The sequence below is a fragment of the Halictus rubicundus genome, chromosome 5 (genome assembly GCF_050948215.1).
Source record: "Halictus rubicundus isolate RS-2024b chromosome 5, iyHalRubi1_principal, whole genome shotgun sequence".
Lineage (NCBI taxonomy): Eukaryota > Metazoa > Arthropoda > Insecta > Hymenoptera > Halictidae > Halictus > Halictus rubicundus.
The window spans coordinates 4,978,092-5,085,876 of NC_135153.1; the positions used below are offsets into that span (position 1 = coordinate 4,978,092).

General features: G+C 36.8%; 8 protein-coding genes and 2 long non-coding RNA genes across 21 annotated transcripts; 4 read left to right on the forward strand and 6 right to left on the reverse strand.

Moving 5' to 3' along the window:
• Positions 1-452: 452 nt before the first annotated feature.
• Ltl (leucine-rich repeat-containing larval translucida) lies at positions 453-51,521 on the forward strand. 4 transcript variants are annotated; one of them, XM_076787626.1, is made up of 9 exons: positions 453-892; positions 987-1,642; positions 21,319-21,487; positions 28,159-28,292; positions 29,924-30,185; positions 34,136-34,414; positions 37,400-37,645; positions 38,382-38,583; positions 47,625-51,521. In XM_076787626.1, exons 2-9 carry the CDS (start codon positions 1,263-1,265, stop codon positions 47,831-47,833), a joined length of 1,881 nt encoding a protein of 626 aa, XP_076643741.1. In that variant the 5' UTR covers positions 453-892; positions 987-1,262; the 3' UTR covers positions 47,834-51,521. The 4 variants fall into 4 exon arrangements, with proteins under 4 accessions (XP_076643741.1, XP_076643743.1, XP_076643742.1 ...); XM_076787628.1 differs by having other exon boundaries at positions 453-652; positions 966-1,642; XM_076787627.1 differs by having other exon boundaries at positions 453-652.
• LOC143354003 (uncharacterized) lies at positions 3,085-106,900 on the forward strand. Its single transcript, XR_013082244.1, has 2 exons — positions 3,085-3,097; positions 105,840-106,900. It is a non-coding gene; the product is annotated as an uncharacterized LOC143354003 (long non-coding RNA).
• On the reverse strand, positions 48,228-53,181 carry LOC143353998 (uncharacterized). The gene is made up of 4 exons (XM_076787653.1): positions 52,951-53,181; positions 52,376-52,597; positions 51,997-52,203; positions 48,228-51,898 (listed from the first exon to the last, which is right to left on the reverse strand). Exons 1-4 carry the CDS (start codon positions 53,093-53,095, stop codon positions 51,747-51,749), a joined length of 726 nt encoding a protein of 241 aa, XP_076643768.1. The 5' UTR covers positions 53,096-53,181; the 3' UTR covers positions 48,228-51,746.
• LOC143353992 (uncharacterized) lies at positions 58,263-60,557 on the reverse strand. The gene is made up of 4 exons (XM_076787643.1): positions 59,673-60,557; positions 59,067-59,566; positions 58,793-58,984; positions 58,263-58,727 (listed from the first exon to the last, which is right to left on the reverse strand). The coding sequence occupies exons 1-4, from the start codon at positions 59,924-59,926 to the stop codon at positions 58,480-58,482; spliced, it is 1,194 nt and encodes a 397-aa protein (XP_076643758.1). The 5' UTR covers positions 59,927-60,557; the 3' UTR covers positions 58,263-58,479.
• LOC143353974 (uncharacterized) lies at positions 60,692-72,141 on the reverse strand. 5 transcript variants are annotated; one of them, XM_076787608.1, is made up of 12 exons: positions 71,960-72,141; positions 71,163-71,237; positions 70,561-70,763; positions 70,388-70,455; positions 68,233-68,310; positions 66,044-66,510; positions 65,103-65,259; positions 64,659-64,826; positions 62,711-63,205; positions 62,291-62,426; positions 61,987-62,209; positions 60,692-61,913 (listed from the first exon to the last, which is right to left on the reverse strand). In XM_076787608.1, exons 2-12 carry the CDS (start codon positions 71,186-71,188, stop codon positions 61,355-61,357), a joined length of 2,580 nt encoding a protein of 859 aa, XP_076643723.1. In that variant the 5' UTR covers positions 71,189-71,237; positions 71,960-72,141; the 3' UTR covers positions 60,692-61,354. The 5 variants fall into 5 exon arrangements, with proteins under 5 accessions (XP_076643723.1, XP_076643721.1, XP_076643720.1 ...); XM_076787606.1 differs by having other exon boundaries at positions 70,382-70,455; XM_076787605.1 differs by having other exon boundaries at positions 65,103-65,262; positions 70,382-70,455.
• LOC143353959 (protein zer-1 homolog) lies at positions 72,778-77,779 on the reverse strand. 2 transcript variants are annotated; one of them, XM_076787574.1, is made up of 9 exons: positions 76,721-77,779; positions 76,189-76,456; positions 75,784-76,108; positions 75,095-75,300; positions 74,837-75,008; positions 74,406-74,729; positions 74,182-74,340; positions 73,712-73,964; positions 72,778-73,590 (listed from the first exon to the last, which is right to left on the reverse strand). In XM_076787574.1, exons 1-9 carry the CDS (start codon positions 77,268-77,270, stop codon positions 73,448-73,450), a joined length of 2,400 nt encoding a protein of 799 aa, XP_076643689.1. In that variant the 5' UTR covers positions 77,271-77,779; the 3' UTR covers positions 72,778-73,447. The 2 variants fall into 2 exon arrangements, with proteins under 2 accessions (XP_076643689.1, XP_076643690.1); XM_076787575.1 differs by having other exon boundaries at positions 74,182-74,331; positions 76,721-77,778.
• On the reverse strand, positions 79,094-84,964 carry Rnrl (Ribonucleoside diphosphate reductase large subunit). Of its 2 annotated transcripts, XM_076787577.1 has the most exons (11): positions 84,757-84,963; positions 84,557-84,645; positions 84,068-84,245; positions 83,621-83,984; positions 83,227-83,531; positions 82,988-83,150; positions 82,513-82,895; positions 82,255-82,442; positions 80,307-80,615; positions 80,041-80,229; positions 79,094-79,923 (listed from the first exon to the last, which is right to left on the reverse strand). In XM_076787577.1, the coding sequence occupies exons 1-11, from the start codon at positions 84,791-84,793 to the stop codon at positions 79,600-79,602; spliced, it is 2,529 nt and encodes an 842-aa protein (XP_076643692.1). In that variant the 5' UTR covers positions 84,794-84,963; the 3' UTR covers positions 79,094-79,599. The 2 variants fall into 2 exon arrangements, with proteins under 2 accessions (XP_076643692.1, XP_076643693.1); XM_076787578.1 differs by lacking the exon at positions 84,068-84,245 and having other exon boundaries at positions 84,757-84,964.
• LOC143353961 (uncharacterized) lies at positions 81,396-82,270 on the forward strand. The gene is made up of 2 exons (XR_013082237.1): positions 81,396-81,539; positions 81,585-82,270. It is a non-coding gene; the product is annotated as an uncharacterized LOC143353961 (long non-coding RNA).
• On the forward strand, positions 88,447-94,265 carry Gat-1b (GABA neurotransmitter transporter-1B). 2 transcript variants are annotated; one of them, XM_076787580.1, is made up of 14 exons: positions 88,447-88,645; positions 90,264-90,561; positions 90,628-90,847; positions 90,910-91,011; positions 91,180-91,348; positions 92,198-92,330; positions 92,400-92,534; positions 92,612-92,715; positions 92,801-92,925; positions 93,174-93,286; positions 93,350-93,481; positions 93,564-93,767; positions 93,841-94,008; positions 94,086-94,265. In XM_076787580.1, the coding sequence occupies exons 2-14, from the start codon at positions 90,328-90,330 to the stop codon at positions 94,185-94,187; spliced, it is 1,941 nt and encodes a 646-aa protein (XP_076643695.1). In that variant the 5' UTR covers positions 88,447-88,645; positions 90,264-90,327; the 3' UTR covers positions 94,188-94,265. The 2 variants fall into 2 exon arrangements, with proteins under 2 accessions (XP_076643695.1, XP_076643694.1); XM_076787579.1 differs by having other exon boundaries at positions 88,448-88,660.
• Positions 94,411-95,644, reverse strand: LOC143353963 (male-enhanced antigen 1). Of its 2 annotated transcripts, XM_076787582.1 has the most exons (4): positions 95,410-95,644; positions 95,096-95,318; positions 94,951-95,019; positions 94,411-94,869 (listed from the first exon to the last, which is right to left on the reverse strand). In XM_076787582.1, the coding sequence occupies exons 2-4, from the start codon at positions 95,270-95,272 to the stop codon at positions 94,654-94,656; spliced, it is 462 nt and encodes a 153-aa protein (XP_076643697.1). In that variant the 5' UTR covers positions 95,273-95,318; positions 95,410-95,644; the 3' UTR covers positions 94,411-94,653. The 2 variants fall into 2 exon arrangements, with proteins under 2 accessions (XP_076643697.1, XP_076643696.1); XM_076787581.1 differs by having other exon boundaries at positions 95,096-95,643.
• Positions 106,901-107,785: the final 885 nt, after the last annotated feature.

Consider the following 107,785-nt stretch of genomic DNA (forward strand, 5'->3'; position numbering starts at 1 on the left):
CGTACGATTTCGCCGTATTACGGTTCGGAGTTTTCGCGTATTGATTTCGATACTTATATCACTATTAAATGAATTATTATGGGTATAATTAGTCTCGGTAAACATTCCGAAAGAAGAATATATGAATGTTATATCTATTTTCCGACATGACTTTTTTTCCACCGCCTAAAATGGCCATTCGCGACACTTGTGCGGCTTGGCGTGGTCCGCGTGCTGGTTCCACGGACCGAAGCTTCCGGCTGGCTGTCTAACGAGAGATAAACGGATCACCGATAAAAAGAGGCATCCATGTAGGATGGATAACGCGCGAGGGAACGGGCAAAAGAAGAGAGGCACCAGTTACGCACATAATGTACGAGTCCTGAGGAGGAGCTGGAGGAGTCCCTTCCGGAGGCGCGGCGCCGCGCCGCGCCACGGCACGACGTTGTGACTATAAGTAAGTCTCGCGCGGCGCGCCGCGGTTTAATGCCGCTGCCGCGTTCGTGGCGCCAAGAGGAGGGCCCATTGGCGACGATAAGCCTCCTTCGTGTCCGGCACGAACGGCAGAAAAAGAAGCCGAGGAAAGAAAGACAGAGTGTGAGAGAGAGAGATAGGAACACGGAGATAGACGCACAGCAGCCAGCTTTCACCCGCGTTTCACCAGTGGGCATACGTATGTACACATATATACCCCGTTCGGGGTGTGGATCGCGACAGTGTAGATAATACGTAGCTGTCAGTCGTGTCCGTCCAGTGTCAGTCTAGAGTTAGTTAGTGAACGGTGAACGTGTGGACGAGTGCGACTAGAGCCGGGGGAATCGGGATCGGAGTTTCAACCCTCTGTCGTAGCCCCTCTATCCGTCACCCTCGCCTCGCCTTTGCTATTTATCTTTGTTTTGTTCTACGTTGCACAGTGAGACACTTTCTCGGGTTTTTTCTTTTCTTTTTTTTTTTGTTTTGTTTCATTATATCGATTTTACATACAGTATTATTACATCGGTTGCCAGTGTCGAGAACGAAAGGGGTAAAAGACGATACGTCCTGACGACGGTGTGTTCGACTGGACCGCGCGAGCGACGGACCGACCGGTAGCCGAGGTGGCAAGTGTCAGTGATCGAGAGACCGTAATCAGCGAAGAGGTGGTTCGTTTCCCTCGATCGTAGGGGGTGCGCATGGTCCGTGCGGCCTGCACCGAGATCAGGCCAGTTGACCAGCGCGGACCTTTCTACTGGCGGTTTGGATGGTGATCGTCGCGGTACTGTTTCCACGCTCCTAGAACGACCATGTCCGGGCTGTTTTACACGCTTCTTGGGCTGGCGGCCAGCACGAGCCTCCATTGCGCTGTACGACGCGAGATAAGCCCGTGCACCTGCCGACAGGAAGGGTTCTCCAGCCCCGCTATCAACCCGGCAGCGGCCGCAGCAGCCGCTGTCAACACCGCTAACAATGCCGGCCACCACGGCCACGGGGAAAGGATCGAGGTGGTGTGCGAGCGCATGGACTCGTTCGAACAGCTAGCCGGCGCACTTAGGGGCAAATTCACCGCGGAGCAACAGATCACGCTGAGGGTGTCGCACTCGAACCTGCGGGACATATCCCGGCACGACTTCAAGGAGCTGCGGATGTCCATCACCAAGCTCGAGCTGAACCACGATCATCTCGGGTGAGTGCACCTCTTTTATAGTCTTCTATAGACGTCTAAGTCTTCTATAGAGCTCTAAGTCTTCTATAGACATCGTATACACTACCGCGCAAACGTATCCGGACACTCCGCTATGGATACGTCGATGAATCTCGTATTTCATTTTAGTGTAGCATTGGTGAGTTCCACATGCGGAATTTTTAATTCAAAACGTCAGATATTTCATAAGAAACTGATGAAAATCGATTTTAGTCACTATTTTAGGCACTAAAATCACTTTTATGCAATGCTACATATTTCGCAAGTGTCCGGATACTTTGAGCGGTAGTGTACATTAATTTCTTCTTTTTTATTCGGTGGATAGCATAAATCAAATTTCTTCTCGTTGCATCGTTTCACGCCGTTTTCGTTTTTCTGTTTCGGTTGGTGAAACTACAATGTTGTTGCTCCGCAAGAATTTATTTAGAAAAATGTGTGCATCTTCTGGACGAAATTGATGGGACAAAATGATAGGACTCGTGTTTAGGAAATCGAACGTGCAAAAAGAATTTACCGGTTTTGTTTAACAGTCGATATTTTGTAGGGCCTCCTCTGTTTTTTTTCACGAAAATTACACATTCTGGGAAAGATTTGTATCACTATTATTATTGTTTATTTATTGCTTTAAAACGTATACAATGCAAACTATACAATATACGTTTTAATTTCCTATCTTAATTGGTGCCATTCATGTGCATTGTTTTAATTAGTCAAGAGTTAAAAATTTTCGGCTCTTGGCATACACTGCTCTCGCGAGGTGTTTTCAATAACGTTAAAACCCGGAGTTAAAGTCCAGAATTTTGAAATTGTCGGTTGTAAAAAAATATGTTGACTGCGTGAACGGAGGAGTTGTCACGTTGAAATATGAAATTAGTAGCAACAATTCTTGTGGCATGTTTATTCATTTGCTCATTAATATGGCCTAAATATTTCTGACTATTCATTTAATATTTTTAATATACAATTATTGAGATTGTAAAGATACATCCATGAGAAATTATTCAATAAATTTATTACTTTGAGTGTATATTATTAAGAAAATTACTAAAAATTTGGAGAGACGCATTCTTGTTATTTTGATAAAGTAATATAAAATAGTCACTTTAGTGCTTCGTAAAACTGGTGTTACTATCTGTCCCATTTGAAGACGACTTACTAATTGAGTTTCTTTCCATAAATCATGTTAATTGTATTTAAATCCGTCTGGCTCGTCCATATTAAAATTTGTTGCATCGGTAAAATATTATTTCTCGCCACTTTCTCTTAAGCTGAATATGTTTCTCTGCGAATAGCAATCGAACACTTCTGTGCTGTACCGTTAAGTGCATACACTTCCGTAAAACTCGTACATTTTTTTTAACATCAACATCTTCTCGAATTGCCAAAGTTGCTTAGCGGACATTTTCGAATCTAGGCTTCAAATTGCACGTTGTTGACGTAATGTTAACGCAGCAGAACAATCATAACTCTTTCTCCTCTTTTTGTCAAAATTATTTTAATTTTTAACAAGGCGCAAGAATTAAATAAAAATTTCTTTCTTCTTTTAATCATTTTATTAAGCTGAAGGTAACACGTTGATGTTCTTAAAGTTTTTAAATATGTCCACTGCTCCTCATGTGGTTTAAAGCAATAAATAAATAATAATAATGCTTACTGCTCTAAATGGTGCGTACCCATTTTTGTTATAAATGCATAAACTTTACCGATTATTTTTCTACTTCGATTTAAGACCAGCAATTTGAACGGTAGAAAAGTTTTCCTGAGACGATTCTAGAGCGGTTTTCATTTCAGTCGCACTTAATGTTTTCCCACGACCCATTTTATGCACTGAACAAACTGAACTGTTTATATTAAATACTATTTAGCGGAGATTTCTCACAACATGTGATATAAACATTTAGAAAAATATTAGGTTGTAACGAAAGTTCGTAGCGTTTTTAAATTAAAATTCAAAGATAACATGAAGATGTTTATTCATAGATTTCAAATTTTCCATTCTGTTCTACTACTATTTGACATTTTGGAGGTAACTATATCATATTACTGAATCAATTTATGAATAAATATCTTAATTTCATCTCTGAATTTTAACCCTTAGCACTCGAATGGTGCTTCTAAGGCACCACTAAAAATTGCTGTATCATTATTCAAAATATTTTTTACATTATTAAATTTGTTTGTATTTAATAAATCACTAAGCTCTCTCTCTCTCTTATTAGTGGTAAGCGATTGTGCGAGGTAAAGGAGATGTGTTGTAATAGGAATTGTAACCCTGAGGGGAACAATAAATGAATACTACTAATAAATCACTAAACATTTCGGTATTGTACGAGTTGTTTCATTTTGGAGTTAAAATAGCTTCGAGTACGAAGGGTTAATTTAAAACCACTACGAACATTCGTTCCAATACTATGCGTGTCCTATCATTTTATCCTGATTGAGGATTGCAACGTTTACGTCTTCCTTCATAACATTTCTTAGAAACGGATACTGCGCATAATCTTCCGTATAGATATTTACGTGTACAATATAATTGATTTGCTAAGTGTGCATTTCCTGTCGATATAACATGAAAACATAAAGCCACATAGAGTGTCCAATCTTTTTGTCTCTGGCTGTAGCACCGATGATGTAGCTACCGTGCTCGGTACACTGTTTTCTCGATATATGTCCACGCCACGAGTCTACTCAGGGACATATATCAGCTAAAAGATCAAAATATGTTTACACTCCAGATCGACCGTGACCACACGAGCTTTGGGGTCCCTCACGGGGTATACCACGCGTGGGACTTTTATCAACTAGATATTTGGGACATATATCGAGAAAAGACTGTACTTCGATCTCTTTGACCCTTTGCGGTGCGACGAACTGCTCTTTCACTTTTATTTTAAAACTTGCTCCGATATCGTATAATTCAATTAGGGTAAGGGACCCAATTACTGTGCCTATATTAACTATACTCTAGAGTATTAACCGATTTTAATGAAAACACTTCCTAATGTAATAATATATTCAATATAATATAATCAATATCTTAATATAATTAGGTTGTCTCAAAAGTTTTTCTCGCAATGTTCATGTTTACTATTATAAAATAACACTAGCATAAGCAAAACACGAACACGAGTTCGTTTAAACTTTATCTTATTTACCCATGCCATTTGTCTTTTTACGATTTGCATTGAATGTATTAAGTAAAAACAAAATGAACTCTTCGGACAACCTAATGGAACAGCTGAGACTGCGGATCTTCGTGCAACATAAAAATTGTTTATTGCAAAACGTGAAAAACAAGTTTATTTCTCTCTTCACTGGTTTTATTAAGTCGTAACAAATGCATTTGTACTCTTAAATATTTTCAATCTTTCCAATGCTTGAAATCACGCTCACCCATTCTTAATCCTCCGTATGCTATGCCGGAGTCATTCGTGACCCGTAGCGGTGGGGGTAAGCTGTATATGCACAATTTTATTCCGATATAAAACGACGCTTTATATTTCGAAATAAGAAAATCTCTATCCCCTCTTCTTCGTCTTCATCCGAAATACGACGATAGCCGGTCCCGAACCATCGCCTTATATCGAAAGAAAACTGTAGTGAAATATCGGCGTGAGTCGGAAATGACTCCGGTTAGGCCTGGAACTCGCAGGAGTAATATGAAATGCATAAAATACACCAGTGTAGGTGTTACGCACCACGAAATTGTCACATTATTGACTGCACTGTAATTCAGTATAATAAGTAGACTGCGGATCTTATGCATTTATGGAAAAAAATGGTTGGGAGTAATTTGAAACTCTAAAAAGATTAAAAGAATTTGAGAATATGGACTCACTGTTTACAACTTAATAAGACTACAAAACAGAGATATAAACTTCTATTTTGCAACCAATTTTTATTTCGCATAAAAATCGTGTGAAAGTCAATGTCGAGTCTGACTTGACATATGATCAGAAAGAGTTAAGAGGTATTCTAACTTTCAAAAAATAAATTTTTTTATTTCGTTTTAATGTTTCTGGACATGTGTGAGAATTACTATGCGCAGCAAGGGACCCAATTACTGTGCCTATATTCATTGTACTTATTTTTAACGAATAATGAATATTTGGAAAGAGATTTTAATGAAAACAATTTAATATCTCTTTTTTAGTATTCATTATGCTTTCAAAATAAGTATAATTATAATAGGCACAGTAATTGAGTCACTTACCTGTCGGGTTTTTTTTATAAGAAATCTTAAATATTTGTTGAAAGAATTAGATAAGTTTTAGGTTCAGTCTCGTCCAACGTTTAAATTTATCGTAGATACTGAATTAGAATAAAAAAATTGAAAACTATTATGTTTTTGTATTTTTTTAGTTGTATTTTAGTTCTATTAATTATATTTATTACATTTAAATTTATCATATTTCAAATCCAAATGGCGGATTCCTGGACCACTTTCGCAATGTCATCACGATTTTCACGATGATCTGACCAAAAATTATTTCAGATAAAAGTTAATCAGTATTCAGCTTTCTACAAATTTCAATGTAAAACATTTAAAAAAAAAATGCTTTTCTCAAAAATTTCAGTCACCTAAATATTTCCATGTCATTATAAATTTTTGACTTCGAAATGTCATACCTGATTTTTGTTAAACACTGAGGGTTAACTTGCAAGTTACTCAAAGTCTTATGTTTGATTTATAGTCATCTGTTATCATTCTGCCAGTGACTCTATTCACTGGATAAATTAAAATCGCAGTAGGAATGAAAGTCATAGCGTTTAGAAAAGCGCAATGTTTTCTGGGACAAGTTGTTGATAGATAGCAACCAGAAGGAGCGCGTACAAGTGTTGAACAAAGAAGTGTCTGACAAAGCCGAAAAGCCTAATGTCGGTCTCTGGAAACCGACTCCGTCAAAACGGAAAGTTTGATGCCGGTCCTCAGAGACTGACGTAGCGCTTAACGAGTTAACAGAGTCAGGGCTTTCAGAGATTATGCGATTTTACGCTTCATCTAACAATAAACGTAACCTTCGTTGTTCCTCATTGTTTTATAACTCCGAAAGAATTTATCTACTGCAACATTACTTGCACTTTACTTTAACATTACTTTACACTTGAAAATATTATTGTATTATTCTCATTCCATTAAAATGATTAAAAACCAGGAATCTATGCAGCTCCTGTATCTTGCAATTAGTTCGGACAATTTTTCTTTTTTTGCATCACAATCTGGAGTCTGTTCATGATTCTGGTGACTGTGCGGCTGTACAAACAGCTCAACTGTTACAGAAAAGATTAACTTTTTCTTATCTCCAAAGGGGATTTCGCCTAGAAGATATGGTGTCAAATATTAAATTATGTGGAACATTTCTCTTGTCTATTTGACTAGTAATAGGTGAAAGGTTGGACGTTTCGTCGCATCTGTTATCCGACACGTTTTATCTGGACAGCTTTCACTATCTTCGTGAAGAAAAACACGCGTCACTTACGTGTCAATGGTCAGGTCTCAAAAGGGGGCGCGATTCAGTTTGAACAATCGAATCAAAGTTTTGTCTAAAAGGTTTGTCGAAAAGTGCGAAATTGAGTATTCATTCTTCAGAAACGAAGTATTATCTAACAGTAAACAACGTTTCTGTGTCCAAAAAAAAATTTCGAAAAACAATTTCGTTTACACTTTCCACCGAACAGTGAAAATGTCAGGCAATCTTAACAATGCGATTAAATTTCGTAACTTATTGAAATTATTAAGAGAGGAAGTAAATGTCTATGCAATCAAAAAATGCAAAAATGCAAGCAAAAAATGCTCTATGCATTTATAGCTCATAAAAATTTTCGAAAAATCCGAAAACATAAAATTCGATAGAATTTAGCACGGTTTTTATATATTTTGGACCTACAAAGGCTATTCCCACTAAAAATAAAATTTAGTGTGATTTCACTTCCTTAAAATTTGTTTACAAAACCTGAAAATTGCATAAACATCCGCAGTCTAACGATTACATAATATGTGTAAAAAGGCATATCAAAAACAGTGATAAAGTTGCTCGAGAATACATATTCATTAGGGTCTCCAGATTCGGAATTTGCATTACAACGTCTTTTTTCTTTGAAAAGGTGAACCAGCTTTGGTACTTCCCCCACTCTTAGACTTCATCGTTGTGTAATAGTGTGTAGAACTACGGCTGCACGTAGTAGTGGGAAGAGGTTTGACTAATGGTGGGGACCTTGCGATTCTCTGAGGGGAACAAGTTAGAACTCCCTGCGCAAAAGGGTTAACCCTTTGCCTTAAGGGCCCGGTCTTCGTAGATTCGCGATAAGGTAGAGTGACTATATTACCGTCAAAAAATGGTTTTACGTGCCTCAAGTTTTCGTCCTTATATAAGAATATTTTGTCGCTGGTAAAGGGCGGTAAAGGGCGGCAATATTTGGTAATATAAGCGTTAGAAGTAGGCCAAAAATTGACGTTGTGCATACCGTGGAATCTAAGCATTTTTATGCCATTGGACGAGTTTTCTCGTCGACGAAAATATCTCCAGCTACAAATTCGGCTATATTTTGTCTTGATTCTCTGCGGAATAAAGCGAAAAACTTGAATGGAAATTATTAATTAAAAAGTCACGTGACTCTCCCGGACCCTTAACCCTTTGCCTTAAAACGTCGTCTCGGAGACCTCGTAGGTTTCGTACATTGAACTCGCTTATTCTTAATACTTCATCATAATAGAGTGCGGATCTTTATACAAAGTAAAAATTGTCCAAGTCAGTTGTAAAAAATAGAAGTTAAATGAAAGTGTATTTCCTCTATGAATAATTTAAACAAGTCGAGAATAACGTAGCAACATTCAATTCTTCTAATGTCTTTATAGTTTTGCATTCGACCATGCCATTTGTATCATGAATGCATAAAATCCACAATCTAATCATAAACTAACACATACAGGGTGTCCCATTTATCTGGGAATCCAGAATATCTCGGAAACCGTTGATGATACTAAAAAAATGTTTCTGAGAAAAGTTAAACGGTATCAGGGGGCACGCTTTCCGATGTAGATATCTTTTTTCTATGTAGACGCGTAGAGATCATACGAAGAGAGATCATACGTCTACTTTGTTTTTCATTAAATGGAATTATATCTTCTAAACTAATGATTTTTTGCGGTAAGTGATTTAGTACTTTTATGTAGGGAATAACGAGTAGCATCGGGTAGTACGTTAAAAAATATACGACTCCATTAACGAAAAACAAAGTTGACCTTCATATGACCTCTACGCGGCCACATAGAAAACAATGTCTACATGGGAAAGTGTGTCGTTTAACTTTTGTCTAGAACATTTCATAGTGTGATCTACAGTTTCTCATATATTCTGAATTTCCAGATAAATGAGACACCCTGTATACTAACAACCTAACCATTGTACGTTGATATTGAACCAATACAGATTATTTTAGTTTGTACCGGTGCATATTTAGAGCGTTACACGAAATGATACGTTTTAATCTGGACAGTTGAAATGAATTGTAGGGCAAGGGCTGTCAACCCTCTGGTTGCACAGATTGGTTCTGTGGGACCCATAACGAAAGTTGTTTATGCGACTTCCTGAAACTACTCAATAGTTTAAATAAAATTTGCTTTCTTTGTTTGTGGTAGTGTATGCAATAAGCGACGACGCGATTGCAACCAGGAAGAACAATACAGTAGACTTCCGTATAACATGATCAATTGTTTATAAAATATTGTTCACATATATCTTTTGTGGTAGTAAGTGTAAAGTGTTTTTAAACAATTCTTTTCACGTTTACTGTATAGCCACATAAAATCTGTATCACAGTCTTTTGAAACAGGATTTGTGTTCGCGTTGTACGGAAGTCCATTGTATTTGTTAATGAAAATACAGGTGAAAGATTTTTTTCTAGACATTGCGACAGAGTTGGGCAGTAATCGATTATTTTGTGATTAATTTTGTAATTGATTACGAAAAATTATCGTGGTAATCTTAATCATTACTCAAATAATCGTTACTAGGATAAATCAGTAATCATGATTATGTTTGGTAATCTGCAATGATTAATCATACACTGCGGATTTTTATGCAAAATAAAAATTGCTTGGACTAATTGCAAGAAGCAGAAGACAGATTCTGTTCTGTTTAATAAATTGAAAATAATATATCGATGTCCTTGGACTCTCTTAATTGTTTACTGTATTAAACTCGTTTCTGATTACTGGATTACTTAGTAATCCGAATCATTAATTCAAGAACATGGTTTCACGTTAATTACAATCGTCAATCATTAATTAGATTACTTTTTGCCCATCGCGAGGAGTCCTTTTCGCCCGTGGGGATAAATAACCGAAAGACACTTCGATCTAGACAATAGACACTTCGATCTAGATTCTACGACAATGCAGTTCTAAGACAATGCACGCTCGCCTCCAATTTTCAGCTCCGGGCACCGTTCCGATTAGTTTCTGTTTTCTCGCGATGAAAAGGTACAATACACACACACTCTGTCTCTCTCTCTCTCTCAATACAGTGTTTACTCGATATATGTCCAACACACAGGTCTAGCCAGGGACAAATATCGACCAGGAGATACTATTCTTTGATCCACGCGACCTTACACTCCTCGACAACCGAGGTCTCTCGAGCTTCTTTGCCCCTCGCGGGCTATACCCCGCAGTAGTTGGGATAATTCTGCGACGTTTATCATCCAGGCCTTGGCGACACATATAGAGAAATCACTGTATCTGGGACCGGGCTTGTTGTGACGTCCGTGTTTCCCCTTTTGGGTTTGTTAAACACGCCACCGACGAGCCAGTTCCGTGCTGTGCTCGACCGGCAAATCGAAAAGGTCGCGACGGGAACGTGCTCGATCGATCTTTTCGCTTCCTCTTGTTAGATAGGTGTGGGCGTTTTTTGTTATATCCGAGCAGACCCGACAGAGAAAGAGAGGTTTACAGTCGTCGCCTCCGGGACACAAAGTGGCCAGCCGATGTCGCAGAAAACGAATACCGTGTACACTTTCGCTCGCGATCGACCTCGCGGCTTCGAGGAATCTTTCTCGATCGTTTCGTGGAAGACGCGCGGGTCCGAGGAAATTGTTCGCGCGCGATGAAGAAAATCGTGAGACGACGGGACGATAAGCGATATCGGCCACGCTCGACGCGAACCACGCGCGCACCATTCGACCGGCGAAACATGTATCGCGTTTCTACAATGTTCCCCGAGCTCCTTCGCCGCTCCACATTTTCGTTTTACAGCTTATCTCCACGGTGGAAGCTCTCCCAGACACGTGAACAACTCCTTCGATCGCGGCGGATCGTCGCACTCGCTGGATTATCTCGAGCGAAATGGAAACGGGCGAACGTCTCGGCGCACAGTGGGCCAGAATCGCAAAAATTACAGATTGTTAATCACAAGCGGAACGGTTTTTCAGGGGTTTCGGAAGCCGTAGAATCGAATTCTGATATTACTTACAGTGACTCCCACTAATATTCGGACGCTCTGAATACTAAACCTACCAACGCTTCTTGTATACCTATTCCTACCGTGCGCGGTCAAAATGACCGGTCCTTAAAAAAAGTTATTGTTAATATAATTAAACGCAGGTAATAGTCGATTTGTTGCTGAATGAATTCGTAGATGAACAACTTTCATAAAATGACGATACAAATTTATTTTTATATAATTTCAATTATAGAAAAAATATTACGATGCTCTCTCCTCGATTTAAAAAATTGTACTGTGTCGTCCACCTTTGCGGTTTGGATGTGTTTGCCATGAAACGTGCGTAACTTGATAGCGTATCATTCAATGAGGCGGCTCATTTATTTTGAGTTGACTATGCCACATTGAGAACAGCCTTTCTTTTATATTGATTGTTTAGGTTTAGAAGAGCAATTAAAATAGAAGAACTATTTAAATACCACATTATCTCGTGCGGTCAAATTGACCGGCCTTGGTAGGTAGGACAGGCTACGTATATTTCTTGGGAAAAAAAATAAAACGAGAAATTAGTACTGAAAAATACATTGTATACGCAGAAGTATGAAAAGGTCAATTTCACCGGACGTGGTAAGTTTAGTGTTAAAAATCGCCTAACTTTGTCAATATTGGACTATACTACTTGAATTTTTTTGAGAAGTCAGAACAATTGGATCGCAACATAACGTGTAAAAAATGTTTGATTAAAATTGCAATTGGTCGAAATTGCAGAGAAAGTACTAAAAGGTGTATTTTGCAACTTTTTTATGTGGGCTTATATGAAAAATTTAAAGAGTACGTTTTGTACATCTGTAGGAATTATTCATATTGTGAATATTTCATCTAAATCGGTCAACGTTGCAAGGAGCTACAAACATTTAACGATGAAAGCTTAAGGGTGAAAGTCGCAGAATTTTGGCCTTGTCAGAGAATTTCACCCTTATGTGATCATTTTGAAACATCTGTAGCTCATTGCAACGTTGACCGATTTTGATGAAATTCTCAGAATATGTATAATTCATACAGATCTACAAATCGTACTTTCTAAATTTTCAATGTAAGTCCACATTAATGTTGCAAAAAAACAACTTCAATTGCAATTTTTGTAAAAATTTGTGTTCAATTTATGTAGCAACCAATTGTGCTAACTTCTTTAAAAAATGGTCCTATGGTCCAATATTAACCAAGATATACGATTTTTAAAAGCGTCCGAATATTAGTGGGAGTCACTGTATTTGCGAGAATGAGACACTGCGTTTATAAAACTACGCTTGTAGGGAGTGTTTCGAAACAATAGAAACTTTGATAGCTGATTTGGAATGCGATTTTAAGCAATTAACGACTGATTCCCTCGAATGTAAATAGTTAACTCAAGTATGGATTTTTATAGAACAGGTATTCATCTGTTTCTACTTTTGTATTATTATCTCCTACGAGAATCGTAATTCACTGTTACACTGTCACATAAAATAATACTCGATACACTTTATATTAAACTAGGATAGGAATGTTATTAATAGACTGCGGATATTTATGCAATTTTCAATTTTTATGAACAAGTTTTAAGAAAATGGAAATAAATGAATTCCTATTTTTAATGGGAACAGCTTTTGTAGATCCCAAACAATCTTACTAAATTCTATTAAATTTTATATTGTACCATTTTTGGAAAATTTCCGTAAGCCATAAATGCAAAAAGATCCGCAGTCTAGTTATTACTTTTGTGGTGTGTGTAGGTATATCCAAAATTTATTCATTATTATGTTTAGGAAACACTACTGTTGCCATGAAGCCAAAAAGCTGCAGCAACTTGCAGCTGCGACCGTCAGACAATTTTTTGTTTTAACAAGTAATTTCGTAATAAGTATTGGGTTGTCTGGAAAGTTCGTGCCGATTTTTAAAGAAAACTCAAACGCAGCACATTTAAATTTTGATATACAGAGTGTCCCAAAAATGTCATACTTCCTTGAAAAGGGCGATTAGTCCGTATTTTTCATTTATAACTCCTCAATAATGCCGTGGAGAACATTTTTGCAAAGGAAAAAGATACTTAAAAAAATCTCAAGAATCAGCCCTTATATGGAACTACAACATTTTTGGGACACCCTGTACATTCATTAAATTATTATAAGTGCCATTCTGTATCACAATCTTCCTCCATCTTTCACGCAACTTGTGTTTTTCGGCGAAATTTTTTGAAATATGATTTTTCATGTCGACCAAACAGTTAAAGTTTTTGCCATTAAGGGAATTTTGTAATGACCTAAATAGAAGAAAATCTGAGGGTGCAATGTCTGGTGATTAGGGTGGGTAGGGTAACACATCCAAATTAAGCTCCAACAGCTTCTGTTCTGGGGAAAAAAGCATCACATGAGAAAAATGTTTACTTTTAAATTTTTAACTTTATATTATTGGTAATATAAAGGAAACATACCACAAAATGACATTTTTATTACAACTTATTGAAATTTCCAGTTTTCATAGTAAAGAGGAATTTATTATTGTACATGACGAGTATACACATCAACCGCATCACAATAGAGTTTTGGATTGACGTGTATACACGTCGAACGCAGTTAACTGGTTAAGAAAGCAATGATTCAATTAAATTATATTTCATTTTTATCCACTATTGAAATGGTAAATAGGAACGAGATAGTAAAATTTCATCTGAATCCACAAATTATTACTAATTGCACATTAAATAATTAGTAGCATAAATTTGAGTTCTGAAAGAAATATACAGGGTGAGGCATTTAAAACTGGCGATCTGAATAACTCAATAACTTGTTGGTGACAGAAAAAAAATGTGGCCTAATCTCGTGTTAACAGTTTTTCTGTAAGGAGACGAGTAGAGGACATGTGAAGGTCAACTCCGTTTTCTTTTTAATGGGATGATATATTTTTCTGTGTATTATACGATAGGACATTTTAAGATGCATACAGTGACCTCCGACTCAAGGTCATTCAATATCATTGAAGGTCAACCGCGATGGAAAATATTTTAATTTGAGTTGGCCTTCGTATGTTCTCCACGCGTCCACCTACAAACAAACAAAAAATGATTAACATGAGATTATGCCACCCTCGAAACCGAGCAAGTTTTGTCTGACACCATTTTTCGTATCACCAGTAGCAACCGAGTTATTCGGGCGGCCTCTTTTAAATGCTTCACCCAGTACATATGTATATTTTATGTCGATTTAATGCGAAGAATTCTTTTCAACTTTGTCGCAAATCGATCATTTGTTTAATGAGGTTCCTGAAATTATTAAAAAAAAATTATATGTGTTTCTCCTGTTAACAAATATTTCTGCTTTACCCTATATTCTATATTAAGTATTAGAATATCCTGATATATAAAAGCATTTTCTTGCGACACCTAATGTAGTTCGATAAATAACAACGCGTTCTGTTATATTAAAGTATTTAAAAATTTATTATAGTATTTTCAAAGTCTGCAGTTCAACGGATTCTTTCGTCATGGGAAATCTACAGGGCTCGAAAATTGTCGAAGTCATAAAATTGTTGGCATTTAAGGGCCCGGTCTTCGTAGATTCGCGATAAGGTAGAGTGACTACATTACCGTCAAAAAATGGTTTTACGTGCCTCAAGTTTTCGTCCTTATACAAGAATATTTTGTCGCTGGTAAAGGGCTCATTCGAAAGGGGAAGGTTCAATTTAGTGCGTTGGTCAGGAGCTGCCGAGATTATGCAGATATTTGGTGATATAAGCGTTAGAAGTAGGCCAAAAATTGACGATGTGCATACCGTGGAATCTAAGCATTTTTATGCCATTGAATGAATTTTCTGGATGAAATCGAGAGCAGCGCGCACTAGACAATGTCTCCAGCTACAAATTGAACTATATTTTGTCTTGATTCTCTGCGGAATAAAGCCAAAAACTTGGAGTGCGTTTCTGGCGTCGGAATTCATGATAACACAGAGCAAAAAATATGACAAATTTAGTCACAGCTTAAGATTTATCGGTTCAAGACCTAGACGGATCATAAGTCTGTGTCTGAAGGCTATGAATGCAAAATATTAATGAAAAAGTCACGTGACTATCCCGGGCCCTTAAATACAAAAATGCTTTGTTCGATTAATTTTCGACTGGGGGTTTCCTGTTTCAGGCGCACGAAATTATTCGAACTCTAATCGAAATTACAGATTCAGGAATATTACTGTAGAGGAAGTATTGCTGCTCGAATTACAATGTTGGTCACGCGTCTCGCGCGTCTGACCATGAAATTCTTTAATCACTTAGAAACCGAGTGCAGCCGTCGAGCAGGCGAATAATGAAAGACTGCGTCGATGCAACAAAAACGGATAAAAACCAGCATTTCCGTAAAGCAATTATGCCAGGTAGTTTCGAGAAAATGGCCTGACAACGAGCGAGAACATCTAGACACGAGCACGCGCTTGAACGCATCGTATTATGCATTGATACCAGCGACAATATCTTCGCGAAAGGTCATCGTCTGATGTTGCGAGCATTGAGCAAAGATGGTTCTATATAACAGCCGCGGCCGCTCCGATTAGTATAATTATTTCGCGAATCAACGACCGTCGGCTGCCGGAAACCGTTTTCGAACGTTCGCGCGTCGTCGTCGCCGTCGTCACGTTTCGCAAATTTACGGGAATTCGGAGAATTCTCGACGCCGCGCGAAATACACACGTTAATCTGTCCGAAGCAATCGCCTGACTTCGCGTTTATCGTCGCACGTCGTTTATTATAGTCGTATAGTCTTTCACCGTCGACGATAACGTATTGAATAATACGCTGATAACGGGACGAGGAATTTTTCGGCCACATTTCTCAAAGAAATTTCCTCGCAAAACTATGTCGAGGGAAAGTGTGTCAGTTTGAAGTGTACAGCGGATGAAAAAAGTATCCGAACACTTTTCCGATTTAGTAAAAAACGTTCGTACAAATAGAATTCTATAGTTTGAAGCTTCTCCTTTCGATGAACGTTAATCACTTTCTTCTACGATATTCTTCTACGAAGACTCTTTTTCCTAAGAAGCTTTCTCTAGGAAATATGTTTGTAAAATTAAATTTTAGGGTGTTCGGTTTAAATTAAAATAATTTCATACTCCATTATAATAGGGGAAATTCCATGGAAACCTCTATAAAAACACTGGAAAACTTTTCGTGGTTGAACCCAGCACAGATTTGTTAAAAATTGTCGTCCATCTTTTTCACTGTTTTATGGGGTAGGGGACTCAATTAGTGTGCCTATATTAATTTATAAAATATATGTAGACTGATTCATTATGCTTTAAAAATCAGTATAATTAATATAGGCACAGTAATCGGTACCCTCCAGAGTAATTGGGTCCTACGTGTCCATGTGTAGGTTTGCTGGTTACATTATGCAAAACAGTTTCAGTTAAAAACGAATGATGGTTTTCAAAAGTAGATGTCCCAAACTTTAATCTCAGACCAGGTTTAGTGTTGTACTAGTTTTTTTTTAACGAAATTATGACAGCTTAAATATTACCGATTTTTCGAAAAAATTTAGTGTTACCCCCTTGCGCTGAAATGACATGCCGCGCACGTCGAGAGGTTCTTGTCCCAGAGTTGGAAATGACCTGCCACACACGTCCAAAATTTATTTTCTCAGAGTTTGACATATTTTTATTCCTTCTGTCTTTTCTTTGAAAAAAGAAATATTGTTCACCGTACACGTTTGCTCGCGCGTATCCGCGTGAAACAATTGCCGGCGCAAGAGGTTAACATACTTTTTGGACCCACCGTATAGCTTGTCGAGAATAACTCGAACGGCGGAACGTCGGTCCGACGGTCAGACGGCCGATTGTTTCGCGGAAATCTCGAATTTTTCCGTTTCCAGATAAAACGATCGTCGTTGCGCCGTGGGAATGGCACAAAGGACGAATACTGGTCTTCCTTGATTATCCTGATAGGCCGCGCACCTCGCGGCTGATGAGAGAAAACGAAAGTCCTTGAGGGACCGCGGACGTCGATCGGGAATGCGCGTTTGCGCGAAAGACAGAAAAAGAGAGGAGAATGAGCGCGAGAATGAAATCTTAATCGCGACTGACCTCTTCCAGCGAGTTATCAAGCGGGCCCTGCGCGCGCTTATCGTTTCGGAATAATTAAATAACGAAATGCTGTGAGCCAACATTATGTGAATAATTGAGCGATAATGACCGTGGCCAGCCACCGCTTGCACGTTCCATTGTTCCTTCGGTATCTCGATCAATCGCGCGGCGATCTTACATTTCCATCTTGTCACCGTTAATGCTCGCAAACGAAAGCAAACAATCACGCGAATGATTAACGTTCCAACTGGGGATGACGAGTTAATTGGAGTTCGCTATCATTCTTCAGACATTTTTTATTTCTTCCTTAATTCAACGAAAAACTCCGTCACTTAATTGTGTTATAGTATTCATATTGGTATAAACTATGTTGTACTTACGTTGATTATTAGACTGCGAATGTCTACGCAAAATAAAAATAATCTACATCATTTGCAAGAAGCAGGAGCCAAATAGATCGGCATCTTTTTGTTTAATCTTTTTGTTTAACAATTGGAAAATAATGTATTTATATTCTCAAATTCTCTTAACCCCTTAACGCACAGTTTTTTTTTAAACCGGCCAAAAAAAATCGATTTTTGATATACTGCGCTTTTGTTACATGGAAAAAGGCTATATTTTATTCTTGAATAAATAAGTGTTATAGCTTACAATCCCATGTAAATGATAAATATCAATAAAACGATTTTTTTTCCTTGCTTTCACATTGTTATTTTCAATTCTCGATTACATTTGAGTATGAAAAATTATAGCAACATAAAATACAACGCCGCTCGAATTATCTCGAGTGTGCACAGTTTGGCCTGTTTAGCGCGCTCGAATTAACTCGAGCGTACAAGTTAAGGGGTTAATCATTCATCCGTTTTGAATTACACCCGTCCAATTTTATCATGTTGATTATGATCAAATTTGTATTACCTAAATTTTAGTTATCTTTCGTTACATTCTCGTATGTGTTCATAACTGCAAATTAATTGCAGTGAGAAGGTCAAATACAACACCCAGTGTTGGATAATTAACTTAAACTTAAAATTCCCCTGAAATTAAAGTTAAAATTAAATCATTATAAGAATTCTTTTAGACCTTTAGAGGCCCTCAGCCAGTGATGGGCACGGTAGGGGCCCCTGAAACGCTTGTTTCTCCCACCAAGCTCTATTTCGTGTAGCGCGCACCTTCATGCGCCTTTAATGTATGGTACATTATGCACCATTAAAAAAGATTACTTGCTAATATTCTACATCCCAAATATCATTTCGATATCTTTAATAATTTAGAAATTACACCAAAATGACACTAAATTTTGCGTTTTAGATCACTGTGCTTCGTCCCGTTCGCTGGTGTCACGCGCAGAGTCGTCAGATCAAGACTTTTGCACCCCCATTCTAATTTCCTCTTCTACCGCGCTATTTCCCACGCTTCGTAGGATACTTTTTTTATGTGCGCACTAGTTTCGGAGATATTTGAAAAGTAGTAGAGCGTGTCATACCTATAACTATACAAAATTTTCAAAATGTTCTCCGTTGTTTTATAAACAATAATACAGACGATTCTCAAATTCTGAACGAACATTTTTGAAGGTACCTTTTGGAATAGCTCTACATTTCTGTACAATTCTGCGACCCAAATCGTTGACGCTTTCTGTGGTTGTGTTTTATAAACAACAGACTTTAAGTGTCCCCCAAAAAATAATCGACTGGAGTTAGATCTGGTGATTTCGTTGGCCACTCAATAACACCTCTTCTACCGATCCATCTTAGTGAAAGACAGACAACATAAACAAGAGATCAATAGAGGACAATTTTGTTTTCAATCGGTACGTGCTAGTACACCTGGAAAGGATCAACGATTTGCATCAAAGAATTTTACACAATAATATGCCTCGCTCTGCTTCTCTTCTCTAAGATCCCATAATAAAAAATATAGGTTTCCATTTGAAAAAACAAAGTTGACCTTCAAATGACCTTGAAAACGCCACCCAAATAAAAAACTAATACTGCCCCCCTCTTTCCCCCTCGAAATCCTTGGACATGTGTTTTACACTTGTTTAATATCTTTCATACTTTTCAAGATATTCGGCTGGAAAGTTTTCAAATGAACACCCAGTATATCGAGAAGTTCACTGTAGTTGACGAATCGTAGCGGTTCAACCGTTTCTGTTCGTAAACGAGCTATCGGAAAGGAGTTCGAGTTTTCTTCGTTGATGCATGACTAGGACAACGAGCGATAATTTCGTTTTACTGATTATTGGGACTGATTACGTATCGCTCGCTGGCCATGTGTTTACAACGGTCATATGTTGCCCGCGGGCGAAGATAGTGCCATTATCGGTGGATTCCATTCGAAGTATTTCGATCGCGGAACAATTCGGCCTTCCCAGTTTCGGAAATTATCCCGCGTGATCGGCGCAATCATACCAGGATCCCTTTCGCTTGTCGGTGATCGGCGGGCGAATGATAAAAAGCCACAACCGAATGATTTATGTTTCTTAAACACGGAATTTGTCTCGGAGAAAGCGACGTGATAAAATATTACGACGAGTAGTTCGTTAACCAATTACATGTTCCTTGAATGTAATATCAAACACTTCGCCGAACAATATTTATTTCAGCGAGTTCAATTGCTGTTGTGAGTTTATTGCAAGTCACAGAAAATTATGATTCCAGATTCAGTATAAATAGATTGCGGGTCTTTTTAACAAAATAAACATTTTCTTAAGATAATGAAACTTAGACGATAATACATTTTCTCTCTTAATCGTCTTAAAAAGTCGAAAATAATATTATAATATCCTTAAATTATTGTAATATCTCATTTTTGTATTTGACCTATTCATTTTTGTAATAAACACATAAAATCCGCTGCCTAATTATAAAGATACAGGTACTGTAAGAGTTTGTTCATAGAATTAAGCAAGATAAAGCACTTTTTTCTTGGAAAATTGGACATTCTTATAGAGTTTCTGTGAATTACACGAAATAGTTTTTCTGTAGCAAAACAAGTACATTCTAATAGCTTCAAATAAATTATGTAAATGGCTAATTGAGTTTTGAGCATACAGATTGTCCCAAAAATGTTGTACTTTCTTGAAAGGGGTGATCCCTGAGCTCATTTGAAGTAACTCTTTCCTTTGCGAAAATGTTTTCCGCGGTTTTGTTAACGACTTATTAATGAAAAACGCGGACCAATCAGAGCACGGTTACATCAGACAGTTTTCGACTCGGCGACAGGTCCCGCTAAACGTCGCGTTGGAAAAAGTTATTTCAAATGATCTTAGAAATCTCCTTTTTTAAGAACGCTAAATACCCGATTCTCGAAAGATTGCATATATTCAAATTGTGATAATTTCGTAAGAAACAATCGTACGACAATAAATTTAGACTCATGTTAAAGCTAGAAGCCTTCAGTCTCGTAATCCATCGTTCATTTTATCCTAAGATTTTTTCCATGATGAAGCAGGCGAGAAACTGAAAGACGCATTTTGCTCACATATACTGTACCTTCAAACGTCTGTGAAAACTTTGAATAATTTTATTCGTCACTGAAACCACAATAGACTTAATGATCGAAGCTTCCTCTTTACAACGACGCCTTAAAAATTGATCTACAAATTTTTTAGTCATTTTATTGTGCATTGAACGAGAGGTATGCCGCCGACTTTGCAGTAGTAAGTCATTTTTGTTCCATAAAACAGTGAAAAAATCGTTAAATTTTTAAGGAATCGTTGCGAAGTGAAAACTTCAATCTTCAATCCTGTGGCAGTTTCATTCACGAGAAATATTTTTTTAAGTTCTTGGAGAAAAATGAATCACTTTCCCATCATATGAAAATATCTTAGAGGAAAATTAACGCTGCTTTGCGAAAGTAAAAGCTTCGAATTTTAACACGTGTGCTGACGGGTTGTTGTGCGAATTGTTTCTATGAAATTATCAAAATTTTTCGAGAATTCGAAATGTTTAAATACTTTTTGGATCCGCCGTCTATAACTGTAAGAAATAGTAAAGTTCACAGAACGTTGTGGGGTTGTTTGCTCTCCTTACACGTTTAATCTGAGAATACCATGAGCGATTAAATGCGTATCGATTAACTATCAATAAAACGGAACATTTTCGTGTTTTAGGTTCGTGGATGGTGACGTTTTCGCGGGTTTGGGGAGAACGCAGTACCTCAGTCTCGCGGATAACGAAGTGCCGTCTATACCAAGGCACATTCTGTCGCATCTCGCGTTACTGAGGACCCTAGATCTCAGCAGAAATCGGATAATCCGCATAGACTCGGATGACTTCAAGGTACGTGTACTTATCACGATTCAAAACAATTTCAAGCGTTTATTCTTCATGTAAGTATTATGGTAGAACATTCAGGTTCAGGTTTCACATTTATTATTTTACAATTATTGAAACTGTTGCATATGAAATGACCGATTTAAGAATTTAAATTTTATGAAGTGTTTTAATCAAGAAACACTATTATAATCTACTGATTTATTGTGCAGGGTGTCCCAAAAATGTTGTTTTCTTGAAAAGGGTGACTAAGGTCATTTGAAATAACTTTTTCCTTTACGAAAATTTTCTACGCGGTTTCGTTCAGGAGTTATTAACGAAAAAACACGAACCAATTAGAGCGCGGCTTCGGCAGACGGAGTCCAGCTCAGCCAATGTCAACGCCATAACGACCTAACACAAAGATATTTCCATCGGAAATAATTAAGCAGATTTTGTTTATCGCACACATATTATCAATATCGCGAGAAATCTAAATAAATTCGATTTTGTAATTTTTACAAATCAACATATACCAGTAACTTTCGACTGAGCAACAACATATCAATATGTGAACAACCAAAAATCTGTTTCGGTTAAGTTTTGTTTTGTTTTGTTTCGTTTATTAGTGGATAGTTCATAATTTGTATAGTTCATTTAGAAATCACAAGATTATATAAAATATTGTATGTTATATGACGTTACATAAATCGTATAAGGGCGAAGAGAGGGGAGTCCTCGCCAAAACCGATAAGACGATATAATAAATAATAACAATACATAAAATAGCATACCATTCACGTTCAGTGCTGGGTTCGTTCTCTGCCAAAAATATTTGAATTCAAACTTTCTTCTCGAGCAGTGCAAACCGTCCCCGAAAATTGTTTAGTTAATTAATTATTAAACGAACGCTCAACGATGGAGACGTTACAAGATATTTTAAAAGGAAATAATGCAATAAAGGGGGCAATAAGAATGACTGGCAACGGTTAATAACATCAATGTGGAGCACCTTGTAAACAGGAAGAATACGAGCTCACCATTAATGACTATCAATTACGAACGTTGATGTAACCTTTCCTGACCGTAGTGCCACTTGCGCCTTATGAAGTATGCACCATGTCAGGGAGTTCTAACTTGTTCCCCTTCGAGAACCGCAACCTCCCCACCATTTAGTCAAATCTCTTCTCACTACTACGCACGACCTTAGAGTTAGTGGGGCGACAATAGTGGCACGGGAACAGGGATGAAATTCTACGCACTACTACATAACAATGAAGTCTAAGAGTGGGGGAAGTACCAAAGCTGGTTCACCTTTTCAAAGAAAAAAGACGTCGCAATGCAAATTCCGAATCTGGAGACTCTAATGAATATGTATTCGCAAGCAACTTTATCACTGTTTTTGATATGCCTTTTTACACATATTGTGTAACCATTACACTGCGGATGTTTATGCATTTTCAGTTTTTGCAAACAAATTTTAAGGAAGCGAAATCACATGAAATTTAGTTTTAGTGGGAATAGCCTTTTTAGATCCAAAATATATAAAAATTGCACTAAATTCTATCGAATTTTATGTTTTTATTAGTCAAATCTAATTGAAAATCCATTAATTATAACTTAATTAATTCATAAATCTATTAGTGAAGTCTCTGAAGTCTAAAATCTGAAGTCTAAGAGTGGGGGATGTACCTAAGCGGGGAAGGGGCCGCTCGCGAGCCACACGTTAGACCTCCCTGCACTATGCACTTATTGAACTGATCGAATCTAGTCACATTTCAGCCGACGTTTGGCGTATATATATATTATTGTCTTTTCGTCGGTCTTTAGCGAAGATTCACTTTACATACATGAATTTCGAAATACCAGCCTAGAATAGTTTACAGAAACCAAACAAGATGTTCATATTTCTGGAAAATAAAAATTGTTCCTGTCAATTGCAATTCACAAGCAATTCATTGCAATTCATTCATTTTGCAATTTCATTCAAGTACTTTCTTTAATAGGCCGAACAAATTGCAAGTAATGTCTCAATATCCTCAAATTCCTATAGTCTTTGTCTGTGGCTGATTTATGCGGTGGGGGCTATATAGGGGCTATAGCCTAGGACGGCAAATTTTTGGAAAAATACCAAAGGTACAACAATAAAAACAAATAAATGAAAATGTTAACCAATTTAAAAATAGAAATAAAGACAGTAAAACGTCAAGTTTTTTTACTGAAATTGCCTTCAAAATAGACAAAAGTCATCGAACAAAACGGCGCATATTTGATCTAAATCCGAAAATTCTAACTTTGTTAATTTCATCGTCGAAATAAAGGGAAAAAAAACTCAGAACTTTTTACTTCACCCAATATATGAATCTACAAAACACGTTTTTTTAATTTTCGTTAGGACTCGAATAAAACTAGTGTAAAAAGAAACTTTCACTATTTTTTTCGTAATTCCGATTAAACGGAACTTACGGAGTAATTTTTGCAAAATTTTCATTATACTTCATCTGGTGAACTAATTTTTTTAGCTTGCCAGAAAACTGAAGTTGTTTGGTTCGTTTATAAAAAAATTACTCTTGCTTAAAGTGTGTACCATCAATTGTTTGACTAACTCTATATAACTGATGTCATTTTTATTGTTTTTACATTTAAAAACATCATCTGTGTACTTCAAATGTCCATAAATATGTGTGCAACATCCTAATACAAAAAGTTTAATACTTCTGCTGAAAAAATTCCTAAAAATTGAAAAAAGATGGCATTCAAAAGCAAAATAATCCGTTAACCCTTACAAGGCGAATGCTTCTGACGATTTCATGGCAACCATGACTAAATGATTCAGCCGAAATCCAATCAAATCTCTGCGCAACCATTTTCTTTTACTTTTACTTACTGCGATACTTGTGGATGTCTTGGTGTAAGAGGTCGATCATCACAGAAATGTATTTTCCACGATGTACATTTATTACATATGCACAGAATATGCATTATATTTGAGCACAGGTCGTTAAAATAAAATATGCAAAACATATGCAATATGCAAAATATGCAAAATAAAAAATATACTTCTAGAATCTCCTAATGATAAAACATATTTCTATCCAGGTCTCATAACATTACCTATTTCCTGTAAAAATATGCATTCGCATAAACATCCGCAGTCAGCTGATTATCACTGTGAGTCACTGCTTCAGTAATGTTTACAACAACAACAAGCTCATTGATACCGCATCTTACGGTCGAAGTGAAAACGTAGACATAATTTTAAATTAGAAAGAAAAACAAAGTTTATCAACTAGAACCGAGTAACCCGAACGAAATCATCAAAAATGTCAACACATTAAAAAAAAAAGTGTTAGATCGGATTGACAGGTCATTCAGAGATCGTGTAAACTTCCGTATTCAAGCTGAAAGACGACATTTTGTGCATCGATCGCAATGAGACAAATATTGTACCACTAGTGCTACTTCGTAGTGTTAGAAATATAAACTAATGGTTTTCGATAGGAGAAGGTTAATCAATTTTTGCAGGAAATAATGAACTACATCGAACAATGCATTTAAAAATACATGGTTCTGTTAAACAAATTGAAAGTGACCGTCATATATGCCCTCTACTCCTTCACCTATAAAAGAAGTACCATTAAGGGCTCGGGAAAGTCACGTGACTTTTTAATTAATAATTTCCATTCACAGTCTTGGCCTTGATCCGACGGGTCTTAAGTCTGCGACTAAACTTGTCACATTTTTTGCTCTGTATTATCGATATTATGAATTCTGACTCCAGAAACGTGCTTCAAGTTTTTGGCTTTATTTCGCAGAGAATCAAGACAAAATATAGCTCAATTTGTAGCTGGAGATATTTTCTAGTGCACGGTGATCTCGATTTCATCCAGAAAACTCATCCAATGACATAAAAATGCTTGAATTCCACGGCATGCACATCGTCAATTTTTGGCCTACTTCTAACGCTTATATCACCAAATATCTGCATAATCTCGGCAGCTCCTGACCAGCGCGCACTAGATTGAATCCTCCTCTTTCGAATGAGCCCCTTATCAGCGACAAGATATTCTTATATAAGGACGAAAATTTGAGGCACGTAAAACCATTTTTTGACGGTAATGTAGTCACTCTACCTTATCGCGAATCTACGAAGACCGGGGCACTAATATCGATTTATGCCCCCCTCAAAACCACGTAACTTTCGATCGAAATATTTTACGATATCGTTGATCATTTCGGAGATATTCGAGTGGTTTACTTGAAACGGGACACTATGTAGATACGAACGAAGAAGACAGCAACCAGCTAGCCTGGTGGGGTTTCCCTGGCGCTTATGCTCGCACGTGACCGGCCACGTGCAGCGAATAGTCCGCCAATCGTTCTTCAGATGATACGTGCTACTTGTGAGATTTTTTACCCGCGGCTGCCTCGGGTTGTTTATCGCACGATTTAGCTGTTGCAGAAAAAAGGAGTCGCAGAAACGCAAAAACATTTTTCTGCCCGCGCCTTCGTAGCCGACGCGACACGAAAACCGTGTCCCGGCGACTGTGCTCCCCCGATAAAAGGAAACAAAACACAAACGATTCGACAACAATAAAACTGTTGCGACCTCTTTGGAAAATGTGTACCTAAATCGCGTCGCAAAGATTAAACGACGACGAGTATGCTCGTCAAACACAGAGTATGTGTGGCTGTTATAATGTGGAATTAAGTAACATGGAATATATCTTGATGTTTACAATACATCTTGATGATTGAAGTTTACGAACACCTATATTTTAGTTTTCACTAACCTTACAATTTAAACAGCAGATTGTAACTACTTTTCACGCGTGACGAGTATACTCGTCATCGCATAAAATGTTGCCATTTCTTCGTGACGAGTGTACTCGTCGAAAACAGCGAACTGGTTAAACCTCGAATAATAAATTCGCAAAGTACGAGTCGGCAGAGAAAAATCCGCGCTGATGTAAGAGCGATGACAATATGGCGAATTCTCGCGGAAAGAAGAGGCTACCGAAACAGCCGTCCGTAAACGGCCGGTGAAGCTGTTGTTGATTCGAATCGATCGATTTCTGCGCGACTAGACGCCTCCGGTTCGGTCGTGGCTCGAATCTCATCCACGCACTTGCAACGTTCGTGCTGCGTAACAATGCTGCTTCAATATTCACACTCGGTTAACGTGCCGCCACGATTCTCGTTTAAATGTTGCGCGGCCTCGGTATTAATCGCGGTCTGCCGACGCTGCTAAATACGATCCTCGTAAACTGCCGTCGGAACGTTCGAAATATCGTTTTGCCCGAACCATTTGAAAACTTGGCATACGCGACTGCTACACTTCGGCACATCACATATTTTTTCTCGTTTGATACCATAAACTGAAGAAAATTAATATTTTAATATGTCAACAGTTTTGGACGTGTCCATATGTATAATGTACTGAGTATCATCCACAACATCATCAGAATTCTAGGAACGAAAACGTAAATATTGTGGTTCGCAAACGTGACAAAATGATAGCACACCTAACGAAAAACTTGAAATATAAAACAATTAATTAATAAGAACCAAACCTCAATATTTTGTAGAACCTCCTTTACATCTAATGACTTCAATCATTCTGTTTGGTAAAGATTTATACATTTTTTTCATACTTTTTTGGCTAATGTTCTCCCACGCATTGTTTTAAATCGTTAATATTTTGAAATTGTCTGCCATTTTGGTATACGACTCTGGCAAGATGTTCCCAATAATTTTCGACAATGCCGGCCAATCTAAAACGCGAATATTCTTCGAAGAAAACTATTTCTTTACTACTTTTGCCGTGTGGACTGCGACATTATCTTGTTGTAATACGTATTTATTGTATATCCAGTAATTCTTACAGCATATGTGTTTAATTGTTCATTTATCATTTCAATACACAGTTCGCTGTTCATTCGTTCTTTTATAAATTTGATTTCCGTTTTACCCCGGTGTCCAATACCGGCCCAAATCATTATGCTACGGCCTAGAAAATGGTGGAATTTACTCGTACAATAACGATATGTTTAGTAATTTATTAAATACAAACAAATTTAACAATGTAAAAAATATTTTAACTACTGATATAGCAATTTTTAGTGACGCCTTACAGTCGCCATTCGAGTGCTAAAGGTCTTACTGTCTTAACCCTCCGTATACTATGCCGGAGTCATTCGTGACCCGTCGCGGTGGGGAAAAGTACGAGCGACATTCAATATGTACAATTTTATTACGATATAAGACGACGCTTTTTATTTCGAAACAAGAAAATCGCTATCTCCTCTCCTTCTTCTTCATCCAAAATACGACTACAGCCGATCCCAAGCCATCGTCTTATATCCAAAGAAAACTGTAGTGAAATATCGGCGTGGGTCAGAAATGGCTCCGGCACAGGCCTGGAACTCGCAGAAGTCCGAGGGTTAATATGAAATGCATAAATGCACTAGTCTAGTTGTTACGCACCACGAAATTGTCAAATTGTTGACGAATGCACCGTAAAACAGTGTAACAAGTAGACTGCGGATTTTATGCATTTATGAAAAAAAAAAATGGAGTCCGAGTCTTTATTTTCAATCACATCGAGAAAATTCGATATTTGAGAACACTTCACAGGGGTGGGGGAGGGGCACTCGGAGACGGATATTTGAAGAAGTATAATTTCTTTCGATTTTCAGTATAACCCGACGCTGCAGCACCTCTCGATGGCCGGGAACGCGATTTCGGAAATGGTGCCGGGATCGTTGCCGCCATTGGTGAAACACCTACACGTCGGCCGTAATCATCTGCAGAGCTTGAATAGGACGTTACGGTATGTCAGTTTCTTGGCTACTGAAAATTTCGCGTTCGTTCGCGAACCGTCCAGAACGAATCGGACATCCTGTTTATCGTTCTGCCCGGTGCCTCTTATTTAATTGGCTCCATTCAGCGTTGATGCAACCGGTCCGTTCTTCAGATGACCGAACGATCGAGGCGAACGCACACGCAGATCATATCCGGAGGATAGAACAATTAAACGATCTGGTCACGTGTCCGCCGCTGAAAAACTGTGTTTACGTTCGAATCGTTCGAAAGCGATGTTTACGCTCGAGTGAGGTCATCTCGCAAATCAAAGAAATTGCTATGGCTAGACTGCGGGACTTTGCACGGAATAAACATTTTCCGAGTCGACTCACGGAAATAGAAATTAATAATTCAAGAATAATGTAACGATATTCAGAAATTCGCTCAATATCTTCGCAGTTTTGCATTTCACCGTAAATGCATAAAATCCGCAAAAATCAGTTATGTGGGTTGATCATTCCATGATTTTCCCATCGTTTGTCTTGATATATCAGCTCATCACATAAAGTAATGCAAAAAGATAACGCAAGTAATGGAAAAGAGATATTCGCAATTATTATACACTGTGGAGCATAGGACTACTAAAATTTTCAGGAGTTTCGAACATTTATACACTAGTTGACACAATGTAACTTTTTTAAAGTTAGATCAAATGACTTGAATGTTATTGAGAAGTTAGAAGGATTAGTTTATTAGACGATGCGAAAATAATTTAAAAAAATTTTGAATGTCTGAATCGCGAAAGAAATAGTAAAAATTGATTTTTCCAACTTTCTTATCTGAGCCTGTATTGAAAATTTAAAACATGTATTTTATTGACTCGAATAAATTATATCCATGCTGAAAATTTCACAAATTTTGGATAATTCGTTTACGAGTTATAAAGGATTAAAAGTGCAATTATAAGTCGAAAATCGTTAAAAAACGGCAATTTTTCTCACTTTTAATCGTTTATAGCGAATTCGTAAACGAATTAACCAATGTCGGTGAAATTTTCAGCATGGATTAATTATGTTGTTTCAAATAGTGTGGACTCAGTTTTGCTCTCCAGTGTATAATGATTTCCAAATGTTAATAGTACTGCGCGAAAAGAGTTAAAAAGGGGTGTCCCAGAAAGAGTGTCGGCAAAAGAAAGGGGTGATTCTAAGCACTTTTTTCCTTTGCCGATTCGCGGTGAAACACTTTGTTTCCGAGTTATTAGCGAAAAACACGGACCAATCAGAGCGCGGCTACTGTTTGCGACCGAGCCGGAATCCGCCCGCTGTAGCCGCGCTCTAATTGGTCCGTATTATTTCGTTAATAACTCCTTAACAAAGCCTCGGAGAACATTTTCCAAAAGGACAAAGTTACTTCAAATGACCTCAGGAATCGCCCCTTTCAAAGAGGTACATTTTTCGGATACCCCAGTATACACAGACAACTTTCATATTTTTTATGCTTCCTGATACGATGCATCTGGTTTTCTTGAATTATTCTGTAGAAAGTGCAAAAATTTGAAAAATATAAATGCACCGCAGTGTTATGTATTCAGTTCGCGTGTGTGCGAAATTCCTCGAGAAGTAAGGGCGCACGATCCACGTGGCTCAATTTTTGTTCCAGAGATTTGAATCAGCTGGAGTGGCTGCTAATTAACGCCAACGAACTGACATCCTTGGACGGTGAACTGCCGTCCTCCGGTCACAACTTGAAGATGCTCTATGCGGTAGACAACAAACTGACTCATTTGCCGGCGGAATTCCGCTATCTGCATCGCTTGGAAACTCTGTTCCTTCAGCATAATAAAATTCGCAGCTTGGACGGCACGCTGCAGAAGGCTCGCCGATTGAAATTCCTCGAACTTTCGTACAACGATTTGCAGGAGGTAATTCGCTTTTCTAATCGATCCCTTCATTCGTGCATGCTGCTGACAACATTTCAAGCCTGAAGCCATGTCCACACTGAAGCAACGACGAGCAACTTTTGATGTTGCATTTTTCTTGAAAAAGTCGACGCCTTTACCGAACAGAAGAAAAAGAAGGCGACAACAAGTCGCTCGATGTTGCTTCGGTGCGATTATGGGGAACGTGCGTCATCATAGACGGCGCTGCGAATCGTGTTCATAGCGACACCTACAGATACTTTTAGAACAATTGGCAGTACAAGTAGCATATGTGGTTCTTGGGCAGTTGTAAAACAATTGTTAAAAATATGGAAAAAAGTTATGAAATTTGGTTTTCAGTCTGTGGAGTTTGAATGTTACAGGGTATCCGTTAAAAAGAATGGTAAGAAGTTATTTATTGCTGGCCACGTTTTAAATGTCGTTGAATATAAGTGTGTCGACAATAAGAGTTCAATAATTGCCGATGTTGTGGCTCAAACGAAATTTTTTTGTTGGTTTCGGTTTCTTTGACGCCCAACGCACACTTGAAGCAGGGAATGATAACGAATAGTTGACAGTTAATGTTAACGTTAACAGTACATGACATACATATGTATTGTCACTGCCAATAGTTCACATTGTATCCAATAGTGGCTCTGCAGTCATCACGCACACTCTCTATAATTGCGGATCTAGTTGAGATATTTGAAAAGTTAGCGCGCCACTTCAAAGACTTGGTACTTTACTCGAAAAGACGGCTGTCGAAGGTTACCTATTCGTCTCGGAAACTTATTCCGAGTTTACTCCTTAACTATTTTTTTTTTATCGTGGAATTCACTTATTGCCAGAAAAGTGGGAGGAAGATTTTGGAGAACATTTTGAATAACATGCAATTTAAGATCCTAAAATATTCATGTTTTTCTTGCAAAAAGTTCCTCAAAACAAACTGGGACACCTAGTACATATACCCAGCAAATTCCATCCTCTTCCTTATGGTTTAAAAACAATCTTGATAACGGTAAAAACATAAGAGTTTTTTAGTTTTTAATGGATCTTTATTCATAAAATTTTATTTGTATTAGCACGCTGACCTGATCGAAGGTATCTTATGATCAGCATAACATCAAAAATAATATACATATACATATCTGTCACGACATAAAAGTCATAGTTTAATTTTTTCACACTACCTGATTCAAGGAATGAGAGATCTAGATTCTAGACAATATTTTCTTGCATACGTAGTTATAACTGTTATTTCCTGCAAACTACTGTTCTTGATCGTGCATAAATTTGTTATTAAAAGATCTGAAAGAATAAATTGCAGAAAGATGTTTCATGCCTCGAAGATTATCTACAATTTGACGTCCGTACCGTCAATCGCCTAGAAATACGCGTAAAGTGCGAGTGCACGATCACGGTGCATGATAACACGTGGAGGCGTTCGTTCAGCGTTCCGTGCATTAAGTCAATTACTGCATCCTAACGTAATTATTATGTCGTGCGCTTCCGTCCTGCGGATTAAATTTTTATTGAAACGGACGGGTATGTACGCCAGTCTTCACCGGTAATACAATTCAACTGACTTCTTCCAAACGATCGATTACAAAGGTTTCGCTTTTAACTCTTGAGAGAAGAATTTTTTCGAAGGAAATCAATTCTGTTAATGTACATCAAAAATATTTCCTGTAGCGAAAACTACAGCGTAATAGACCCAATTACTCTGAGGGTGCCAAATTACTGTATCTATATTAATTATACTTACTTTTATACAGGGTGTTTCACCTATCTCGAGTATCTAAAATATCTCGCTTGTTTTTTATGATAGAAAAAAACTAGTAACACGCTTCTAGTAACTTCTAGTAACACACTTTGATCGTGTTCTGTTCAGTGATTTAATACTCCCTGTTTTACAAAATAATTGAACTATGCGATCAAAACTTTGTCGAGAAGGTATCTTCTTTTAGCCTCACCATAAACTAAAATGATTTCTATCTTTTCTGCATCACTGTACACCGTCGTTTCAGAGAAGTAACGTTGTTTTTCACAATCGAATAAATCCCGATGAATTTCTGAAACGTGCTGATTAGAGTCACTGAAACGAGAAGAATCTATATCAGTGTTTACAATTTATTGTGAGCGTGTTTACAGTCATTAATCAAGATTCAAGAACATTTCTTGAAACCCTAGAGGGATCATGTCATCGTTATTTCACTATTTACATCAAGTGTCCTACTTTTATGAATTTCTCGTACTCAAGGTCACGTGAAGGTCATAATATTATAGGTCGTTGGATTCGTCTTGACCTCGGCTATCATATAGCGATAATAAAAATATATCGTTCCATTTAAAAAAACTTCGATGACCTTGAAATCTCAAAAAATATAACCTTGAACAAATTTGTTTGCCTATCATAATATTTGCCCTCCTGAACCAAGTAATGCTTTCCTCTGACATTTTCTTCTATTATAAAAAGCAAGCGAGATATTTTAGATGCTCGAGTTAGGTGAAACACCCTGTATATCTCTTTTTTAATATTTTCATTATGCTTTAAAAATAAGAATAATATTAATTTAGGCACAGTAATTGGTACCCTTACAGTAATTGGATCCCTTACCTATTCTTCGACAGTGACGAGAATTTTAATTTGCCGAAGAATATAAAAATTTTACAAAACATAGGAACGCTCTATTTCGAAGAAAATTACATATTTTATTATTCTACGTGTCATCGATAGATTAACACGCATTTTCTGCTAATAACTACTTCCAAGAACTTCTATTACTGCCAAAAAAAGTAATTGCACGGTAACCAAACGCTAAGTACTGTACAAAGTTTCGCACACTATTGGTACCTTTGCTTCACCGTAATTAGATATTCAACCTCTTAGAAATTGTAGACCAATGTGTCTATAAAATAAGAGAAAATAATGTTACATGACAGCCTAGATTAGATAAGTCCAAGTAGCATTATTTTTAATCTCCGTACACTCCTCGATGATAGTTGCACAGAAGATTCTACCGTGATTCTCTCATTTTACGCTTTACCTTCTAACTGGGTATGACGAGTTAATTCGTCGTTTGAGTTTGCCATCGCATTTCAGAAATTTCTCATTTTCTTCTTGATTCAATGAATGACTCTTTCGCTTTAACATGTCATACCCAGTGTCGCCAGATGAGGGGAGGGAGCACGAATGAAGGGGAAAAAGTTACCCTCTCTCTGCCAATACTGGAGTATGCACGACATAGGCGAAACGGGTCACGTGACCGGTGTACGGCGGAAGCGTGCGGATAGCGCGGTAGGAGGGGCAATTAAGGTGGGGGAACAAGTCTCGATCTGGCGACACTGGTGCGAACCATAGTCGCTAGATCAAGACTTGTTCCTCCACCCTAATTTCCCCTTTTATCGCGGTATTCCCCCTTGCTTCCGCCACGGGCCGGTCACGTGACGCGTTCCGTTTCCCGGTACTGGCGGAGAGATGGTAACTTTTTCCCCTCAACTCGTGCTCCCTCCCCTCATCTGACGACTATGTCATAATACCCATATTATTCTAAGCTATATCGTATTTACGTTGATCACGGTAAAATTTGCATCATCTCAATCGTACTTGCTTTTAATTATATCTGCGTTAAGCTTATGTCCACACTCAAGCAACATCGTTATTTTTACTCGTATATTTTACTCGGTAAAAATGGAAGAAGGCAACAAGTTGCGACACAAAGTTGCTCGATCTCGCTTCAGTGTGAACGTAGCTTAACATGACGAGTCGAGTCGTAAGCCAATCGAAGAAATCGAAACCAAAAAATCGAAGAAATTTTATTCGTGGAGCGTATGAGGGTTAACGCGAGATGTTGTACGGTAAAAGCAACTTTTCCAACGAATCCGGAAAGTTCTGGCTTATCGGCGAGAATTGTTTTGCAATCCCGTTATCAAAAGATGATGTTTTCCGTCAGTTGACAGAGGAGGATTTCGTGGAAGCGGAGATGCTGGAAGACCTCGAGCTCGGACACAACTCTTTGAAATCGTTAGGCGGCACGGTTGACGGCAACGGCGATGGAAACGGGGGCAACAGTGTCCTTTACCCTCTCAGGTCTTTGAAGAGCTTAAACTTGACGCACAACGAGCTCCGCGAGTTCTCGTTCGCTTCGCTCCGTGGTTTGCGCGAGCTACGATTGCTTGATCTCTCGAACAACAGAATCGCGCGGCTTCACAGACGACGGACACCCTCCGAGGTACTTACCTTACTATAATCCTATAAAGCCAAAATGGATTATGAATTTAGACAGTGGATTTTATGCATTTACCACAACAATGAGTACATGTGATTTAAAATTGTAAAAACATTAGAAGAATTTACCTTTATGCTATTCTCAATCTATTAACCATATTAAGAAGCAAAATAAATTTTTGATTCACTTCAGAAAATGTTTATTCTGCATAAATATCCGCTGTCTAATTATGATCCATCGGCCCAGCCCATAGTGGGCCAGGATCGCAAAAAGCTCGACAATTATTCGTGTCTCTGTTAATTATATTGGATCGTTGAAAAAGTCTTGAGACGATTTTCGGTTTATCTTTATTTATTAGAAAAAAATGTTACAATCAGTCGATTAAGTATTTACCATCATTTTCTATGACTCTTCGCCAACATTCCTGGTAGCATTCGAACTGACGATGACCATCGTATCTCGATAAAAGAGCATAATAGTGAAAAACAGATGACGGCGCTGTATGTCTCCCTGAAAACCATGCAACATTTGTTTGAAAAATTTGTTCGTACAACAAGTAACTTTCGTATTGTTTGAAGTCGTCACGAGACTCACCCGGTACATTCAGGAAGGGAGTGTGTACTTCGAGGGCAAAAATTCAAACACCGAATTTTATTGATGTGATTCTACGAACTTCTTGAACCGAGGAATATTGGCACGTGACTTAGGGGAGTGGGGATAAGCATAACCGTAGCTGGCCACGTAGCTGTGACAATGCGTGCGACAAATACATGCTGCCTTGCCCGCATAAAGGTCGATGCACATCTCACCGGCCGGCCGACCGGCCGTTTTTTCCCCGTTTATAAGCATTTTGGGGTCCGGGACAGCTATTAGAGAGGGTTCGAGAGGCTCGGAACAAAGGCACAGCGTGTCCTCTGCTACCAGAACCCCAGGGGTTCGCTGCCCAATGCTAGAGCCGGCCGGCTAGCCGGCTAGCATTCTCGACGAGAATGTTCGCAGGCTAGCCGGCCGGCTCGTAGCGTGGCAGTACGAAGACAGAATGAACATGCTGTATTTATTTAAAAAACTATCAACCAGAACTTTTCTGAGTTCCTCGTGGTAATAGATCTTGTTAAGGAATTTGAACGTTGTAACAAACGAAATTACAATTTATTACCACGCTAACGAAAAAGAAAGAATATCATCTGACAATCTGTGCGGTGAAACAATTCGTCATTATTTATTTCAAAAGCTGTTAACTAGAACATTTCAGAGTCCCTCGTGGTAATAGATGGGGAATACTTTGTTAAGGAATTTGAGCGTTATTAGGAAAAAGCTACCAGAATAATTAATAATACGGTACTCCCTTTCGGAGCTATAGGTTCGAGCTACCATTTGTTGGGTTTGAGGGGAACATCTGTCGTATTTTAAATAGGCAGGTAATTTTTCTTGTGAATCAAAAACACATGTTGAATGTGAAAAATTATTAGATCTCGAGATATTTTCAAAAAATGTCATACATTTTCTTGTATTTAGTGAAATACAGCTACACTTTTTCAAAATCTTAGTTTTCGTACTCGAGTTACGATACGTGACTTGCTACTGAATTATGAAATGCTCACTCGTACAAATCGGTTTCTGTTATGATAACAATGTCGAAAGGGTGTTTACTTTTACAACATAGTTATGAAGTGTTTGAGTATCTTCTTCAATAAAGACATTTTTTGAAAATATCTCGAGATCTAATAATTTTTTTGCCATGGTACCCTAATCATTTTTTACGTAGAATGAAAGGAAGAATCTATTCTATTTAAAGAAATGATGCAATTGTTAATTGCACATGCACTGCAGCATCTAAAAAAAATTTAAAGGCCTACAGATGTAGTGCTCTTCGAACCATTTATCTTTCTCCTTTATCATTTTTTCGTAAATGCAATAATAACGGAGTTATGACTTGAAACAATTGTGTGGACCACCCTGTATAAGGATGTGCGATGCTGTTTCACTAATTGTAAGTGCCAGGAACGTTTCCTATTTCCATGGTGTTGTAAAGGAGAGGTACGGATAGATTACCTAAGGAGCTGTGGAGCCCCTAAAAACATTTTTTTTTTGTGCCACGCACAGCAGGGAACTGTCAACGCGCTCTCGAAAGGCCATCTGGAAAGGGTCGAGAGGCCAGAGAAGAAATTCGGTTCCAAAGCCTGACACGGTTGCCGCCAGTAAACGCTAGGGCCAAAACCAGGGTTATAATTTTGAGCCGGCCGGCCGGGCCGGTGAGATGTGCATCGACCTTAAGCGTGGCTTCTTGCCGGCCGTTCTGTGCAGTGTCGCCAGATCAAGACTTGTTCCCCCACTCTAATTTCCCCTTCTACCGCGCTATTCTATTTGTCATGTGACCGCATCTCTATTGTGCATACTCCGGAACTGACAGAGGCAGGGTAAATTTTTCCCCTCCATTCGTTCTCCCTCTCCTCACCTGGTGACACTGGGCATAGCAGAGGATAATGTGACCTCAGCGGGAAAAATATTGGCATAGGCTGAACCATCGAAAGGAGGCGTGGTTCGTTGACCGCTAAGTCGCTTATGCCAAATTCTCTGACCGCACGGGCGATAGTTGAACGGGGCTGGTCTAATACAGTGAATTCTCGGTATATGTCAACAACACGAGTCTTGCCAAGGTCGTGTATCATCCAGAAGACATACCCGATCCATGTTATGTTTACACTCCGCGTCGTCCGTGGACCCCCGAGATTCGTGGCAGCTCACGGGGTATACCCCGCGGTAGTGGGGATAATTCCACGACATTTATCATCCAGGACTCGGCGACATATATAGAGAAATCACTGTAAATTGGAATTGCATAAGCTCAAATTCATATCAGAGATCATACAACACTTCATTACTCGACATTAATTTGACCTACTTTGGCGATTCTCGGATCTAATCTTCAGAAACATTTAAACTACGCGTAGCTAACATGTTCTCCATCCATCTCGTTTGCATTGACAGAATTTAGTAGAAGAAGAAGGGGAGGAAATGGCAGGGAGCAACATACAGGACATGCGTCTTCAACACAACGAGTTACGGAGCTTGGATGGCTCGTTGTTTTTGGGAATGAAGGAACTCCAAAGGCTGAACCTCAGCCACAACATTTTGGGACCGACAATCGGACCACGCGATCTACGGGGTCTCGACGGACTTAAAGTTCTTGATCTCTCTCATAACGAACTCACCACTCTTGAGGATACGTCAGAGGTACGCGTGAAAGCTATTCATTACCTGTGCACGACCAAGAATTATACGGGCTGTCCCAAAAATGTTATACTTCCTTGAAAGGGGTCATTCCTAAGGCCATTAGAAGTAACTTTTGCCTTTGCGAAAATGTTTTCCGCAGCTTTGTTAAGGAATTATTAATCAAAAACACAGACCAATCATAGTGCGGCTACAGCGGATGCATTCCGGCTCGACCAATCCCACGCTCAGCAGGACCCATCACCGAGCCGCAATTCGCTCACTATAGCTGCGCTCTGATTGGTCCGTGTTTTTCGTTAATAACTCCTGAACGAAGCCGCGGAGAACATTTTCGCAAAGGAAAAAGTTATTTCAAATGACCTCGGGAATCACCCTTTTCAGGGAAGTACAATTTTTTTGGAACACCCCGTATTTAGATAGTAGAAAGAGGAAACAAAGAATGGAAACGAGAATGATGAGTGAGCGAATGGAAATAGTATTAATAAAAATAAAATAGTATTGATTAGGTTTCCGTAAACCAAGTCCAATTTCTTAGCCGTGAGGCTGAAATAAAGTATATATTATTATTATATATTGACAATTTCTCGAGAATCAGAAACGTAGTGTTCAAATATTTTTTGGATCCACTGTGACATATCGAGTTCCTCCTACGAGGAAAGCTTAATATTTTCGACAATCCTCGTCCGCAAAGGGTTGATCGACGAAACACTACTGTGATACGAGTACCGTACGATTGTAGACATGGCTACCGTCCCTGGAGGAGCTAAACGCATCGCACAATCGGCTGGTGACTCTGTCCGAGAGGGACTTCCGTGGTTTTCCAGTTCTCTGTTGGGCGGATGTGAGCACGAATCGAATACGCAGCCTGTCGCCAGAACTGGTAATGAACACACGTTGCACCGTTCACGGAGTTCAGGACGTACTGCGTATATATCTTCAAGGTAAGTTCGACCCGACGTAAATGACGAAACTTCGGATGGCCTTCATTCAATTACCGCAATGTTTGCGATCGATAGGAATTTCACACCAGATTTCAGAAATCCGCGATATGTCTTATCTACCCTGACGCACAAAATGTGGTTCACAAATGAAAAATTAACAGCGACAAACACAGGTGTACTCGCCTCAAGGATGATAAGTCTCCACGTTATTTTATCGTTTACTTTTTTGCGATCAGTATTTGCAGAAGAACGTTCTAAATTATTCACAGAAGACTCAAAATCAATTAAAAAGTTTAAAATGAAATTATTTCTAAAAAAATTGGAAGAAAAGGTAAGCAAAGAGAGATTAACAAGTCTCCACTTTGCTTTAATCGTTTAGTTTTCTACGACCCGTATTTGCAGAAGAATGTTCTAAATTATTCAAAGAGGATTCAAAATTAATTAAAAAGTTTAAAATGAAATTATTTCTAACAAATTGGAAAAAAGAGTAAGCAAAGAGAGATTAACAAGTTTTCACTTTGTTTTGTCGTATATTTTCCTACCGTCCCTAATTGTAGAAGAATGTTCTAAATTATTCACAAAGGATTCAAAATCAATTAAAAAGTTCAAAATAAAATTATTTCTAATTTGGAAAAAAGTATCGGCAAAGAGAGGTTAAGAAGTCTTCGTATTATTGCTATGATCTGCGTTAGCAGAGAACTATTCCAAATGATTCATAGAGGATTAGAACATTTTTTGGACAGTTTATCGATAGCTTGAATCATTGAAGTTGATTGTCATTAATGAACGTGACAGAGGAAAATGGATAAAAACATCATGACAGTCACAGCGACACGGTGTGTAATTTTTCTTGTTAATCACAATTATATACGCATTTGCAATGAGTCATAAATAAATTCTAAGAACCCGAGCTTGTTCATACTGACAACCGAACTTATTTCCATAAGTGCACTCGCTTCGGAAAATAAATTGACGACCGTAATTATTTTCTCGTCAGATATTTTCGGTCTTGAGTTTTCGCTAACAAATAGAAACAATAGTTTGATTTTCTAATGACCTCGATGTTAATGCGACCTTTCTCAACAAAACAACAATATAAAAAAAGATAAGTTTTTGTGATTGTCAAGATTTTTTATTTCTTTTCGTTGGAACCATAACTATATTCATACTGATTAATCTGCGAATCCTTATGAAACATCAAAATTGTCTACATCTATTGCAAGAGATAGGAGTCAGGTAGATATTTCATTCTTACTCGGCGTTCTCAAGTCATTTCAATCTTTTCACCGACTTGAAATGCAACTACTGATTTCTGCCATATATGCATTAAATCCGCAGTCTACTGATTAATAATCAACTTCATTGCTTGTCTCGGATCAGTAGAAAGTCCGAAATCATAGTAACCGTCGACCTATGTTTTTCAAAACATACTCTATATAAAAGTATAACTCGCGCAATTTCAATTATTATTACTTGAAAAAAATCACACACGTACTATAAATGCCAATAAATATGTGTGCAAAATCCTAATACAAAAGATCTAATAGTTTTTCGGAAAAAAATTCCGAAATAATCATGTCAAAACAGTCCCGAAAATCAGAACACCCCCTTGAGGTGTCAATTTGAAACGTACACTGCCGGACAAAATTGTGAGCACACTGCCTCTTTACCGTTATTTTGTTCAATAAACAACTACCAACGATGGAAAGTCTCAAATATTTATTACGTAATATATTTTTTTTAATCACAGTCTTAGATTGCAGTAAAATGATTCTTATAATGTAAAAACTAAATGTTACATTTATGGAAATAAGTCGAACCCATTCAATTTGACGGGACTAAATTGTGAGCATGCTTACAAATCTTTTATACGTTTCGTCTAAAGTTTATAATTGAATAATTGTTTTTTAAAATTGCTTTTAATCTATTTTACACAAAAAATACTAATTTTCGTGTACAACGAAGCCAAGGTTTAGCCCCAATTTGGCATGGAATTTTGCTTGCAAACTTTGCACTCAAATTTCGATCCATCTGTTTCTGCATTTGGCTAGGAATTTGTCGAGAAGTTTTGGTGTCAAATTCATACAATATAGGGACCAAATTCTGCTCTGAGCGGGGTTTAGTACCAAATGGACGAGCCTGTTGCTCGCAAACTGTGATACAAACATTGCGCAAAATTTGTTTGAAATTTGGCTAACTGGTTCATTTGCAAACTGAATCTTTTTTCTCCCTTTTTTTAGAAATATGTCGGAAACGAAGCATGTTCGGCGGTAACATGTATAGAAAAAAATTGTTCAAAATGATGACCTTAATACCATATTTCAAGGTCATTAAAATCATTGGATTAGGTCGTGTTGTGGGTTAGAAAACGGATACTGTGCAGTAGCAACAGTTTTTTGCAAATATCTCGGAAACGAAGCATGTTCGGCGATAACGTGTATAGGAAAAAGTTGTTCAGAATTATGCCCCCAACAACATATTTCAAGGTCATTGAAATCGGCAAAGAAGTTGCTATTGTAAATAATTACTGATTTATTTTGTTTACACAATCATTATATTAATTCCTTTTCTGCAATATCAGTTTTTTTCCTTTTTGTTTGCGTTGTTACTTCATTCACAGTGCAAACAACTGTCAAATTCACAGGGATTCCCCAAATGTTAGTTACGCGACTCTGACGTCGCTAAAAGTGCTGCCAACTTCACAGACTTAGATTCAAGTTCGTGAGCATGCTCACAATTTAGTTCCGTCAAGTTTAATGTGTGCGACATATTTTCATAAATTTCATTACAATTTTATAGTTTGATTACAATCGAAGACTGTGAGCAACAAAAATATATCACGTAATAAATATTTGGGAATTTAGATGGTTCGTAGTTATTTATTGAACAAAGTAACGGTGCAGAGGCGGTGAGCTCACAATTTTGTCCCGTATGTAATTTTCGCCTGGAAACCTCATTCGACGCAGTGCGTGTCGCGTCGTGACAATACGCGTGGTCTGATCGGCGAAGATCGAAGGGCAGCGAGAAAACGGATCGTGTTGCGCGTGATGCGCAAATGCTCGCAATCGTGGCCAGCCCGTAGCAAACGAGCAAATCGATGCGGAGCGATATGTGCACGTGGGCCGTGATTTCACCCTCCACCCTCGCAAGAATAACGGAGACCGTCGTCCGACGTAGACGCGTTGAATGGGCGCCAGCTTGTAATTAATAAACGCGTCGTTAAGTGTCGCGAGGACGGTCGCCGCGCGTAAGCTGAAACGGGACGGCGAATGAACGGGTCAGGAGAGTGGCCGGTGCCAGCGGACAATAAATTACTGGCTGATAATCACTGTGGCTCCGTTCAGCTCCGGAGTCGCGTTTTATTTTGTTACAAGAGTTACGTTTCGCGCGATAACCCCCGTGCTGGCGCCATCTCGCATTATTTATTGTATGTATACGGCCAGCGACGATCGGTTCGCCGCTGTTGTTATTGTTGAATGCACTGGTTTTTCGTGTGGCTGGCGGCCGCTATCGTGTCGAATCCCCCGTTATCGCCGCGGCTTCGTTATTCTGCTCGCGAAACAGCTTGTTCCTCGTTCCCGGCCATCAACCGGCGGCCCTATACCGAACCTTGATTCGCGACCAACGTCCCTGGCCGGCGTTGTTATTGCATCTGCAACGAGACGATTGTGTGTTTACAACGGTGGTCCAAAATCGTCAAATCGCGGGGAACATTCACTGCATTATTATCTACGCGTTACCCAATATTGGAGAAACGGTCTTGTAGATTTTTCAGGTCGCAGCATTCCATTCTAACACTCCGTGGACAACCTGAGCCGTTTATGCACGAAGCGAAAGAGTCGCCAAAATATGAACCCATTTGCATCATAAGGAAATATGAAAAGAAGGCCTTTATCACGAAACTTTTTTTTTTTTATTATATTTAAGTACGAAAATGATTACAAGTAAAAGAACTTCATATTTCAGCATTATAAGAAAAAATAAATTGAGCATATATATATATATATATACGCTCCGGTGATAGTAACCAGGAAAATTGAGCGTACATATACGCTAATGATGCAAATGGGTTAAGGTTTTTGTCGGCCGCTTTGAGTCCGACCCTCGAATTTAGCGCTAATTTTTATGCCCAATGACAGTTTATGTCAAGACATGAATCGCTGCAGATTTTTAAATTCAGCTGACAATCAGATTCTGAAATATCGCAGATCAAAGTTCATTAACGTGTCATATCGCACTCTAGAACGTACGGTCTTTTAGAGCATTTTGGTGACTTCAATATTCAATTTTAATAACGAATTTTTAAATAAGAATTTTCAAAATTCATAGGGTCCGATGTTTGTATTTTTATGAAACTCTGACTATAAATGTTCGTAACGTACACAAACATCATGGAATTTTTATCTAAAACATTTTCATGTGTTACATATTGTTCATGTCTTTCGAATTTTTACACTTCTTGATAAAGGCAAAATCGGAGGAAAAGCAATTATAGAATATTATTGTAAGGTGTGAAAATGGTACTCAAACAGTTGCAGCCATGTTATGATAACTGTATGCTACCTTGGATACGGTCAATATCATGGGATACAGATACCAAAACCAGATATATATAATACATCTATAACGGTATGTAAAAACTAAAAAAGCTTGCTAAAATGACCGTGCGTTTTAGGTTGGGACGATAACGAACTGTGAGCTCTGATATCTCAAAAGCTCATTGTTAACTCAGCTTGAAAATTTTCAGAGATTCATGTCTTGATATAAGCAATCATTTGGCTCAAAAAATTCCAAAATCAAAGGATACTAAAAGAGCGAGTTTAGGTCACTCATTTACTCTTGAATTCCTCCAAAGAGTAGAAGGTAGGATTGCTTGAAACTTTTGACCTTCCAACGATTGTACAAGGTGTCCCAAAAATGTTGTATTTCCTTGTAAAGGGTAATTCCCGAGGTCATTTGAAGAAACTTTTTCCTTTAAGAAAATGTTCTCCGCGACTTTGTTATTAACAAAAAACATAGACCAATCAAGGTGCGGCAACAGCGGACGGATTTCGGCTAGGCCAATGCGAATGCCACACTCAGCGGGACCTGCCGCTGTGTCGGAAATTATTAATTTAAAAGTCACGTGACTATCCCGGGCCCTTAATGAAGCCGCGGAGAATATTTTCGCAAAGGAAAAAGTTATTTCAAATGACCTCAGGAAAATGGGGACTTTAATACGTATTCTAACATTTTTTTAGATTTCTTGAAAGCGTAGAACAATGAAAAAATTAATCGTGAACATAAATGTGGTTGCCTACGGAGAGTTAATAATACCTACACTCCGCGACAGTACTATAACACACTATATGCATAAAACCATACATAGGTATATGTGTTACGAAAAAGAATTTGTCCCTCCCATTTATACAGTGTTATTGTTTACTCCATGAGAAGTATTTTTCTGTATACTATAATTCATAACTATAAAGATTATAACAATAAGATTAATAAACTTAAGAACACACACTTTTAGTCGCTACAAAACTACAAGACATATAATGTTATTATAAACATATAATATAATAGTTTTTGTAAAAATGGAATACGAAGATTTTATTTTTCTTGTTCATTGACGGCATGTACAGCCACCTCTATTTTTTATCAACAAAGGTTGTGTTTTAGTTTTGCAGTGGTTAGTAGAAAATGTTATCAGTTATTCTCATTAGGTTTCAAAACTCTTAGGAATATTAATAATTACAATGTGGTGTTGCGGAAAGTGTTCCCGAGTAAACTACACATGGGGTATGGGACTCAATTACTGTGGAGGGTGCCAATTACTGTGCCTATATTAATTATACTTATTTTTAAAGTATAATGAATATTAAAAAAGAGATATTAAATTTTTTCATTAAAATCAGTTAATATATGTGTTATATATTTCTTTTTTAATATTCTTTATGCGTTAAAAATAAGTATAATTAACATAGGCACAGTAATTGGTACCCCCACAGAAATCGGGTACCTTACCCTAGTGCACGAAAAAAAAAGAAAATCCTCTTTGGAATGAGAAGATGCATAGCTTTGTTATTTATGCATTATCCATGATGAGAAAACGGTTTTATAGGTTTTTTAAGTCGCAAAATTCGATTCTAATAACTAGACTGCGGACTTGATGCATTTATGACAAAAAGGGTCGTTCGTTATAGGATACCTCACTGTATCTGTTTGTTTACGGGTAACATTCTTATAGATAAAATAAAAATCGCGGAGGCAACGAACGAAAACATGCGAAGGAAAGATAGTCACTGAGATGGCCCTGCGGCCGAGATGGTTTTGTCTCGTACACGTTATGAACAAATTCCAAGATTCAGATTTCTGTAGTAGTATACGAAACATTGCTTGCAATTTTCTTATTCTAATTGAGAAATTACGTAATTTCTAAATGAATTTAATTCGATCCCCTGTACTCCATTACATTTAGTTGCTACAATTTTAACCCTTAGTTGGTGCGATGGCAGTTTAATAAAAATATAATCCAGACCCGATAACAATTTAATTATTGCACTAGATTTGAAATAGAATTAATATTTGAAGGTAGCACATGAAGCTACACATCTTATGCCAAAAACGTACAGAAAGTGCTCTAATTGTTTAGAAAGTCCACAATCCAAACGCGATAGCAATTTAATTATTGTTCAAAATTTGAAATAGAATTAATAATTGAAAGTAGCACATAAAGCTACACACCTTGTACCAAAAACGTACAGAGAATGTTCCAATTGTTTAACAATCAGAAAGTCAACAATCAAAACTCTTGCGGGTCGTCGGAGACACAACGATACCAACTAAGGGTTAACATCCCTTGTGAAAGAAATTTCGAGCTTCAAAAACAGCAAAATGTTCGAAAAATTTAGACAGGTCCAATCGTAATTGGGCTATGATATACTGATTGATCATCTCACCCGGACAATCTGGATTAGATAACTCTGCTCATAGAGTTCAGTTTCTACTGACGTTTTTAAGAAGAGGTAGCCGTCGCTCCCCGATTTACCTTATACAATAAAAGTGGTTTATGCAAATCATCGAAATATTTCTGTTGTTAGAGACATTCATCTGTCCAGAGGTTTCATCAGCACAATGACTACGTTTACAAATGTTCGTAAAGTAGTTCTGTCTTTAGGTATTCAATTGATTAACTTAAAAATGTATTATTATTTCTATAATGCACCTGTACATACATAAATTTACATTTAAAGTAGATATGTTCTTCATTTTTAATAACAGAAAATATAAAATATATAAGTGATAAATAATTATTATGCTTACTTTTTCTTTATAAATTTCATGAAACGTCCAGCATACGAAACCGTGATAAGTGGCAGGAATTACTTATAGTTGTTTGTACACAGAATGAGTCATTCGATTGACATGAGGTGAATGATAGCTTCTATCTCTTTAACAGAAAAAAAGTGGGAGACAAAATCCTACTCCATTCTTTTTATCTTCTAATTGCGATGGATCATATTTCAATTCATATAAATTCAATTTCATGAAAATATAGAAATCTGTGTTCTCATTTTTGTCATGGTCTCTTAAAAGAGAACGTCCATTCTATCGCGGGAGGTGGTCAAAAGTCTAACACTCTTTAAACATTTTTTAATATTTTAAAGAGTATCGTTGTATTTGGAAAACTCTTTCACGGTTAAAGCAAACAAATTCTTAAAGTTAAAAATTTGGTATTTTTCTCAAAACTAAATTTCTTAAAAATCGAGAATTGTCGCGTATGCTCCCTCTTTCAATTGCCTTGGTCGATATTTTAATTTAATAGAATTTACTTTTTTAATTTTAATAGATTTTCTTAATTAATAGAATAAGGAACTCTGAACCCACGCGTACATCTTTCTATAACTGGCGCCAGTGATGGGCTCGGTAGGGGCCCCTCAAACGCCTGCTTCTCCCACCAAGCTCTCTGTCATGCAGCACACACCTTCGTCGCGTTCGCTGGTGTCTCGCACAGAGTCGCCAGATCGAGACTTGTTCCCCCACTCTAATTTCCCCTTCTACCGCGCTATTTCCCACGCTTCGTAGGATACTTTTTTCATGGGAGTTACATTGTCTGGTAACCTTGGTAAGGGACGCAACTGCTTGTTTCGTTTTCCACGTATCGAGAGCAATTGGTAGGGGTACTTTATTTCGTGGAAAAATATTCCCTTACAGCCCCGTGTACCGAACTATTGGGACAGAATACCGTATTTTCATCTCGTAGAAACTATTAAAGGAAGAATAACTCATGCAGACAATTTTTATTTTCCATAAAAATCCTCACGATTTCACAACATCGGCGTAGTCTCTCAAACCTGTGACGTCATCGTTCCGTTTCACTCGATCTCGAAATGACCGCTGTCGCTCTTTACCATCATACCATAGACGGCGCTGCGAATCGTGTTAGTAGCGACGCGCGCAGTTATTTTTTGGAACAATTGGCAATAAAAATAGAATATGTGGTTCTTGGGTAATTGTAAAAAAATTGTTAAAAATATGGAAAAAATTATAACTAGCGACGCTGCAGTGATCACGCACACCCCCTATACAGTGAATTCTCGTTACGAGTCAGTGCCAACCTTACGATTTGGAGTCAATGAAACTACCCACACCACCGCGGTGAGGGGCCGAAGTTCGAGAGCCGTCTCTCGAGCAACGTGCAACATTGTATCGGAGAAAGACATTTTGTCAGTCTTCTTGTCGCTATCGGTTAGTAGTCATAGGCTTATGACTTACAGACGGATGTCACGCTTAGGTTTCCAGCGTGCCCTGTTTATTTCAAATGCGACGCTGGGCGAGAACCTCAGATTTCGTCTAAGAGTCAGTCGCCAGAACCGCGCAACTGACTCGTAACGAGAATTCACTGTAGCGAGAATGCGTGCGATGGTAGAGGAGTCAGGATAGAGTGAAAGCGTAAACATATTGGCTAGCCATCATCTGACAGACGAACAATAATAAAATTCTGTTTTTTTTAGTTTTCCATCCTAACGCAATTACCCGATGTTTTGTCTTTGCAGACAACCCGGTGCTCTGCGACCCAGGACTGGCTGACTTGACCGTGGCCCTAGAGGTGAATCACGCGAAGGTCTACGGGGTTGCAAACGAATGTCCGACGACGCCGCCAGAACAGACGTCGCCGCTTCCGCCGTTGCCGGCGACGTTGCTGTTGGCTGCGGCGGCGGCCGCTTCCGGCGGAAACGTTTCCTTCGCCGCAACCCTCGAGTAGGCGTCCGGGAGTCGCAAAACAATCGCAACCGATCGACCTGCAGCGATGTTCGAGGAGACGAGACCCGCGAGGGAGTTTTATTCGGCCGTGCTACGGAAATAGAACAAGCCACGAACTCGAGGCGTGACCGAGCGCGGGCACCGGAAGTGCGCGACTCGGCTGGCCGTGGTACCACCGTGCAACCAACCAACCACCTCGCTCCTCACTCTACGAGCTAGACACGGACGTTTTAGTTTGTTCGCTTGCGAATTCCCTGCGGGGCGTTCCGGAAATGTTCTACGAAACGAAACGTGAAGAAGCAAGAAGAGAAAAAGAAAGACAGGGAACGCTGGGTTGGTCACGATCGAACACCGACGAGACTTGTTCACGCGAGCGATTAAACAGCTGACTACCGTTCACACAACTTAGAAGTCAGCCTCTCCGATCCGCTAGTAGATATTAAGTGACGAGAGATATATATATTTATTTTAACGAGCTTCGATCACACGTTGTGACGGTGCGGTTCCTTTTGTCACCGGGAGGGGACAATCTCCGGCGTGGGCAGAGAGATCAGGCGGAATCGGTATCGAGAGACGAAACGGTGGTCGAAACCGATGCAGGTCCGCGCGGAATGGACGAGATCGAGAGGCGGATAATTGACAATGGACCGTCGACACGCGGTACTCGTGATCCCGTTGTAGAAGTCTAGGAACAGTCTGCGAAAGTTACGATTTTGTAATAGGTGACGTTGTTACGACGCTGTAAATAATTATTAATCCTGACGCAGTCCGACAAGTTGGACGAGACCTTTAACAGGGAAAGCTAAGATGAAGGCCAGAGAAAGACCGTTAAGGTACTTTTCAAAAGTGTTGTTAAACTTTTCATAGAATACCTTGATAAACACTTTATAGCGCATATCTTAAAGTTTCTTTAAAGTTTCATTAAAAGATATTAATATTTATAAATACAATGGTCGATAAAGTGAAGGTCCTCCAAAAATGTAGACTAGTATTTGCAACGCATCATTGGAAGTTCAGAAATAATAAAACAATAGTCCCGTAGCTACAGTTGAACGGTAGGGATCATTCAACAATTTTATTTTTTACAAAATGTAGAATTTACATCTTCAAGAAAAGAATCTTAAAAATCGCACAAAATTTTCCACCCGTTTTATGCAGATTTTTGGATGACCTTCGCTTTACCGACTATCACGTTTGTAAATATTAACTGTTTAAAGAAACTTACTTTAAGATATGTACTATAAACTGATTAGACAGATATTTTATATATAATATAACGTTTAACAAGAACATCTTTAAAATGATGGTCTTTTTTAACCCATCATCCTGTCTTTCCCCTTTGACTCAAGCTTAGAGTCATTATATCTTAAAAACTACTGTTTAATCGAAGTTTGTCGTATTCTAATATTTTTAGTAGTACTTTTAGAGAGAACAAATTAAATCATGAATCTAATATTTTGCATCTACACTTCTACATACATTACGAAGTCGCAAAATCGGAGAACAGGTACACCTTTACATTGGGCTGAACTGAACATTGCAAGAAGAAAAGATTGAATTGATTGTATATACATTTCGAGTTAAAATCTCTGAAGGCATCTTCTCGAACATGTCGGACCACACGTCTCAAACGCCATAGGCCCCCCTATTTCCGGTAGACGTGCGTTCACTTTAAATTCGAACTCGCGTACACCATTCATTTTCGCCTACTTTTTATTCTTAACAACATCGTTGCGTTACAGAACGGCATACGATTTGGTGGAGATCGTCATTAACCAATCATCATAGATCATCGTTAATCATGCTTCGAAGTATTATCCATAACGCTTGCGCGATGTATCGCGTTACCATAATCTTCATGCATCGATCGCATTTAGATTATTCGTCAGAATATTATATCGGATGATACGACTGAGATCTAGCGTGCGATTATAATATATAATAAGATAATATAAAAAAAAACTTCTTCATCAATGAACGCATAAATTATATTGGAACTGGATGGTTTGACAGTAGGACCGAATTTTCGAGAGTGCTATTTGATAAAAATTCTTTGAGTCGTTAATTTTTAATAAAGAGCATCAATGAGAAAGATGACGAAAGATCACAATAAACAAAAGGTGATAACGAAAAAACGTTGCGCAATTGTGAAAATGAAGTTGGACCAAAATTCTAATTGTTGCTAAAATCCTGTGTCAAAATGGAGGACAGGCTAATTAATGGAAAGTCATTTCGTTAGATTAATAATCGTATCAAAGCCGACCGTTACCAACAATGCGAGCACGGCTAACGCGTTCTTTACATCATAGTAATCCATCGATTCCCATCGGCGCTTCGATCATTAATTAAATTCCTGAATGATCGAGTAAATGAACGATCGGTCAGGTCAATAGTGTAAGTGAAATCTGTTAACTTATGGTGTGTACGCGATATGGGCTGATTGGCAGTGGGCGATCAATTGACCCTCTCGTTAACTCGTACCAATAGGGATGAATTGTTATCAACGTGCTTCTATGCATACATAATCAATTGGCCCTTTCCATGTACCAGTAAGGCGCGCCAATGTTTCGTGCGTAAACTATATTAGTGGTTAAATGAACGTAACACGAGCCATGAATAAAGAGAATTCAATTTCCGATCGATGGTAAACTATTAACAGACTGCGAATGGTGTAGCACTTCATTGACGAAACTTCTATTAATATCGAACGAATAAAATTCTTCTTTAACGCTAGAACTACCTGGTAATTATAAATATATTTTTATGAGAAATTTTAGAATGAACTTTTCTATTGTTCGATTCAATCTTGTTATTATTATAAAGCAATACGCATCTGTTGCGTTCAATGTTGATATTTGATATATCGAAATAACTAGTAGAATAGACGCAAAATAAACATTCGCAATCTGATAATGATGTTATTATCGGGCTGACGCATGAAACGAAACAATGAAGACGTACATTTTTGCCGAAGTTCTCTGAACAAAGTACAATATCGAACAAGATCGACGAAATTATAATTAAAATATATTGAGAGTTCTACACTTTCTTCATGCATCTTCCTTTTTTTTTTGTATGTCATTTTTCGATTATTTATAATTTTTTTTTTTTTATAAAAATGTGAGAAAATAATTGTTGATGCCGACTGCTGGCTTCATATTAGCTAGGACGCGAAATCAAAATAATTTATCAGCTAAGTATTTTAATTAAGCGCATTCTAAGCACTGCGAGAAGTAAGAAACAAATTGTTGAGTATTAAACGATATTTAAAATTTAGTAAAACATTTCAGTTCCAAGCAGATTTGATGATTCTTGTACTCTGAGCAAGGTTTCATTCTCGCATGTCTATGAAACAGGTATAATTACAAATATATCTCTATAGGTGCCATATATAAATAGAAATCGAATGGAAACCTGTTTGTAATTTTAGTACCTAAGTAATTTATCCACACTGTGATTAGCAGTTTACTGTTTCTGACATGAACTGTAGGCAGGTAGTATGTCAAAACGAGCGACACAATCAATTCTATGTAATAATACCAGAAAATGATTATACTAATGATAAATATTATATTTTAATAAGATACTAATGTTAAGCCTGCGACGTCTAGCACTACAAACTCTATACATGTAACAGACGTTTTAAATATCTTAGTTTTTATTAATAAAGGCTTTAATCTTATAATGAAGAGTTTTAACCATTGTGAAATTATATATCATTTAATCCCATAAATATATTTTGATAGTTTTCTGTGATCAAGTTAACAAATTCATTTTCAAAGATGGAGGAACGAATAAATGTCGAAACCTCGGTTAATATTAACACAAACAAATTTAATATACTAAGACTAACAATAAGTTGTACGATACAAACTAACGCTAAATTTAGACAGGTAGTTATGTTTCACATAACATTATTTTGCATTTAAATAATTCTTAATAAAAATGTGTCTTAATTTACAAAGAAATGCTGTAATATCTACAATTTCTGACTCTTCCGAAGAATTAATAATCCCTTTGAAATCACTGAAATGTTCTTTCTTCAGTGTTGGTCGAATTTCTTCCACTGAAAAAGTACACAATTATATTTTATTTTATTTCTTCTCACGAGTATTACAATCCTAAGCAGAATATTTGCTAACTTTAGTAATGAAAAATAAATACCTTTCCATTGATCGTTCGAATTTATTAGACGTACAAAATACTTGTCATTCAAATCTGCATTGTGTATAAAAAATGAAATTTGCACACGCTCATGTTCTTGGGAATCAAGTAAAGATATACGGATGTGTAGATGCTCTTTGTAAACATGACACGCGCGTTTAATAGCACTCCATAGCAAGATCTTATTTTCCTTCCTTTTCTCACATTCTAGAAAATGTTTCAAGCATCGTTTAAAATTGTATATGAAATAAAGCTTTTCCCATGAAATTTTTATTAATGCAGCATGTTCTCCATTTTATTTCCAAATTTAAATGCAAATACTTATATCAGCCAAGCGAAATGAAATTCTACCCTAAATATAGAAATACTTTTAAAATACCTTGGTTTAAATCAATCATTTCAAGAGACAAGTTATCCCTTTTTGATTTAGCATTGTCCACTTCTTCTTTTAATATTGTACACTGTTTAGATGTATTTGAAATTTTCTTGTCCACTATTTTCTGCTGTAATCTTGTTGCATCTGTCTCGGATTTCAATCTTGCAATCTTTTGTTGTAATTCTGATATTTGACTTACTCTCGCTGCCCTATTCTCTGTAATCTCTAAAACAGAAAGCAAATTTAAGTTACAAAAATGTTTTATGATTTGTAAATAATATTATATATAAACGTCACGTATATTTACACAAAAATTGATTACGAGACCAAGACCAAGTAACTATAAATTTGCACGAGCATTAACAAACATATTAAGTACACTTGTTCTAAGAAACGTAAGAACACAACGATTCAATTTGAACATACGACTTGATGTTTACTCTTGAATAACCCTGAACAGGTTCGTTTTCGTGTGGGAGACTCCAATGAATTATCAGTTATTGTGTGAACACGTGTTTCATTAACGTAATACGCGGAATACTGTAAAATTTGAATAATGATTTGCTTGACAAGCGTACCAGTTCCATACAAAATTTCGTCGTTTACTTTAGCGCCAATTTTTGCACGATAATTATAACAATGAGACGCCCAACTTTCTAACACAGTAAAGTCCCTGTTCTGAAGAATATGCGAAATCTCACACTTTAAATCATCCATCGTCATTTTGTTATTTTATGCACAGAAACTCGAAAATGCTTTTCCCAAAAAAGCATACACACAGCTGCTTTAGCAACAGTGTTTACTAGAATATCCATTCAAGTTTGAACGCACAGTGTTGCCAACGAATCAACGTTACTAACCCTTCAATTTGAAAGTTGGAGACACTAAATATATATATTAAAATCCTAATAACCATGATTAAATCATTATCAATCTTTGTTTTTCATATGCTTACAGCTCCGATTGATATGATTTTTTAACTTTAAAATTCCGCATCGTTCAAAAGAAATTCATATGAACTGCCCTGAAGTACATTACACATGGTACACTTGATAATAACATTAATGACATTCCAAATAGTAATAATAAACAAACAGTCATAAGAATATTCGATTTTCTTGGGAATAAAAAATCAAGTTTCTTTTAAGTATTAAAAGAAATTTCTACAATTCTTCTCGGAAAGATATGTGAACGAACTTTCTAGATATCATAAAAGTTGCGGGAGTTTCAAAGGTTTGAAACCGAGCGCATGCGTCGATCGAAAAATTTTACAAATACCGGCCTTGTTTATTATATTAAAAAATTGATAATAACCAGACATAATAGTTGTTACAAGACAACATTTTTAAAAATAATTAGCATTTTTTTTGGTTACCGATAATCATTATTCACCAAGAAAAAGTATTTTTGTTACCGCGTAAACAATATAGTTGGCAAAAATCATTGTTTCATTTTCAAAATGAAAGAGCAATTAATGAAATAAATATATAGATACTACTTCTACGTATAATCATAAAATATATAGTAACGTTTATCTTTTTTAAGAGAATCTATATATTAAATGGAAGAACTCTAATCAGTGTATGACAAAGTTTCAAATTGCAAAATAAATTGATGACCTACTGGAAAAAAGTATGTGGCACCTGCCACGCAAATCAGCACGGGAAGAGCATTTTTAGCTTAGATTAATATCGAATGATAAGAGATGCAAATTATCCTCATGAATATATTCATTATTTGAACAATTTTTTAAATAAATAATTTTTTATATGATGCTTACAAATTTATTTATATATTCATTATTTAAATACGTATTTATTATTTAAACAACTATTTAAATAAATTTTTATGCTGCAAATTTATACAATGTAAATTCTTGTAATGTGTACAAATTTCTCTATATACTTATTATTTAAATAGTTATTTATTATTTAAATAATTTTTAAATGAATAAATTTTTATAATGTATACAAATTTGTTTATCTATTCTTTATTTAAATTATTTAAATAATAATTTATTGTTAAAATATTGATTCAGATAAATAAATTTTTGTAACGACTAAAAGAACATATAATGACACTGTACTACACCAAATTTCTTCAACAATTACTGTTGGGTAATTATTATAAATTTTGTCATTCTAAAACCAAATGTGAAAGTAAAATATTGCTCTATCACGCAACGTTTTCGGAAAACATGTCTGAAAAAATGCCTGATTTTGATAAAAAATTAGGTGTTCCGCGAAAACTAAACATGCATATATAATAATAATAATAATAAACATGCAAGAAAGTTCAGGTTTGAGTCAAAAGATAGACTCAGGGACTCTTTTCTATCCATATATTCAAATTTACCCAGATAGCACGCGACGTCTTCAAGACGTCTTTTTTACGTCCATTTTAGGTCTGAAAGTCTTACGTCCTAAAAAGACGTCTTTCTCGAGACGTCGTTTTTACGTCCGAAATAAGACGTCTTTAATTCGTAGGAATTCGACGTCCGAATGTCCAACTACAGATGTCTTAAAGACGTCTTTAAGACATCTCTGTGCTATCTGGGTATATATATTTATACTATATATAGCTATATTTTGAGAGATTTGAAAAGTGAATACCTCTTTAAAAGATAGTGACTTATATTATTGAAATTATAATAATAAAAGTATGACAATTGACAAACTTTGATAGATTTTATTAACTTATTATTTATTCGAGCCAAGAGAGCTTTCATGTAACACGATCATACGATGGTACAGGTCGTTTACCTTGCTTAATTATCTTCCAAATAAGATCTTGTTAATGAGTTACATATTTGCATTAGATAGTCGCATAATTTGTAATTTGCGGTGACGAACATATGTGTAGTGATGCAAATGTTATTCAAACAATCCTCGCCGATTTCGTACAAACATGTTCGTTCTTTATTGATACAGTTGTCACCCGCAACAGCTCTGGTCCATATAAAAAGCCCGGCGAATCCGAGTTACAGCACACAATCTCTAAGATACATCAATAGTCCTCAATAGAAGCAGAGCACGGGACGAAAATGATTTTCCGAGTTTTACCCATCCTCGTCATCTTTGGCGTAGCAGCTGTTTTGGTACGTTCTATCTTACATTTTATAAATATTTGTTAATTCGTTTTCGCATATAAATGTCTGTAATTGTATTCTTCAAGTCATCAGTTACTTATCTTTTTAAAAAATGTACATATTCTACTGAAAAATACGAACTTATAAGCAATTTTAATCATAATATTCAGTATCTACATGTTTTATAATAAATCTTTCTATTGACATCTTCATAATGCATATAAATCAATATTCTTTAAATATTATACTTAAATATTTCTTAAGTGTAATACATTTTGTGTTGTAAGAACGAAACATTAATTTTGATTAATTTATTGTCTACAGGCTGTACCAGTTGCCCAAAACGGAACTAAGTCTGCTGCCTCGGTAAGTATAAACTGATCATTCTTAGCCATGTATTCTGCATACTACACTCTGTAATGTCTAATTAAAATCATTAATATAATAGGATTCTTTCGACTAACAAAGGTTTTCATTTAAATGCAAACATTGTTAAAGAATCGCTTACATCATATTATTTACACAGAATACTGCCCAAAACTCTGGCAACAACAACGAGAACAGCAACTCCAGCCAAGATGTTCTTGCAAACCTGCAGAAAATCATCGAATCCGCCGAACATGCTGTCGAACAGCAAATTAAGGAAGTCGCTGACGAGGCTGGACAGATTATGAACAATGTAACACAACAAGCCTCACAGATTCGAAATACGACTCAGGGTCTCATGGGTCAGGCCGGAAATTTGCTGGGAAAGACTCTTCAGGACATCCACAATGAAACCGCAAAGGTCGTAGATGAAGCGAAGAACATCGCCCAGGCCGAGATCGGTCAGGCTAAGGACGACTTAGTCAAATTGGCAGAACAAATTAAAGGAGGCCTTGCTACTGCAACGAATCAAACATCCGGCACTATCAAGGACATCAACCAAAAAATAGCAAATCTCATCAAGAACGGTACCGAAGCTTTGGAAAAAGCCAACGCTGATTTAGCGAAATCTATAGGTCAGGTGCAAAATGACACGGCTAACATCTTTAAGAACGTAGCGCAAAACGCAAACACAGCCTTTCAGAATGGTTTGAAGGATGCTACCAATTTAGCACATGAAGCACAGAAGGACGTTGCCGGTGTCTTGGAACAGGCGACAGAAAACCTGGGTAAAGCTAAGAATGAAACCGAGCAAATCATGAGCTCCATTGCTGACGACATTAAGGATACAATCAATGGAGTCAAACAGAATGTTACTAACATTATCAACAAAACGAAGGACCTCGTAAAACAAACGATAAATAACATTGCAGAGGAAGCTGGTAAGATCGCTGACGACGTAAAGAACGACGTTCAGGAAATCAAAAGCGAAGTTGGTAAAGTTGTTGCTGATGCTAAGAACGAGCTTTCTAAGATCGCTAACACGGTCGCGGAGGGTATCAAGAACGTCACAGGGACTGTTCAAAATTCAGTCGGCAAGATTGTTAGTGGAGTTGCCAACGTAGTCAATGAAACCCAGGAAGCTATCTCAAAGAACATAGATAACGCCTTACAAGCTGCTCGGAAGATCGTTGACTCTATCAAGGGAAGCCTTAAAAACTTGAATGAAAAAGGCGAGCAAGTCCTCCAAAATGTAACGCAGGCGGTTGAAGGTCAAATCAAGAATGTTGAAGACAATATTTCCAAAATAACGGGCGACATAAACAACGACATTAAAGGGCAACTGCAACACATCAAAGACTTTGTTGGTAATGTCACCGCCGATGCCGATAAGGCCAAGGAAGCTATGAAAAACAATATCGAGGAAATTGCCAACAACGTTAACAAGACTCTGGGTAATTTAGTAAACGATGTAAAGAACGTCATTGGTGGTGTGAGGAACAATACTAAGAACATCATTGACAACTTGAAGAACATCACAGAGGCTGGAGTTAGCAGTGTTCTGAACGGTATCCCGAAAGCGATAGAGACCCTTCAAAATGTGAACCATCAAATTTTGAGCGAAGTGCACAACGTCACAAAAAACGCTTTGAACGACGCTTCGAAAATAGCCTCTAGTTTATCCCACAACATCGCAGACTTTGCTGGTCACGTTGCACAGGATGCTGGCGACTTTGTGAAGGGTGCCGAGTCTATCGCCCACAACATCACCGACGGTATTTCAAATGGTATTCATAATATCTTCCAGGGAGCAGTCGGGCTAGCTCAAGGTGTCGCGGGCCATGTTGTCAAAGGATTGCAGGACGCGGCTCATACTGTTGGGGACGGTGTAAAGGACGCTATAAACGCAAGTTCTCATCTCGCTGGCAACCTGGCTCATGGTGTTGGAGATGGATTGAAGGATGCTGCCACAATAGGTAACCACATCGTTGGAAGTTTGACCCATAATGTCGCAAATGGCCTGAACGATGCTATAAACGCTAGTAACCAATTCGTTGGTAACTTGGCCCATGGTGTTGGAGACGGCATAAACGACGCTGTAAATGCCAGTGGCCATCTCATTGGTAACGTGGTCAATGGTATTGAAAGCGGCGTAAACGGTGCTGTGAACGCTGGTGGCCAGGTCATTGGTAATGCGGCCCACGATTTAGCCAATGGTATACACGATGCTACGGACGCTGGTAGTCATCTCGCCAACAATGTGGTCAACACTGTCGGAGACGGTGTAGCGGATGCTGCCAAAACAGGTGCTGATATCGTTGGAGACATTGCTAGCGGTATTGCTGATTTATTTGGTTAAATATCGAGTCCAAACCATGCTTTCCATATCATCTGTGATGGAAACAACAACGCCAAAAACGAAAAACCATTGAACAATTAAACAAAATAGTTTTTAATCAAGAAAAATCAATACCAATTTTCAGCATTAAATTCTTAATGAAACAAATAAACAACTGACCTGCTGAAAACTGATACAAGCTTGGTTTAAACAAAAAATTATATATCTTTCTATGTTGTAAGTAAATTGTTACTTGTTGCATTAATAAAGATGAGTAAATAAAAACTGTGTTCGAATTAACCCTATCAATTGATATCACTGAAATGTTAAATTAGACCGTGGCTCTGATGGATGTATGTCATTCCAACATGCTACTTCTGTCATTTCCAAATTTCCATCTTCTGTCAATGTCAGAACTTGCTTTCCTGAGCTGTCTTTAAGCTTTATGGACAAATCTGGATCAGAATTTGGTATAGCTACCATTGTGGACTGCATGGGTGTTTCATTAATTTCAATTGGTTGCAAAACGCGTACATATATTGGCTGTCCGGGTGTACCATTATCTATCGTCAATGTTCATAATGAAAAATAGTTTGTATTTTAATAATATTTTAAAGGAAATTCTTACCAGAAGCTAAAATGTTTTGAATGGGTAAATGTTCTGAATTTGATAATCTTATAACAGGTATGTTTTCATTATGATTTGAAATTTGTGGCTCTGAGTATGCGCCGATTGTCATAATTGGCAGACTTGGTTGCATAGATTTGTCTATGATTGGAATATCCATGATAGTCTCGCTAACATTTTTCATAGATAATTCTGTAAAATATTTGTTACCCTTCTTTAATAAGTTACAGGAAACTGAATTATTGCAAGTATAAAAATAAATATTTAGAGAAACCTGAATGTCCATTTTGATTCCTATTTTGGTCAGTTATGTGTTTCTTTAAATCACAATTATGGGATTCTTGCTGATGTCCAAAAAATTGTACACCACACTTATCACAGAATACTTTCTGTATAGTATGTTCTCTAACATGATGTACCATAAATGAATTATGAAGAGTGGTATATTGGCACTTATCGCATTGCAACCAAATATTACTTTTCTTATTTTTCATGTTTTCATTAACATAGGAAGGTAAGGCAATATCCGTTTGTCGGAACTGATGACTGGTTACAGGTTGACCTTTACATTTTGTGATTTGGGGTGGCTGAGAACGTTTCTGTTTTTCATTAATGTCAAGAAGCTCTCCTTCCTCTAAGGAATACTTCCGCTCCAAAAATCTTAGTACATTATCGCGTAAAGTAATCATCTCAACTTCAAGTCTATCAAGTGTATTAATACGATTGGCACAACTTCTACAGATAACGTCATCTTCTGATATTACTACCATATATCTGTGGCATGTAAAAAAGATATTAAACATATAAATAAAAGATTAAATGAAGAACGTATATTAAGAAATTTAATCATTCAAATACATATAGAAATATAACATAATACCTTTCACCAACCAATTCTCCAAGTTTCTCTATTACTCTAGATCTCGATGTTTGTGTTCTACAAGTGGCCAATGCATAATGACGTCCTTGAATTATTGCATCGCAAACAAAGCATTGTAAATCATCTAATGTTTTTGATTCATTACAACTATCTGGAATACTAGAAATTGTTACGTTTGTACAATTGTTAGTAATATCTTCCGAACATGTGTCAGGATATTGACCAATTGATAACATTGTAGGTGTATTTGTCATTTGGTAAACGAAAACAATTAGTTTGAAACAAAATCTAAGGTTAAGGTAAAAAACCTAACGATGTAATGTATGTAAGATGTGGTAAGCTGTAATGACTGTCAGCAGTCAATACAATATATGTAACCAGTTTTTAGTTTGTACGAGAGAGGAAATCTGATTGAACTTTAAATATCACCTATACTTTTCGCTCATGTCCTTATTACATTATATAAAGATATAATTAATAACGTTTTTATGTTGTATCAGACTTAAAATATTATACAAAAATTGACGAGTTTGAATATATGAATACTTGCAGAGAGGAAATCTCTGATACTTGATAATTATATGCCACCTTGCGAAAATTATTAAAAGTAAAATATAAAGGTAAATTCAAAGAAGTATTCATATCAATCTCTGATTTTCTTATAGTTTCACAAGGAATTCTTACGAAGGTGAAGTTGTCTATGGTGAAATGCAAATGTTCTTAATCATATATATAACAATAATTTTTTATCATAAGCGCTAAAAATTCATCAGTTTCGAAGGCTAATGAATTGATTTGTCAAGTTTGGTATGCGAGTAATATTCGATTATGTACTACAATTTTTAAAAACTGGCGAATCTTAGTTTTCTCTGTACGACATGAAATATTAATTCTGAATAAAACTAAATAAACATCTGTACTTTATATAGATCTTATACGTTTGTAAACGTTATTGTACTTGTTTCGTTTTAATAAATTGAAGAATGAACAGATACGGAAGATAAAACCGAATACCGAGATTTATATAATAGTATTTATTATAATTATTTATACGTGATAAGTTTAGCGAATTTATTATACGTCCATTTACATTAAGAATTAAAAATCGACACTTATAATTCTTCAAAGAGTTTCACCAAATATATTTTGATGCACAAATAATCGCTACTTTTACACAACTATACTTAAGATGCTTATATGAATAATTTCCTTTACAGTTATTGTTAACATTAGTGTCACTAAATATACTTAAATGGTGACTTCTTGAATTACAAAGGAATTGAACATTGTGAAGTTTACAGCATTTACCGTACATTTCAAACATATCCAATATTTCATATACGCAAAACCTAAAACATAACATCCCCATATATATTTTTGTCTTACAACTCTGTAAAACATATTATAATAATTAGACAAATTATCATCGAACTCGAAATTCTTTCCAATTTCTAATTCACTTATATGTACAAGAAATTCCTGAAAAACGAAGTCCATTTACTGGTTTAGATTTTCTTTTGTCAAGATTATTTTAAGTCGTTATACTTTGTAAAAATAATGCTGCAGTATGAAATAATGATACAGCTAAACGTTTATAAAGTTTTGCACACCTTGTTTGTGGGAAAATAATAAAATACATATATATATGGATATGATTGAGACGTACTAATAATTCTTGGACTTTACATATCTATTTTTTCAAGTTTTACTACTTTCACTTCCTGTTTTTTAATGTTTTCCTTCTCGTCTATTTCATTTTTCTCGTTGTCTCTTTCTTTATCTTTCCCAGGATGTTGCAGTTTCTTATCAGAATTACGAAACCGATCGTAACGAGAATCTTCATCATCGCTGGATTTACCTCCCGCTTCTGTTTCCCTTAAAATGTCGCCTAAATCTTTATCGACATCATCCCACAATTTATCAGCACTATCGCCTTGATAATCATCATCGTCTTCTTCTTCAGCCTGTCCATTCTTGCTCTCCTTAATGTTCTTCTCGGGCTCGGAAACGTTTCCTTTCTGTTCAACCGGTTTACCAGATTCCGTGGCGTTCGTGCCATCAGGTGTAGTAACCACTAATGAATTATTTGCAGACGGCGGCTCAGAGCTATTTGGTGATTTAATGTTTTCTGTGGTATTTACAGTATTTGGTGCGGAAGTTGTATTAGCAGACGATGACGATTGTAAATGTATTCTTTCCGCTTGTCTTCTTAATGCTTTATCATCATTGTCACGTACATACCTACATAAAATAATCAACATCAATAATTGCGTAAGCTGGAACAATTTATGAGAATTCATCACTGAATTCATACCGTTTAAGATGACTTCTTGTCGAGCAATGAAGGGCTATCGCTCTTTCGTTGTTTTCACTTCGTGGTAAATAGGTTTTGCATAATTCACAGAACTGAACCTCAACGCGTTTTATGTATTCGGCTCCAACTTTAATCATCTGTTTGCTCTTGGGTTTCTTCTCTGCTTCATTCGCACCCTCACTTTCTGGCTTTTCTTTCTTCTTTTCCGGAGATTCTTCATCCTCTATTGAAAGTAATATTCTTATAACACACCTCATGTACACATTGAACTTTCAGTGATAAAGCAATCTTATGATGAACATACCGTCAACATCACCTACAGAATCCAAAGTCATGAAATTATCAAGATTGACTTCTTTGTCATCTTCCTCGGGTCCACTGGAATCAGCTTCTGCTTCACCGTTTCCAGCATTCATTCTCTCTTTCAATGCACTTTTCCTCTGAAAATGTAATAAATATAAAGTTGTTAATGTACCAAGGTAATGTAAACGATGCAGGTTGCTTTAGGTTGCTTTCTGTGAATGTAAAAGTAAAGCTATGTCCACATTGAAGTAACATCGAGCAACTTCTTATCGCTTTTTGTTGCCTTTTTCTTCTTCTTTTTCTTTTATTCTATAAAAAAGGAAAAAGGCATACAAGAGGCGACAAAAAGTGGCTCGATATTGCTTCAATGTGGACATAGCTTAATATAAAAAGAGAATAAGATATATTATAAAAACGATACCTTAATATGATCCAGAGAACACATGTGAGTTTCAAAGAGCATCGGGGATCGGAATTGAATACGACATACTCTGCAGAATGGGGTGAGGAATCGTTTCATTTGACGATGAGACTCTGACAATTGATGTACCGCTTTCAACGACCTATAATTCAGTTTACAAATGGGACAGAACATGGTACGCGATGGTAAAGTGCCACGTGCTGCATCGCGAGCCTCGACACGTCGTTGTTCTTGTCGTTGTAAGACCCGCATTCGCGTCAGAGTTGCCTTGTGTCGCGATGCAATTCGTCTCATGGCTGCGCTATGACGACCCGAGTACAAATGTAGCGAATATTCCTTAAATGTAACGCTACGGTGAGCGCAATGTGGACAAGTTAATTTAATGAACTTCCTTCCATCTCTCCTACTAGGTAGTTCATCAGAACCGGTAGTTCGGCCATGATCGGTTTTATCATTATCGTCTCTTTCCTCATCGTCACCATCGTCTTCATCATCCTGACGACACACATAATAAAAACAAACACTTGCCATGTAAAGGAAATATACTAATTGTATTTTAAAAAGAGATTATTTCAATTAAGAAATTGTAAAATTCAATATTTGATAAGTTCTCATTAAAAAGGAGAGGTGCTCGATCTACGGAGTCACCGATTTAGTTAAAACTTTGCACATTTATAGAGTCCGTTCTTCTGTTTACAAATGTGGTCAAACATTACATAGGGTCTGACGCCCAATATCATCCGAAATATTAACAATTAAAGTTTAATTACCACTCAAAATATTGTTGTATCACGCTATAATGTAACGTAACGTGCTGAAATTGTACCACGTAGGTCACGAGTTCAAATTTCATTTTCATTTTTTTTTCAAATTAATCGCATTTCACACATGAAAATACATGCCAAACTTTTTATAAATTTGATTGTAAATAAATTTTGAAAAAATTTTGTTCATACCCTCCACATTTTTCAAGGTATTTGAACGGTTTGAGATAAATCGGATATACATTGTACGTATGCATATTCTCTGTAGTAAATGTTTTTTGGTATTCTATTTTATTTATATTACTTTATTAACTTTATTAACCTTATTTTATTAATTAATATCCTGAGTCTCCGACTCAGAACATCATTCAATAAGTGTAACTCAAATCTGACGCAAAAGAAACTCGCAGGACTTTTTACAGCATCCTAATTAAATAAAACTTATAGTGTAAGTATATGACTTTTGTTGCAAAAGTATACATATAAAATGTGCAATAAATAAAATATATAAAATGTATTTGTGTTATATCGTCAACGAATTTTCCGGATTTCTAGTCATCTGGATCGGGCCGGTCCCGTTTGAGTCTGATAAATAGGGGTTTACTGTATACAAATTATTCTATTGTATTGTGTTGCATGTTTTGTTTATTACGTTGCCGTTACTGTTTTTCATAAACACCATAATTTAGCGTAAAAAATCTTATATTTCTTCTTTGTTTTCGTAATAAATTGTATTTTTTACACAGGAAATATATGTGACATTCATAACGAAAGAAAGTACTTTTGTAAAAATTTTATAAATTTATAAAACATTTGTCGTACACAAAATGTGATTAATTTGAAAAAAAAAATTGCTATTTGTACTCGCGGCCTACGCTATACTATTCCAACACGCTTGACAACACTTGACAGAACTGTATGTATTTTGAGCTGGTAATCGTCAACTTTTAAGCGTCAATATCTTGCAAACTGTTAAGTATATGTCCCTATAATGTCACATTTTTGTAAACAGCAGATCAAACTCTATAAGTGTGCAAAGTTCCCGCTAAATCGGAGTTCCGAAGGTCGTGCACTCTCCTTGTAAGTCTCCTTGTTGTTTAACATTTGAATAATATTTAAGAAAGCTATGTTTAGTAATTAATAATGTCTTATATATCAGATACTCTGTATAGCGTTCAACATACCTCATGCTTATGATCATCCTCATCTTCTTTCACTTCATCATCTTTTTCCTCTTCATCTTCGGTATTTTGTCTTTCCCGTTCCTGTTTCTCTTTCTTTCGTTTGTCGTCTTTTTTCTTTTTCTCCTCCTCCTCCTCTTCCTCCTCCTCCTCATCGTCACGTTCATGTGGCTGAATTAACGTTGTTAAACATTATAGTAAGTATCGCCGTTGATAGCTTGTTTCATGTTACACAGAATGGAGGAGTGTACAGGATATATAAAAATGATACGTTGTGGCATCAAGAGGTGAATCTACACCTTTAATCTACGCTTCAAAATGCACTTGTCGCACAATTATTTTCATTGGAAGTATGCCTACCGATCTAGGGATGTAGATTCATTCCGTGAAGCAATGATCATTTTTTACATCCTGTAAAAATAGCTAACAAGAGTCTTGTGGAGTTACCTTTTCGTCATCATCCCAATTACTTTTATTATCATCATCCTCTTCATCGTCATCGGAAAATTCAGCGTTAATAGCTTTGGTCATCTCTCTATCCTTGTCCTTCATGCTGGTTCCTGATCCTGACTCCTTTTTACTTCCGGATAGCCTAGTAGTACCGCTACTAATGACACAGCAATTTTGTTTTGACTTACATTATTTCCCTTCATTTTGTTCTGGTTCCTTTGTCTTTCATTATATCATCGACCAAAACTTTTTTTGTCTTAGTCGACATACGGTAAATATCGCGATATATTACTTTTTACTTTGTTTCTTTTATCCCCCATTTAGATATGAATGAAATGCATTTCGTATTGCAATAAAGGTCTTTAACTATTCAGCCTTTTTGCATCGCATTTATATTGTGCTCTTACTTTTATATGTCTTTCGCATTTTCGCGCATCTTAAAATACATCTAAGAAACAACGTTCTTATACGCTCGTTTTTTTTTTTAGTCACCGCTATGTGTAAGAATGACAAACGTAATGATCTCGTAAAGTACAAGTATTATAGTAGTTCTCATATCAAAATTAATTACATTGTGTTTCAATCGATACACACACACATTGGTATCTATGCGTATCAGAATATCAATTCCCTCTTTATTAGAACCCTGCGAAAAGTTTGCCTCTCGACAGTAGAATATTTGGTATTTCGTGCGATCATTTGTGTCATGTTTTATAATTATTATTTATTATTATTATGATAATTTATAATTACTTTTATGTATGTATATATATATATTTTTTCTGTTACCAGTTTTTTTTTTTACTTTTTATGTCTATCATCGTCTTTCGACACTCATGTCATATAGTCGGATTATAGTCAGTTCATTTACTGACAAATTAAGCAAGCAGGCTACTAGGACGGTATTGCAGTTGGTAAGTGATTTATTAATTAATTACCTCCTGCGCATTTTGGTAGTTGTCATGCGCACACGCTGGATGTAGTCTCGCGATCGCGATCCTAGCAGCTTGCGTCGATTGTCGAGCGAGTGCAGAGTACGCTTGCGAGCCATGACGACGTCCGATCGAGAGCTCATGCGATGGAATCCACCCCCTCTTCCGCTGCCGCGTGTTGAAATGCGACCTCTGTAGTTTGAGCTTTGATGCGATATTCGCCCTCGGCTCGAGTTATATCTCTGTGTCGGAGGTGCCATTTCGCTAATCCGAGGGGGTGGTGGAGGTGCATAGCTCCGTGATGCTGAATGACGGTCCTCTGAGCGGTGGTATGACGAGGCTCGCTCGCTCTGTCTCTTGTCCTCATACACGGCCGAGGATGACGATCCCTTATTGTCGTCATAAGGTGTTGACGCAGACGAACCACCATACGACGAAGAATACCTCTGTGAGCCGCTACCGCTACCTCCACCCTGCCAAATCAAATTCAATTGTGCTCCTTCCCAATGCATCCTTTCTCTCTTTCCTGCCCTTCTCTCTTTCTTTTTTTTTTTTTTGACTCTAGATACATTTCTCCCTATTGTTCCCTCCTATCATATATCCTTCATACGCTTTATACTCTTTTCTCTAATTCCGTCTTATCCATTCTCTCGCACTCCCTCATACACCTCTCATTACAGTGCCAATCGTCTAGTACAAAATCATCCAACTTTGCACCGTTACGGTCACTACACCCATTCCCGTTGGATCACCGAAATACATGATTTTTTTTTAGTTTTTTATTTTCCCTACAATTGAAAAGCACCTACCGTTATGTTGTATCTCTCATTATTTCAAATATAAATACCGCTTTTACGCTCGATCTTATTTATGTAAAAAGGATCTTTACTTTTCGAAAAATATTAACAGTGTCCTTGCCACTTTCGTTGGCTGACATGATCTCTGAATAGTAGCTATGACCAGCGCTTTTTTTTTCACTTCCTTGAAGGTATCGAATAAATTGAATTCTGCATAATTCTGGGTTAATTGCTGATAGACCTTTCCAATTTGAATGATATAAGGATAGATGCGTTTTTACATACTCATGTATGTAAAGTGCTTATTCGTATAATTGCTCTATATATCTCACACATGGACCAGAAAACCAAATAAAGCTAATAAAATTGTAGTTATAATAACGTATCCTTGTACAGTTTTTTCTTTAAGGATAAGGTACACGATGGAAAAATACTTTGTGTATCTCCGCTGCTGTGCAAAGCTTTCCAGCATGTATTTAGTTTCAAAGTCTACCTGTGCATACAAGGCAGAATAAAAAAGTCTGATCTCTCTCAGTCATTGTTAACTGAATTATAACACAGGATGCAGGTTCTTTAGATTGGAAAGGTCTACGATTATTCTGATATTACTGACAATTTATTTCTTTCTCTCAATGAACATTCGGAACTGATGTAATTTGGAAAACTGCGTGACGCAGCGATTTGTTAGAAATTTGTGCGGTGTGGTAACGCAGCGATGCTTGTCAACAGCTCTATGACTGATCTGCATTGTGCAGGAAATTGGTTCGGTCGCACATACTGCCTTACAGAAAGAACAATATAGATGTAACGTCAGTACTTTAAAAGTCATGCTTTTATATGTATACGTATATGTTTTTATCTATCCATCTGTTCATTCTGATATTTTGCAGGTTGTTCTCGATATTTAATGCAACTGCGTGCAGGCAACAACATAAGTACCATCTAGGTGTATTTCATCTTTTAATTATGTGATGTTTTCGCAGTGTTCCACCAGTAGTGTCCCAACGCAAAAAGAATGGGTGTTCAAGTAGCCGTTGGCTCGTCGCTTGAAAGGAAAGTATGACGACTTATGAATGCCTTGCCTACTACTTTAAAAAAATTTTTTTTTAAAATATGTATATAGACGAGTGTCCTGAAAATTCTTTTCATGTGAAACATAATGATTCAAACTACGTGCTTAAGTCTCCTCGATAAAAGTCTTTCAGGACCATCGTTTGTTCATACTAAGTGGTTATGAAAAAATTGAAAAATTCTCTGTGAAACAGGACTTTCAAGATGAAAAATAGTTCTTGACCACAGCACTGCAGGAGATTCGAACAATGTAGACTAATATGTATTTGAAGTACAAATTTGTCTCATAACAATAACGTTTCTGCATTCATTTTACAGTGTACATACCTGATAAGAATCACTTCTCATCCTTTTACGGGTTGAATCACTGGACGATCTGTGCTCATCTCTTCCAGAATAAGAATCCTGCAAACAGAAACGTTTATGTCTTATGGTAAATACTCTAACTTAGTCTACCTGAAATATGCTTACACTCCACCATAATACTATAAGACACTATACAAAACCATATAAATCTGTGTTATGAATAAGTATTTGTTCTTCCAATTTATACATTGTTATTGTTAACTTCATAAAAAGTAAAGAATAAAAATTACAACAATAAAACACCTATTTTTAAAGGTATTAAAGCTATAATTATTAAGCTTTTAAAGCTATAATTATTAAGCTTTTAAAGCTATAAGACATACAATGTTTTTTTGTAAAAACTGAATTATTGTACAGCCACCTGTATTTTTTATAACCTCTAATAGTCTTTTTGATATAGATTTATGCTATTTTTTCATTGTTTTCTCATTTAAACACCCACTTTTCTTCAACATGTATTTTCAATTTTTCTACATTAAGACCTTTTCCCTCTAGAGCAGGGATTCCCAAAGTGATGTCAGATCATCCACGATCTTCAATTTATAGAGATAAATTATATTTTTACAGAAAAATAAATAAATTTTAGTTTTAATTTTCTTGGTTGTAATGATTTCAAAAATTACGAGGAAGAATTTACTTTCTTTTCTGGTCCATTTTCTTGCGATCTATAAAATGTTTCTGAAGATATGCAATTTGAACTGGTTGAATTCGTCAACTGCACAAGTCACACACTTCAGAGTGATGAATTTGTTATTTTTTTCTTTTCTTATTTGAAGTCATTTAGTTATTTTTTAAATGTGTTAATACACAGTTTGTAATAAACAGTAATTATTGTCATAAATAACGAACGATTATGTTATAAAATCTTTCCCTTATGTCTAACTTTTCATCGAGTTGAACGTATTTTTCTATAACACTTCTTTTTTTTGGCCTGCCAAATATTTTGAAATTTACGATTTGGTCCGCATAGATAAAACTTTGCAAACCCCTGCCTAGAGTATAATTTTTTAACTAGGCACCCTCAATAGTTTTCTATAACATCTAAGTTAGCAAATGTAACAGGCCATGTAAAATACCTAAAACACCTATAGGTAAAATACCTATTTCTTGCTTTCGAAAGGAGCTTCACTATCTTTACATCATATAAAGCTGACTTGTTATGTTTGGAAAATAAACTTTGATTTTCACTGTATTATGTGCATATTTTACTAGTTACTAGTTGACGATGTCTATATCTATTCTACTATTCATTTTTATACGAATAGACTTTATAATTGTTTTTATATGGTACCCTGGTTACCGTCAATATCATAATAGTTTTGCCTCCTATTTACACATTTCAATTGATTTCCTCTTTCTTTAAATAATGAAAGTAATAATTTGAGTCATTATGCTTCATCTACATTAAAACGTTTTTTGTAAAAAAAATGGCTGTTTTCCATTTTTCATGTGGATGAGTCCATTGTTCTGCAAAGCCATTCGTGTATCTTTGTGAAAGCTGGTTATAGGTAGTTTTTTATGGTTTTTCAAATGACATGAACTTTTTATTGTTCACTAAACTGTTCTGAGATCTGTTTTTTGAACCGATTTCTATTGTTACTTGCCATGTTATCGGTAAAAAATTCAATGCATGCATTAAAATGACTCATCTTTCTTCCAAAATTAGTTCCTTAGCTTATCATCTGCTTTTTAAAAATGAAATACATACAATCTGGTCAATAATTAAACAGGACACAACCATTTCTGCCTAATGTCTCGGAAATTTTTCTCTAAGAATGAAGACTTCCGCTTTAAAATATATAAAGCGTTCATTTCGATTCAATTTAACTTTTTTCCTTGCAGAATTTTGTACAAACATAAATATAACAAGTTTACTATTATTTATAATATGGCATGTTTACTATCAACTTTTTCAATCAAAATTCTTTTGAATTCTTTTGTACTTTTAAATTCTTTTAATTTTTTTACTGTTTTAAATTACACCTATTCATTTTTGTCATAATTGCATAAAGATCCACTGTCTACTTATAGTATTGTTACTGAGTGTACCGCTTTGAGCATTTCATGTAATAACAGTAATAGGAAGTTGGTAATAAAAATTTATACATACACATACCCTGGGTCTTTTATAACTGTTTGAATGTTCGCCTCGTCCACCTCTACTCGAATATCTTTCTGATCCACCTATTGGGAGTACAAGTATGGATAATATTAAATAAATCTGTTTGCTCGAGGCTAGTGTTTTATATAAATGTATGTTTAACTATAATATGATAAGTTAAAACTAACCAGTGTTATATTTCGAACGAGAATCGTAACTGGTAGTCGAATATTTAAATCTTCCCCCTCTAGAAGAGGAATAAACTCCTCTACTAGATATGTATCCTCCCGTTGAACCACTGTTCCATTCATTTCCACTGCCACCGCCTCTTCCTCTATAAGAACTGCCTCCCCGTGAACCAAACCCCCGTCCACGAGAACTCATACTAGAACTAGAAAGACGGAATAGATATTTAACACATATTGTCTCGTAATACTCATTATCGACAGTATTCATTCAGTAAAATCAAGAAATATATCATTCTGTTTTCAAATTCAAAGCATAATCATTTTTCTCTATGCTATTTAAAAGATATATAATAAAATTAATTTGACGACGACAGTATAATAAAAGAATATATTTCATCACTTTTTTTATGTATGCAATTTGAAAAAAATAATCTTACTCGTCCTATTTATTTTATTCAATAAACAACTGATTTGATTACATTTTCATTAAATAGTTGCATTTATTACGAAATAAATATAGAACATATAAATTTAAACATAAATCTGAAATATGATGGATTCTAATTTAGCTATATATGTATATGTTTTGCACTGTTACCAACCTGGATTTAATGTAGCTGTAACTCATAATTACGACTTATAGATGACTTATAGATGTCAGATATGGTGCGAAAAGTCTATATAGAGAAAACAGGAATGTTCATGTATTGTAAAAAATTATTTATACGTGTTTATCAAAACATTAAACATGATCTACTGAACAATTTTACTATCTATATTTTCTATGATTGTAGCCAATAAAATTTCAATGATCCAACAATCTATAAAATGTGTAGAATATAATAGCATTGTTGTTCAATAATCATGTAATATAATTGGTTAAATATACAAAATCTTTGCTAGGAGCATTTCTTTATCATAACTTGCACTCCGAACTGTGGTCAGCACTGGTTTCTCACAAGTGATCATCCCTTTCGTGGATTATTTACAATATAAAATATCGAAAGAACCAAAGAAGTGTCTCTTTCGTATTGGGAAATATATGCAAACAATACCGATTAATGTTATTGTTATATTGTAAAAAAATACATTTTTATCGGAAAAGAATAATATATACGCGTTAAAATTTTCTCATTGATGCTTACATTTCTACAACTACACAGATACCATTCCGGCATACACTCGTGATTCATAAATGCATTAATTTACAACCAAATATGTTGCGTGTGTTTCTACATTAAAATATAGAATATATTAAGCAAAATAATCTGTGTTTCTATTGGTACAATCAATAGCTCTTCATGTACTATTTCTTAAAATGAATGATTCCATTCCGAAAAAATTTCGGAGTAACCACTTATCTAGGAAAACGTGTACTCGCGAATTACACCAAGCTTACCTGATCGAAATGTGTAAATTTTCTTTCACGGGACGTGACTCGAAGAAATTTCTATAGTAAAATTGATGTACTTTGAATAAAACTTCTTACACATGCCGTGGACGCGCGATACTGGTAAAATGTCGTCTTTCCCTTGGGCTGTGGCGTCACTCTTCTTCCGAGTTCTTCGATCGCCGGGAATGATGGAATAGAACCGGAAGTTGTGCTACCACCGTATTTTGCACACAATATATATATGTTCTAACAACGTATTCGTTTATCAATCTTATGTAATAAAAAAAACAAGAATTAATAATTACTAATAAATTATTTTTCTCTGGTGTATATTTAATATTTTCAAAGATTTTACTCTTTCTTACCATGCAGATCTATCGAACTTGAACCACGTTATACGTATGTACATCCTGAATCGATCGTCATTTAAAACATTTCAACGAATATAGCATAAATACATATATAAGTCTTATCTCATTTTTACTAAAATGAAATTAAAATATAGTACTTAAGTTAATTATTTGTAGAAAATGAAATAATTTATTCTCCTCTTTGATTGCATACGATTGTCTAAGTTGCAGGAATGCATATATTGAGTTATGAGAGGATGATAAAAGAAAGTTGCAATTCAGTCTTATATAATTTTATGTCATACATTAAATATATCAGGGGTTTTTGAAAATTCATTACACACATAGATTAATATTACATAAAGATTATAGTAACAATCAATTAGATAATGATTTATATAATTTTCTGGTTGAAGTTATTCAAATATATAACTGAAGTCTATAGAAATTTATTATAAGTCAGTATGTAATATTTGTTTCATTATTTTATTGTAGTCGAGAATAATGTGATTATTTGAAAAAATTTTAATTGTAACGGTATAGATGTACAAATACATAATTAATTTCGCATCGTTAGTTATTCTTAGTTCTACTTGGACATGCAGTAAACCTAATGTATTAGTCTACAGAAAAGTCTACACAGAACATAACGAAGCCTAACATAAGCTTAAAACGTCAAATATCGGTACATCATTGGCATTCAAAACAGAGAGATTATAACTTTTGTGGTATTAGTCTAACTCCTTTGTGTTTATAATACAAGTACACTATTTACAGAAACCAAGAACATATTTGAATGTGAATAGTATTTATAAAGATTAGTAATAAATATCAAAAATATTTTTATCGGCCTAATAATTAAGAATACGTTAATATATTTTTCACGCTTTTTTCAGAAGTATTCTATAACACGTAATAAATAAAATATATAACGAAACGTTCGTATAATGAAAGTGCGAGTAAGGTTGTGTGAGCATTCATTCAATTTTAAATTTACATCTCAAGGAATGACCATACAAATAATTTTGTGCTGCAACATAATAATCTTACTCTCACTTTTGTGCATAAGAGTAAAAATAACAAATATTTTACTTCTAACAATGTTACATTCAAGATATAATCATAAAAATTATAGCGATAAAAGTTATTTTTGTGTATAACACATCACATTTTCATATACGTAGGCAGCAAGTTCTCTAATACGCTTGTATGGTCTTGAATCTGACATCAAAGCCGTTAATTTCTCAGGACCTCCTTCTTTTACAAGTAGTTTGCAATACTTATGAGCTGTCAAAGAGAAATGATAATTTCATGAAATTAGACTTATTAGATCGTTCAAAGTGTACACATTTCTATATAAATGGAGATTTCGTATACTTACGAGTAGATTACAATTTTATATACTTACGATAAACATTTGTAAGATTAGCAAGAGCCCAAACCGACCAATGCTGGCATTGTGGTGTATGATATACATCTAACAAACGTAGTAAAGGTTCAAACGAGCGATAATTGATATTACGTCCAGTACGTATATCCCACTGTTCAATAGCTTGGACCATAAGTTCGAGCACTTCATCCCGACTTGGACTTGTCACTGTCCACGCCTCTATACCATCGGATGCTATGTGAGCTAGTATACCCGCAGCATTATATGGTATCTGAGACCAGAAGACATATATTAAGTATTAGCGAAATATAATTGATAATCTAATCCAACCTAATTATTCGAGGTGTGCGAGAACCCGAGAATGTTGAGTTCCTGTTGTTTGGGATCGATCAGAAAGGTATTGGATCTGTTCTGAACCCGAATAAAATTCTCGATCCGTCCCTACTCGACATTTTCGGGTTCTCGCACACCTCTACTGATTACTATACCTCAATGACTTCACAGTCCGTATGTAATAAGCTTGCAAAAAGACTAATATATTGTTGCCGTGTTAAATGTACTCGCAGATGTGGCACTTCAGCTATATTACCAAAAAGTCCCATCATATTCTTCAATAATTCTTCTCTGTGACGGTATTTCTGAGCAAACTTTATTTGTAAAAATTTAGTATTTTTTAAAATTATAATTTCATATAAACTGTGACAGTGCATACCTTGATACATTCATGGAACAGACTCATGCCATCTTCGTTAAGGAATCGTTCACAGTTTATGGGAGTCTCGTCAGTCATGTTCCACATAGTTGACCATGCTACTTCCAAAACATCGTCAAATATATTAAATGTAACTCTATACCTAATCAACTCAAGCATTGTCTTGATACAACCGAGATTTCCTAACAAACGCTTTTCTCTGCCTGTTACTTGACATGCTAAACTATTCAAAAGAAATATTGCAATACGTTGTACATAACCCTCTTGCTGTGCATGCTTCGCTGAATGTAGAAGTAGTTTTACCAATGTTTCATAATTTGACATCTTTCAAACGATAAACAACATGGAACAAAGTAAACACATTTTTACTTACAGAAAACGCTTTATAGTGAAAACTAAATATTATTATAATTCAAATAATTTGTACGTACAACATCCTGTGGTATACGGAATTGACTCAATGTTAGACAACCATTACGCATCATAATTTCCTCATCTTTGTAGCTACTCATTCCAGTAAGAAGGATACGAACAATTCTTTCTTTCACTCTTGGTTCTATTTCATCTTTTTCTTTCATTTTTACAACATAAAACAATGTTGCACTGTAGGAAAGATGTATTTTGTATTTAGTTCTTTGAAACTCATACTTTTTGGTATGAAAAGTACCCTGTAATTTATAATTAAATACCTTCCAGATATTTGTATATACTTTTCTCGTGGATGTTTCTCCATTGCATCTAATATTACACAAAGACCTTGATCCATTCTGTGAAAGTTTTCATATCTATACACATGATAAAGGTCGTTCAGTACTCTTAATAATAAATCAACTTTATTATTCATGCAAACATTAGCAGCTACCAGTATTTGGTCTTCATTTGCATCTCCTGCAATCTGATAAGAGAAAACATGATTTATTCAACACAATGAAAAAGAGCAACTATAAATAATATGTAGAGTAAAACTCTGTTTATCCGGATCCTGTTAATCTGGATTTCCAGTTTCTCTGTATTGCCAAACACAGTCCCTGTCCTTTTTTATTTGCTAACTAATTAATATCCTAAGTCTACAACTCTGAACCAATTGAACTCATGATGGTAAAGCGTCTACGAGACTGTGCAGCATGTAAACATCACTCAAATCTGACACAAAAGAAGCTCATAGACTTTTTTACAACATCCTAATTAAATGAAACTTATAGTGTATGTATATGTCTTTTGCTTCGTATTACCAATATTGTTTTAAAAGTATACATATAAAATGTTCAATAAATAAGTTAACGAATTTTCCGGATTTCCAGTCATCTGAATGGGGCCTGGTCCCATTTGAGCTAGATAAACAGGGTTCCACAATATAGCGTCTTTTGTTATGATTTACCAATTTTGCTGGAATGTTACGTAGTCTACATGCTCCGTTACTTGTTCCATAAAGCCCTAAAAACTGTAAGGGTCTGTTCACTCTAGAAGCAAGACCTGGTATATCGCAAAGCTTATTGTTACTCGTATTATCTGATTCACAGAGAGACGTCTGTTTTACATTTTGTACTCCATAATCTACTTTTTGTACTCCTGCTAAGTTTGTACAACTAATATCCAAAGAAGTTAATTGTGGTAAATTATTCACTATGTCATGTAGGTCATTAGGGTTTGTAAACACAGGTATGTAATCGTGTGTATTGTCAAACTGAGAAATATCCAGGTGTCTAGTCATAAATAAAACAATGTTATTATTAGATATTCAATATCAAAACATTATGCGTTACTGGGAAACAGTTATAAATACCTCAAATTCTTTAAATGACAAAGATTCTGAATGAAATCTTTTGCAAGACTATCGATCCTGACATTGTACAGAACTAAAGATATTAGATTTGGGAAGAAGCTCAAGAATTTGAAACAGCTTATCATATTATTAGATAGATCCAGATGCACCAAGTTTGGCAATCGAGCCAATAATAAATTGTAGCTGATATTTTTATTACAATTGTCAAACTCTAGAGCCAAGCTCCGTAGGTTTGGTAAATTAAATATGTATCCTCGCTGCTTGTATTCTGACAATCAAAGAATATGTATAAATTAACTTCATGTGATTTTCTTGTTTCGTATTGTTTGTAAGCAGTTATTAATTTAATATAAATATTTTACTTCTAATGATCTTATGTTCAAAAGTATACTCATAAAAATTATATTTTTATATTTAAATTATAGTTATTAATTTACAAGTAGCTAATACTATAGTACTCTATTCAAATATAAAATATTTTATATACTAGAATTTGCATTGTTACTAACAAAAATATTGATTATGATCTTACCATGAGATAATGAAGAGTTTTGTATTGACATAATGAAGAATTCGGATAATTCACGTAATGTTAAACTTTGCAAATTTTCTGCATTAGCATTTATACATTCTATAATATATGCTGTTACGAGAGGGCAATCAATTAGTTCTAATTCGATAAGCTTATGAGAAGCTAAAATCTGTATAGAGCGGTCAGTCATATTAGACCTTACGATTTTGACACGCTTCAATTTAGTTCTCGATGTATCCCGAAATATGTGAAAAAATTCATCGTGCCAGGTTATCGTGTTGCTCCGTAGAACATATTCAATGAGTCTGTCGCATATTTCACTTGGCAAGATCAATCCTTTCGACAGACTTCGTACATAATGTTCTTCTTTCTCCCCTTCCTCTTTTCCTGAAATAATATCCAAATTCTTGCTAGCATGGTCTTCTTTCTTCCTTTCCTCTTTTACTGAAATGATATCCAGATTTTTGCAAATCACTTTGAAACAAAGTTCCGTTAACGTTTCCGAACCAACAAATTGATCTAAACGAGAGAAATCATCTATATCCGCCATTCTGTACGGAAATTTGCACGAATTGCGTGAAAAGGTTCATGAGAAAATGTTCAGCAATAATTATGCAATTTCAACTGTCAAAACGCATCAGCTGAGGCCTTAGTGCCCAAAATCGCTGCACCACTGTCTTTTTTGTTTACATCTTCTTCCTTTCTTTATCGCCAAAAAACAACGTCGATTTACATTAGATCGGCACAGTGACGAATTACTCACTGAACGAGGCCAAAATAAACGTAGTCGGGCCTCGAGAAGGTCACGAAATTCATCCACCACCGAATTGGTGCGCAACTATGTATGTGCTCGTAGTACTTGGAATTTTGACATTTCACTTGATCATCGTAGTGATGCTGATCCTGGATGTGCTCGACTATGTATATGTATACATACACTTACATATGTATGCAGATGTAATATGTAGAATGCAATGTCTATAAGCGTTGTTTATAATTCGCAAATCTATTTTACGAGGAATTGTAAACTATCAATCAAACAGTACTGTTTTTAATCGGTAAACCAGCTGGCATCATCTCTAAAGATAGACTAAATTTATAATTTCGAAATCGTCGATTTAGGGACCTAGTGCTTTTTATTGTTAGCATGAAATGTTTGGGATAGCCATAGACAGAAAGCAGAAGAGAGGTACAACGTTACCAGACACTGTATATCCCTTTAAATGCTTCCCCCTCTACCGCTAAACGAGGCTCGATTTTTCTTTAGCGACTCTCCCTCTTGCCCCTGTGCCGTCCCGGGATTCATCTTGTCACGTCACCGCAATAGATACCTGCTAGCCAACCACTATTACATATTCTCCTTCTGTAAAAAGTCGCTATATAGAGGGGAATCTGATTGTGGGCAAAGACTTTCTCTGACAACGCTGGAGAGGACTCTTTTATATACAAGGGTGTCCCAAAAATGTTGTATTTCCTTTGAAGGAGTGATTTCTAACGCATTAGAAGTAACTTTTTCCTTTGCCAAAATATTCTCCGCGGCTTTATTAAGGAGTTATCAACGAAAAACACGGACCAATCAGAGTGCGGCTACAGCTGACGGATTCTGGCCCGACCAATGCCAACGCCTCAGGCGTTGCCAGGCTCAGCGCGAGTCGCTGTAGCCGCGTTATGATTGGTCCGTGTTTTTCGTTGATAACTCCTTAACAAAACCGCGGAGAACATTTTCGCAAAGGAAAATTCATCAAAAATCACCCCTTCCAAGGAAATAAAACATTTTTGGGATATCCTGTATAGCTCCACCTACTCTTTCACTGCATAAATTAGTCGATAATTCAGTCACAGAGGAAATCTCTGGTTCAGTAAAACAGTCGATTGAAAATAGTAACCCCCACCACTGCAGAGTTCAGTAAACAGTTGACTGAAAATAGTAACCCCCACCACTGAAAAATTCAGTCGATAGTTCAGTAAAACTAGTCGACTGAAAATAGTAACAGCTACTATCGACTTAATCGATCCATTACTAGCGTTTCGGCGCAAATTGACAAAGGAAAATGATGCTTAGAATCACTTCAGTAATTACCCGTTTCAGTTTTCTCCAAAACTTTTCAGACACCCGGTATACAATCGAGACATTTAGAAATATAAAATTATAGATACTTTTTTTTTAACTAATGTCACTGATTATGTGACTATGCAAAGACCTCCTGAAGAGAACTACATGCCATGGGAAAAGTAAAAAATGATAACGAGTAACGCTTAAACAAATAAGTACTTGCACAAATCTTTTAATATTGATACAAATACAAATATAAAAATTCTCTTAAGACATGTCTAATTATATATGCAACCTAGTGAAAGCAACAAACAAACAAGTCTTTTTTCATTGTGTTTATTTTATTAAAGTTAATATTAATTAAAAAGGATAATTGAAGATTTCGATCAATAGTATATTTGTACACGTTGAACGCGGTATCAAAAGATCTACTATGGTTTGTAAGATAGGTAGTGAAGCGCACAAAGTATATGAAGTACTTAAAGTACCAAAGATATGTATATGAAGACGTAAGGACCTGAGTTAGGTGCACACAAAGGAATGTTTAACATGAGAACACACTTGTATCTTGTTTTTTACAAACGTGGAGACTCACTGCTATGACATTAATCAGTATCGGTTTTTAATGTTATAATTTCGACGAAGATCTGTTCGATTTTTTCCTACCCAACGTGTTAAAAGATTTCAAAAATCACACTAGTATGAATGACTTAAATATTATATAATACAAACGAATTCGTACAATATTTTATACGTACTTTATTCCTAATCGCAAATAAGTAAAGTTTAATTTAAGTACTGTGAACAGCAGTTAAAATTAATACAATTATGATCCACATGCTAGACAGGCATCACCATTTTCGCGGGAACACACAAGCATGGCTTCAATTTCCTCATTAGTTTTAATAGTCCTCCAACTATTCTCTTGTATAGATGTATATTCATTTATTTCTTCGCCTGCATTCTCTGTTTTAAGAGACTGGTTGTGAGATTGGTTGTGAGATTGGTTGTGAGACTCGTTGTGAGACTGATTAAGAGATTGATTAGGAGATGAGGTGGTCGTACTTCGTAATTTTGATTTGTCAACTGTAAACTGAAGTGCATTCGCTGCCGGCTTTGTTCTTAAATAGTACATGCCAGTCTTTAAACCCTGCAAGTAAAAGAACATAGCCATTCAGATTTTATGGAGTTTGTTCGATCTTGGAAAAGATGCAGACTTATTTGAATCCGACAATCGTAGACTTTTGCATATTTCTATCAACGTTACCATTTGCCATCCATAAAAATGCATTGATGTCAGTTTTTCTGTCGTTGCTTTCGCCATATGAACATTTAACGATTGTGATTGGTCTATAAAAGCGCCGCGATCTGCCGCCATCTTCAAGATTATTTTTTGTGGTATTTCCCAAACTGTTTTATAAAGCATTTTTAGATCCTCCGGTATACGCGGTATATTCTGTTTAACATAAAATATTTTAATATATGTGATTTTTAAAAACAGATAGATTAATGGAATGATCTAGAAGTATTAACCTGAACGGAACCATTATTTGCTATAACTTCATTTTTCATATCTTCGTCCCAGAGACCTCTTTCAGTTAAATCTCGTAGCAAATGAGGATTTACGACTTGAAATTCTCCAGAGAGTACTCGTCTTGTATATATGTTACTAGTGTAAGGTTCGACTGACTCATTATTTCCTAAAATTTGCGCAGTTGAAGCTGTCGGCATAGGCGCAATCAATAGAGAATTTCTAACTCCATGGTTCTTTATTTTTTCTTTCAGTGCATTCCAATCCCACAAGTCAGTTGGAGTAACGTTCCACATATCATATTGCAGGATCTGAAAATTTGTTAATACTTCATCGATATTCTTCCATATTCATTGTGTCGTACTTTACAACATATTGGGTAATCGCAAAAGTCTTGATACGTTTCTAACAGATAGTGTTATTCTTGTAACAGTGAAATTGTATTGAACAAATGGTATATTATGTATAATACCATTGCAAAGAGTACAGCTTCAGTTGTTTTTCGACAGAAAATTTAAGTTATTTTCATAGCGTTTTCGTCATAGAAATAATCATTAAACATGAATGGAAATCAAACGTATTTTCGTCATGTGATGTTGCATGAGTTTCGAAAAGGTTCTATTGTTCCGGCTGCCGTCAAAACATGCGACAAGTATACGGAGATCTTGCACAATCTGAAATTACCATGAAATGATGATGGTTCGTGAAATTTATACTTAATCAATGTAACTATCGAACCAATCAAGGTTTGGCCATTCAAGTGAAATTGATGATGATTTAATCCGTAAGTTATTGCTAATAAATTTACGACTTTCAACAGAAGAAATTGTATTCCGTCTACTCCCCAGATATTGCACCGTCAGATTTCTACCTTCGTCGATCTTTGCAAAACAGCTTAAATGGATAAAACTTTACATCTTTAGTTGCTTTGAAAAATCACGTTGATTGTTTCTTCAACGCACAGACGGCCAGTGTTTATGAAATAGTCATACGAATGCAATTACAATGTTGGAAAAGAGTTACAGAAAATGATGGTAACTATTTAACCCATTCACTGCCAACTACGAGATATCTCGTAGTAAGCGTAATCATGCTCTAAGAGCAAATATTGGGCAAAATCGGAATAAACCTTTCTGAAGGGGGGAAAACGGAATTAAATTATTGAAAATACATGAAACTTCAAATTATATAATTTAGAAGTTTAAATAAAATTCCGTTTTCCCTCCCACAACAAGGTTTACTCCGATTTTGCCCGATATTTGCTTTTAGAGCAATATTAGGTCCGCTCTTAGCGCGACCGACCTGCCCTCTATAACGAAGCCAAGGTTTGGCCACCATTTGACATGGAATTTTGTCTGCAAACTTTGCACTCAAATTCCGATTCATTGGTTTCCGCGTTTGGCTAGGAATTTTCGACAGGTTTTGGTGCCAAATTCATACAAAATATGGACAAAATTCTGCTCCAAGCAGGGTTTGGTACCAAATGGACAAGTCTTTTGCATTTGGCATTTGGCTAACGGGGAAATATCTCGTAGTTTGCGCTACAAATTTAGATTGATTGCAATTGGTTACAAAATAAGTTTATAGCCGTTTGAGTTAAGAATTTTTCTTCTTCTTTCCTTCTTTAACGTCGCATCGACATCTTGGTCATTAACGACGACTGTGTGTTTAGTAGAAAGGATGAACGAAAATTTTAACAAAAGCTTGGCGTCCAGGGCAAGACGTTCTAAATTTGCCTGACAATGAATGGGTTAATCGACTGATGAATCGTAACATGTTTTGTAATAAAGAGCAAACTAAAGTAGAACCGAAAATTGTATCAAGATTTTTGCAATGTCTCAATATAACATAACTGTTATATAGTAGTCATAATAATAAGATGACTCTTATTATTAGTTATTGTTAGTATACTTCAATTTAGTATGCGAATAAATGTGATGAAATACTTACTCCTTTACTAACTGGACTACCTTCGTATGTTTCGTATACACCCTTTTCCATGGCGTTCTCACAACTTGCTTCTAAGGCACCATAATATAGTGTTTCAAATATCTGAATATTAAGTTTTTGCGCTTCTTTGCTTTCAAATGGATAGCGCATCAAAAGGAATGCATCAGCAAGTCCTTGTACGCCAATACCTAAAATGCGACATTAGGATATTATTAAGTAGCTCTATTTGTTTTGTACCGAACAGAAAAAAATATTTACCGATAGGTCTGTGCCTTAGATTGGATTTTTTTGCTTCCGGAATTGGATAATAATTGACGTCGATTACGTTATCCAGGTTTTTAGCAACTACTTTAGTCACTTTCTTGAGCTTCTCGAAATCGAAAGTTTTGTTGCTTACAAACATATTGACTGCAATTGAAGCCAAATTGCATACAGCAACTTCATCTGGACTGGAGTATTGTACAATTTCTGTGCACAAGTTACTACATTTGATTGTTCCTATATTTTGGTGATTTGATTTACGATTACAATGATCTTTATATAGCATGTAAGGAGTTCCTGTTTCTACTTGTGCTACAAGAATAGCAGTCCACAACTCTCTGGCTTGAATTTGCTGTTTATATCTTTTCTCATTTTCGTATCTAAGAAAAATATCCTAATTAGATTATTTTGAATATTTGATTAGAATATTTAATTTCTTTTTGTACACACTATTTAATTATTATTACTGTACCGCATATAGAGAGCTTCAAATTCATCGCCCCACACATCAGCCAAACCAGGAGATTCATGGGGGCACATTAAACTCCAAACTCCATTTTCAAGTACCCTTTTCATGAACAGATCAGGAATCCATAAAGCATAGAACAGTTCCCGTGCTCTGTTTTCTTCTTTACCTATTAAGTACAAATAATTATATATAATTACTCTAAAAACATGAAGACTGAACTCAGTCATGAATTAATAATTTACCTGTGTTCTTTTTGAGATTCAGAAAGTCAAAAATATCTGCATGCCATGGTTCTAAATAGATAGCAAATGCTCCAGGTCTTTTATTCCCACCTTGATCAACATATCGTGCTGTATTATTGTATACCCTGATCATTGGAACTAGTCCATTGGATACACCCAGTGTTCCAGCAATAGATGTTCCTCTTGCCCGAATGCAATGAACATTGAGACCAATACCACCAGCTGATTTACTAATAAGTGCACATCTTTTTAATGTATCATAAATTCCTTCTATGCTATCTTCAGTCATTGTCAGAAGGAAGCAACTGGAATCAGCAAAATAAAGTATGAGTTATAGAATTTCAAACCAGATTGTATCAAAATATATTATATTATATTATATATTATAAAATACCTAGACATTTGTTGTCTCATAGTACATGCAAAGAAGAGTGTTGGTGATGCATGTGTGAAGTAACGTTCTGATAAATAATTGTAAGTTTCTATAGCTTTGTCGACATCCTCGCCATGGATAGCAACTGCCACTCTCATTAGCATGTGTTGTGGTCGTTCAACAACTTTTCCACGTATCTTCAGTAAATAACTTCTTTCTAGAGTTTTAAAGCCAAAGTAATTGTAATGAAAATCCCTATCATAGATTATTGCTGAGTTCAATTTGTTTGCATTATTCTTTATGATGTTGTAATATTTCTCATGAATGATAGGTTTATGTTCATTTGTATATTCGTCCCTAACATGATGCAGATCATGTATTATATCTACAAAGAAAGTGAAATAATTAAAATGACAATCAGATACACTTGTTTATATTTGAAATATAAACTAAACATGTCTATAATACCGCTAAAACTCTTTTTTGTTTCTTTATGTAAATTGGAGATAGCAATTCTTGCTGCCAATATAGCATAATCTGGATGTTTGGTAGTCATAGTAGCTGCAGTCTCTGCTGCGAGATTATCTAACTCAACTGTAGTAACACCAGAATACAATCCACTGATAACACGAAAAGTAATTGCAGCCTGCAAAGAATTGTATAAAAAAATGAAAATAAAAATATGAATACATTCGAATTTATGGCGTACAATTTCGATACAAGAGTACATAGCTGATAATGTAAATTTTAATTGCCCCTTTAACTGGTAAATCAAATCATGGAATACTGTAAAAATATGTATTGTTTTTTTACACACTCACAGCAATATGACTTTTGACTGATAATAGTTCGAAATAACATAAGAGTTAAAAAAAAAGTCCTTTCAAGTAAATACTATTTTGTTGGCTCAACGGTTAAAGGGATACAAATTACCAAATAGTTGGTTGTTAAACTTACAGGGTCCACATAATCCACATCCAAATTGTAACATAATTTTTGTATTCTAGATGTTATTTTGTCAAAATGAACATCTTCACTGCGCCCATCTAATAAAAATCATTAGTTCAATGTCACAGGAAATTTTATTAGGCAATAAACTCCAATATCATGAAATATCAATGCAAGTACAACAACAACTTGTATTTTATGTTACTTACCGCGCTTTACTACAAACATCTTCCCTTTTCCAACCATTCTTTTAGTTAAAATAAGAAAACTTTCAAACGAGAATTCCCTCCAAATTTCCACCGACCGTACACAAAAACAGTGTCTATCAGTTTAACGGCTTCTGGTTCGCGTTCACACTGTTCATGCCGGTATGAATCATAGCGTTCATATCTGAGAGGATTTCCATACTCAATACTAAACAACTTCACAGTGGTCTGAAGCGGAAATACATAATAACTGATAATAATGTAGTACAGTAATTCACGGTTAAATGTCCCTAACCGTAGATTACTGGACATATAAGCAGGCTCAGATCGATGTACTCTACATTTCCGCTCTACGCTGATATCATATCTACAGAGTTATTCACTGGGTAGCGTACTCAATTATAGTCATCTTATTGCGCCATTCCCGCGCTACGCTTCCCGCGCTTTTCGCCATATTGGATCCACGTTGTGTTTCGCGCTTTTCACCATATTGGATCTACGTTGGGTTTCGCGCGCTTTTCACCATATTGGATCCGAACTGCGTTTCGCGCGCTTTTCCCACTTTTTTCTTCGTCTTTTGAATTATCAAAATTCTATCCAAAGAATCTTGAGCCAACAACGGGATGACGTGTATGATTGGTCGGAAGAGGTTTGAGTCATTCAAAAGACACTTTGCAGAGCGATGAGGTTCGAGCTTTTAAACAACTCAAGCACAAAATGTTCGAAAACATCACCCGGTATAACGAGCGGGACTCGAACACAATATGGCGTATATCTAATTTACTTACAGTCAAAATTGTACAGTGTGTATAAACGGAGATTTTAACTACGTATAGTAACAAGATAAGGATTTTGATAAAAATTTAATCACCATTTTCTAGTTTAATATATTTTCATAACTTATACAGAAATTAAAGAAATATAGAAATTAATTTTTATTATAAGGATGTAACAGAAATAAAAATGTGTCTAAAATTGACATCACATTCAAATCGTACGTGATATGAAATAACGCACAATTATTAGGATATTCATCGTTATTTATAACTTATTGTAATTGTCCTGGATTTGACTTTACCAATTTTTCTAAAAAAGTTGGTTCTATGTTTATCCACGTCATCCGCAGTGCTTCTTTTAATTGATTTTTATTCGATCTTTCAAATTCCTTTAATTTTATTTTTAATTTTTGCGAAACGTTCTCTATTATATTTAAATTCGGTGATTGCGGCGGTGTTTGAGTGATTATGAGCTAATTATACAATAGCCATTCTTGTGCCAGTTTAGACCAGTATGGCAAAAATGAGGGGAAGGAGCACGAATTGAGGGGAAAAAGTTACCCTCTTTCTGTCAGTAGCGGAGTATGCACGATAGAAACGAAACGCGTCACATGGTCGGGCCGTGGCGGAAGCATGGGAGAATAGCACGGTAGAAGGGGAAATTAAAGTGGGGGAACAAGTCTTGATCCGGTGACTCCGCTCTAGGCTTATGCATAGGATTGTTATCTGAATAAAACATAAACGATGTACACATCTACTATACTGAATTTGCCATTTGTTTTTTAACTTTAACATCAGATTCATAAGCAATGATCTGAAAAATATAGGAATACTCATTTTCAAGGAAATACAACAACGTTCTGTGACACATCCACCATTTTGTTTTTTGTAATTTTCAAATTAGTACTCCGCTAGTAGCAACTATTGCTGGCATTTTGATGGGCCTTTGTTGCAGTATTGGTTGGCCAACAGTTAGAATCGTCACCCTCTTTTCCAAGTGGGCCAACGATCATACCCAATGTAGAGTCTACGTCACCATAATACGAACGACCAACTAAGGCCGCTAACATATTGTTCTGATCTTCTCTTTTACGATTTTTTTACAGTATATCAACATTATAAGTAAACAATATATTTCCACGGTAAAAGTTGGAGAAAAACCTTCATACCCACATGGGACTTGAACCCGGACCGCCTGCGCCTGTGTGGCAAGTTGATGCGTTACCGCCGTACCTACAGAAGCGTCTTGGTTGTAAATGCTATGATCTGGTTCACTCGATACGTCAACAAAATAAAAAAACGAAGGCCCATTCTGAAGAAACCCAAAAGAGTTTTGTTATGCCGTACCTTATCTTTGTAAGATGGGAAAACTTAAAGAAATAACCATTGCGCGACAGTAACAAATTGCGAATAGGGTAAGGGACTCAATTACTGAGGGGGTATCAATTACTGTGCCTATATTAATTATACTTATTTTTTTAAGCACAATGAATATTAAAAAAGAGATATTAATAATAAGTATAATTGATGTAGGCACAGTAATTGGGCCCCTTACCCTATATATTCATAAGTGAGAAAACAAAAAAATCCATTTGGAATATAATAATTAACAAGTTTATGGTTGTAGCAACATTTCTAATGTCTGTAAGATCATATTGAAATGTTGACTAAGTTTGGTTGGGCGTATTAGTATATGGATGGTAGTATTATTGTATGTAAACTTCTTGTTATTTAACCAACTATAATAATTGTAGACTCAACATCGGATATTCGTTGGCGATTGTCATAGCTCTTCCGTCGTAGGTTATATGTTAGGAATTTGTAGGTAAAAATAATAACTATATCCCAACTAACTCCAAACTGTTGGATACAGTTGGCCAGCCATAAATGCTACGAGAGTCCTTGGTGTTTCGGCCATGTTTTGGCAATTCCAATCGTTACCAATATGGACACGTTGGTTATTTATTGTTGTAGCTTTTACATAGGCAAGTATGGGCAAGAAATTTTGATGTAGCCATCTTAAGAAGGTTCTAGCAAATACTTCTATGCAAAACTCATCGTAATCTTTCGTGAACTCAGCTTTGTAAGCGTCATTAAACAAAAAGAAGATAGTAAGGAAGAGACATTTTTCAAAAGGTTAAAATCTATATATACTCTTACTTAAATGTCACACATACAGATCTTTAATGCTATACAGTTAGTTTTGCACAAACTATAACTATTACCCATAAAAGAGAATGATTCAAATTTGTAAACTTTTCTCAAAAAATAATGGGTGACTTATAGCGGTGACGTATGTTCATGCTAAAAGTTAATCGGTACATTTAAGAAGCTGTTGACATTTTCATTGGTGTTTGAAGCAGTTGAACAACCTCCGAATGGCAGGATAGCGATATCGGTCTCTTCGCCGAAACACCACGCGTAACCGGTGAGTGACCCTGTAGTATAACGAAGAAGTTTTTCAGGACATTCTTCGAGATCCTGGATCAACCAATGGAAAGGACATCATCGTAACGTTCGAAATGACTGTACGACTACCGTCTAAATGGTACCAAGCCTATTTGAAATTTGTTTCATAGGCCTAGTTCAGAAATATCTCGACAACAGATCGGCACAAATGAAATGCTTCCTGCTTCGTGCAGAGTCAAGATCAGACCTGGATCACACCCTGCTTCGAGTGTGTTCCTCAAAGAAGGGAGCGATTCGCGGTCATTGGTGTGGCACAATCGGTTTTATTATGAGTTACGAGGAGCAATTCGAAGACTCGGATATCCGGATAGCAAGAGCCCTAGTTATTAACGGTCTCGGGACTCTCTTATCATTCACATAGCACACCTAAATATAGAGTGACACTGTGGCACTAATTTGTTGAATGGAACGATAGGTGTGTTGGTGCCTGGGGGACTGAACAGCATTGTGGGGTAGATCTGTAGGGTACGGCAGAAATCTCGGCGTCCGTCGTTCACGAGCACAATCTGTGAGCGCATCGTCGCGGGCCGACACGCACGACACGTCCGTTTCTCTTTTTTTTTTTTTAATTTTTGTGTTTTCACACACGACGGTTCATCGGCTGTTTAGTATCGACACAGTTGTATCGGTCCAGTGGAAAACCTGTGGTGAGATTAGTGCACGTACGTACATTACTTGAACCGAGATCAACCGAAAGAGCAGCCACCACTTTTCATCCGCGAGCGAGATCATGACAATGAAGTGTCAGTTACTAGTTGATCAGTGATTTACATTGGGAGTCCATGTGGCGTTCAACCGATCCTTTGAACGATTTCTAGAGTAGTTTCCATTTCTTTACTGTTCTGGAAGGGCATCGGGGAATATGCTCTATAAATATGAGCAACGCTTGATCTTTCCACGAACGGAGAAATTTTCTCGATCTATGAACAAATTGTGTACCGTGTCCGTTGCGCAATGAAATTTCGATAAATTACGTAATTTACGAAAATGACGTAACAATTGGTTGTGGTGGCAGTCGTATTATAATTGAAATCTAAACTAAACATTATTTATCTTCATTGGTTCAAGTTGGTTACTATGCAATTGGTCTTATTATACAATTGAAACGTAGAAGTTGTGAATTGTTTCATCGTCGGATTAGCGTCTTTAAAGGGCATTGCACCACGAGTGAATTTGAACGATAAAAAAATTTTGTTTTGGACTTGGAAACCCGGTTGATTTTTCTATCGGTCGTGACAGTAGTTACGATCCGTTTAATCGAGAACAAATTGAGCACTTAAGGTGGAACGACAGAGCCGTGGATGAATAATTTTCTACTTCCCATCTAACGAATTGGAAATGGTTGTCCGATGGTTAATTTAAAATGGGACAAGGTTGCCCGATGGGAACAACGTTTGACAAACGTGATTCCCGGAAGTGGCTCGTTGTCTATCATCCATCATCATCAAGACCCTTGTATAAAAGTGTCTCACGTAACACCAATGACCCGTTGAACATATAAAGTTCTTCGGTAATGATCGCGTCATGTTTCACCTATTGTTCGTTACGGGTCCGTTTGCGCCGACGTGATTTCAAATTTGTTAAGGGCCCGGGATAGTCACGTGACCTTTTCAGTGTCAGCAGGTCGGTAACTGCTGTATAATTTCCATTCACAGCCTTCAGACAAAGGCTTAAGATCCGTCTTGGTCTTGATCCGACGGGTCTGCGACTAAACTTGTCACATTTTTTGCTCTATATTATCGATATTATGAATTCGGACGCCAGAAACGTGCTTCAAGTTTTTGGCTTTATTTCGTAGAGGATCAAGACACAATATAGCTTAATTTGCAGCTGGAGATATTTTCTAGCGCGCGCTACTCTCCATTTCACCCAGAAAACTCATCGAATGGCATAAAAATGCTTGCATTCCATTTATTACCAAATATCTGCATAATCTCATCAGCTCATGACCAGCGCGCGCTAGATTGAACCTTCCTCTTTCGAACGAGCCCTTTCTCAGCGAAAAATATTCTCATATAAGGACGAAAAGTTGAGGCACGTAAAACCATTTTTCGCCTATTTTTGTCGGTAACGTGGTCACTCTACCTTATCGCGAATCTACGAAGACGATCAGAAATAGCATTGATCGATTGATCCTTCGCTGGAATGGAAAATTGTGGAACGGTTCAGGTTCGGATTTACAAAAATGGCACGTTGTTGCTGATGATCGATCCAGAGATGGTCTCCGCGGTGTTTCGTAAAATGGGGACACTGTTGCGTTTGCAGATTCGATCGAGGTCGGATAGGATGAGGCGAATGTAATCGAACTTGCGCTCCCATCAAAAAGATAATGCCTTCGAGCGGATCAACCAAGGTGTCCAAGGTAGATAGGTCCACAAGTCCTTTGCCGTGTAAACCCGCGAACCCTGTTCAGGAATTGAAGACACTGTTCGCCGAGCAGACCTCGAGGAGCGCGAATGACGCGAAGGAGCAGGATTTTCGCTTCGAGGCGATCGAATGTTTGCAATCGACCGTCCACAAGAAGCTTAAAGTGTTACCGGGCAGGGGAAGTTGGAATAGTAAGGTAAGAAAAGTAGAGATAGGTAGACGAAGCGATTCGATAAAAATGATTATCATTGTTTCCTTCTAGGTCGAGTTCATCCTGTCAGTGGTGGGATTGGCGATAGGATTAGGAAATCTGTGGCGATTTCCTTACCTCTGTTATAAAAATGGTGGCGGTGCTTTCATGGTTCCTTACTTCATCGCACTCGCGCTCGCTGGAGTGCCTATGTTTTTAATGGAATTATCTTTGGGGCAGATGATGACCATTGGCGGATTAGGTGTTTTCAAGATAGCTCCGATTTTCAAAGGTTTGAACTCTCGATCGATCTTCGCGTAAACAAATATTATGCAATCTGTTCTTTACGAACAGGTGTTGGATATGGCTCCTGCGTGATATCCTGCTGGATGAACATATATTACATCATTATCTTGGCGTGGGCACTATTTTATTTCTTGGTGTCGTTACAAATCGGTATGGAAACACTTTCAATTTAGTAGGGAATAGTGGATTGCTAGTTGTTACACTCTGAATTACAGAATTATAATTCTCGATATCTTGTAGCAATAATATTTCCAGCTCCCAGCGATCCAATGATCAATTTTCTTTTTATTTATTAAGAAAGCTAAACTGGTCCCGCAGATGTGCCGTGGAGAACGTGCAACAATTCGTGGAACACTCGATTCTGCCTCACCCCTACCGAACGTGCGGATACTGTGTGTTGGCCCGATGACAACGATACCATATGCGCGACTTCATTCGGCAATCTGAGCCACATTCTACTCAAGGATCCGGTGAAAGAATTTTGGGAGTAAGCTTTTAGAACAAGAAATACGTTCTGATACGTTCGTTACCGGCGTCGCACATGTCTGACGATTACCACTTTGCATTTGACGCGAAGAGAACCACATTCATGTTGTGTACGTCGTTATTTAAAATGATAATGCGTATTCGGAGAACTTATAATGTTTTCGTGACATTATTTTCTTCGTATTTTACAAGGGGATATCCCAGTTGTCTACAGATTGCGATGCATCTGGTTCGGCATGTGACTCTGATTTGAGTACAAAGTTTACGGGCGGAATTCAAGGGCAAATCAAAGGCAAAACTAGGGCAGACTCTACCCTTGTGTAGAGAGCAGGTCGGTCACACTAAGAGCAGACCTAACCTTGTTCTAAGAGTAACCATCCGGCAAAATCCAAGTAAACTTTGCTGTAGAAGGGAAAACGGAACTAAATTATTGATAAACTTAAAATTATATAATTTAGAAGTTTAAATAAAATTTCGTTTTCCCTCCTACAGCAAAGTTTACTCCGATTTTGCTCGATATTTAATCTTAGAGCAAGATTAGGTCCGCTCTTAGTGCGACCGACCTGCCCTCTAAACGAGGGGGCAGAGTCTGCCCTCGTTTTGTCACCGATTTGCCCTCGAATTCCGTCTGCAAACTTTGCCCTCAAATTGCGACCCATCTGTTTCGGTATGAGCTCCCCTTTTGTCAACAAGTTTTGATCGGTAAATTCATAGGAAATAGGGACACCAAGAAATTCTACACCAAGCATGGTCTTGGCACCAACACACGTTTACTGCCAAAACAAACGCTGGTAGTGAACGTGTTCGAATAATAAAAAATATTCAGTTGATTTTCTTCTCTGTCGAAAAGGAGACGCACTCTGCAAATTTCTGATGGTGTAGAAAACATTGGTACTATAAGATGGGAGCTAGCGGGTACACTGGCCATTGTGTGGATAATGTGCTATTTTTGCATTTGGAAAGGTGTAAAATGGACCGGAAAGGTATGCCAGAAAAATGATACTTTATCGTGAAGTGAAATGCGCGTACTGTTAATTATTAATGTTATTCAGGTCGTCTATTTTACATCATTGTTTCCGTACGCTCTGTTGGGGATTCTGTTGGTGAGAGGATTAACACTTCCGGGCGCAATGGAAGGTCTAAAATATTATGCAACGCCGAATCTTTCGAAACTGGGCGATCCGGAGGTACCAAAATATCAATTCTTACTCATTTCTTTATACTACACCTTGGTCTCGGAGTATAATTAAATAAGTGTCCATAGGTATGGATAGACGCGGTGACACAAATATTTTTTTCTTATGCACTGGGTCTCGGTGCATTGGCTGCACTCGGAAGTTACAACAAGTTCAATAATAATGTTTACAAGTAACTGTTTCCTGCTATTACAACTATTTCATTACTTACTTAATAAATTGAAAAAATATGAGTATATGCATTTGTATATTTTTAGGGACGCAATGATCGTCTGTGGAATAAACTCTTGTACCAGTATGCTCAGCGGTGTCGTAATCTTTTCTGTAGTCGGATTCATGGCTCATGAACAACAAAAACCTGTTGCAGATGTAGCTGCATCTGGTAATTAACATTTTGACAGTGTATGCATTTATAATCTTGCTAGCCAGCGGTTAGTGGCTGGCATTATGACGACACTATACTACTGAAACTATTACTTTATAAAACTTTGAAAACGGCTTCACTGTTTCTCTCAACACATATATTATGATTTCAATATGAATGGTAGTGCAAAAACGCTGGCGGCAGACGGATAGTCAATTCATTTATTTCGTCTTTAACTATTCTTATTCTATAATCACATCAAACAGGTCCAGGACTAGCTTTTCTGGTTTATCCGTCAGCAGTTCTAGAACTCCCAGGATCGTCTTTATGGTCCTGTTTATTCTTTTTTATGCTCATACTTATCGGTTTAGACAGCCAGGTAATTAAAAATACTTTGATAAAATCGTCTTTGGCAATTACGACCAATTATTACGTTTTATAGTTTTGTACAGTTGAAGGCTTCATAACAGCGGTGGTAGATGAATGGCCGCACCTTCTCAGAAAACGGAAAGAAGTGTTCATTGCAACTGTATGCTTCGTCTCGTATATTATTGGTCTCAGCTGTGTAACTGAAGTGAGCCTCTAACAATATTCATCAGTTTCAACAGGAGTCAAGCAGATGCAGCAAAGCATATAATTGCGATTTTTATTTACAGGGTGGAATGTATGTATTTCAACTGTTGGATTCTTATGCAGTGAGTGGATTTTGTCTCCTCTTCTTAATGTTCTTTGAGTGTATCTCTATCTCCTGGGCATTTGGAGTGGATCGTTACTATGATGGTATTCGAGATATGATCGGTTACTACCCTTGTGTTTGGTGGAAGATATGCTGGACATATACTACTCCTCTCATTTGTGTGGTAAAATATTCTATTACAAAGTTTAGTTTACATTTCTCTGATATCTTATAAAGGAAGCATAATTCACAACTAGGGTGTCTTCGCGTTCAACATAATTAAGTTTGTCCCTGTAAAATACCTTACATACGAATATCCATGGTGGAGTCACGTGATAGGATGGATTTGTGGTCTTTCGTCGATGATGTGCATTCCAGGCTACATGATTTATATTTGGTGTGTAACACCAGGAACTACATCCGAGGTATATAAATCAACAATAATGTGCTGTTCCGATGTTTTAATCCTGTAATGCTTACAATCGTTAATGTTGCATTTCAGAAATTTCGAAAATTAATAAGAATCGAAGATGACGTTGCCACTTTACGAAAAAAATACAGTCCAACCGAAACTGCCGCTACTAACGCAGACTTTGAATTATAAGTGTCATTGTGCTCTTGTTTAATCACCATTAAAAATGCATGTGTGTTATTTCAAAGTATGGAGAAAAGCATTTCATACATTGAGCAATATCATATCGCGTAATCATGTAATCATTTACCATGTCGAATAAAATGCGTTTGTATAAAATGAAATTCATTGATGATGGCAAGGTACAAATTTATAGCATAAGTGAGAATTTGATATTTCTATATTTAAAGTACGATTAAGATAAAATAAATAATTTTATTTTCTTCTAATTCACATACTGTCAGATTTTTCTAATGTGAAGTTTAATTGTATCACCCAAACATATTATATCTTAATGCTTACAGAAACTTGTAAGAGCAAGGTAATGGAACCTTATTTTTATTAATAAGTCAATTGAATTTGTAACTTTACGAAGGAAAGAAAGAAGTGTTCAGCTTACAATAAATTATATATCGCATTTTGATTAAAATGTATGAACTTATTTTTCCCTATTTTGTATTTCTTTGATACGCCCAATTAGTTGTTCTTTCCATTGATCTTCGGATATAGTGTTTGCCCATTCTGGGATTGCTGTAGTCGGTAGAGTAAAAGATGCCATCATAGATTTTACTTGGTTAATTTTATCTGCATCCATATCTATATTTGATCGATTATGAGGAGACGACCAAACTTCAATAGTTTCTGATAAGCAATCCTATACAAAATACATATGTGTCGTACTATTAAAAAAATTTCTAATAATGCTATTGTTATATAAATCTATATAAATACATACATGTTGCGATTCTAATGTTAGTGATAATGTTTGACTATTTTCACCATTATTAGTTACCCACTCATCATCCTAAAAAACAATACATGAATTACACAATGGGAAAGTTTAATAAACCTACACAAAAATTATAATACAAGTTATTTACTTCATCATCATATAACATTGGATCGCTGTCCAATGGTACTTGAGACAAAGGTTCGTATCCTGACATTCCTACGTCATCGTCCTCACTGTCTGATTCATTTACTCCTCTAGCATCAAATTGTAAATTTGGTGCATTCAAGGATGCCTCTATTGGCTGTTGTGTAGGGTCAGGAGACATTTTGCATCACTTTTTCTTAACATTAACAGTTTTTCTTATTTTATTTCTAAATGTATATGTATGACATGGTCAGTATACACTGGAAAGCTCGTAACCTTGTCTAGATGTCATAATATTTATCTTGCACTGGGACTTACAAAATAAATTTCACGTGTGAAATGAATAAGTACGTTCGTGATATTAATTGGCAATGTAAATATTTCGAGTGAAACACACTGGAAGCATCCAAAAATAGATCACAACACAGGCATTTGACAATTCACAGCTGATTTGTCATTACACGGACTTTAAGATAGGCCTGTCCAAAGTTATCTTCCGGAACATAACCGAAGACAAACTATATCTCCACCAGCCGACCGCTTGCATTATGATGGCGGTACGTAGCGAGTACACGAAATATGGCGACCGCCGCGCGCAATTTAAATGTAGAACTACATTTATGTGAACGGCAGGTCGATTCTGTGTAATCACACATACATGAAATCCATATACGTATATGAACTTGCAAGGGTCAAAATCTTGACAAATTTACGCTTCAATATTGCAATGAGCAGTTTAAAAGTGGTCACTTGTGTTTCCTAAAAGTCCAATCTACGTCTGTCCAGAGCCCAAATTGCGAATTTCTACCTCATCGTGGAGTAATTTGTAATATTCGGCAGAAAACTCGCTTTCAGAAGCAAGTATGACAACTGACGAGTTATAAGGATAGACCTAACATCACAGACGAGTTATAAGGATAGACCTAACATCACAGACGAGATATAAGCACAGACGAGTTATAAGGATAGACCTATCATCTTATGGGACTTCGTGTCCCATATTCTGAAATATCGACCGTTCAAAAAATCAGAGGCAGCGACTTCGGCCGTTCGAACAACTTCGGCATCTTGCCCGTCTTGTTTGGGGCGACCTTTACACGGCAGTAACAGCAGAGAGGAATGAGAGTGCTCACGCCCGGGGTTTCGGCGTTCCCACTTTCGTAACATCACCGCTTTAGCATGGCACAGAACCGGTCAGTCTTTCCTGGAACAGAACCGGTCAGTCTTTTAGCATGGCACAGAACCGGTCAGTCTTTTAGCATAAAACTGAACGCACATTATTTTTTTAACCAGGATTAGAATGTACAGCTTAATTGTTTTATATGAAATATGTAACTAACATGTAAATCTTGTGTACAAAATCTCTAATATTAATTGTAATGATACGTATTTTATTTTTTTTCCAAGTTTGTAGTTGCAAACTTTAGTTGTAAAAAATGGAAAATCCGGAAAAATTCGAACAAATAAAGATCTCATATCGAAGTTTAAAAGCGACCAACCTGAATATTAATTTAATAATGAGCTATTGTCATCAACACTATCTTAAATTTTTTCATATATTTAGCTACTGTTATTATTAATTTAAAAAATTTTTCTTTCATGAATAAATATTTTTCCACCTCAGCACCATAAGATTTTTACTAGATGACTTTAAAAACACATTAGAACTATTTTTAAATAATTTTACTCGAAAACATTCTAGTTTACTCTTTATTTCACCGTTCTACTAATTTTTTATGGGCTGCATTGCAGCTCTGTTTAACACTCCTTTACAACTCAATACCATGGTACCATCCATATTCAAGGAAGAACAATTTTTTGCGACGACCATTGAAAAAACAAAAGTGTTTCCTTCATTTCAGTCCTTTAGTGCGTTGGTGACGTAGCGCCCAGCACACCTACCTGTGTTCTGTGTAACATCTGGAGTTTTATGGTACGCTAACAATTGCTATTGACTCGCAAGCCAGACCGTACAAGCGAATGCATCCACAACTTCCAGAGACCTGCCTCCAAAACTAATTAAAGGAAGGCTAGACATGCAGTGTGTACTATACTCCTCAAAAGAGGCGGATTCCAGTCGCTCGTGTTATAAACCTCATTCGATACTTCATCGAAAGGGTGATCTTACATATTTCTGTAACAGTTCCAAGTGCATGCACTTTGTTCATGATACCCTCTTTGTAATTATTAAATTCAATTAAATATTAAGTAAATCTTTCACGGTGCTAACGGCCCTCGCAGAGATGGGCATTATTTGGGATAAAAAATGATTTAAATGAAAATTTGAATAAAAGATACTTTATCTTTATTTGTTATTTGAAGGTTCGAATAAAAAAAAGCATCTTTATTGGACGAGTATCGGATAAATAATTTTATTCGTCGAGAATTTATCCGACGAATAAAGATAATTTTTTCTATTCGAAGCGGATTTATTCGAACTTCGAATAATTTTTTCATCTTTTATCTGTATCTTTTATTCGAAGGCTTCGAATAAATCTTGGAATAACTTTTGCCGAGCGCCGAGCTTCAAAGACCCAGCAAGGACGGACGACATACAATGTAAGCGAATGGAGAATCGCGCACGTATGAAAGTTTAAACTTTTAGATTTTTCAATATATCCTCATGAAATTGTGACGAGCGAATGGAGGGGATTTTCCTGATGAAAATGAGGTCAAATTCGAGTGTAATCGAACAAGTTTCACTGATACCTAATTTTACGATAAAAAATACAATCTCATTAAAGACAGTCCAAATGATGTCGTGTTTGGACTCATTTCGATCGGAACAAGCTCTACAACTCATTCGTCTTAACAATATTGTTCTGATTAAAAACATACAAGCATAAATTGCCAGTAATGCTCGATTCCCCATCTGCTTACATTGTAGGCTGTTGGTCGGTCGCTGGTCTTTGAAGTTCCGAGCTCGCAGAGTCGCGAGATATCGGTGTGAAACAACTACCAATCCAATTGCAAAACTTCATTGTTTTTCATGATATTTTTATGGGACTTGCGCCAACTAATTCGTGGCATTCTTCTGATTAAAATGACACTAAACACGGTACAAATTGGACTGTATTTAGCATTTTTATCCGTAGATTTATTCGAAGGCTTCGATAATTTTTGCTATAACTTTTGCCAGCTCGACGAATAAACGGCGACGACGGCCGACGAGGACCGACGAGCGCCGAATGTCTAAGACCCAGCGACTGCCAAACGGCACACAATGTAAGCGGATGGAGAATCGTGCATTATTGGCAATTTATGCTTGTATGTTTTTAATCAGAACAATATTGTTAAGACGAACGAGTTGTAGAGCTTGTTCCGATCGAAATGAGTCCAAACACGACATCATTTGGACTGTGTTTAATGAGATTGTAATTCTTATCGTAACATTACATATCAGTGAAACTTGTTCGATTACACTCGAATTTGACCTCATTTTCATCAGGAAAATCCCCTCCATTCGCTCGTCACAATTTTATGAGGATATGTTAAAAAATCTAAGAGTTTAAACTTTCATTCGTGCGCGATTCTCCATCCGCTTACATTGTATGTCGTCTGTCGTCGCTGGGTCTTCGACGTTCGGCGCTCGTCGGTCCTCGTCGGCCGTCGTCGCCGTTTATTCGTCGAGCTGGCAAAAGTTATCCGAAGATTTATTCGAAGCCTTCGAATAAATCTACGGATAAAAATGCTAAATACAGTCCAATTTGTACCGTGTTTAGTGTCATTTTAATCAGAAGAATGCCACGAATTAGTTGGCGCAAGTCCCATAAAAAAATAATGAGAAATAAAGAAGTTTTGCAATTGGATTGGCAGTTGTTTCACACCGATATCTCGCGACTCTACGAGCTCGGAACTTCAAAGACCAACGACCGACCAACAACCTACAATGTAAGCAGATGGAGAATCCAGCATTATTGGCAATTTATGCTTTTATGTTTTTAATCAGAACAATATTGTTAAGACGAATGAGTTGTAGAGCTTGTTCCGATCAAAATGAGTGCAAACACGACATCATTTGGACTGTCTTTAATGAGATTGTAATTTTTATCGTACCATTACGTATCAGTGAAACTTGTTCGATTACACTCGAATTTGATCTCATTTTCATCAGGAAAATCCCCTCCATTCGCTCGTCTCAATTTTTTGAGGATATGTTGAAAAATCTAAAAGTTTAAACTTTCATTCGTGCGCGATTCTCCATCCGCTTACATTGTATGTCGTCTGTCTTCGCTGAGTCTTTGATGCTCGGCGCTCGGCAAAAGTTATTCGAAGATTTATTGGAAGCCTTCGAATAATAGATACAGATAAAAGATGAAAAAATTATTCGAAGTTCGAATAAATCCGCTTCGAATAGAAAAAATTATCTTTATTCGTCGGATAAATTCTCGTCGAATAAAATTATTTATCTGATACTCGTCGAATAAAGATACTTTTTTTATTCGAACCTTTGAATAACGAATAAAGATAAAGTATCTTTTATTCGAATCGTTATTTAAATAATTTTTTATCTAAATAATGCCCAACTCTGGTCACAGGTGCCTTTTGGAAGGACAGCCCACCTGTTATCTAAACATTCTTTTAAAGTCCTTTTTTTACAGTCGCAGAGGAAGAAACGCTCTGTATTTTGGATTTCAAGTAATTGTAGACACTTGTATGATTCTGTTATATATACTACTTTGATAAAATTAGAAAATAAAAATTATGTGGCGTGTGTAATGTCGTACAAAGCAGTTTCAGATGAATGATAATGTGTTCAGGAACTGTTACAGAAATATGTAAGATCACCCTGTCGATGAAGTATCGAATGCGGTTTATGACACGAGCGACTGGAATCCACCTCTTTTGAGGAGTTTAGTACACACTGCATGTCTAGCCTTCCTTTAATTAGTTTTGGAGGCAGGTCTCTGGAAGTTGTGGATGCATTCGTTTGTATGGTCTGGCTTGCGACTCAATAGGGATTGTTAGCGTACCATAAAACTCCAGATGTGACACAGAACACAGGTAGGTGTGCTGGGCGCTACGTCACCAACGCACTAAAGGACTGAAATGAAGGAAACACTTTTATTTTTTCAATGATCGTCGCAAAAAATTGTTCTTCCTTGAATATGGATGGTACCATGGTATTGGGTTGTAAAGGGGTGTTAAACAGAGCTGCAATGCAGCCCATAAAAATTAGTAGAACGGTGAAATAAAGAGTAAACTAGAATGTTTTCGAGTAAAATTATTTAAAAATAGTTCTAATGTGTTTTTAAAGTCATCTAGTAAAAATCTTATGGTGCTGAGGTGGAAAAAATATTTATTCATGAAAGAAATTTTTTTTTAATTAATAATAACAGTAGCTATATATATGAAAAAATTTAAGATAGTGTTGATGACAATAGCTCATTATTAAATTAATATTCAGTTTGGTCGCTTTTAAACTTCGATGTGAGATCTGTATTTGTTCGAATTTTTCCGGATTTTCCATTTTTTACAACTAAAGTTTGCAACTACAAACTTGGAAAAAAAAATAAAATACATATCATTACAATTAATATTATTCTTAATTTATATTAATTAGAGATTTTGTACACAAGATTTACATGTTAGTTACATATTTCATGTACAACAATTAAGCTGTACGTTCTAATCCTGGTTAAAAAAATAATGTGCGTTCAGTTTTATGCTAAAAGACTGACCGGTTCTGTCCCAGGAAAGACTGACCGGTTCTGTGCCATGCTAAAAGACTGACCGGTTCTGTTCCAGGAAAGACTGACCGGTTCTGTGCCATGCTAAGGCTGAGCAGATGTCAGCACTATATCGGGAACGCCGAAAACCCGGGCGTGAGCACTCTCATTCCTCTCTGGTAACAGTAAATTGGCAACTATGCGACGAATATTCTCCGATGTGGTTTGGCAACTACGCCTTCGATACCTGTGATTCAATATAATTCCTAAACTCACCACTCTAAATCGTAGAGGGCATACCAAAACCTCTGATTTTTTGAACGGTCGATATTTCAGAACATCGGACACGAAGTCCCATAAGATGATAGGTCTATCCTTATACCTCGTCTGTGCAGGTACATATATGGTCTAAGCTTCTCGTGGATCTAGTTGCAACATTTATCGTTCGTCAGCGTAGAGGGCGTAAGAAATCTAGTTGTTGTTAACGATGTCGGTATTTCAGATTGTGAGACACGAAACCCCAAATGGTGATTGGTCTACTCCTAATAGGAGTCTCCTATACCTCGTCTGTGGTGGCACCAGCGCATTTTTTACAAAGTCGATAATTCAGAACCGTAGACAGAAACATGCATTGCATGCACAGTCTGTACAGATCTTAAATCTGTTGTCTAGGCTAAAACTGAGACTGGTGCAGCACTATACTGGAAGCATCAAAATCCCGAGCGGGAGCACTTTCATTTCCTCTCCTATTCCACAATTTTTCGACGGAAACCTAAATAAGCTTCCGAATTTTGGCACACGTTGCGCCACTATCGGCTAGACTGTTGGGGGTCTGAATTATTTGAATATGACTTCAAATTATTCTGTTTCATTTTATCACCGGAATGAAACCATTATATTATTACGTCTAAATGCATTATACATTAAAGTAATGTTTCTAATAGAATATAATCACGTTCTAAATTTCTTTAATGGGAACTTATTGGTTTTTCTACTTTCATACAAAAAGGAAACAGATCCAATATTTAAATTGTATTGATTGGTATAGTATGAAAGGTGAGGACCGTTCAAAAGTTTAGAACCAGTAACATTCTTTAGTTAGACAAGTAATCCAGTGTTCATGTATCAAAAGTAACTGTCCATATTGAAAGCATATTTTTCACATTGTATAAATTCCTGGTTCAATTCATGTTGCGTATGTATTACTATGTTTTTCTTCTTTTAAGCAGTTTCTTAGGTATGAGTGTCCTAATGTGTAGGACCATATTGTTCTATACAATTAACCCTTAGCATTCGAATGGCGATTGTAAGGCGTCACTAAAAATTGCTATATCATTATTCAAAATATTTTTTACATTATTAACATTGTTCTTATTTAATAAATTACTAAACATTTCAGTATTGTACGGGTAAATTGCACCATATTCGTACGTATAACATGAACAAAAATATATAGAAAGGAAGTATTCTAGGTTGGAAGAAATGCTTCGTTTTTGAGTTAAAATAGCTTCGAGTGCAAAGGGTTAATGAACAGAATACCAGAATTTGTTCAGAAATTATCAAAAAGATGTTGGTCATTTTGATGAAGTCAGAATTTAGTAATAATATTTTCATTTGTTTAAGTTTGTTTAACAACAAACAGTTTGTAACTAATCTTTTTGAAATGTTGTCTAACTGTTTCGAGACTTTCGGAAGGTAGTGCCCGAATACGGAAAGGATAGGGGATCTTTCGCACGTGAAGCAGAGGGTATGAAAAGAAACTGCATACCGTCTAATTTTTCTGTAATTTATAATTAATGGTAAAGTTTTCTTGTTTTATAGTAATTGAACAGTTATTAATAGCCTAATTAAATTCCGATTAATTTTTATACAAACAAAAAAAAGGGTGAGTTACACTCAACGGCGTAGCACGAACCCCTGCCACCTCGTTCGCGCACGGAAAATAAAGGAAAAAAAAAAAGAAAAAAAAAATCGTAACTTCTGTTTCTGCGTTTCGTCGTCATTCGTTCCACGTTTCACGCATCTCCGCGCTACGATTTTCTTGCAGCGCGCGTCATCGCCGATGACAGAGTATCGAACTCGTTCGCATTTATTCCACTTTCGCTCGAACGTTTCGCTTCTGTCCTGTGTCCGTCCATCCTTTCAGTCGTCCTTCGCACACTGTTTCCATACTTTCCGCCGCATTTTCGAATTTTGCGAAACGTAGCGGCAACGCAATCCAAATACAAACGAAATCGTAACGCATTTTCGATTAGGGATGCGCGGGTCGTTCAATGTGTCGGCCACCCGACTGTTCCCGAGTCGGGCCGACACACATGTTCACTCGAAGCAATCGGGCTACCGACTGCGAGGGCACGTAAGTATGTATCGGACAAGTTCGTAATTTCGGCTACCCGACATCCCTACATTCAATACCTCATTCGGACGGTCACAGTAGCGCGCGACACACACACACACACACATATCCATACACAGTGCACATGACACACACACACGCACACAAACGCACACACGCTCTTTCTCTCCCGTATAAATAAAATAGTTCTATTAATAATGCGAAGTGTCATTTTGTGTACACGAAAAATAGAAACCGCAACCACGGCTCAGCACGATCCACGCACGCTGGAGGTTCACCGCTTCCGGTGCCTCCGTGTCCCCGTTCGCTCTTTGCTTCCGCTTTTCTCAGTCTCACACTTTCGTCCATGTTTCGCCGTAATTATCTCATAATCATAACGTAAATTTAACCTTCGAAAACTTAGAAACAAAAATGATTGGTAACCACCGTGTCGCGTCGAGTCCGCGGCGCGCAAGCCTTCCGTGTTTCCTTCTCGTTTCGATGAACGTAAAACAGGGGTGGGTGCGGGGGGTGGAAGTGGGGAGGCAACGACCGATTCTGCCGAGTTTACGTCGACGGCGAGGAACAACGCGCGATCGACGCGAATATTTACGGGAAATTTCGGCGAAAGGTGATCCATTTTAGAAAAATGTTCCGTCGCGTTAACCGAAAAGCTTAATTTATCATACCGTTCGAGAAACGTTCGCCGAGCAAACGTCCCCGAAAATCGGCGACCCCGATTCCCTCGAATCGGTAGAGCATTGAAACGAGACGGACACCTTTCGCGACCCCCCTTCCTCCCTCTCCCTCCACGCCGGATCAACGTTTTCCGTGTCGAAAAGCAGAAATGCCCTATGAGATCGTCGGACCTCGATCTCTTCGCCAATCGATGCTTACAATCGAATTTTTCGTAGTCGCGACAGAGAAGGAACACGAGCTGATCGGCGCGCACCGCGCGATCGAGCGATTTACGAGTCGCGTTTGTAAACCTCCCCATCGTCTTGCTTACGTTCCCATCCGTGTGTACAATATACATTTATTTTCATGTAATCATTTAATTAATTAATTATTTATTTATTTATTCATTTAGATTTTTCCTCTTGTCTTCGAATTGGTGTCGCGTTGCGGGGCGACGCGTTCGGGGCTCACTTACGATCTAAACAAGTACTCCTTAATATTACATATATATTTGATCCACGTATATGTACGCGTACATATGCATAGATATTGATACATACATATATGTATATATGTATATATGTATACTTATATATACATATATACATTCATAAATTTATGTGTATATATGTACGTACATATAATATTGTTTCATATTGAAAAAAAAAAAATGAGTGTACTCTTTCGTTATCGATAGGAAAATGTATCGATCCATTTGCAATTGCGTATAACATAGACGCGTCCAGCGCATAGAAACATAAATAAATAAATATAAACGGTTTGTATATACATATGCTCGGGTGTCTGTGGGGTTGATGTGCGGTGGATGAGGGGGTGAGGATGTGTTCAAAGGAGAGGGTTAAAGGATATAAGGGATACAGTATATCTGATATATTTCATTCGCGGCAGCTATAGTTTATCTTATATTTCTATTATATATTTATGTGTATAATTATTTATATTGTTGTCTTTCTATTATTTATATTGTTCCGGTTTGATTCTTTAACATTCTGTTTCGGTTACGTGACTTACAGGGCAATCCGGTACTCGTGGCGCGAAATTCGAACGAGTCGATTCGATGCTTTAAGTAAAACGAAATTCTCAAATGAACTTTCACTTTTAATTGATAGATAATTATTGCCATTCTGAAGACGACGTTATCTGGACAACAAAAGTTTGTAATGATATTCTAAGTTGTATAAGCATGTTAAAAACATAATCGATCGACGTACATACGTCCTTCAGGATGAGAATTCACCGTTTTCTTTACCTAGATTGTTGTAAAATGTTCGATTTTTGGTTTTGTGTTGTAATATGTATTTTCGTAAAGTCTGATATTGTGACTGAAACTCGTTGATTTAAGGTATAAGGTAAAGTATTATCCTGGAATTGAGTGGTACTGTATCAAAACTAACTATGTCCATTTTTAAAAAATATTGGGATATTTATTGCAATCTGTATTAATTATTATCATTAGTAATATTAGTATTGTTATCAATTATTATTAGTATTACGCGTTGCAAAAAATATGTTCATTACTTCATAAATATCTCAAGAATGCTGCGGGTGGGCATAGCCAGTTGTAATACTATACCGCAATTGTGCAATTATTTTCGAGGCGCGCATGGACATTTTGGATCGACGGTGTTAAAATCGAGGCACTCCATTTCGAACAGTAATCCTCGAAATTTTCGTTTACTGATTCGGTTTTACACGTTGAATCGACTCGTCGACTGTTCCACGGATTTCCTTTCACCCTGTGCGCAATAAGGAACAAAGAAAAACGCGGCGACAACACATCGGTGTCCATCGCCACCAACGTCCTAGTAAGAAAATAATACTTTATGAGAAACAAAAACCGAGGAGGAACCATAATATATTCTATAGTCACACTGTCTTATTCAATGTTATTAAATATGTACAGGATGCTTCAAAATAAACATCCTCCGACGCATCACCGAAATCATTGATCATATAAAATAAAGATAGACAAAGACTCCTCCCATTGTGTCTCACAGAACGATAGGTGAAAAATGTCTTCGTGATTACGGTTTAGAGCTGAGCAGCTCTGAGTTAGGGTGTTACGCGCGTCTATTAAATTCCTTTCGGAAGATAAGTTTCAGCGGGCGAACAGAAGAAATCTCTCTATCGTTATTCTACGAAACGAATAATTCTGTAATTAATTGCCAGGACGTTTACCTTGAAACAGCAGGTAGAATTGCGTGTGCGTGTTGTTTTGATTGAGGTAGAAGCGGTTTCGTATACACTTATATTACACTATGCGGTCGTGAGCGCACGAGAACTGACGACCGATCACTTTGCAAACCTCACCGTTAGAGACTTCCGGGTCGCGGACCTGTTCCTTTAGAAGAGTTACACGCGTTGCATCCGGTTTCTTCGAATTGTGGAATTGTACTCGGCACAAGGTACTTCCATTGCGAGCTCTCAATAGTCTTTCGCGTACTATGAGACCGGGTTAGCGAACGTTCTGACACGCGGGGTAAGCCGCGATCATGCTACTCGACGAAGCAAGCTGCTACGTTAGCGACATCTTCAGAAAAAGGACGCAACTTACGCTCGCAACGGTGAGGATTGCACGATGGCCGGCCGCCCAGTTTCCTCCGAGTACAAGAGAAACAAAATGGTGAACGATGACGGTATTCAAGGGACGAGAGAAATGCGCCGGGCTTCCACCCTCTGCCGAAGAATCGTGCGACGCGAAATGAAATGCCTCTTTCCAAAAATGACGGGAGGTGTGTCAGCGGTGGCGGGAGCATCATGAACGAGACCGCACTGAAGATCTCTCGGACCGTTGCAACCTCGAAATGATCGGAAGATTCGACGTCCGAAATCCATCGGACCTTAAAAACAGATTGACGCGCACTCTGACACAGCGACGTCCGAGATTTTGTGAAGAATCCGTCGGAGACTAAACGTTAATTAATACTTAGCGGACGATGGTGTCGACCGAACAAAAAGTAAGATCGAAGAATGAACGATGCGCGCAAGAGATCTCGCCGAAAGTGAGGAAGGTTGATTCGCGGTGGGACACTTGTTCGATAGAAAAATAAATGTATACATGTGGACGACAATCATTCCCGAAGAGTTTCTCTCCAGGACGTCATCGCACCTATCGGTATAAGCGTACGTCCGAAGCGGCCAACAAAGAACAAACGTGCGTCAACAAGAAACAATAACTGATCGTTCTTCATGGTTGGTTGTTCCAAGAGGGGGACACCAGACGCTTCCAATAAGTTCAACAAAAGATTCCGGGGCGAGGGGAGAAGATCGTCGAAGAACATTCGTCGATGGGAGCTGAGGCTGAGGAGTCCGATAAATCGAAAGAGTTCGCGAAAAAATCCGAACTAGAGTACGAGTGTGAACGACGTTGACTGCGCCGAACGAAGCGTTTCTTTCCCGAAACAACGATTGGTGAACTATAGTTGAAACGAAATGAATTATTTCGGCCCACCCGTTTGAAAGGTAGGTGAGCTGCGTGGAATTGGTGATCCTGAGCGGCCAAGTAATTTCGTAGCGACTGCAGTATAAAGTCTTTACTCGATATATGCCAGAAATGCTTAGCCGATAAAAGTCACAGAAGTATCCCCACTACCGCGGGGTATCCCCCTTCAGGGGCCGAGAAGCTTCGCTGTGTTCTAGCCGACATATGTCCCTAGGTAGAATCGTGTTGTGGACATATTATTATATCGAGTAAACACTGTGCAGTGAATTCTCGATATATGTCAACAACACGGGTTTTGTCGGATCGTGTATCGTCCAGAGGACATTATCCGAGCCGTGTTATGTTTTCACTCCTCGGCGACCGAGGTCTCTCGAATTTCGGCGCCCCTCACGGGGCATACTCCGCGGTAGTGGGGATAATTCCGCGATGTTTATCATCCAGGCCTTGGCGACATATACACAGAAATCACTGTAGTTCGTTGAGTCCTTCTAACACCTGTTCCTTCCAGAAAATCTTTCCCTCGACCCTGCCTATCGAACGATCGACAGA

Excerpts from the sequence above, each read along its gene's own strand:
- Ltl (XM_076787625.1), top strand. The coding sequence starts at position 1,263 with ATGTCCGGGCTGTTTTACACGCTTCTTGGGCTGGCGGCCAGCACGAGC. Across the intron at positions 28,293-29,923 it reads AGCTTGAATAGGACGTTACG|AGATTTGAATCAGCTGGAGT; the intron begins GTATGTCAGTTT and ends TTTTTGTTCCAG. Across the intron at positions 38,584-47,624 it reads ACTGCGTATATATCTTCAAG|ACAACCCGGTGCTCTGCGAC; the intron begins GTAAGTTCGACC and ends TTGTCTTTGCAG.
- LOC143353998 (XM_076787653.1), bottom strand. The coding sequence starts at position 53,095 with ATGACGATGGATGATTTAAAGTGTGAGATTTCGCATATTCTTCAGAAC. Across the intron at positions 52,204-52,375 it reads AATGATTGATTTAAACCAAG|AATGTGAGAAAAGGAAGGAA; the intron begins GTATTTTAAAAG and ends AACATTTTCTAG. Across the intron at positions 51,899-51,996 it reads TTCGAACGATCAATGGAAAG|TGGAAGAAATTCGACCAACA; the intron begins GTATTTATTTTT and ends GTACTTTTTCAG.
- LOC143353992 (XM_076787643.1), bottom strand. The coding sequence starts at position 59,926 with ATGACAAATACACCTACAATGTTATCAATTGGTCAATATCCTGACACA. Across the intron at positions 58,985-59,066 it reads GAATCAAAATGGACATTCAG|AATTATCTATGAAAAATGTT; the intron begins GTTTCTCTAAAT and ends AATATTTTACAG. Across the intron at positions 58,728-58,792 it reads TCAAAACATTTTAGCTTCTG|ATAATGGTACACCCGGACAG; the intron begins GTAAGAATTTCC and ends CATTGACGATAG.
- LOC143353974 (XM_076787605.1), bottom strand. The coding sequence starts at position 71,188 with ATGAGTTACAGCTACATTAAATCCAG. Across the intron at positions 70,764-71,162 it reads TACAGCTACATTAAATCCAG|TTCTAGTATGAGTTCTCGTG; the intron begins GTTGGTAACAGT and ends CCGTCTTTCTAG. Across the intron at positions 61,914-61,986 it reads ACAAGAAGTCATCTTAAACG|GTATGTACGTGACAATGATG; the intron begins GTATGAATTCAG and ends TATTTTATGTAG.
- LOC143353959 (XM_076787574.1), bottom strand. The coding sequence starts at position 77,270 with ATGGCGGATATAGATGATTTCTCTCGTTTAGATCAATTTGTTGGTTCG. Across the intron at positions 75,301-75,783 it reads GTAACATTCCAGCAAAATTG|ATTGCAGGAGATGCAAATGA; the intron begins GTAAATCATAAC and ends TTCTCTTATCAG. Across the intron at positions 73,591-73,711 it reads TAATCTTACAAATGTTTATC|CTCATAAGTATTGCAAACTA; the intron begins GTAAGTATATAA and ends TCTCTTTGACAG.
- Rnrl (XM_076787577.1), bottom strand. The coding sequence starts at position 84,793 with ATGGTTGGAAAAGGGAAGATGTTTGTAGTAAAGCGCG. Across the intron at positions 83,532-83,620 it reads ATGAGACAACAAATGTCTAG|TTGCTTCCTTCTGACAATGA; the intron begins GTATTTTATAAT and ends TGCTGATTCCAG. Across the intron at positions 82,443-82,512 it reads TCTAAGGCACAGACCTATCG|GTATTGGCGTACAAGGACTT; the intron begins GTAAATATTTTT and ends GTCGCATTTTAG.
- Gat-1b (XM_076787580.1), top strand. The coding sequence starts at position 90,328 with ATGCCTTCGAGCGGATCAACCAAGGTGTCCAAGGTAGATAGGTCCACA. Across the intron at positions 93,287-93,349 it reads TTATCGGTTTAGACAGCCAG|TTTTGTACAGTTGAAGGCTT; the intron begins GTAATTAAAAAT and ends TACGTTTTATAG. Across the intron at positions 94,009-94,085 it reads CACCAGGAACTACATCCGAG|AAATTTCGAAAATTAATAAG; the intron begins GTATATAAATCA and ends GTTGCATTTCAG.
- LOC143353963 (XM_076787582.1), bottom strand. The coding sequence starts at position 95,272 with ATGTCTCCTGACCCTACACAACAGCCAATAGAGGCATCCTTGAATGCA. Across the intron at positions 95,020-95,095 it reads CAATGTTATATGATGATGAA|GATGATGAGTGGGTAACTAA; the intron begins GTAAATAACTTG and ends ATTGTTTTTTAG. Across the intron at positions 94,870-94,950 it reads TAACATTAGAATCGCAACAT|GATTGCTTATCAGAAACTAT; the intron begins GTATGTATTTAT and ends TATTTTGTATAG.